The sequence below is a fragment of the Nothobranchius furzeri genome, chromosome 17 (genome assembly GCF_043380555.1).
Source record: "Nothobranchius furzeri strain GRZ-AD chromosome 17, NfurGRZ-RIMD1, whole genome shotgun sequence".
NCBI classification, from domain to species: domain Eukaryota; kingdom Metazoa; phylum Chordata; class Actinopteri; order Cyprinodontiformes; family Nothobranchiidae; genus Nothobranchius; species Nothobranchius furzeri.
In genome coordinates this window covers 1875450-2013600 of record NC_091757.1, presented here as the reverse complement: position 1 = coordinate 2013600, position 138151 = coordinate 1875450, and positions in this window count along the sequence as shown.

Genomic DNA, 138151 nt, shown 5'->3' with positions numbered 1-138151 from the left:
CTGAGTGCCTCCATGAGAGAAGCCCCAGCAAGACGCGCCCCGAGGAGAGTCTTGCCACATGTCAACACTGGGTCTGAATGAGCACTTCCAGGAGAGAGGCCCAAGCAAGACGCGCCCCGAGGAGCGTCTTGACACATGTCACCTCTGGGTCTGACTGAGCACCTCCAGGAGAGAGGCCCAAGCAAGACGCGCCCCGAGGAGCGTCTTGTCACATGTCAACACTGGGTCTGACTGAGCGCCTCCAGGAGCGAGGCCCAAGCAAGAATCGCCCGAGGAGCGTCTTGACACATGTCAACACTGGGTCTGACTGAGCACCTCCAGGAGAGAGGTCCAAGCAAGAAGCACCCCGAGGAGCGTCTTGCCACATGTCAACACTGGGTCTGACTGAGTGCCTCCATGAGAGAAGCCCCAGCAAGACGCGCCCCGAGGAGCGTCTTGTCACATGTCACTACTCGGTCTGACTGAGCGCCTCCAGGAGAGAGGCCCAAGCAAGACGTGCCCCGAGGAGCGTCTTGCCACATGTCACTACTCGGTCTGACTGAGCGCATCCAGGAGAGAGGTCCAAGCAACACGCGCCCCGAGGAGCGTCTTGCCACATGTCAACAGTGGGTCTGACTGAGTGCCTCCATGAGAGAAGCCCCAGCAAGACGCGCCCCGAGGAGCGTCTTGCCACATGTCACTACTCGGTCTGACTGAGCGCCTCCAGGAGAGAAACCAAAGCAAGAAGCGCCCCGAGGAGCTTCTTTCCACATGTCAACAATGGGTCTTACTGAGGGCCTCCAGGAGAGAAGCCCAAGCAAGTAGCGCCCCGAGGAGCGTCTTGCCACATGTCAACACTGGGTCTGACTGAGCACCTCCAGGAGAGAGGGCCAAGCAAGACACGCCCCGAGGAGCGTCTTGACACATGTCAACACTGGGTCTGACTGAGGGCCTCCATGAGAGAAGCCCAAGCAAGACGCGCCCCGAGGAGAGTCTTGCCACATGTCAACACTGGGTCTGAAAGAGGGCATCCAGGAGAGAGGCCCAAGCAATACGCACCCCGAGGAGCGTCTTGCCACATGTCAACAATGGGTCTGACTGAGGGCCTCCAGGAGAGAAGCCAAAGCAAGACGTGCCCCGAGGAGCTTCTTTCCACATGTCATCAATGGGTCTTACTGAGGGCCTCCTTGAGAGAAGCCCAAGCAAGACGCGCCCCGAGGAGTGTCTTGCCACATGTCAACACTGTGTCTGACTGAGCGCCTCCAGGATAGAGGCCCAAGCAAGACGCGCCCCGAGGAGCGTCTTGCCACGTGTCAACACTGGGTCTGACTTAGCGCCTCCAGGAGAGAGGCCCAAGCAAGACGCGCCCAGAGGAGCGTCTTGCCACGTGTGTCCACTGGGTCTGATTGAGCACCTCCAGGAGAGAGGCCCCAGCAAGACGCGCCCCGAGGAGCGTCTTGCCACATGTGTCTACTCGGTCTAACTGAGCGCCTCCAGGAGAGAGGTCCAAGCAAGACGCGCCCCGAGGAGCGTCTTGCCACATGTCACTACTCGGTCTGACTGAGCGCCTCCAGGAGAGAGGCCCAAGCAAGACGTGCCCCGAGGAGCGTCTTGCCACATGTCAACAATGGGTCTTACTGAGGGCCTCCAGGAGAGAAGCCCAAGCAAGACGCGCCCAGAGGAGCGTCTTGCCACATGTCAACACTGGGTCTGACTGAGCGCCTCCAGGAGAGAGGCCCAAGCAAGACACGCCCCGAGGCGTGTCTTGACACATGTCAACACTGGGTCGGACTGAGGGCCTCCATGAGAGAAGCCCAAGCAAGACGCGCCCCGAGGAGAGTCTTGCCACATGTCAACAGTCGGTCTGACAGAGGGCATTCAGGAGAGAGGCCCACGCAATACGCGCCCCGAGGAGCGTCTTGCCACATGTCCACACTGGGTCTGAATGAGCGCCTCCAGGAGAGACGCCCAACCAAGACGCGCCCCGAGGAATGTCCTCCCACATGCGAACACTGGGTCTGACTGAGCGCCTCCAGGAGAGAGGCCCAAGCAAGACGCGCCCCGAGGAGCGTCTTGCCACATGTGAACACTGGGTCTGACTCAGCGCCTCCAGGAGAGAGGCCCAAGCAAGACGCGCCCCGAGGAGCGTCTATCCACATGTCACCACTGGGTCTGACTGAGCGCCTCCAGGAGAGAGGCCCAAGCAAGACGCGCCCCGAGGAGCGTCTTGCCACATGTCAACACTGGGTCTGACTGAGGGCCTCCAGGAGAGAGGCCCAAATAAGACGCGCCCCGAGGAGCGTCTTGCCACATGTCAACAATGGGTCTGACTGAGGGCCTCCAGGAGAGAAGCCCAAGCAAGACGCGCCCCGAGGAGAGTCTTGCCACATGTCAACACTGGGTCTGACAGAGGGCATCCAGGAGAGAGGCCCAAGCAATACGCGCCCCGAGGAGCGTCTTGCCACATGTCAACAATGGGTCTGACTGAGGGCCTCCAGGAGAGAAGCCCAAGGTAGACGCGCCCCGAGGAGCTTCTTGCCACATGTCAGCAATCGGTCTGACTGAGCGCCTCCAGGAGAGAGGCCAAAGCAAGACACGCCCCGAGGAGCATCTTGACACATGTCAACACTGGGTCTGACAGAGGGCATCCAGGAGAGAGGCCCAAGCAATACGCGCCCCGAGGAGCGTCTTGCCACATGTCAACAATGGGTCTGACTGAGGGCCTCCAGGAGAGAAGCCCAAGGTAGACGCGCCCCGAGGAGCTTCTTGCCACATGTCAGCACTCGGTCTGACTGAGCGCCTCCAGGAGAGAGGCCAAAGCAAGACACACCCCGAGGAGCGTCTTGACACATGTCAACACTGGGTCTGACAGAGGGCCTCCATGAGAGAGGCCCAAGCAAGACCCGCCCCGAGGAGCGTCTTGCCACATGTCACTACTCGGTCTAACTGAGCGCCTCCAGGAAAGAGGTCCAAGCAAGACACGCCCCGAGGAGCGTCTTGCCACATGTCACTAGTCGGTCTGACTGAGCGCCTCCAGGACGGAGGTCCAAGCAAGACGCGGCCCGAGGAGCGTCTTGCCACATGTCACTACTCGGTCTGACTGAGTGCCTCCAGGAGAGATGCCCAAGCAAGACGTGCCCTGAGGAGCGTCTTGCCACATGTCAACAATGGGTCTGACTGAGGGCCTCCAGGAGAGAAGCCCAAGCAAGACGCGCCACGATGAGCGTCTTGCCACATTTCAACACTGGGTCTGACTGAGGGCCCCCAGGAGAGAGGCCCAAATAAGATGCGCCCCGAGGAGCGTCTTGCCACATGTCAACACTGGGTCTGACTGAGGGCCTCCAGGAGAGAAGCCCAAGCAAGATGCGCCCCGAGGAGCGTCTTGCCACATGTCAGCACTCGGTCTGACTGAGCGCCTCCTGGAGAGAGGCCCAAGCAAGACGCGCCCCGAGGAGCGTCTTGCCACATGTCAACACTGGGTCTGAATGAGCGCCTCCAGGAGAGATGCCCAAGCAAGACGCGCCCCGAGGAGCGTCTTGCCACATGTGAACACTGGGTCTGACTGAGCGCCTCCAGGGGAGAGGCCCAAGCAAGACGCGCCCGGAGGAGCGTCTTGCCACATGTCAGCACTCGGTCTGACTGAGCGCCTCCAGGAGAGAGGCCCAAGCAAGACGCGCCCCGAGGAGCGTCTTGCCACATGTCAACACTGGGTCTGACTGAGTGCCTCCATGAGAGAAGCCCCAGCAAGACGCGCCCCGAGGAGCGTCTTGCCACATGTCAACACTGGGTCTGACTGAGCACCTCCAGGAGAGAGGCCCAAGCAAGACGCGCCCCGAGGAGCGTCTTGCCACATGTCACCTCTGGGCCTGACTGAGCGCCTCCAGGAGAGAGGCGCAAGCAAGAAACGCCCGAGGAGCGTCTTGACACATGTCAACACTGGGTCTGACTGAGCGCCTCCAGGAGAGAGGCCCAAGCAAGACGCGCCCGGAGGAGCGTCTTGCCACATGACAGCACTCGTTCTGACTGAGCGCCTCCAGGAGAGAGGCCCAAGCAAGACGCGCCCCGAGGAGCGTCTTGACACATGTTAACACTGGGTCTGACTGAGGGCCTCCATGTGAGAAGCCCAAGCAAGACGCGCCCCGAGGAGAGTCTTGCCACATGTCAACACTGGGTCTGTCAGAGGGCATCCAGGAGAGAGGCCCAAGCAATACGTGCCCCGAGGAGCGTCTTGCCACATGTCAACAATGGGTCTGACTGAGGGCCTCCAGGAGAGAAGCCCAAGCAAGACGCGCCCCGAGGAGCTTCTTGCCACATGTCAACAATGGGTCTGACTGAGGGCCTCCAGGAGAGAAGCCCAAGCAAGACGCGCCCCGAGGAGCGTCTTGCCACATGTCAACACTGGGTCTGACTGAGCGCCTCCAGGAGAGAGGCCCAAGCAAGACGCGCCCCGAGGAGCGTCTTGTCACATGTCAACACTGGGTCTGACTGAGCGCCTCCAGGAGCGAGGACCAAGCAAGAAACGCCCGAGGAGCGTCTTGACACAGTTCAACACTGGGTCTGACTGAGCGCCTCCAGGAGAGAGGCCCAAGCAAGACGCGCCCCAAGGAGCGTCTTGTCACATGTCAACACTGGGTCTGACTGAGTGCCTCCAGGAGCGAGGCACAAGCAAGAAACGCCCGAGGAGCGTCTTGACACATGTCAACACTGGGTCTGACTGAGCGCCTCCAGGAGAGAGGCCAAAGCAAGACACGCCCCGAGGAGCGTCTTGACACATGTCAAAACTGGGTCTGACAGAGGGCCTCCATGAGAGAGGCCCAAGCAAGACGCGCCCCGAGGAGTGTCTTGCCACATGTCAACACTGGGTCTGACTGAGGGCCTCCAGGAAAGAGGCCCAAGCAAGACGCGCCCCGAGGAGCGTCTTGCCACGTGTCAACACTGGGTCTGACTTAGCGCCTCCAGGAGAGAGGCCCAAGCAAGATGTGCCCCGAAGAGCATCTTGCCACATGTCACCACTGGGTCTGACTGAGCTCCTCCAGGAGAGAGGCCCCAGCAAGACGCGCCCCGAGGAGCATCTTGCCTTATGTCAGCACTCGGTCTGACTGAGCGCCTCCAGGAGAGAGGCCCAAGCAAGACCCGCCGCGAGGAGCGTCTTGCCACATGGCACTACTCGGTCTAACTGAGCGCCTCCAGGAAAGAGGTCCAAGCAAGACACGCCCCGAGGAGCGTCTTGCCACATGTCACTAGTCGGTCTGACTGAGCGCCTCCAGGAGGGAGGTCCAAGCAAGACGCGCCCCGAGGAGCGTCTTGCCACATGTCACTACTCGGTCTTACTGAGCGCCTCCAGGAGAGAGGCCCAAGCAAGACGTGCCGTGAGGAGCGTCTTGCCACATGTCAACAATAGGTCTGACTGAGGGCCTCCAGGAGAGAAGCCCAAGCAAGACGCGCCCCGATGAGCGTGTTGCCACATTTCAACACTGGGTCTGACTGAGGGCCCCCAGGAGAGAGGCCCAAATAAGACGCGCCCCGAGGAGCGTCTTGCCACATGTCAACACTGGGTCTGACTGAGGGCCTCCAGGAGAGAAGCCCAAGCAAGATGCGCCCCGAGGAGCGTCTTGCCACATGTCAACACTGGGTCTGACTGAGCGCCTCCAGGAGAGAGGCCCAAGCAAGACGCGCCCCGAGGAGCGTCTTGCCACATGTGAACACTGGGTCTGATTGAGTGCCTCCATGAGAGAAGCCCCAGCAAGACGCGCCCCGAGGAGCGTCTTGCTACATGTCAACACTGGGTCTGACTGAGTCCCTCCAGGAGAGAGGCCCAAGCAAGACGCGCCCCGAGGAGCGTCTTGCCACATGTCACCTCTGGGTCTGACTGAGCGCCGCCAGGAGAGAGGCGCAAGCAAGAAACGCCCGAGGAGCGTCTTGACACATGTCAACACTGGGTCTGACTGAGCGCCTCCAGGAGAGAGGCCCAAGCAAGACGCACCCGGAGGAGCGTCTTGCCACATGTCAGCACTCGTTCTGACTGAGCGCCTCCAGGAGAGAGGCCCAAGCAAGACGCGCCCCGAGGAGCGTCTTGACACATGTTAACACTGGGTCCGACTGAGGGCCTCCATGTGAGAAGCCCAAGCAAGACGCGCCCCGAGGAGAGTCTTGCCACATGTCAACACTGGGTCTGACAGAGGGCATCCAGGAGAGAGGCCCAAGCAATACATGCCCCGAGGAGCGTCTTGCCACATGTCAACAATGGGTCTGACTGAGGGCCTCCAGGAGAGAAGCCCAAGCAAGACGCGCCCCGAGGAGCTTCTTGCCACATGTCAACAATGGGTCTGACTGAGGGCCTCCAGGAGAGAAGCCCAAGCAAGACGCGCCCCGAGGAGCGTCTTGCCACATGTCAACACTGGGTCTGACTGAGCGCCTCCAGGAGAGAGGCCCAAGCAAGACGCGCCCCGAGGAGCGTCTTGTCACATGTCAACACTGGGTCTGACTGAGCGCCTCCAGGAGCGAGGCCCAAGCAAGAAACGCCCGAGGAGCGTCTTGACACATGTCAACACTGGGTCTGACTGAGCGCCTCCAGGAGAGAGGCCCAAGCAAGACGCGCCCCGAGGAGCGTCTTGTCACATGTCAACACTGGGTCTGACTGAGCGCCTCCAGGAGCGAGGCCCAAGGAAGAAACGCCCGAGGAGCGTCTTGACACATGTCAACACTGGGTCTGACTGAGCGCCTCCAGGAGAGAGGTCCATGCAACACGCGCCCCGAGGAGCGTCTTGCCACATGTCAACACTGGGTCTGACTGAGTGCCTCCATGAGAGAAGCCCCAACAAGACGCTCCTCGGGGCACGTCTTGCTTGGGCCTCTCTCCTGGAGGCGCTCAGTCAGACCGAGTAGTGACATGTGGCAAGACGCTCCTCGGGGCACATCTTGCTTGGGCTTCTCTCCTGGAGGCCCTCAGTCAGACCCAGTGTTGACATGTGGCAAGACGCTCCTCGGGGCACGTCTTGCTTGGGCCTCTCTCCTGGAGGCCCTCAGTCAGACCCAGTGTTGACATGTGGCAAGACGCTCCTCGGGGCACGTCTTGCTTGGGCCTCTCTCCTGGAGGCGCTCAGTCAGACCGAGTAGTGACATGTGGCAAGACGCTCCTCGGGGCGCGTCTTGCTTGGACCTCCCTCCTGGAGGCGCTCAGTCAGACCGAGTAGTGACATGTAGCAAGACGCTCCTCGGGGCATGTCTTGCTTGGACCTCTCTCCTGGAGGCACTCAGTTAGACTTAGTAGTGACATTTGGCAAGACGCTCCTCGTGGCGGGTCTTGCTTGGGCGTCTCTCCTGGAGGCGCTCAGTCAGACCGAGTGCTGACATAAGGCAAGATGCTCCTCGGGGCGCATCTTGCTTGGGCCTCTCTCCTGGAGGCGCTAAGTCAGACCCAGTGTTGACACGTGGCAAGACGCTCCTCGGTGCGCGTCTTGCTTGGGCCTCTCTCCTGGAGGCGCTCAGTCAGACACAGTGTTGACATGTGGCAAGACACTCCTCGGGGCACGTCTTGCTTGGGCTTCTCTCATGGAGGCCCTCAGTAAGACCCATTGTTGACATGTGGAAAGAAGCTCCTCGGGGCGCGTCTTGCTTTGGCTTCTCTCCTGGAGGCCCTCAGTCAGACCCATTGTTGACATGTGGCAAGACGCTCCTCGGGGCGCGTATTGCTTGGGCCTCTCTCCTGGATGCCCTCTGTCAGACCCAGTGTTGACATGTGGCAAGACTCTCCTCGGGGCGCGTCTTGCTTGGGCTTCTCTCATGGAGGCCCTCAGTCAGACCCATTGTTGACATGTGGCAAGACGCTCCTCGGGGCACGTCTTGCTTGGGCCTCTCTCCTGGAGGCGCTCAGTCAGACCGAGTAGTGACATGTGGCAAGACACTCCTCGGGGCGCGTCTTGCTGGGGCTTCTCTCATGGAGGCACTCAGTCAGACCCAGTGTTGACATGTGGCAAGACGCTCCTCGGGGCGCGTGTGGCTTGGACCTCTCTCCTGGAGGCGCTCAGTCAGACCGAGTAGTGACATGAGGCAAGACGCGCCTCGGGGCGCGTCTTGCTTGGGCCTCTCTCCTGGAGGCACTCAATTAGACCCAGTGTTGACATGTGGCAAGACGCTCCTCGGGGCGCTTCTTGCTTGGGCCTCTCTCCTGGAGGCGCTCAGTCAGACCGAGTGCTGGCATGTTGCAAGACGCTCCTCTGGGCGCGCGTCTTGCTGGGGCCTCTCTCCTGGAGAAGCTCAGTCAGACCCGGTGTTGACATGTGTCAAGACGCTTCTCGGGCGTTTCTTGCTTGCGCCTCTCTCCTGGAGGCGCTCAGTCAGACCCAGAGGTGACATGTGGCAAGACGCTCCTCGGGCTTCTCTCCTGGAGGCGCTCAGTCAGACCCAGTGTTGACATGTGGCAAGACGCTCCTCGGGGCGCGTCTTGCTTGGGCCTCTCTCCTGGAGGTGCTCAGTCAGACCCAGTGTTGACATGTGGCAAGACGCTCCTCGGGGCGCGTCTTGCTGGGGCTTCTCTCATGGAGGCACTCAGTCAGACCCAGTGTTGACATGTGGCAAGATGCTCCTCGGGGAACGTCTTGCTTGGGCCTCTCTCCTGGAGGCGCTCAGTCAGACCAAGAGGAGACATGTGTCAAGACGCTCCTCAGGGCGCGTCTTGCTTGGGCCTCTCTCCTGGAGGCGCTCAGTCAGACCGAGTGCTGACATGTGGCAAGACGCTCCTCGGGGCGCGTCTTGCTTGGACCTCCCTCCTGGAGGCGCTCAGTCAGACCGAGTAGTGACATGTGGCAAGACGCTCCTCGGGGCATGTCTTGCTTGGGCCTCTCTCCTGGAGGCGCTCAGTCAGACCCAGAGAAGAAGTGTGGCAAGACTCTCCTCGGGGCGCGTCTTGCTTGGGCCTCTCTCCTGGAGAAGCTCAGTCAGACCCAGTGTTGACATGTGGCAAGACGCTCCTCGGGGCGCATCTTGATTGGGCCTCTCTCCTGGAGGCGCTCAGTCAGACCGAGTGTTGACATGTGGCAAGATGCTCCTCGGGGCACGTCTTGCTTGGGCCTCTCTCCTGGAGGCGCTCAGTCAGACCCAGAGGAGACATGTGTCAAGACGCTCCTCGGGGCGCGTCTTGCTTGGGCCTCTCTCCTGGAGGCGCTCAGTCAGACCCAGTGTTGACATATGGCAATGACGCTCCTCGGGGCGCGTCTTGCTTGGGCCTCTCTCCTGGAGGCGCTCAGTCAGACCGAGTGCTGACATGTGGCACGACGCTCCTCGGGGCGCATCTTGCTTGGGTTTCTCTCCTGGAGGCCCTCAGTCAAACCCAGAGTTGAGATGTGGCTAGACGCTCCTTGGGGCGCGTCTTATTTGGGCCTCTATCCTGGGGGCCCTCAGTCAGACCCAGTGTTGACATGTGGCAAGACGCTCCTCGGGGCACGTCTTGCTTGGACCTCCCTCCTGGAGGCGCTCAGTCAGACCGAGTAGTGACATATGGCAAGACGCTCCTCGGGGCGTGTCTTGCTTGGACCTCTCTCCTGGAGGCGCTCAGTTAGACCGAGTAGTGACATGTGGCAAGACGCCCCTCGGGGCGGGTCTTGCTTGGGCCTCTCTCCTGGAGGCGCTCAATCAGACCCAGTGTTCACATGTGGCAAGACGCTCCTCGGGGCGCGTCTTGCTTGGGCCTCTCTCCTGGAGGCGCTCAGTCAGACCCAGTGTTGACATGTGGCAAGACGCTCCTCGGGGCGCGTCTTGCTTGGGCCTCTCTCCTGGAGGCGCTCAGTCAGACCGAGTGCTGACATGTGGCAAGACGCTCCTCGGGCGCATCTTGCGTGGGCTTCTCTCCTGGAGGCCCTCAGTCAGACCCAGTGTTGACATGTGGCAAGACGCTCCTCGGGGCGCATCTTGCTTTGGCCTCTCTCCTGGAGGCGCTCAGTCAGACCGAGCGCTGACATGTGGCAAGAAGCTCCTCGGGGCGCGTCTTCCTTGGGCTTCTCTCCTGGAGGCCCTCAGTCAGACCCATTGTTGACATGTGGCAAGACGCTCCTCGGGGCGCGTATTGCTTGGGCCTCTCTCCTGGATGCCCTCTGTCAGACCCAGTGTTGACATGTGGCAAGACTCTCCTCGGGGCGTGTCTTGCTTGAGCCTCTATCCTGGAGGCGCTCAGTCAGACCCAGTGTTGACATGTGGCAAGACGATCCTCGGGGTGCTTCTTGCTTGGGCTTCTCTCCTGGAGGCCCTCAGTCAGACCCATTGTTGACATGTGGCAAGTCGCTCCTCGGGGCACGTCTTGCTTGGGCCTCTCTCCTGGAGCCGCTCAGTCAGACCGAGTGCTGACATGTGGCACGACGCTCCTCGGGGCACATCTTGCTTGGGCTTCTCTCCTGGAGGCCCTCAGTCAAACCCAGAGTTGAGATGTGGCAAGACGCTCCTCGGGGCGCGTCTTATTTGGGCCTCTATCCTGGGGGCCCTCAGTCAGACCCAGTGTTGACATGTGGCAAGACGCTCCTCGGGGCGCGTCTTGCTTGGGCTTCTCTCCTGGAGGCCCTCAGTCAGACACATTGTTGACATGTGGCAAGACGCTCCTCGGGGCGGGTCTTGCTTGGGCCTCTCTCCTGGAGGCGCTCAGTCAGACCGAGTGCTGACATAAGGCAAGATGCTCCTCGCGGCGCGTCTTGCTGGGGCCTCTCTCCTGGAGGTGCTCAATCAGACCCAGTGTTCACATGTGGCAAGACGCTCCTTGGGGCGCGTCTTGCTTGGGCCTCTCTCCTGGAGGCGCTCAGTCAGACCCAGTGTTGACATGTGGCAAGACGCTCCTCGGGGCGCGTCTTGCTTGGGCCTCTCTCCTGGAGGCGCTCAGTCAGACCGAGTGCTGACATGTGGCAAGACGCTCCTCGGGGCGCATCTTGCGTGGGCTTCTCTCCTGGAGGCCCTCAGTCAGACCCAGTGTTGACATGTGGCAAGACGCTCCTCGGGGCGCGTCTTATTTGGGCCTCTCTCCTGGGGGCCCTCTGTCAGACCCAGTGTTGACATGTGTCAAGACGCTCCTCGGGGCGCATCTTGCTTTGGCCTCTCTCCTGGAGGCGCTCAGTCAGACCGAGTGCTGACATGTGGCAAGACGCTCCTCGGGGCGCGTATTGCTTGGGCCTCTCTCCTGGATGCCCTCTGTCAGACCCAGTGTTGACATGTGGCAAGACTCTCCTCGGGGCGTGTCTTGCTTGGGCCTCTCTCCTGGAGGCGCTCAGTCAGACCCAGTGTTGACATGTGGCAAGACGCTCCTCGGGGCGCTTCTTGCTTGGGCCTCTCTCCTGGATGCCCTCTGTCAGACCCAGTGTTGACATGTGGCAAGACTCTCCTCGGGGCGTGTCTTGCTTGGGCCTCTCTCCTGGAGGGGCTCAGTCAGACCCAGTGTTGACATGTGGCAAGACGCTCCTCGGGGTGCTTCTTGCTTGGGCTTCTCTCCTGGAGGCCCTCAGTCAGACCCATTGTTGACATGTGGCAAGTCGCTTCTCGGGGCACGTCTTGCTTGGGCCTCTCTCCTGGAGGCGCTCAGTCAGACCAAGTAGTGACATGTGACAAGACGCTCCTCGGGGCGCGTCTTGCTGGGGCTTCTCTCATGGAGGCACTCAGTCAGACCCAGTGTTGACATGTGGCAAGACGCTCCTGGGGGCGCGTGTTGCTTGGACCTCTCTCCTGGAGGCGCTCAGTCAGACCCAGTGTTGACATGTGTCAAGACGCTCCTCGGGCGTTTCTTGCTTGGGCCTCGCTCCTGGAGGCGCTCAGTCAGACCCAGTGTTGACATGTGACAAGACGCTCCTCGGGGCGCGTCTTGCTTGGGCCTCTCTCCTGGAGGCGCTCAGTCAGACCCAGAGGTGACATGTGTCAAGACGCTCCTCGGGCCTCTCTCCTGGAGGCGCTCAGTCAGACCCAGTGTTGACATGTGGCAAGACGCTCCTCGGGGCGCGTCTTGCTGGGGCTTCTCTCATGGAGGCACTCATTCAGACCCAGTGTTGACATGTGGAAAGACGCTCCTCGTGGAACGTCTTGCTTGGGCCTCTCTCCTGGAGGCGCTCAGTCAGACCCAGAGAAGAAGTGTGGCAAGACACTCCTCGGGGCGCGTCTTGCTTGGGCCTCTCTCCTGGAGGCGCTCAGTCAGACCGAGTGCTGACATAAGGCAAGATGCTCCTCGCGGCGCGTCTTGCTGGGGCCTCTCTCCTGGAGGTGCTCAATCAGACCCAGTGGTGACACGTGGCAAGACGCTCCTCGGGGCGCATCTTGCTTGGGCCTCTCTCCTGGAGGCGCTCAGTCAGACCGAGTGCTGACATAAGGCAAGATGCTCCTCGCGGCGCGTCTTGCTGGGGCCTCTCTCCTGGAGGTGCTCAATCAGACCCAGTGGTGACACGTGGCAAGACGCTCCTCGGGGCGCATCTTGCTTGGGCCTCTCTCCTGGAGGCGCTAAGTCAGACCCATTGCTGACATGTGGCAAGAAGCTCCTCGGGGCGCGTCTTCCTTGGGCTTCTCTCCTGGAGGCCCTCAGTCAGACCCATTGTTGACATGTGGCAAGACGCTCCTCGGGGCGCGTATTGCTTGGGCCTCTCTCCTGGATGCCCTCTGTCAGACCCAGTGTTGACATGTGGCAAGACTCTCCTCGGGGCGCGTCTTGCTTGGGCTTCTCACATGGAGGCCCTCAGTCAGACCCAGTGTTATCATGTGTCAAGACGCTCCTCGGGGCATGTCTTGCTTGGGCCTCTCTCCTGGAGGCACTCAGTCAGACCCAGTGTTGACATGTGGCAAGACGCTCCTCGGGGCGCTTCTTGCTTGGGCTTCTCTCCTGGAGGCCCTCAGTCAAACCCATTGTTGACATGTGGCAAGACGCTCCTCGGGGCACGTCTTGCTTGGGCCTCTCTCCTGGAGGCGCTCAGTCAGACCGAGTAGTGACATGTGACAAGACGCTCCTCGGGGCGCGTCTTGCTGGGGCTTCTCTCATGGAGGCACTCAGTCAGACCCAGTGTTGACATGTGGCAAGACGCTCCTCGGGGCGCGTGTTGCTTGGCCCTCTCTCCTGGAGGCGCTCAGTCAGACCCAGTGTTGACATGTGTCAAGACGCTCCTCGGGCGTTTCTTGCTTGGGCCTCGCTCCTGGAGGCGCTCAGTCAGACCCAGTGTTGACATGTGACAAGACGCTTCTCGGGGCGCGTCTTGCTTGGGCCTCTCTCCTGGACGTGCTCAGTCAGACCCAGAGGTGACATGTGTCAAGACGCTCCTCGGGCCTCTCTCCTGGAGGCGCTCAGTCAGACCCAGTGTTGACATGTGGCAAGACGCTCCTCGGGGCGCGTCTTGCTTGGGCCTCTCTCCTGGAGGCACTCAGTCAGACCGAGTGCTGACATGTGGCAAGACGCTCCTCGGGGCGCATCTTGCGTGGGCTTCTCTCCTGGAGGCCCTCAGTCAGACCCAGTGTTGACATGTGGCAAGACGCTCTTCGGGGCGCGTCTTATTTGGGCCTCTCTCCTGGGGGCCCTCTGTCAGACCCAGTGTTGACATGTGTCAAGACGCTCCTCGGGGCGCATCTTGCTTTGGCCTCTCTCCTGGAGGCGCTCAGTCAGACCGAGTGCTGACATGTGGCAAGAAGCTCCTCGGGGCACGTCTTGCTTGGGCCTCTCTCCTGGAGCCGCTCAGTCAGACCGAGTGCTGACATGTGGCACGACGCTCCTCGGGGCACATCTTGCTTGGGCTTCTCTCCTGGAGGCCCTCAGTCAAACCCAGAGTTGAGATGTGGCAAGACGCTCCTCGGGGCGCGTCTTATTTGGGCCTCTATCCTGGGGGCCCTCAGTCAGACCCAGTGTTGACATGTGGCAAGACGCTCCTCGGGGCGCGTCTTGCTTGGGCTTCTCTCCTGGAGGCCCTCAGTCAGACACATTGTTGACATGTGGCAAGACGCTCCTCGGGGCGGGTCTTGCTTGGGCCTCTCTCCTGGAGGCGCTCAGTCAGACCGAGTGCTGACATAAGGCAAGATGCTCCTCGCGGCGCGTCTTGCTGGGGCCTCTCTCCTGGAGGTGCTCAATCAGACCCAGTGTTCACATGTGGCAAGACGCTCCTTGGGGCGCGTCTTGCTTGGGCCTCTCTCCTGGAGGCGCTCAGTCAGACCCAGTGTTGACATGTGGCAAGACGCTCCTCGGGGCGCGTCTTGCTTGGGCCTCTCTCCTGGAGGCGCTCAGTCAGACCGAGTGCTGACATGTGGCAAGACGCTCCTCGGGGCGCATCTTGCGTGGGCTTCTCTCCTGGAGGCCCTCAGTCAGACCCAGTGTTGACATGTGGCAAGACGCTCCTCGGGGCGCGTCTTATTTGGGCCTCTCTCCTGGGGGCCCTCTGTCAGACCCGGTGTTGACATGTGTCAAGACGCTCCTCGGGGCGCATCTTGCTTTGGCCTCTCTCCTGGAGGCGCTCAGTCAGACCGAGTGCTGACATGTGGCAAGACGCTCCTCGGGGCGCGTATTGCTTGGGCCTCTCTCCTGGATGCCCTCTGTCAGACCCAGTGTTGACATGTGGCAAGACTCTCCTCGGGGCGTGTCTTGCTTGGGCCTCTCTCCTGGAGGCGCTCAGTCAGACCCAGTGTTGACATGTGGCAAGACGCTCCTCGGGGCGCTTCTTGCTTGGGCCTCTCTCCTGGATGCCCTCTGTCAGACCCAGTGTTGACATGTGGCAAGACTCTCCTCGGGGCGTGTCTTGCTTGGGCCTCTCTCCTGGAGGGGCTCAGTCAGACCCAGTGTTGACATGTGGCAAGACGCTCCTCGGGGTGCTTCTTGCTTGGGCTTCTCTCCTGGAGGCCCTCAGTCAGACCCATTGTTGACATGTGGCAAGTCGCTTCTCGGGGCACGTCTTGCTTGGGCCTCTCTCCTGGAGGCGCTCAGTCAGACCAAGTAGTGACATGTGACAAGACGCTCCTCGGGGCGCGTCTTGCTGGGGCTTCTCTCATGGAGGCACTCAGTCAGACCCAGTGTTGACATGTGGCAAGACGCTCCTCGGGGCGCGTGTTGCTTGGACCTCTCTCCTGGAGGCGCTCAGTCAGACCCAGTGTTGACATGTGTCAAGACGCTCCTCGGGCGTTTCTTGCTTGGGCCTCGCTCCTGGAGGCGCTCAGTCAGACCCAGTGTTGACATGTGACAAGACGCTCCTCGGGGCGCGTCTTGCTTGGGCCTCTCTCCTGGAGGCGCTCAGTCAGACCCAGAGGTGACATGTGTCAAGACGCTCCTCGGGCCTCTCTCCTGGAGGCGCTCAGTCAGACCCAGTGTTGACATGTGGCAAGACGCTCCTCGGGGCGCGTCTTGCTGGGGCTTCTCTCATGGAGGCACTCATTCAGACCCAGTGTTGACATGTGGAAAGACGCTCCTCGTGGAACGTCTTGCTTGGGCCTCTCTCCTGGAGGCGCTCAGTCAGACCCAGAGAAGAAGTGTGGCAAGACACTCCTCGGGGCGCGTCTTGCTTGGGCCTCTCTCCTGGAGGCGCTCAGTCAGACCGAGTGCTGACATAAGGCAAGATGCTCCTCGCGGCGCGTCTTGCTGGGGCCTCTCTCCTGGAGGTGCTCAATCAGACCCAGTGGTGACACGTGGCAAGACGCTCCTCGGGGCGCATCTTGCTTGGGCCTCTCTCCTGGAGGCGCTAAGTCAGACCCATTGTTGACATGTGGCAAGACACTCCTCGGGGCGCGTCTTGCTTGGGCCTCTCTCATGGAGGCCCTCTGTCAGACCCAGTGTTGACATGTGTCAAGACGCTCCTCGGGGCGCATCTTGCTTTGGCCTCTCTCCTGGAGGCGCTCAGTCAGACCGAGTGCTGACATGTGGCAAGAAGCTCCTCGGGGCGCGTCTTCCTTGGGCTTCTCTCCTGGAGGCCCTCAGTCAGACCCATTGTTGACATGTGGCAAGACGCTCCTCGGGGCGCGTATTGCTTGGGCCTCTCTCCTGGATGCCCTCTGTCAGACCCAGTGTTGACATGTGGCAAGACTCTCCTCGGGGCGCGTCTTGCTTGGGCTTCTCACATGGAGGCCCTCAGTCAGACCCAGTGTTATCATGTGTCAAGACGCTCCTCGGGGCATGTCTTGCTTGGGCCTCTCTCCTGGAGGCACTCAGTCAGACCCAGTGTTGACATGTGGCAAGACGCTCCTCGGGGCGCTTCTTGCTTGGGCTTCTCTCCTGGAGGCCCTCAGTCAAACCCATTGTTGACATGTGGCAAGACGCTCCTCGGGGCACGTCTTGCTTGGGCCTCTCTCCTGGAGGCTCTCAGTCAGACCGAGTAGTGACATGTGACAAGACGCTCCTCGGGGCGCGTCTTGCTGGGGCTTCTCTAATGGAGGCACTCAGTCAGACCCAGTGTTGACATGTGGCAAGACGCTCCTCGGGGCGCGTGTTGCTTGGCCCTCTCTCCTGGAGGCGCTCAGTCAGACCCAGTGTTGACATGTGTCAAGACGCTCCTCGGGCGTTTCTTGCTTGGGCCTCGCTCCTGGAGGCGCTCAGTCAGACCCAGTGTTGACATGTGACAAGACGCTTCTCGGGGCGCGTCTTGCTTGGGCCTCTCTCCTGGACGTGCTCAGTCAGACCCAGAGGTGACATGTGTCAAGACGCTCCTCGGGCCTCTCTCCTGGAGGCGCTCAGTCAGACCCAGTGTTGACATGTGGCAAGACGCTCCTCGGGGCGCGTCTTGCTTGGGCCTCTCTCCTGGAGGCGCTCAGTCAGACCGAGTGCTGACATGTGGCAAGACGCTCCTCGGGGCGCATCTTGCGTGGGCTTCTCTCCTGGAGGCCCTCAGTCAGACCCAGTGTTGACATGTGGCAAGACGCTCTTCGGGGCGCGTCTTATTTGGGCCTCTCTCCTGGGGGCCCTCTGTCAGACCCAGTGTTGACATGTGTCAAGACGCTCCTCGGGGCGCATCTTGCTTTGGCCTCTCTCCTGGAGGCGCTCAGTCAGACCGAGTGCTGACATGTGGCAAGAAGCTCCTCGGGGCGCGTCTTCCTTGGGCTTCTCTCCTGGAGGCCCTCAGTCAGACCCATTGTTGACATGTGGCAAGACGCTCCTCGGGGCGCGTATTGCTTGGGCCTCTCTCCTGGATGCCCTCTGTCAGACCCAGTGTTGACATGTGGCAAGACTCTCCTCGGGGCGTGTCTTGCTTGGGCCTCTCTCCTGGAGGCGCTCAGTCAGACCCAGTGTTGACATGTGGCAAGACGCTCCTCGGGGCGCTTCTTGCTTGGGCTTCTCTCCTGGAGGCCCTCAGTCAGACCCATTGTTGACATGTGGCAAGTCGCTCCTCGGGGCACGTCTTGCTTGGGCCTCTCTCCTGGAGGCGCTCAGTCAGACCAAGTAGTGACATGTGACAAGACGCTCCTCGTGGCGCGTCTTGCTGGGACTTCTCTCATGGAGGCACTCAGTCAGACCCAGTGTTGACATGTGGCAAGACGCTCCTCGGGGCGCGTGTTGCTTGGACCTCTCTCCTGGAGGCGCTCAGTCAGACCCAGTGTTGACATGTGTCAAGACGCTCCTCGGGCGTTTCTTGCTTGGGCCTCGCTCCTGGAGGCGCTCAGTCAGACCCAGTGTTGACATGTGACAATACGCTCCTCGGGGCGCGTCTTGCTTGGGCCTCTCTCCTGGAGGCGCTCAGTCAGTCCCAGAGGTGACATGTGTCAAGACGCTCCTCACGCCTCTCTCCTGGAGGCGCTCAGTCAGACCCAGTGTTGACATGTGGCAAGACGCTCCTCGGGGCGCGTCTTGCTGGGGCTTCTCTCATGGAGGCACTCATTCAGACCCATTGTTGACCTGTGGAAAGACGCTCCTCGTGGAACGTCTTGCTTGGGCCTCTCTCCTGGAGGCGCTCAGTCAGACCCAGAGAAGAAGTATGGCAAGACTCTCCTCGGGGCGCGTCTTGCTTGGGCCTCTCTCCTGGAGGCGCTCAGTCAGACCGAGTGCTGACATAAGGCAAGATGCTCCTCGCGGCGCGTCTTGCTGGGGCCTCTCTCCTGGAGGTGCTCAATCAGACCCAGTGGTGACACGTGGCAAGACGCTCCTCGGGGCGCGTCTTGCTTGGTCCTCTCTCCTGGTGGAGCTCAGTCAGACCCAGTGGTGACACGTGGCAAGACGCTCCTCGGGGCGCATCTTGCTTGGGCCTCTCTCCTGGAGGCGCTAAGTCAGACCCAGTGTTGACACGTGGCAAGACGCTCCTCGGTGCGCGTCTTGCTTGGGCCTCTCTCCTGGAGGCGCTCAGTCAGACCCAGTGTTGACAAGTGGCAAGACACTCCTCGGGGCGCGTCTTGCTTGGGCCTCTCTCATGGAGGCCCTCTGTCAGACCCAGTGTTGACATGTGTCAAGACGCTCCTCGGGGCGCATCTTGCTTTGGCCTCTCTCCTGGAGGCGCTCAGTCAGACCGAGTGCTGACATGTGGCAAGAAGCTCCTCGGGGCGCGTCTTCCTTGGGCTTCTCTCCTGGAGGCCCTCAGTCAGACCCATTGTTGACATGTGACAAGACGCTCCTCGGGCCGCGTATTGCTTGGGCCTCTCTCCTGGATGCCCTCTGTCAGACCCAGTGTTGACATGTGGCAAGACTCTCCTCGGGGCGCGTCTTGCTTGGGCTTCTCACATGGAGGCCCTCTGTCAGACCCAGTGTTATCATGTGTCAAGACACTCCTCGGGGCGTGTCTTGCTTGGGCCTCTCTCCTGGAGGCGCTCAGTCAGACCCAGTGTTGACATGTGGCAAGACGCTCCTCGGGGCGCTTCTTGCTTGGGCTTCTCTCCTGGAGGCCCTCAGTCAGACCCATTGTTGACATGTGGCAAGACGCTCCTCGGGGCGCGTTTTGCTTGGGCCTCTCTCCTGGAGGCGCTCAGTCAGACCGAGTGTTGACATGTGGCAAGATGCTCCTCGGGGCACGTCTTGCTTGGGCCTCTCTCCTGGAGGCGCTCAGTCAGACCCAGAGGAGACATGTGTCAAGACGCTCCTCGGGGCGCGTCTTGCTTGGGCCTCTCTCCTGGAGGCGCTCAGTCAGACCCAGTGTTGACATGTGGCGATGACGCTCCTCGGGGCGCGTCTTGCTTTGGCCTCTCTCCTGGAGGCGCTCAGTCAGACCGAGTGCTGACATGTGGCACGACGCTCCTCGGGGCGCATCTTGCTTGGGCTTCTCTCCTGGAGGCCCACAGTCAAACCCAGTGTTGACATGTGGCAAGACGCTCCTCGGGGCGCGTCTTATTTGGGCCTCTATCCTGGGGGCCCTCAGTCAGACCCAGTGTTGACATGTGGCAAGACGCTCCTCGGGGCGCGTCTTGCTTGGGCTTCTCTCCTGGAGGCCCTCAGTCAGACCCATTGTTGACATGTGGCAAGAGGCTCCTCGGGGCACGTCTTGCTTGGACCTCCCTCCTGGAGGCGCTCAGTCAGACCGAATAGTGACATATGGCAAGACGCTCCTCGGGGCGTGTCTTGCTTGGACCTCTCTCCTGGAGGCGCTCAGTTAGACCGAGTAGTGACATGTGGCAAGACGCTCCTCGGGGCGGGTCTTGCTTGGGCCTCTCTCCTGGAGGCGCTCAGTCAGACCGAGTGCTGACATAAGGCAAGATGCTCCTCGCAGCGCGTCTTGCTGGGGCCTCTCCTGGAGTTGCTCAATCAGACCCAGTGTTCACATGTGGCAAGACGCTCCTCGGGGCGCGTCTTGCTTGGGCCTCTCTCCTGGAGGCGCTCAGTCAGACCCAGTGTTGACATGTGGCAAGACGCTCCTCGGGGCGCGTCTTGCTTGGGCCTCTCTCCTGGAGGCGCTCAGTCAGACCGAGTGCTGACATGTGGCAAGACGCTCCTCGGGGCGCATCTTGCGTGGGCTTCTCTCCTGGAGGCCCTCAGTCAGACCCAGTGTTGACATGTGGCAAGACGCTCCTCGGGGCGCGTCTTATTTGGGCCTCTCTCCTGGGGGCCCTCTGTCAGACCCAGTGTTGACATGTGTCAAGACGCTCCTCGGGGCGCATCTTGCTTTGGCCTCTCTCCTGGAGGCGCTCAGTCAGACCGAGTGCTGACATGTGGCAAGAAGCTCCTCGGGGCGCGTCTTCCTTGGGCTTCTCTCCTGGAGGCCCTCAGTCAGACCCATTGTTGACATGTGGCAAGATGCTCCTCGGGGCGCATATTGCTTGGGCCTCTCTCCTGGATGCCCTCTGTCAGACCCAGTGTTGACATGTGGCAAGACTCTCCTCGGGGTGTGTCTTGCTTGGGCCTCTCTCCTGGAGGCGCTCAGTCAGACCCAGTGTTGACATGTGGCAAGACGCTCCTCGGGGCGCGTCTTGCTTGGGCTTCTCTCCTGGAGGCCCTCAGTCAGACCCATTGTTGACATGTGGCAAGTCGCTCCTCGGGGCACGTCTTGCTTGGGCCTCTCTCCTGGAGGCGCTCAGTCAGACCAAGTAGTGACATGTGACAAGACGCTCCTCGGGGCGCGTCTTGCTGGGGCTTCTCTCATGGAGGCACTCAGTCAGACCCAGTGTTGACATGTGGCAAGACGCTCCTCGGGGCGCGTGTTGCTTGGACCTCTCTCCTGGAGGCGCTCAGTCAGACCCTGTGTTGACATGTGTCAAGACGCTCCTCGGGCGTTTCTTGCTTGGGCCTCGCTCCTGGAGGCGCTCAGTCAGACCCAGTGTTGACATGTGACAAGACGCTCCTCGGGGCGCGTCTTGCTTGGGCCTCTCTCCTGGAGGCGCTCAGTCAGACCCAGAGGTGACATATGTCAAGACGCTCCTCGGGCCTCTCTCCTGGAGGCGCTCAGTCAGACCCAGTGTTGACATGTGGCAAGACGCTCCTCGGGGCGCGTCTTGCTGGGGCTTCTCTCATGGAGGCACTCAGACAGACCCAGTGTTGACATGTGGAAAGACGCTCCTCGGGGCACGTCTTGCTTGGGCCTCTCTCCTGGAGGCACTCAGTCAGACCCATAGGAGACATGTGTCAAGACGCTCCTCCGGGCGCGTCTTGCTTGGGCCTCTCTCCTGGAGGCGCTCAGTCAGACCCAGTGTTGACATGTGTCAAGACGCTCCTCGGGCGTTTCTTGCTTGGGCCTCGCTCCTGGAGGCGCTCAGTCAGACCCAGTGTTGACATGTGACAAGACGCTCCTCGGGGCGCGTCTTGCTTTGGCCTCTCTCCTGGAGGCGCTCAGTCAGACCCAGAGGTGACATGTGTCAAGACGCTCCTCGGGCCTCTCTCGTGGAGGCGCTCAGTCAAACCCAGTGTTGACATGTGGCAAGACGCTCCTCGGGGCGCGTCTTGCTGGGGCTTCTCTCATGGAGGCACTCAGTCAGACCCAGTGTTGACATGTGGAAAGACGCTCCTCGGGGAACATCTTGCTTGGGCCTCTCTCCTGGAGGCGCTCAGTCAGAACCAGAGGAGAAATGTGTCAAGACGCTCCTCGGGGCGCGTCTTGCTTGGGCCTCTCTCCTGGAGGCGCTCAGTCAGACCGAGTGCTGACATGTGGCAAGACTCTCCTCGGGGCGCGTCTTGCTTGGGCCTCTGTCCTGGAGGCGCTCAGTCAGACCCAGTGTTGACATGTGTCAAGACGCTCCTCGGGCGTTTCTTGCTTGGGCCTCGCTCCTGGAGGCGCTCAGTCAGACCCAGTGTTGACATGTGACAATACGCTCCTCGGGGCGCGTCTTGCTTGGGCCTCTCTCCTGGAGGCGCTCAGTCAGACCCAGAGGTGAGATGTGTCAAGACGCTCCTCACGCCTCTCTCCTGGAGGCGCTCAGTCAGACCCAGTGTTGACATGTGGCAAGACGCTCCTCGGGGCGCGTCTTGCTGGGGCTTCTCTCATGGAGGCACTCATTCAGACCCATTGTTGACCTGTGGAAAGACGCTCCTCGTGGAACGTCTTGCTTGGACCTCTCTCCTGGAGGCGCTCAGTCAGACCCAGAGAAGAAGTATGGCAAGACTCTCCTCGGGGCGCGTCTTGCTTGGGCCTCTCTCCTGGAGGCGCTCATTCAGACCGAGTGCTGACATAAGGCAAGATGGTCCTCGCGGCGCGTCTTGCTGGGGCCTCTCTCCTGGAGGTGCTCAATCAGACCCAGTGGTGACACGTGGCAAGACGCTCCTCGGGGCGCGTCTTGCTTGGGCCTCTCTCCTGGTGGAGCTCAGTCAGACCCAGTGGTGACACGTGGCAAGACGCTCCTCGGGGCGCATCTTGCTTGGGCCTCTCTCCTGGAGGCGCTAAGTCAGACCCAGTGTTGACACGTGGCAAGACGCTCCTCGGTGCGCGTCTTGCTTGGGCCTCTCTCCTGGAGGCGCTCAGTCAGACCCAGTGTTGACAAGTGGCAAGACAGTCCTCGGGGCGCGTCTTGCTTGGGCCTCTCTCATGGAGGCCCTCTGTCAGACCCAGTGTTGACATGTGTCAAGACGCTCCTCGGGGCGCATCTTGCTTTGGCCTCTCTCCTGGAGGCGCTCAGTCAGACCGAGTGCTGACATGTGGCAAGAAGCTCCTCGGGGCGCGTCTTCCTTGGGCTTCTCTCCTGGAGGCCCTCAGTCAGACCCATTGTTGACATGTGACAAGACGCTCCTCGGGCCGCGTATTGCTTGGGCCTCTCTCCTGGATGCCCTCTGTCAGACCCAGTGTTGACATGTGGCAAGACTCTCCTCGGGGCGCGTCTTGCTTGGGCTTCTCACATGGAGGCCCTCTGTCAGACCCAGTGTTATCATGTGTCAAGACACTCCTCGGGGCGTGTCTTGCTAGGGCCTCTCTCCTGGAGGCGCTCAGTCAGACCCAGTGTTGACATGTGGCAAGACGCTCCTCGGGGCGCTTCTTGCTTGGGCTTCTCTCCTGGAGGCCCTCAGTCAGACCCATTGTTGACATGTGGCAAGACACTCCTCGGGGCACGTCTTGCTTGGGCCTATCTCCTGGAGGCGCTCAGTCAGACCGAGTAGTGACATGTGACAAGACGCTCCTCGGGGCGCGTTTTGCAGGGGCTTCTCTCATTGAGGCACTCAGTCAGACCCAGTGTTGACATGTGGCAAGACGCTCCTCGGGGCGCGTGTTGCTTGGACCTCTCTCCTGGAGGCGCTCAGTCAGACCCAGTGTTGACATGTGTCAAGACGCTCCTCGGGCGTTTCTTGCTTGGGCCTCGCTCCTGGAGGCGCTCAGTCAGACCCAGTGTTGACATGTGACAAGACGCTCCTCGGGGCGCGTCTTGCTTGGGCCTCTCTCCTGGAGGCGCTCAGTCAGACCCAGAGGTGACATGTGTCAAGACGCTCCTCGGGCCTCTCTCCTGGAGGCGCTCAGTCAGACCCAGTGTTGACATGTGGCAAGACGCTCCTCGGGGCGCGTCTTGCTGGGGCTTCTCTCATGGAGGCACTCATTCAGACCCAGTGTTGACATGTGGAAAGACGCTCCTCGTGGAACGTCTTGCTTGGGCCTCTCCTGGAAGCGCTCAGTCAGACCCAGAGAAGAAGTGTGGCAAGACTCTCCTCGGGGCGCGTCTTGCTTGGGCCTCTCTCCTGGAGGCGCTCAGTCAGACCCAGTGTTGACATGTGGCAAGACGCTCCTCGGGGCGCGTCTTGCTTGGGCCTCTCTCCTGGAGGCGCTCAGTCAGACCGAGTGTTGACATGTGGCAAGATGCTCCTCGGGGCACGTCTTGCTTGGGCCTCTCTCCTGGAGGCGCTCAGTCAGACCCAGAGGAGACATGTGTCAAGACGCTCCTCGGGGCGCGTCTTGCTTGGGCCTCTCTCCTGGAGGCGCTCAGTCAGACCCAGTGTTGACATGTGGCGATGACGCTCCTCGGGGCGCGTCTTGCTTGGGCCTCTCTCCTGGAGGCGCTCAGTCAGACCGAGTGCTGACATGTGGCACGACGCTCCTCGGGGCGCATCTTGCTTGGGCTTCTCTCCTGGAGGCCCTCAGTCAAACCCAGTGTTGACATGTGGCAAGACGCTCCTCGGGGCGCGTCTTATTTGGGCCTCTATCCTGGGGGCCCTCAGTCAGACCCAGTGTTGACATGTGGCAAGACGCTCCTCGGGGCGCGTCTTGCTTGGGCTTCTCTCCTGGAGGCCCTCAGTCAGACCCATTGTTGACATGTGGCAAGAGGCTCCTCGGGGCACGTCTTGCTTGGACCTCCCTCCTGGAGGCGCTCAGTCAGACCGAATAGTGACATATGGCAAGACGCTCCTCGGGGCGTGTCTTGCTTGGACCTCTCTCCTGGAGGCGCTCAGTTAGACCGAGTAGTGACATGTGGCAAGACGCTCCTCGGGGCGGGTCTTGCTTGGGCCTCTCTCCTGGAGGCGCTCAGTCAGACCGAGTGCTGACATAAGGCAAGATGCTCCTCGCAGCGCGTCTTGCTGGGGCCTCTCCTGGAGTTGCTCAATCAGACCCAGTGTTCACATGTGGCAAGACGCTCCTCGGGGCGCGTCTTGCTTGGGCCTCTCTCCTGGAGGCGCTCAGTCAGACCCAGTGTTGACATGTGGCAAGACGCTCCTCGGGGTGCGTCTTGCTTGGGCCTCTCTCCTGGAGGCGCTCAGTCAGACCGAGTGCTGACATGTGGCAAGACGCTCCTCGGGGCGCATCTTGCGTGGGCTTCTCTCCTGGAGGCCCTCAGTCAGACCCAGTGTTGACATGTGGCAAGACGCTCCTCGGGGCGCGTCTTATTTGGGCCTCTCTCCTGGGGGCCCTCTGTCAGACCCAGTGTTGACATGTGTCAAGACGCTCCTCGGGGCGCATCTTGCTTTGGCCTCTCTCCTGGAGGCGCTCAGTCAGACCGAGTGCTGACATGTGGCAAGAAGCTCCTCGGGGCGCGTCTTCCTTGGGCTTCTCTCCTGGAGGCCCTCAGTCAGACCCATTGTTGACATGTGGCAAGACGCTCCTCGGGGCGCGTATTGCTTGGGCCTCTCTCCTGGATGCCCTCTGTCAGACCCAGTGTTGACATGTGGCAAGACTCTCCTCGGGGCGTGTCTTGCTTGGGCCTCTCTCCTGGAGGCGCTCAGTCAGACCCAGTGTTGACATGTGGCAAGACGCTCCTCGGGGCGCGTCTTGCTTGGGCTTCTCTCCTGGAGGCCCTCAGTCAGACCCATTGTTGACATGTGGCAAGTCGCTCCTTGGGGCACGTCTTGCTGGGGCTTCTCTCATGGAGGCACTCAGTCAGACCCAGTGTTGACATGTGGCAAGACGCTCCTCGGGGCGCGTGTTGCTTGGACCTCTCTCCTGGAGGCGCTCAGTCAGACCCTGTGTTGACATGTGTCAAGACGCTCCTCGGGCGTTTCTTGCTTGGGCCTCGCTCCTGGATGCGCTCAGTCAGACCCAGTGTTGACATGTGACAAGACGCTCCTCGGGGCGCGTCTTGCTTGGGCCTCTCTCCTGGAGGCGCTCAGTCAGACCCAGAGGTGACATATGTCAAGACGCTCCTCGGCCCTCTCTCCTGGAGGCGCTCAGTCAGACCCAGTGTTGACATGTGGCAAGACGCTCCTCGGGGCGCGTCTTGCTGGGGCTTCTCTCATGGAGGCACTCAGTCAGACCCAGTGTTGACATGTGGAAAGACGCTCCTCGGGGCACGTCTTGCTTGGGCCTCTCTCCTGGAGGCACTCAGTCAGACCCATAGGAGACATGTGTCAAGACGCTCCTCCGGGCGCGTCTTGCTTGGGCCTCTCTCCTGGAGGCGCTCAGTCAGACCCAGTGTTGACATGTGTCAAGACGCTCCTCGGGCGTTTCTTGCTTGGGCCTCGCTCCTGGAGGCGCTCAGTCAGACCCAGTGTTGACATGTGACAAGACGCTCCTCGGGGCGCGTCTTGCTTTGGCCTCTCTCCTGGAGGCGCTCAGTCAGACCCAGAGGTGACATGTGTCAAGACGCTCCTCGGGCCTCTCTCGTGGAGGCGCTCAGTCAAACCCAGTGTTGACATGTGGCAAGACGCTCCTCGGGGCGCGTCTTGCTGGGGCTTCTCTCATGGAGGCACTCAGTCAGACCCAGTGTTGACATGTGGAAAGACGCTCCTCGGGGAACATCTTGCTTGGGCCTCTCTCCTGGAGGCGCTCAGTCAGAACCAGAGGAGAAATGTGTCAAGACGCTCCTCGGGGCGCGTCTTGCTTGGGCCTCTCTCCTGGAGGCGCTCAGTCAGACCGAGTGCTGACATGTGGCAAGACTCTCCTCGGGGCGCGTCTTGCTTGGGCCTCTGTCCTGGAGGCGCTCAGTCAGACCCAGTGTTGACATGTGGCAAGACGCTCCTCGGGGCGCGTCTTGCTTGGGCCTCTCTCCTGGAGGCGCTCAGTCAGACCGAGTGTTGACATGTGGCAAGATGCTCCTTGGGGCATGTCTTGCTTGGGCCTCTCTCCTGGAGGCGCTCAGTCAGACCCAGAGGAGACATGTGTCAAGACACTCCTCGGGGCGCGTCTTGCTTGGGCCTCTCTCCTAGAGGCGCTCAGTCAGACCGAGTGCTGACATGTGGCAAGACACTCCTCCGGGCGCGTCTTGCTTGGGCCTCTCTTCTGGAGGCGCTCAGTCAGACCCAGTGTTCACATGTGGCAAGACGCTCCTCGGGGCACGTCTTGCTTGGGCCTCTATCCTGGAGGCGCTCAGTCAGACCCAGTGTTGACATGTGGCAAGACGCTCCTCGGGGCGCGTCTTGCTTGGGCCTCTCTCCTGGAGACGCTCAGTCAGACCGAGTGCTGACATGTGGCAAGACGCTCCTCGGGGCGCATCTTGCTTGGGCTTCTCTCCTGGAGGCCCTCAGTCAGACCCAGTGTTGACATGTGGCAAGACGCTCCTCGGGGCACGTCTTGCTTGGGCCTCTCTCCTGGAGGCGCTCAGTCAGACCGAGTAGTGACATGTGGCAAGACGCTCCTCGGGGCGCGTCTTGCTTGGACCTCCCTCCTGGAGGCGCTCAGTCAGACCGAGTAGTGACATGTGGCAAGACGCTCCTCGGGGCGTGTCTTGCTTGGACCTCTCTCCTGGAGGCGCTCAGTTAGACCGAGTAGTGACATGTGGCAAGACGCTCCTCGTGGCGGGTCTTGCTTGGGCCTCTCTCCTGGAGGCGCTCAGTCAGACCGAGTGCTGACATAAGGCAAGATGCTCCTCGGGGCGCATCTTGCTTGGGCCTCTCTCCTGGAGGCGCTAAGTCAGACCCAGTGTTGACACGTGACAGGACGCTCCTCGGTGCGCGTCTTGCTTGAACTTCTCTCATGGAGGCCCTCAGTAAGACCCATTGTTGACATGTGGAAAGAAGCTCCTCGGGGCGCGTCTTGCTTTGGCTTCTCTCCTGGAGGCCCTCAGTCAGACCCATTGTTGACATGTGGCAAGACGCTCCTCGGGACGCGTATTGCTTGGGCCTCTCTCCTGGATGCCCTCTGTCAGACCCAGTGTTGACATGTGGCAAGACTCTCCTCGGGGCGCGTCTTGCTTGGGCTTCTCTCATGGAGGCCCTCAGTCAGACCCAGTGTTGACATGGGTCAAGACGCTCCTCGGGGCGTGTCTTGCTTGGGCCTCTCTCCTGGAGGCGCTCAGTCAGACCCAGTGTTGACATGTGGCAAGACGCTCCTCGGGGCGCTTCTTGCTTGGGCTTCTCTCCTGGAGGCCCTCAGTCAGACCCATTGTTGACATGTGGCAAGACGCTCCTCGGGGCACGTCTTGCTTGGGCCTCTCTCCTGGAGGCGCTCAGTCAGACCGTGTAGTGACATGTGGCAAGACGCTCCTCGGGGCGCGTCTTGCTGGGGCTTCTCTCATGGAGGCACTCAGTCAGACCCAGTGTTGACATGTGGCAAGACGCTCCTCGGGGCGCGTGTGGCTTGGACCTCTCTCCTGGAGGCGCTCAGTCAGACCGAGTAGTGACATGAGGCAAGACGCTCCTCGGGGCGCGTCTTGCTTGGGCCTCTCTCCTGGAGGCGCTCAATTAGACCCAGTGTTGACATGTGGCAAGAAGCTCCTCGGGGCGCGTCTTGCTTGGGCTTCTCTCCTGGAGGCCCTCAGTCAGACCCATTGTTGACATGTGGCAAGACGCTCCTCGGGGCGCTTCTTGCTTGGGCCTCTCTCCTGGAGGCGCTCAGTCAGACCGAGTGCTGACATGTGGCAAAACGCTCCTCGGGGCGCGTCTTGCTGGGGCCTCTCTCCTGGAGGCGCTCAGTCAGACCCAGTGTTGACATGTGTCAAGACGCTTCTCGGGCGTTTCTTGCTTGCGCCTCTCTCCTGGAGGCGCTCAGTCAGACCCAGAGGTGACATGTGGCAAGACGCTCCTCGGGCCTCTCTCCTGGAGGCGCTCAGTCAGACCCAGTGTTGACATGTGGCAAGACTTTCCTCGGGGCGCGTCTTGCTGGGGCTTCTCTCATGGAGGCACTCAGTCAGACCCAGTGTTGACATGTGGCAAGATGCTCCTCGGGGCACGTCTTGCTTGGTCCTCTCTCCTGGAGGCGCTCAGTCAGACCAGGAGGAGACATGTGTCAAGACGCTCCTTAGGGCGCGTCTTGCTTGGGCCTCTCTCCTGGAGGCGCTCAGTCAGACCGAGTGCTGACATGTGGCAAGACGCTCCTAGGGGCGCGTCTTGCTTGGACCTCCCTCCTGGAGGCGCTCAGTCAGACCGAGTAGTGACATGTGGCAAGACGCTCCTCGGGGCGTGTCTTGCTTGGACCTCTCTCCTGGAGGCGCTCAGTTAGACCGAGTAGTGACATGTGGCAAGACGCTCCTCGGGGCGGGTCTTGCTTGGGCCTCTCTCCTGGAGGCGCTCAGTCAGACCGAGTGCTGACATAAGGCAAGATGCTCCTCGCGGCGCGTCTAGCTGGGGCCTCTCTCCTGGAGGTGCTCAATCAGACCCAGTGGTGACACGTGGCAAGACGCTCCTCGGGGCGCGTCTTGCTTGGGCCTCTCTCCTGGAGGAGCTCAGTCAGACCCAGTGGTGACACGTGGCAAGACGCTCCTCGGGGCGCATCTTGCTTGGGCCTCTCTCCTGGAGGCGCTAAGTCAGACCCAGTGTTGACACGTGGCAAGACGCTCCTCGGGGCGCGTCTTGCTTGGGCCTCTCTCCTGGAGGCGCTCAGTCAGACCCAGTGTTGACATGTGGCAAGACACTCCTCGGGGTGTGTCTTGCTTGGGCCTCTCTCATGGAGGCCCTCTGTCAGACCCAGTGTTGACATGTGTCAAGACGCTCCTCGGGGCGCATCTTGCTTTGGCCTCTCTCCTGGAGGCGCTCAGTCAGACCGAGTGCTGACATGTGGCAAGAAGCTCCTCGGGGCGCGACTTCCTTGGACTTCTCTCCTGGAGGCCCTCAGTCAGACCCATTGTTGACATGTGGCAAGACGCTCCTCGGGGAGCATGTTGCTTGGGCCTCTCTCCTGGATGCCCTCTGTCAGACCCAGTGTTGACATGTGGCAAGACTCTCCTCGGGGCGCGTCTTGCTTGGGCTTCTCACATGGAGGCCCTCAGTCAGACCCAGTGTTGACATGTGTCAAGACGCTCCTCGGGGCGCATCTTGCGTGGGCTTCTCTCCTGGAGGCCCTCAGTCAGACCCAGTGTTGACATGTGGCAAGACGCTCCTCGGGGCGCGTCTTATTTGGGCCTCTCTCCTGGGGGCCCTCTGTCAGACCCAGTGTTGACATGTGTCAAGACGCTCCTCGGGGCGCATCTTGCTTTGGCCTCTCTCCTGGAGGCGCTCAGTCAGACCGAGTGCTGACATGTGGCAAGAAGCTCCTCGGGGCGCGTCTTCCTTGGGCTTCTCTCCTGGAGGCCCTCAGTCAGACCCATTGTTGACATGTGGCAAGACGCTCCTCGGGGCGCGTATTGCTTGGGCCTCTCTCCTGGATGCCCTCTGTCAGACCCAGTGTTGACATGTGGCAAGACTCTCCTCGGGGCGTGTCTTGCTTGGGCCTCTCTCCTGGAGGCGCTCAGTCAGACCCAGTGTTGACATGTGGCAAGACGCTCCTCGGGGCGCGTCTTGCTTGGGCTTCTCTCCTGGAGGCCCTCAGTCAGACCCATTGTTGACATGTGGCAAGTCGCTCCTCGGGGCACGTCTTGCTTGGGCCTCTCTCCTGGAGGCGCTCAGTCAGACCAAGTAGTGACATGTGACAAGACGCTCCTCGGGGCGCGTCTTGCTGGGGCTTCTCTCATGGAGGCACTCAGTCAGACCCAGTGTTGACATGTGGCAAGACGCTCCTCGGGGCGCGTGTTGCTTGGACCTCTCTCCTGGAGGCGCTCAGTCAGACCCTGTGTTGACATGTGTCAAGACGCTCCTCGGGCGTTTCTTGCTTGGGCCTCGCTCCTGGAGGCGCTCAGTCAGACCCAGTGTTGACATGTGACAAGACACTCCTCGGGGCGCGTCTTGCTTGGGCCTCTCTCCTGGAGGCGCTCAGTCAGACCCAGAGGTGACATATGTCAAGACGCTCCTCGGGCCTCTCTCCTGGAGGCGCTCAGTCAGACCCAGTGTTGACATGTGTCAAGACGCTCCTCGGGCGTTTCTTGCTTGGGCCTCGCTCCTGGAGGCGCTCAGTCAGACCCAGTGTTGACATGTGAGAAGACGCTCCTCGGGGCGCGTCTTGCTTTGGCCTCTCTCCTGGAGGCGCTCAGTCAGACCCAGAGGTGACATGTGTCAAGACGCTCCTCGGGCCTCTCTCGTGGAGGCGCTCAGTCAAACCCAGTGTTGACATGTGGCAAGACGCTCCTCGGGGCGCGTCTTGCTGGGGCTTCTCTCATGGAGGCACTCAGTCAGACCCAGTGTTGACATGTGGAAAGACGCTCCTCGGGGAACGTCTTGCTTGGGCCTCTCTCCTGGAGGCGCTCAGTCAGACCCAGAGGAGAAATGTGTCAAGACGCTCCTCGGGGCGCGTCTTGCTTGGGCCTCTCTCCTGGAGGCGCTCAGTCAGACCGAGTGCTGACATGTGGCAAGACTCTCCTCGGGGCGCGTCTTGCTTGGGCCTCTGTCCTGGAGGCGCTCAGTCAGACCCAGTGATGTCATGTGGCAAGACGCTCCTCGGGGCGCGTCTTGCTTGGGCCTCTCTCCTGGAGGCGCTCAGTCAGACCGAGTGTTGACATGTGGCAAGATGCTCCTCGGGGCACGTCTTGCTTGGGCCTCTCTCCTGGAGGCGCTCAGTCAGACCCTGAGGAGACATGTGTCAAGACACTCCTCGGGGCGCGTCTTGCTTGGGCCTCTCTCCTAGAGGCGCTCAGTCAGACCGAGTGCTGACATGTGGCAAGACACTCCTCCGGGCGCGTCTTGCTTGGGCCTCTCTCCTGGAGGCGCTCAGTCAGACCCAGTGTTCACATGAGGCAAGACGCTCCTCGGGGCACGTCTTGCTTGGGCCTCTATCCTGGAGGCGCTCAGTCAGACCCAGTGTTGACATGTGGCAAGACGCTCCTCGGGGCGCGTCTTGCTTGGGCCTCTCTCCTGGAGACGCTCAGTCAGACCGAGTGCTGACATGTGGCAAGACGCTCCTCGGGGCGCATCTTGCTTGGGCTTCTCTCCTGGAGGCCCTCAGTCAGACCCAGTGTTGACATGTGGCAAGACGCTCCTCGGGGCACGTCTTGCTTGGGCCTCTCTCCTGGAGGCGCTCAGTCAGACCGAGTAGTGACATGTGGCAAGACGCTCCTCGGGGCGCGTCTTGCTTGGACCTCCCTCCTGGAGGCGCTCAGTCAGACCGAGTAGTGACATGTGGCAAGACGCTCCTCGGGGCGTGTCTTGCTTGGACCTCTCTCCTGGAGGCGTTCAGTTAGACCGAGTAGTGACATGTGGCAAGACGCTCCTCGTGGCGGATCTTGCTTGGGCCTCTCTCCTGGAGGCGCTCCGTCAGACCGAGTGCTGACATAAGGCAAGATGCTCCTCGGGGCGCATCTTGCTTGGGCCTCTCTCCTGGAGGCGCTAAGTCAGACCCAGTGTTGACACGTGACAGGACGCTCCTCGGTGCGCGTCTTGCTTGGACTTCTCTCATGGAGGCCATCAGTAAGACCCATTGTTGACATGTGGAAAGAAGCTCCTCGGGGCGCGTCTTGCTTTGGCTTCTCTCCTGGAGGCCCTCAGTCAGACCCATTGTTGACATGTGGCAAGACGCTCCTCGGGGCGCGTATTGCTTGGGCCTCTCTCCTGGATGCCCTCTGTCAGACCCAGTGTTGACATGTGGCAAGACTCTCCTCGGGGCGCGTCTTGCTTGGGCTTCTCTCATGGAGGCCCTCAGTCAGACCCAGTGTTTGCATGGGTCAAGACGCTCCTCGGGGCGTGTCTTGCTTGGGCCTCTCTCCTGGAGGCGCTCAGTCAGACCCAGTGTTGACATGTGGCAAGACGCTCCTCGGGGCGCTTCTTGCTTGGGCTTCTCTCCTGGAGGCCCTCAGTCAGACCCATTGTTGACATGTGGCAAGACGCTCCTCGGGGCACGTCTTGCTTGGGCCTCTCTCCTGGAGGCGCTCAGTCAGACCGAGTAGTGACATGTGGCAAGACGCTCCTCGGGGCGCGTCTTGCTGGGGCTTCTCTCATGGAGGCACTCAGTCAGACCCAGTGTTGACATGTGGCAAGACGCTCCTCGGGGCGCGTGTGGCTTGGACCTCTCTCCTTGAGGCGCTCTTTCAGACCGAGTAGTGACATGAGGCAAGACGCTCCTCGGGGCGCGTCTTGCTTGGGCCTCTCTCCTGGAGGCGCTCAATTAGACCCAGTGTTGACATGTGGCAAGAAGCTCCTCGGGGCGCGTCTTGCTTGGGCTTCTCTCCTGGAGGCCCTCAGTCAGACCCATTGTTGACATGTGGCAAGACGCTCCTCGGGGCGCTTCTTGCTTGGGCCTCTCTCCTGGAGGCGCTCAGTCAGACCGAGTGCTGACATGTGGCAAAACGCTCCTCGGGGCGCGTCTTGCTGGGGCCTCTCTCCTGGAGGCGCTCAGTCAGACCCAGTGTTGACATGTGTCAAGACGCTTCTCGGGCGTTTCTTGCTTGCGCCTCTCTCCTGGAGGCGCTCATTCAGACCCAGAGGTGACATGTGGCAAGACGCTCCTCGGGCCTCTCTCCTGGAGGCGCTCAGTCAGACCCAGTGTTGACATGTGGCAAGACTTTCCTCGGGGCGCGTCTTGCTGGGGCTTCTCTCATGGAGGCACTCAGTCAGACCCAGTGTTGACATGTGGCAAGATGCTCCTCGGGGCACGTCTTGCTTGGTCCTCTCTCCTGGAGGCGCTCAGTCAGACCAAGAGGAGACATGTGTCAAGACGCTCCTCAGGGCGCGTCTTGCTTGGGCCTCTCTCCTGGAGGCGCTCAGTCAGACCGAGTGCTGACATGTGGCAAGACGCTCCTAGGGGCGCGTCTTGCTTGGACCTCCCTCCTGGAGGCGCTCAGTCAGACCGAGTAGTGACATGTGGCAAGACGCTCCTCGGGGCGTGTCTTGCTTGGACCTCTCTCCTAGAGGCGCTCAGTTAGACCGAGTAGTGACATGTGGCAAGACGCTCCTCGGGGCGGGTCTTGCTTGGGCCTCTCTCCTGGAGGCGCTCAGTCAGACCGAGTGCTGACATAAGGCAAGATGCTCCTCGCGGCGCGTCTAGCTGGGGCCTCTCTCCTGGAGGTGCTCAATCAGACCCAGTGGTGACACGTGGCAAGACGCTCCTCGGGGCGCGTCTTGCTTGGGCCTCTCTCCTGGAGGAGCTCAGTCAGACCCAGTGGTGACACGTGGCAAGACGCTCCTCGGGGCGCATCTTGCTTGGGCCTCTCTCCTGGAGGCGCTAAGTCAGACCCAGTGTTGACACGTGGCAAGAACGCTCCTCGGGGCGCGTCTTGCTTGGGCCTCTCTCCTGGAGGCGCTCAGTCAGACCCAGTGTTGACATGTGGCAAGACACTCCTCGGGGCGCGTCTTGCTTGGGCCTCTCTCATGGAGGCCCTCTGTCAGACCCAGTGTTGACATGTGTCAAGACGCTCCTCGGGGCGCATCTTGCTTTGGCCTCTCTCCTGGAGGCGCTCAGTCAGACCGAGTGCTGACATGTGGCAAGAAGCTCCTCGGGGCGCGACTTCCTTGGACTTCTCTCCTGGAGGCCCTCAGTCAGACCCATTGTTGACATGTGGCAAGACGCTCCTCGGGGCGCATGTTGCTTGGGCCTCTCTCCTGGATGCCCTCTGTCAGACCCAGTGTTGACATGTGGCAGGACTCTCCTCGGGGCGCGTCTTGCTTGGGCTTTTCACATGGAGGCCCTCAGTCAGACCCAGTGTTATCATGTGTCAAGACGCTTCTCGGGGCGTGTCTTGCTTGGGCCTCTCTCCTGGAGGCGCTCAGTCAGACCCAGTGTTGACATGTGGCAAGACGCTCCTCGGGGCGCTTCTTGCTTGGGCTTCTCTCCTGGAGGCCCTCAGTCAGACCCATTGTTGACATGTGGCAAGACGCTCCTCGGGGCACGTCTTGCTTGGGCCTCTCTCCTGGAGGCGCTCAGTCAGACCGAGTAGTGACATGTGACAAGACGCTCCTCGGGGCGCGTCTTGCTGGGGCTTCTCTCATGGAGGCACTCAGTCAGACCCAGTGTTGACATGTGGCAAGACGCTCCTCGGGGCGCGTGTTGCTTGGACCTCTCTCCTGGAGGCGCTCAGTCAGACCCAGTGTTGACATGTGTCAAGACGCTCCTCGGGCGTTTCTTGCTTGGGCCTCGCTCCTGGAGGCGCTCAGTCAGACCCAGTGTTGACATGTGACAAGACGCTCCTCGGGGCGCGTCTTGCTTGGGCCTCTCTCCTGGAGGCACTCAGTCAGACCCAGTGTTGACATGTGGCAAGACGCTCCTCGGGGCGCGTCTTGCTGGGGCTTCTCTCATGGAGGCGCTCAGTCAGACCCAGTGTTGACATGTGACAAGACGCTCCTCGGGGCGCGTATTGCTTGGGCCTCTCTCCTGGATGCCCTCTGTCAGACCCAGTGTTGACATGTGTCAAGACGCTCCTCGGGGCGCATCTTGCTTTGGCCTCTCTCCTGGAGGCGCTCAGTCAGACCGAGTGCTGACATGTGGCAAGAAGCTCCTCGGGGCGCGTCTTGCTTGGGCTTCTCTCCTGGAGGCCCTCAGTCAGACCCATTGTTGACATGTGGCAAGACGCTCCTCGGGGCGCTTCTTGCTTGGGCCTCTCTCCTGGAGGCGCTCAGTCAGACCCAGTGTTGACATGTGTCAAGACGCTTCTCGGGCGTTTCTTGCTTGCGCCTCTCTCCTGGAGGCGCTCAGTCAGACCCAGAGGTGACATGTGGCAAGACGCTCCTCGGGCCTCTCTCCTGGAGGCGCTCAGTCAGACCCAGTGTTGACATGTGGCAAGACTTTCCTCGGGGCGCGTCTTGCTGGGGCTTCTCTCATGGAGGCACTCAGTCAGACCCAGTGTTGACATGTGGCAAGATGCTCCTCGGGGCACGTCTTGCTTGGTCCTCTCTCCTGGAGGCGCTCAGTCAGACCAAGAGGAGACATGTGTCAAGACGCTCCTCAGGGCGCGTCTTGCTTGGGCCTCTCTCCTGGAGGCGCTCAGTCAGACCGAGTGCTGACATGTGGCAAGACGCTCCTAGGGGCGCGTCTTGCTTGGACCTCCCTCCTGGAGGCGCTCAGTCAGACCGAGTAGTGACATGTGGCAAGACGCTCCTCGGGGCGTGTCTTGCTTGGACCTCTCTCCTAGAGGCGCTCAGTTAGACCGAGTAGTGACATGTGTCAAGACGCTCCTCGGGGCGTGTCTTGCTTGGGCCTCTCTCCTGGAGGCGCTCAGTCAGACCGAGTGCTGACATAAGGCAAGATGCTCCTCGCGGCGCGTCTAGCTGGGGCCTCTCTCCTGGAGGTGCTCAATCAGACCCAGTGGTGACACGTGGCAAGACGCTCCTCGGGGCGCGTCTTGCTTGGGCCTCTCTCCTGGAGGAGCTCAGTCAGACCCAGTGGTGACACGTGGCAAGACACTCCTCGGGGCGCGTCTTGCTTGGGCCTCTCTCATGGAGGCCCTCTGTCAGACCCAGTGTTGACATGTGTCAAGACGCTCCTCGGGGCGCATCTTGCTTTGGCCTCTCTCCTGGAGGCGCTCAGTCAGACCGAGTGCTGACATGTGGCAAGAAGCTCCTCGGGGCGCGACTTCCTTGGACTTCTCTCCTGGAGGCCCTCAGTCAGACCCATTGTTGACATGTGGCAAGACGCTCCTCGGGGCGCATGTTGCTTGGGCCTCTCTCCTGGATGCCCTCTGTCAGACCCAGTGTTGACATGTGGCAGGACTCTCCTCGGGGCGCGTCTTGCTTGGGCTTCTCACATGGAGGCCCTCAGTCAGACCCAGTGTTATCATGTGTCAAGACGCTCTTCGGGGCGTGTCTTGCTTGGGCCTCTCTCCTGGAGGCGCTCAGTCAGACCCAGTGTTGACATGTGGCAATACGCTCCTCGGGGCGCTTCTTGCTTGGGCTTCTCTCCTGGAGGCCCTCAGTCAGACCCATTGTTGACATGTGACAAGACGTTCCTCGGGGCGCGTATTGCTTGGGCCTCTCTCCTGGATGCCCTCTGTCAGACCCAGTGTTGACATGTGTCAAGACGCTCCTCGGGGCGCATCTTGCTTTGGCCTCTCTCCTGGAGGCGCTCAGTCAGACCGAGTGCTGACATGTGGCAAGAAGCTCCTCGGGGCGCGTCTTGCTTGGGCTTCTCTCCTGGAGGCCCTCAGTCAGACCCATTGTTGACATGTGGCAAGACGCTCCTCGGGGCGCTTCTTGCTTGGGCCTCTCTCCTGGAGGCGCTCAGTCAGACCCAGTGTTGACATGTGGCAAGACGCTCCTCGGGGCACGTCTTGCTTGGGCCTCTCTCCTGGAGGCGCTCAGTCAGACCGAGTGCTGACATGTGGCAAGAAGCTCCTCGGGGCGCGTCTTGCTTGGGCTTCTCTCCTGGAGGCCCTCAGTCAGACCCATTGTTGACATGTGTCAAGACGCTTCTCGGGCGTTTCTTGCTTGCGCCTCTCTCCTGGAGGCGCTCAGTCAGACCCAGAGGTGACATGTGGCAAGACGCTCCTCGGGCCTCTCTCCTGGAGGCGCTCAGTCAGACCCAGTGTTGACATGTGGCAAGACTTTCCTCGGGGCGCGTCTTGCTGGGGCTTCTCTCATGGAGGCACTCAGTCAGACCCAGTGTTGACATGTGGCAAGATGCTCCTCGGGGCACGTCTTGCTTGGTCCTCTCTCCTGGAGGCGCTCAGTCAGACCAAGAGGAGACATGTGTCAAGACGCTCCTCAGGGCGCGTCTTGCTTGGGCCTCTCTCCTGGAGGCGCTCAGTCAGACCGAGTGCTGACATGTGGCAAGACGCTCCTAGGGGCGCGTCTTGCTTGGACCTCCCTCCTGGAGGCGCTCAGTCAGACCGAGTAGTGACATGTGGCAAGACGCTCCTCGGGGCGTGTCTTGCTTGGACCTCTCTCCTAGAGGCGCTCAGTTAGACCGAGTAGTGACATGTGGCAAGACGCTCCTCGGGGCGGGTCTTGCTTGGGCCTCTCTCCTGGAGGCGCTCAGTCAGACCGAGTGCTGACATAAGGCAAGATGCTCCTCGCGGCGCGTCTAGCTGGGGCCTCTCTCCTGGAGGTGCTCAATCAGACCCAGTGGTGACACGTGGCAAGACGCTCCTCGGGGCGCGTCTTGCTTGGGCCTCTCTCCTGGAGGAGCTCAGTCAGACCCAGTGGTGACACGTGGCAAGACGCTCCTCGGGGCGCATCTTGCTTGGGCCTCTCTCCTGGAGGCGCTAAGTCAGACCCAGTGTTGACACGTGGCAAGACGCTCCTCGGGGCGCGTCTTGCTTGGGCCTCTCTCCTGGAGGCGCTCAGTCAGACCCAGTGTTGACATGTGGCAAGACACTCCTCGGGGCGCGTCTTGCTTGGGCCTCTCTCATGGAGGCCCTCTGTCAGACCCAGTGTTGACATGTGTCTAGACGTTTCTCGGGGCGCATCTTGCTTTGGCCTCTCTCCTGGAGGCGCTCAGTCAGACCGAGTGCTGACATGTGGCAAGAAGCTCCTCGGGGCGCGACTTCCTTGGACTTCTCTCCTGGAGGCCCTCAGTCAGACCCATTGTTGACATGTGGCAAGACGCTCCTCGGGGCGCATGTTGCTTGGGCCTCTCTCCTGGATGCCCTCTGTCAGACCCAGTGTTGACATGTGGCAGGACTCTCCTCGGGGCGCGTCTTGCTTGGGCTTCTCACATGGAGGCCCTCAGTCAGACCCAGTGTTATCATGTGTCAAGACGCTCCTCGGGGCGTGTCTTGCTTGGGCCTCTCTCCTGGAGGCGCTCAGTCAGACCCAGTGTTGACATGTGGCAATACGCTCCTCGGGGCGCTTCTTGCTTGGGCTTCTCTCCTGGAGGCCCTCAGTCAGACCCATTGTTGACATGTGGCAAGACGCTCCTCGGGGCACGTCTTGCTTGGGCCTCTCTCCTGGAGGCGCTCAGTCAGACCGAGTAGTGACATGTGACAAGACGCTCCTCGGGGCGCGTCTTGCTGGGGCTTCTCTCATGGAGGCACTCAGTCAGACCCAGTGTTGACATGTGGCAAGACGCTCCTCGGGGCGCGTGTTGCTTGGACCTCTCTCCTGGAGGCGCTCAGTCAGACCCAGTGTTGACATGTGTCAAGACGCTCCTCGGGCGTTTCTTGCTTGGGCCTCGCTCCTGGAGGCGCTCAGTCAGACCCAGTGTTGACATGTGACAAGACGCTCCTCGGGGCGCGTCTTGCTTGGGCCTCTCTCCTGGAGGCACTCAGTCAGACCCAGTGTTGACATGTGGCAAGACGCTCCTCGGGGCGCGTCTTGCTGGGGCTTCTCTCATGGAGGCGCTCAGTCAGACCCAGTGTTGACATGTGACAAGACGCTCCTCGGGGCGCGTATTGCTTGGGCCTCTCTCCTGGATGCCCTCTGTCAGACCCAGTGTTGACATGTGTCAAGACGCTCCTCGGGGCGCATCTTGCTTTGGCCTCTCTCCTGGAGGCGCTCAGTCAGACCCAGTGCTGACATGTGGCAAGAAGCTCCTCGGGGCGCGTCTTCCTTGGGCTTCTCTCCTGGAGGCCCTCAGTCAGACCCATTGTTGACATGTGGCAAGACGCTCCTCGGGGCGCGTATTGCTTGGGCCTCTCTCCTGGATGCCCTCTGTCAGACCCAGTGTTGACATGTGGCAAGACTCTCCTCGGGGCGCGTCTTGCTTGGGCTTCTCACATGGAGGCCCTCAGTCAGACCCAGTGTTATCATGTGTCAAGACGCTCCTCGGGGCGTGTCTTGCTTGGGCCTCTCTCCTGGAGGCGCTCAGTCAGACCCAGTGTTGACATGTGGCAAGACGCTCCTCGGGGCGCTTCTTGCTTGGGCTTCTCTCCTGGAGGCCCTCAGTCAGACCCATTGTTGACATGTGGCAAGACGCTCCTCGGGGCACGTCTTGCTTGGGCCTCTCTCCTGGAGGCGCTCAGTCAGACCGAGTAGTGACATGTGACAAGACGCTCCTCGGGGCGCGTCTTGCTGGGGCTTCTCTCATGAAGGCACTCAGTCAGACCCAGTGTTGACATGTGGCAAGACGCTCCTCGGGGCGCGTCTTGCTTGGGCCTCTCTCCTGGAGGTGCTCAGTCAGACCCAGTGTTGACATGTGGCAAGACGCTCCTCGGGGCGCGTCTTGCTGGGGCTTCTCTCATGGAGGCACTCATTCAGACCCAGTGTTGACATGTGGAAAGACGCTCCTCGGGGCACGTCTTGCTTGGGCCTCTCTCCTGGAGGCGCTCAGTCGGACCCAGAGAAGAAGTGTGTCAAGACGCTCCTCGGGGCGCGTCTTGCTTGGGCCTCTCTCCTGGAGGCGCTCAGTCAGACCCAGTGTTGACATGTGGCAAGACGCTCCTCGGGGCGCGTCTTGCTTGGGCCTCTCTCCTGGAGGCGCTCAGTCAGACCGAGTGTTGACATGTGGCAAGATGCTCCTCGGGGCACGTCTTGCTTGGGCCTCTCTCCTGGAGGCGCTCAGTCAGACCCAGAGGAGACATGTGTCAAGACGCTCCTCTGGGCGCGTCTTGCTTGGGCCTCTCTCCTGGAGGCGCTCAGTCAGACCCAGTGTTGACATGTGGCAAGACGCTCCTCGGGGCGCGTCTTGCTTGGGCCTCTCTCCTGGAGGCGCTCAGTCAGACCCAGTGTTGACATGTGGCAAGACGCTCCTCGGGGCGCGTCTTATTTGGGCCTCTATCCTGGGGGCCCTCAGTCAGACCCAGTGTTGACATGTGGCAAGACGCTCCTCGGGGCGCGTCTTGCTTGGGCTTCTCTCCTGGAGGCCCTCAGTCAGACCCATTGTTGACATGTGGCAAGACGCTCCTCGGGGCACGTCTTGCTTGGACCTCCCTCCTGGAGGCCCTCAGTCAGACCCATTGTTGACATGTGGCAAGACGCTCCTCGGGGCACGTCTTGCTTGGACCTCCCTCCTGGAGGCGCTCAGTCAGACCGAGTAGTGACATTTGGCAAGACGCTCCTCGGGGCGTGTCTTGCTTGGACCTCTCTCCTGGAGGCGCTCAGTTAGACCGAGTAGTGACATGTGGCAAGACGCTCCTCGGGGCGGGTCTTGCTTGGGCCTCTCTCCTGGAGGCGCTCAGTCAGACCGAGTGCTGACATAAGGCAAGATGCTCCTCGTGGCGCGTCTTGCTGGGGCCTCTCTCCTGGAGGTGCTCAATCAGACCCAGTGTTCACATGTGGCAAGACGCTCCTCGGGGCGCGTCTTGCTTGGGCCTCTCTCCTGGAGGCGCTCAGTTAGACCCAGTGTTGACATGTGGCAAGATGCTCCTCGGGGCGCGTCTTGCTTAGGCCTCTCTCCTGGAGGCGCTCGGTCAGACAGAGTGCTGACATGTGGCAAGACGCTCCTCGGGGCGCATCTTGCGTGGGCTTCTCTCCTGGAGGCCCTCAGTCAGACCCAGTGTTGACATGTGGCAAGACGCTCCTCGGGGCGCGTCTTATTTGGGCCTCTCTCCTGGGGGCCCTCTGTCAGACCCAGTGTTGACATGTGTCAAGACGCTCCTCGGGGCGCATCTTGCTTTGGCCTCTCTCCTGGAGGCGCTCAGTCAGACCGAGTGCTGACATGTGGCAAGAAGCTCCTCGGGGCGCGTCTTCCTTGGGCTTCTCTCCTGGAGGCCCTCAGTCAGACCCATTGTTGACATGTGGCAAGACGCTCCTCGGGGCGCGTATTGCTCTGGCCTCTCTCCTGGATGCCCTCTGTCAGACCCAGTGTTGACATGTGGCAAGACTCTCCTCGGGGCGTGTCTTGCTTGGGCCTCTCTCCTGGAGGCGCTCAGTCAGACCCAGTGTTGACATGTGTCAAGACGCTCCTCGGGCGTTTCTTGCTTGGGCCTCGCTCCTGGAGGCGCTCAGTCAGACCCAGTGTTGACATGTGACAAGACGCTCCTCGGGGCGCGTCTTGCTTGGGCCTCTCTCCTGGAGGCGCTCAGTCAGACCCAGAGGTGACATGTGTCAAGACGCTCCTCGGGCCTCTCTCCTGGAGGCGCTCAGTCAGACCCAGTGTTGACATGTGGCAAGACGCTCCTCGGGGCGCGTCTTGCTGGGGCTTCTCTCATGGAGGCACTCAGTCAGACCCAGTGTTGACATGTGGAAAGACGCTCCTCGGGGCACGTCTTGCTTGGGCCTCTCTCCTAGAGGCGCTCAGTCAGACCGAGTGCTGAAATGTGGCAAGACGCTCCTCCGGGCGCGTCTTGCTTGGGCCTCTCTCCTGGAGGCGCTCAGTCAGACCCAGTGTTCACATGTGGCAAGACGCTCCTCGGGGCGCGTCTTGCTTGGGCCTCTCTCCTGGAGGCGCTCAGTCAGACCCAGTGTTGACATGTGGCAAGACGCTCCACGGGGCGCGTCTTGCTTGGGCCTCTCTCCTGGAGGCGCTCAGTCAGACCGAGTGCTGACATGTGGCAAGACGCTCCTCGGGGTGCATCTTGCTTGGGCTTCTCTCCTGGAGGCCCTCAGTCAGACCCAGTGTTGACATGTGGCAAGACGCTCCTCGGGGCATGTCTTGCTTGGGCCTCTCTCCTGGAGGCGCTCAGTCAGACCGAGTAGTGACATGTGGCAAGACGCTCCTCGGGGCGCATCTTGCTTGGACCTCCCTCCTGGAGGCGCTCAGTCAGACCGAGTAGTGACATGTGGCAAGACGCTCCTCGGGGCGTGTCTTGCTTGGACCTCTCTCCTGGAGGCGCTCAGTTAGACCGAGTAGTGACATGTGGCAAGACGCTCCTCGTGGCAGGTCTTGCTTGGGCCTCTCTCCTGGAGGCGCTCAGTCAGACCGAGTGCTGACATAAAGCAAGACGCTCCTCGGGGCGCATCTTGCTTGGACCTCTCTCCTGGAGGCGCTAAGTCAGACCCAGTGTTGACACGTGGCAAGACGCTCCTCGGGGCGCGTCTTGCTTGGGCCTCTCTCCTGGAGGCGCTCAGTCAAACCCAGTGTTGACATGTGGCAAGACACTCCTCGGGGCGCGTCTTGCTTGGGCCTCTCTCATGGAGGCCCTCTGTCAGACCCAGTGTTGACATGTGTCAAGACGCTCCTCGGGGCGCATCTTGCTTTGGCCTCTCTCCTGGAGGCGCTCAGTCAGACCGAGTGCTGACATGTGGCAAGAAGGTCCTCGGGGCGCTTCTTCCTTGGGCTTCTCTCCTGGAGGCCTTCAGTCAGACCCATTGTTGACATGTGGCAAGACGCTCCTCGGGGAGCGTATTGCTCTGGCCTCTCTCCTGGATGCCCTCTGTCAGACCCAGTGTTGACATTTGGCAAGACTCTCCTCGGGGCGCGTCTTGCTTGGGCTTCTCACATGGAGGCCCTCAGTCAGACCCAGTGTTAACATGTGTCAAGACGCTCCTCGGGGCGTGTCTTGCTTGGGCCTCTCTCCTGGAGGCGCTCAGTCAGACCCAGTGTTGACATGTGGCAAGACGCTCCTCGGGGCGCTTCTTGCTTGGGCTTCTCTCCTGGAGGCCCTCAGTCAGACCCATTGTTGACATGTGGCAAGACGCTCCTCGGGGCACGTCTTGCTTGGGCCTCTCTCCTGGAGGCGCTCAGTCAGACCGAGTAGTAACATGTGACAAGACGCTCCTCGGGGCGCGTCTTGCTGGGGCTTCTCTCATGGAGGCACTCAGTCAGACCCAGTCTTGACATGTGGCAAGACGCTCCTTGGGGCGCGTGTTGCTTGGACCTCTCTCCTGGAGGCGCTCAGTCAGACCCAGTGTTGACATGTGTCAAGACGCTCCTCGGGCGTTTCTTGCTTGGGCCTCGCTCCTGGAGGCTCTCAGTCAGACCCAGTGTTGACGTGTGACAAGACGCTCCTCGGGGCGCGTCTTGCTTGGGCCTCTCTCCTGGAGGCGCTCAGTCAGACCCAGAGGTGAAATGTGTCACGACGCTCCTCGGGCCTCTCTCCTGGAGGCGCTCAGTCAGACCCAGTGTTGACATGTGGCAAGACGCTCCTCGGGGCGCGTCTTGCTTGGGCCTCTCTCCTGGAGGTGCTCAGTCAGACCCAGTGTTGACATGTGGCAAGACGCTCCTCGGGGCGCGTCTTGCTGGGGCTTCTCTCATGGAGGCACTCAGTCAGACCCAGTGTTGACATGTGGAAAGACGCTCCTCGGGGAACGTCTTGCTTGGGCCTCTCTCCTGGAGGTGCTCAGTCAGACCAAGAGGAGAAATGTGTCAAGACGCTCCTCGGGGCGCGTCTTGCTTGGGCCTCTCTCCTGGAGGCGCTCAGTCAGACCGAGTGCTGACATGTGGCAAGACTCTCCTCGGGGCGCGTCTTGCTTGGGCCTCTCTCCTGGAGGTGCTCAGTCAGACCCAGTGTTGACATGTGGCAAGACGCTCCTCGGGGCGCGTCTTGCTTGGGCCTCTCTCCTGGAGGCGCTCAGTCAGACCGAGTGCTGACATGTGGCAAGACGCTCCTCGGGGCGCGTCTTGCTTGGGCTTCTCTCCTGGAGGCCCTCAGTCAGACACATTGTTGACATGTGGCAAGACGCTCCTCGGGGCGCGTCTTATTTGGGCCTCTCTCCTGGAGGCCCTCAGTCAGACCCAGTGTAGACATGTGGCAAGACGCTCCTCGGGGCGCGTCTTGCTTGGGCTTCTCTCCTGGACGCCCTCAGTCAGACCCATTGTTGACATGTGTTAAGACGCTCCTCGGGGCACGTCTTGCTTGGGCCTCTCTCCTGGAGGTGCTCAGTCAGACCGAGTAGTGACATGTGGCAAGACGCTCCTCGGGGCGCGTCTTGCTTGGACCTCTCTCCTGGAGGCGCTCAGTCAGACCGAGTGCTGACATGTGGCAAGACGCTCCTCGGGGCGCATCTTGCGTGGACTTCTCTCCTGGAGGCCCTCAGTCAGACCCAGTGTTGACATGTGGCAAGACGCTCCTCGGGGCGCGTCTTATTTGGGCCTCTCTCCTGGGGGCCCTCTGTCAGACCCAGTGTTGACATGTGTCAAGACGCTCCTCGGGGCGCATCTTGCTTTGGCCTCTCTCCTGGAGGCGCTCAGTTAGACCGAGTGCTGAAATGTGGCAAGAAGCTCCTCGGGGCGCGTCTTCCTTGGGCTTCTCTCCTGGAGGCCCTCTGTCAGACCCAGTGTTGACATGTGGCAAGACTCTCCTCGGGGCGTGTCTTGCTTGGGCCTCTCTCCTGGAGGCGCTCAGTCAGACCCAGTGTTGACATGTGGCAAGACGCTCCTCGGGGCGCGTCTTGCTCGGGCTTCTCTCCTGGAGGCCCTCAGTCAGACCCATTGTTGACATGTGGCAAGTCGCTCCTCGGGGCACGTCTTGCTTGGGCCTCTCTCCTGGAGGCGCTCAGTCAGACCAAGTAGTGACATGTGACAAGACGCTCCTCGGGGCGCGTCTTGCTGGGGCTTCTCTCATGGAGGCACTCAGTCAGACCCAGTGTTGACATGTGGCAAGATGCTCCTCGGGGCGCGTGTTGCTTGGACCTCTCTCCTGGAGGCGCTCAGTCAGACCCTGTGTTGACATGTGTCAAGACGCTCCTCGGGCGTTTCTTGCTTGGGCCTCGCTCCTGGAGGCGCTCAGTCAGACCCAGTGTTGACATGTGACAAGACGCTCCTCGGGGCGCGTCTTGCTTGGGCCTCTCTCCTGAAGGCGCTCAGTCAGACCCAGAGGTGACATGTGTCAAGACGCTGCTCGGGCCTCTCTCCTGGAGGCGCTCAGTCAGACCCAGTGTTGACATGTGGCAAGACGCTCCTCGGGGCGCGTCTTGCTGGGGCTTCTCTCATGGAGGCACTCAGTCAGACCCAGTGTTGACATGTGGAAAGACGCTCCTCGGGGCACATCTTGCTTGGGCCTCTCTCCTGGAGGCGCTCAGTCAGACCCATAGGAGACATGTGTCAAGACGCTCCTCGGGGCGCGTCTTGCTTGGGCCTCTCTCCTAGAGGCGCTCAGTCAGACCGAGTGCTGAAATGTGGCAAGACGCTCCTCCGGGCGCGTCTTGCTTGGGCCTCTCTCCTGGAGGCACTCAGTCAGACCCAGTGTTGACATGTGTCAAGACGCTCCTCGGGCGTTTCTTGCTTGGGCCTCACTCCTGGAGGCGCTCAGTCAGACCCAGTGTTGACATGTGACAAGACGCTCCTCGGGGCGCGTCTTGCTTTGGCCTCTCTCCTGGAGGCGCTCAGTCAGACCCATAGGAGACATGTGTCAAGACGCTCCTCGGGGCGCGTCTTGCTTGGGCCTCTCTCCTAGAGGCGCTCAGTCAGACCGAGTGCTGAAATGTGGCAAGACGCTCCTCCGGGCGCGTCTTGCTTGGGCCTCTCTCCTGGAGGCGCTCAGTCAGACCCAGTGTTGACATGTGTCAAGACGCTCCTCGGGCGTTTCTTGCTTGGGCCTCACTCCTGGAGGCGCTCAGTCAGACCCAGTGTTGACATGTGACAAGACGCTCCTCGGGGCGCGTCTTGCTTTGGCCTCTCTCCTGGAGGCGCTCAGTCAGACCCAGAGGTGACATGTGTCAAGACGCTCCTCGGGCCTCTCTCCTGGAGGCGCTCAGTCAGACCCAGTGTTGACATGTGGCAAGACGCTCCTCGGGGCGCGTCTTGCTGGGGCTTCTCTCATGGAGGCACTCAGTCAGACCCAGTGTTCACTTGTGGAAAGACGCTCCTCGGGGAACGTCTTGCTTGGGCCTCTCTCCTGGAGGCGCTCAGTCAGACCCAGAGGAGAAATGTGTCAAGACGCTCCTCGGGGCGCGTCTTGCTTGGGCCTCTCTCCTGGAGGCGCTCAGTCAGACCGAGTGCTGACATGTGGCAAGACTCTCCTCGGGGCGCGTCTTGCTTGGGCCTCTCTCCTGGAGGCGCTCAGTCAGACCCAGTGTTGACATGTGGCAAGACGCTCCTCGGGGCACGTCTTGCTTGGGCCTCTCTCCTGGAGGCGCTCAGTCAGACCGAGTGTTGACATGTGGCAAGATGCTCCCCGGGGCACGTCTTGCTTGGGCCACTCTCCTGGAGGCGCTCAGTCAGACCCAGAGGAGACATGTGTCAAGACACTCCTCGGGGCGCGTCTTGCTTGGGCCTCTCTCCTAGAGGCGCTCAGTCAGACCCAGTGTTCACATGTGGCAAGACGCTCCTCGGGGCGCGTCTTGCTTGGGCCTCTATCCTGGAGGCGCTCAGTCAGACCCAGTGTTGACATGTGGCAAGACGCTCCTCGGGGCGCGTCTTGCTTGGGCCTCTCTCCTGGAGGCGCTCAGTCAGACCGAGTGCTGACATGTGGCAAGACGCTCCTCGGGGCGCATCTTGCTTGGGCTTCTCTCCTGGAGGCCCTCAGTCAGACCCAGTGTTGACATGTGGCAAGAAGCTCCTCGGGGCACGTCTTGCTTGGGCCTCTCTCCTGGAGGCGCTCAGTCAGACCGAGTAGTGACATGTGGCAAGACGCTCCTCGGGGCGCGTCTTGCTTGGACCTCCCTCCTGGAGGCGCTCAGTCAGACCGAGTAGTGACATGTGGCAAGACGCTCCTCGGGGCGTGTCTTGCTTGGACCTCTCTCCTGGAGGCGCTCAGTTAGACCGAGTAGTGACATGTGGCAAGACGCTCCTCGTGGCGGGTCTTGCTTGGGCCTCTCTCCTGGAGGCGCTCAGTCAGACCGAGTGCTGACATAAGGCAAGATGCTCCTCGGGGCGCATCTTGCTTGGGCCTCTCTCCTGGAGGCGCTAAGTCAGACCCAGTGTTGACACGTGGCAGGACGCTCCTCGGTGCGCGTCTTGCTTGGGCCTCTCTCCTGGAGGCGCTCAGTCAGACACAGTGTTGACATGTGGCAAGACACTCCTCGGGGCGCGTCTTGCTTGGGCTTCTCTCATGGAGGCCCTCAGTAAGACCCATTGTTGACATGTGGAAAGAAGCTCCTCGGGGCGCGTCTTGCTTTGGCTTCTCTCCTGGAGACCCTCAGTCAGACCCATTGTTGACATCTGGCAAGACGCTCCTCGGGGCGCGTATTGCTTGGGCCTCTCTCCTGGATGCCCTCTGTCAGAACCAGTGTTGACATGTGGCAAGACGCTCCTCGGGGCGCGTCTTGCTTGGACCTCCCTCCTGGAGGCCCTCAGTCAGACCGAGTAGTGACATGTGGCAAGACGCTCCTCGGGGCGTGTCTTGCTTGGACCTCTCTCCTGGAGGCGCTCAGTTAGACCGAGTAGTGACATGTGGCAAGACGCTCCTCGTGGCGGGTCTTGCTTGGGCCTCTCTCCTGGAGGCGCTCAGTCAGACCGAGTGCTGACATAAGGCAAGATGCTCCTCGGGGCGCATCTTGCTTGGGCCTCTCTCCTGGAGGCGCTAAGTCAGACCCAGTGTTGACACGTGGCAGGACGCTCCTCGGTGCGCGTCTTGCTTGGGCCTCTCTCCTGGAGGCGCTCAGTCAGACACAGTGTTGACATGTGGCAAGACACTCCTCGGGGCGCGTCTTGCTTGGGCTTCTCTCATGGAGGCCCTCAGTAAGACCCATTGTTGACATGTGGAAAGAAGCTCCTCGGGGCGCGTCTTGCTTTGGCTTCTCTCCTGGAGACCCTCAGTCAGACCCATTGTTGACATCTGGCAAGACGCTCCTCGGGGCGCGTATTGCTTGGGCCTCTCTCCTGGATGCCCTCTGTCAGAACCAGTGTTGACATGTGGCAAGACTCTCCTCGGGGCGCGTCTTGCTTGGGCTTCTCTCATGGAGGCCCTCAGTCAGACCCAGTGTTGACATGGGTCAAGACGCTCCTCGGGGCGTGTCTTGCTTGGGCCTCTCTCCTGGAGGCGCTCAGTCAGACCCAGTGTTGACATGTGGCAAGACGCTCCTCGGGGCGCTTCTTGCTTGGGCTTCTCTCCTGGAGGCCCTCAGTCAGACCCATTGTTGACATGTGGCAAGACGCTCCTCGGGGCACGTCTTGCTTGGGCCTCTCTCCTGGAGGCTCTCAGTCAGACCGAGTAGTGACATGTGGCAAGACGCTCCTCGGGCGCGTCTTGCTGGGGCTTCTCTCATGGAGGCACTCAGTCAGACCCAGTGTTGACATGTGGCAAGACGCTCCTCGGGGCGCGTGTGGCTTGGACCTCTCTCCTGGAGGCGCTCAGTCAGACCGAGTAGTGACATGAGGCAAGACGCTCCTCGGGGCGCGTCTTGCTTGGGCCTCTCTCCTGGAGGCGCTCAATTAGACCCAGTGTTGACATGTGGCAAGAAGCTCCTCGGGCACGTCTTGCTTGGGCTTCTCTCCTGGAGGCCCTCAGTCAGACCCAAGGTTGACATGTGGCAAGACGCTCCTCGGGGCGCTTCTTGCTTGGGCCTCTCTCCTGGAGGCGCTCAGTCAGACCGAGTGCTGACATGTGGCAAGACGCTCCTCGGGGCGCGTCTTGCTGGGGCCTCTCTCCTGGAGGCACTCAGTCAGACCCAGTGTTGACATGTGTCAAGACGCTTCTCGGACGTTTCTTGCTTGCGCCTATCTCCTGGAGGCGCTCAGTCAGACCCAGAGGTGACATATGGCAAGACGCTCCTCGGGCCTTTCTCCTGGAGGCGCTCAGTCAGACCCAGTGTTGACATGTGGCAAGACGCTCCTCGGGACGCGTATTGCTTGGGCCTCTCTCCTGGAGGTGCTCAGTCAGACCCAGTGTTGACATGTGGCAAGACTTTCCTCGGGGCGCGTCTTGCTGGGGCTTCTCTCATGGAGGCACTCAGTCAGACCCAGTGTTGACATGTGGCAAGATGCTCCTCGGGGCACGTCTTGCTTGGGCCTCTCTCCTGGAGGCGCTCAGTCAGACCAAGAGGAGACATGTGTCAAGACGCTCCTCAGGGCGCGTCTTGCTTGGGCCTCTCTCCTGGAGGCGCTCAGTCAGACCGAGTGCTGACATGTGGCAAGACGCTCCTCGGGGCGCGTCTTGCTTGGACCTCCCTCCTGGAGGCGCTCATTCAGACCGAGTAGTGACATGTGGCAAGACGCTCCTCGGGGCGTGTCTTGCTTGGACCTCTCTCCTGGAGGCGCTCAGTTAGACCGAGTAGTGACATGTGGCAAGACGCTCCTCGGGGCGGGTCTTGCTTGGGCCTCTCTCCTGGAGGCGCTCAGTCAGACTGAGTGCTGACATAAGGCAAGATGCTCCTCGCGGCGCGTCTTGCTGGGGCCTCTCTCCTGGAGGTGCTCAATCAGACCCAGTGGTGACACGTGGCAAGACGCTCCTCGGGGCGCTTCTTGCTTGGGCTTCTCTCCTGGAGGCCCTCAGTCAGACCCATTGTTGACATGTGGCAAGACGCTCCTCGGGGCACGTCTTGCTTGGGCCTCTCTCCTGGAGGCTCTCAGTCAGACCGAGTAGTGACATGTGGCAAGACGCTCCTCGGGCGCGTCTTGCTGGGGCTTCTCTCATGGAGGCACTCAGTCAGACCCAGTGTTGACATGTGGCAAGACGCTCCTCGGGGCGCGTGTGGCTTGGACCTCTCTCCTGGAGGCGCTCAGTCAGACCGAGTAGTGACATGAGGCAAGACGCTCCTCGGGGCGCGTCTTGCTTGGGCCTCTCTCCTGGAGGCGCTCAATTAGACCCAGTGTTGACATGTGGCAAGAAGCTCCTCGGGCACGTCTTGCTTGGGCTTCTCTCCTGGAGGCCCTCAGTCAGACCCAAGGTTGACATGTGGCAAGACGCTCCTCGGGGCGCTTCTTGCTTGGGCCTCTCTCCTGGAGGCGCTCAGTCAGACCGAGTGCTGACATGTGGCAAGACGCTCCTCGGGGCGCGTCTTGCTGGGGCCTCTCTCCTGGAGGCACTCAGTCAGACCCAGTGTTGACATGTGTCAAGACGCTTCTCGGACGTTTCTTGCTTGCGCCTATCTCCTGGAGGCGCTCAGTCAGACCCAGAGGTGACATATGGCAAGACGCTCCTCGGGCCTTTCTCCTGGAGGCGCTCAGTCAGACCCAGTGTTGACATGTGGCAAGACGCTCCTCGGGACGCGTATTGCTTGGGCCTCTCTCCTGGAGGTGCTCAGTCAGACCCAGTGTTGACATGTGGCAAGACTTTCCTCGGGGCGCGTCTTGCTGGGGCTTCTCTCATGGAGGCACTCAGTCAGACCCAGTGTTGACATGTGGCAAGATGCTCCTCGGGGCACGTCTTGCTTGGGCCTCTCTCCTGGAGGCGCTCAGTCAGACCAAGAGGAGACATGTGTCAAGACGCTCCTCAGGGCGCGTCTTGCTTGGGCCTCTCTCCTGGAGGCGCTCAGTCAGACCGAGTGCTGACATGTGGCAAGACGCTCCTCGGGGCGCGTCTTGCTTGGACCTCCCTCCTGGAGGCGCTCATTCAGACCGAGTAGTGACATGTGGCAAGACGCTCCTCGGGGCGTGTCTTGCTTGGACCTCTCTCCTGGAGGCGCTCAGTTAGACCGAGTAGTGACATGTGGCAAGACGCTCCTCGGGGCGGGTCTTGCTTGGGCCTCTCTCCTGGAGGCGCTCAGTCAGACTGAGTGCTGACATAAGGCAAGATGCTCCTCGCGGCGCGTCTTGCTGGGGCCTCTCTCCTGGAGGTGCTCAATCAGACCCAGTGGTGACACGTGGCAAGACGCTCCTCGGGGCACGTCTTGCTTGGGCCTCTCTCCTGGAGGAGCTCAGTCAGACCCAGTGGTGACACGTGGCAAGACGCTCCTCGGGGCGCATCTTGCTTGGGCCTCTCTCCTGGAGGCGCTAAGTCAGACCCAGTGTTGACACGTGGCAAGACGCTCCTCGGGGCGCGTCTTGCTTGGGCCTCTCTCCTGGAGGCGCTCAGTCAGACCCAGTGTTGACATGTGGCAAGACACTCCTCGGGGCGCGTCTTGCTTGGGCCTCTCTCATGGAGGCCCTCTGTCAGACCCAGTGTTGACATGTGGCAAGAAGATCCTCGGGGCGCGACTTCCTTGGGCTTCTCTCCTGGAGGCCCTCAGTCAGACCCATTGTTGACATGTGGCAAGACGCTCCTCGGGGCGCGTATTGCTTGGGCCTCTCTCCTGGATGCCCTCTGTCAGACCCAGTGTTGACATGTGGCAAGACTCTCCTCGGGGCGCGTCTTGCTTGGGCTTCTCACATGGAGGCCCTCAGTCAGACCCAGTGTTATCATGTGTCAAGACGCTCCTCGGGGCGTGTCTTGCTTGGGCCTCTCTCCTGGAGGCGCTCAGTCAGACCCAGTGTTGACATGTGGCAAGACGCTCCTCGGGGCGCTTCTTGCTTGGGCTTCTCTCCTGGAGGCCCTCAGTCAGACCCATTGTTGACATGTGGCAAGACGCTCCTCGGGGCACGTCTTGCTTGGGCCTCTCTCCTGGAGGCGCTCAGTCAGACCGAGTAGTGACATTTGACAAGACGCTCCTCGGGGCGCGTCTTGCTGGGGCTTCTCTCATGGAGGCACTCAGTCAGACCCAGTGTTGACATGTGGCAAGACGCTCCTCGGGGCGCGTGTTGCTTGGACCTCTCTCCTGGAGGCGCTCAGTCAGACCCAGTGTTGACATGTGTCAAGACGCTCCTCGGGCGTTTCTTGCTTGGGCCTCGCTCCTGGAGGCGCTCAGTCAGACCCAGTGTTGACATGTGACAAGATGCTCCTCGGGGCGCGTCTTGCTTGGGCATCTCTCCTGGAGGCACTCAGTCAGACCCAGTGTTGACATGTGGCAAGACACTCCTCGGGGCGCGTCTTGCTGGGGCTTCTCTCACGGAGGCGCTCAGTCAGACCCAGTGTTGACATGTGACAAGACGCTCCTCGGGGCACGTATTATTTGGGCCTCTCTCCCGGATGCCCTCTGTCAGACCCAGTGTTGACATGTGTCAAGACGCTCCTCGGGGCGCATCTTGCTTTGGCCTCTCTCCTGGAGGCGCTCAGTCAGACCGAGTGCTGACATGTGGCAAGAAGCTCCTCGGGGCGCGTCTTCCTTGGGCTTCTCTCCTGGAGGCCCTCAGTCAGACCCATTGTTGACATGTGGCAAGACACTCCTCGGGGCGCGTATTGCTTGGGCCTCTCTCCTGGATGCCCTCTGACAGACCCAGTGTTGACATGTGGCAAGACTCTCCTCGGGGCGCGTCTTGCTTGGGCTTCTCACATGGAGGCCCTCAGTCAGACCCAGTGTTATCATGTGTCAAGACGCTCCTCGGGGCGTGTCTTGCTTGGGCCTCTCTCCTGGAGGCGCTCAGTCAGACCCAGTGTTGATATGTGGCAAGACGCTCCTCGGGGAGCTTCTTGCTTGGGCTTCTCTCCTGGAGGCCCTCAGTCAGACCCATTGTTGACATGTGGCAAGACGCTCCTCGGGGCACGTCTTGCTTGGGCTTCTCTCATGGAGGCACTCAGTCAGACCCAGTGTTGACATGTGGCAAGACGCTCCTTGGGGCGCGTGTTGCTTGGACCTCTCTCCTGGAGGCGCTCAGTTAGACCCAGAGGTGACATGTGTCAAGACGCTCCTCGGGCCTCTCTCCTGGAGGAGCTCAGTCAGACCCAGTGTTGACATGTGGCAAGACGCTCCTCGGGGCGCGTCTTGCTTGGGCCTCTCTCCTGGAGGTGCTCAGTCAGACCCAGTGTTGACATGTGGCAAGACGCTCCTCGGGGCACGTCTTGCTGGGGCTTCTCTCATGGAGGCACTCAGTCAGACCCAGTGTTGACATGTGGAAAGACGCTCCTCGGGGCATGTCTTGCTTGGGCCTCTCTCCTGGAGGCGCTCAGTCAGACCCAGAGAAGAAGTGTGTCAAGACGCTCCTCGGGGCGCGTCTTGCTTGGGCCTCTCTCCTGGAGGCGCTCAGTCAGACCCAGTGTTGACATGTGGCAAGACGCTCCTCGGGGCGCGTCTTGCTTGGGCCTCTCTCCTGGATGCGCTCAGTCAGACCCAGAGGAGACATGTGTCAAGACGCTCCTCGGGGCGCGTCTTGCTTGGGCCTCTCTCCTGGAGGCACTCAGTCAGACCCAGTGTTGACATGTGGCAAGACGCTCCTCGGGGCGCGTCTTGCTTGGGCCTCTCTCCTGGAGGCGCTCAGTCAGACCCAGTGTTGACATGTGGCAAGACGCTCCTCGGGGCGCGATTTACTTGGGCCTCTATCCTGGGGGCCCTCAGTCAGACCCAGTGTTGACATGTGGCAAGACGCTCCTCGGGGCGCGTCTTGCTTGGGCTTCTCTCCTGGAGGCCCTCAGTCAGACCCATTGTTGACATGTGGCAAGACGCTCCTCGGGGCACGTCTTGCTTGGACCTCCCTCCTGGAGGCCCTCAGTCAGACCCATTGTTGACATGTGGCAAGACGCTCCTCGGGGCACGTCTTGCTTGGACCTCCCTCCTGGAGGCGCTCAGTCAGACCGAGTAGTGACATATGGCAAGACGCTCCTCGGGGCGTGTCTTGCTTGGACCTCTCTCCTGGAGGCGCTCAGTTAGACCGAGTAGTGACATGTGGCAAGACGCTCCTCGGGGCGGGTCTTGCTTGGGCCTCTCTCCTGGAGGCGCTCAGTCAGACCGAGTGCTGACGTAAGGCAAGATGCTCCTCGTGGCGCGTCTTGCTGGGGCCTCTCTCCTGGAGGTGCTCAATCAGACCCAGTGTTCACATGTGGCAAGACGTTCCTCAGGGCGCGTCTTGCTTGGGCCTCTCTCCTGGAGGCGCTCAGTCAGACCCAGTGTTGACATGTGGCAAGACGCTCCTCGGGGCGCGTCTTGCTTGGGCCTCTCTCCTGGAGGCGCTCAGTCAGACAGAGTGCTGACATGTGGCAAGACGCTCCTCGGGGCGCATCTTGCATGGGCTTCTCTCCTGGAGGCCCTCAGTCAGACCCAGTGTTGACATGTGGCAAGACGCTCCTCGGGGCGCGTCTTATTTGGGCCTCTCTCCTGGGGGCCCTCTGTCAGACCCAGTGTTGACATGTGTCAAGACGCTCCTCGGGGCGCATCTTGCTTTGGCCTCTCTCCTGGAGGCGCTCAGTCAGACCGAGTGCTGACATGTGGCAAGAAGCTCCTCGGGGCACGTCTTCCTTGGGCTTCTCTCCTGGAGGCCCTCAGTCAGACCCATTGTTGACATAAGGCAAGACGCTCCTCGGGGCGCGTATTGCTTGGGCCTCTCTCCTGGATGCCCTCTGTCAGACCCAGTGTTGACATGTGGCAAGACTCTCCTCGGGGCGTGTCTTGCTTGGGCCTCTCTCCTGGAGGCGCTCAGTCAGACCCAGTGTTGACATGTGGCAAGACGCTCCTCGGGGCGCTTCTTGCTTGGGCTTCTCTCCTGGAGGCCCTCAGTCAGACCCATTGTTGACATGTGGCAAGACGCTCCTCGGGGCACGTCTTGCTTGGGCCTCTCTCCTGGAGGCGCTCAGTCAGACCAAGTAGTGACATGTGACAAGACGCTCCTCGGGGCGCGTCTTGCTGGGGCTTCTCTCATGGAGGCACTCAGTCAGACCCAGTGTTGACATGTGGCAAGACGCTCCTCGGGGCGCGTGTTGCTTGGACCTCTCTCCTGGAGGCGCTCAGTCAGACCCAGTGTTGACATGTGTCAAGACGCTCCTCGGGCGTTTCTTGCTTGGGCCTTGCTCCTGGAGGCGCTCAGTCAGACCCAGTGTTGACATGTGACAAGACGCTCCTTGGGGCGCGTCTTGCTTGGGCCTCTCTCCTGGAGGGGCTCAGTCAGACCCAGAGGTGACATGTGTCAAGACGCTCCTCGGGCCTCTCTCCTGGAGGCGCTCAGTCAGACCCAGTGTTGACATGTGGCAAGACGCTCCTCGGGGCGCGTCTTGCTGGGGCTTCTCTCATGGAGGCACTCAGTCAGACCCAGTGTTGACATGTGGAAAGACGCTCCTCGGGGCACGTCTTGCTTGGGCCTCTCTCCTGGAGGCGCTCAGTCAGACCCAGAGAACAAGTGTGTCAAGACGCTCCTCGGGGCGCGTCTTGCTTGGGCCTCTCTCCTGGAGGCGCTCAGTCAGACCCAGTGTTGACATGTGGCAAGACGCTCCTCGGGGCGCGTCTTGCTTGGGCTTCTCTCCTGGAGGCGCTCAGTCAGACCGAGTGTTGACATGTGGCAAGATGCTCCTCGGGGCACGTCTTGCTTGGGCCTCTCTCCTGGAGGCGCTCAGTCAGACCCAGAGGAGACATGTGTCAAGACGCTCCTCGGGGCGCGTCTTGCTTGGGCCTCTCTCCTGGAGGCACTCAGTCAGACCCAGTGTTGACATGTGGCAAGACGCTCCTCGGGGCGCGTTTTGCTTGGGCCTCTCTCCTGGAGGCGCTCAGTCAGACCCAGTGTTGACATGTGGCAAGACGCTCCTCGGGGCGCGTCTTATTTGGGCCTCTATCCTGGGGGCCCTCAGTCAGACCCAGTGTTGACATGTGGCAAGACGCTCCTCGGGGCGCGTCTTGCTTGGGCTTCTCTCCTGGAGGCCCTCAGTCAGACCCATTGTTGACATGTGGCAAGACGCTCCTCGGGGCACGACTTGCTTGGACCTCCCTCCTGGAGGCCCTCAGTCAGACCCATTGTTGACATGTGGCAAGACGCTCCTTGGGGCACGTCTTGCTTGGACCTCCCTCCTGGAGGCGCTCAGTCAGACCGAGTAGTGACATATGGCAAGACGCTCCTCGGGGCGTGTCTTGCTTGGACCTCTCTCCTGGAGGCGCTCAGTTAGACCGAGTAGTGACATGTGGCAAGACGCTCCTCGGGGCGGGTCTTGCTTGGGCCTCTCTCCTGGAGGCGCTCAGTCAGACCGAGTGCTGACATAAGGCAAGATGCTCCTCGTGGCGCGTCTTGCTGGGGCCTCTCTCCTGGAGGCGCTCAGTCAGACCCAGTGTTCACATGTGGCAAGACGCTCCTCGGGGCGCGTCTTGCTTGGGCCTCTCTCCTGGAGGCGCTAAGTCAGACAGAGTGCTGACATGTGGCAAGATGCTCCTCGGGGCGCATCTTGCATGGGCTTCTCTCCTGGAGGCCCTCAGTCAGACCCAGTGTTGACATGTGGCAAGACGCTCCTCGGGGCGCGTCTTATTTGGGCCTCTCTCCTGGGGGCCCTCTGTCAGACCCAGTGTTGACATGTGTCAAGACGCTCCTCGGGGCGCATCTTGCTTTGGCCTCTCTCCTGGAGGCGCTCAGTCAGACCGAGTGCTGACATGTGGCAAGAAGCTCCTCGGGGCGCGTCTTCCTTGGGCTTCTCTCCTGGAGGCCCTCAGTCAGACCCATTGTTGACATGTGGCAAGACGCTCCTCGGGGCGCGTATTGCTTGGGCCTCTCTCCTGGATGCCCTCTGTCAGACCCAGTGTTGACATGTGGCAAGACGCTCCTCGGGGCGTGTCTTGCTTGGGCCTCTCTCCTGGAGGCGCTCAGTCAGACCCAGTGTTGACATGTGGCAAGACGCTCCTCGGGGCGCTTCTTGCTTGGGCTTCTCTCCTGGAGGCCCTCAGTCAGACCCATTGTTGACATGTGGCAAGACGCTCCTCGGGGCACGTCTTGCTTGGGCCTCTCTCCTGGAGGCGCTCTGTCAGACCAAGTAGTGACATGTGACAAGACGCTCCTCGGGGCGCGTCTTGCTGGGGCTTCTCTCATGGAGGCACTCAGTCAGACCCAGTGTTGACATGTGGCAAGACGCTCCTCGGGGCGCGTGTTGCTTGGACCTCTCTCCTGGAGGCGCTCAGTCAGACCCAGTGTTGACATGTGTCAAGACGCTCCTCGGGCGTTTCTTGCTTGGGCCTCGCTCCTGGAGGCGCTCAGTCAGACCCAGTGTTGACATGTGACAAGACGTTCCTCGGGGCGCGTCTTGCATGGGCCTCTCTCCTGGAGGCGCTCAGTCAGACCCAGAGGTGACATGTGTCAAGACGCTCCTCGGGCCTCTCTCCTGGAGGCGCTCAGTCAGACCCAGTGTTGACATGTGGCAAGACGCTCCTCGGGGCGCGTCTTGCTGGGGCTTCTCTCATGGAGGCACTCAGTCAGACCCAGTGTTGACATTTGGAAAGACGCTCCTCGGGGCACGTCTTGCTTGGGCCTCTCTCCTGGAGGCGCTCAGTCAGACCCATAGGAGACATGTGTCAAGACGCTCCTCGGGGCGCATCTTGCTTGGGCCTCTCTCCTGGAGGCGCTCAGTCAGACCCAGTGTTCACATGTGGCAAGACGCTCCACGGGGCACGTCTTGCTTGGGCCTCTCTCCTGGAGGCGCTCAGTCAGACCGAGTAGTGACATGTGGCAAGACGCTCCTCGGGGCGCGTCTTGCTTTGACCTCCCTCCTGGAGGCGCTCAGTCAGACCGAGTAGTGACATGTGGCAAGACGCTCCTCCGGGCGCGTCTTGCTTGGGCCTCTCTCCTGGAGGCGCTCAGTCAGACCGAGTGCTGACATGTGGCAAGACGCTCCTCGGGGTGCATCTTCCTTGGGCTTCTCTCCTGGAGGCCCTCAGTCTGACCCAGTGTTAACATGTGGCAAGACACTCCTCGGGGCACGTCTTGCTTGGGCCTCTCTCCTGGAGGCGCTCAGTCAGACCGAGTAGTGACATGTGGCAAGACGCTCCTCGGGGCGCGTCTTGCTTGGACCTCCCTCCTGGAGGCGCTCAATCAGACCGAGTAGTGACATGTGGCAAGACGCTCCTCGGGGCGTGTCTTGCTTGGACCTCTCTCCTGGAGGCGCTCAGTTAGACCGAGTAGTGACATGTGGCAAGACGCTCCTCGTGGCGGGTCTTGCTTGGGCCTCTCTCCTGGAGGCGCTCAGTCAGACCGAGTGCTGACATAAGGCAAGTTGCTCCTCGCGGCGCGTCTTGCTGGGGTCTCTCTCCTGGAGGTGCTCAATCAGACCCAGTGGTGACACGTGGCAAGACGCTCCTCGGGGCGCGTCTTGCTTGGGCCTCTCTCCTGGAGGAGCTCAGTCAGACCCAGTGGTGACACGTGGCAAGACGCTCCTCGGGGCGCATCTTGCTTGGACCTCTCTCCTGGAGGCGCTAAGTCAGACCCAGTGTTGACACGTGGCAAGACGCTCCTCGGGGCGCGTCTTGCTTGGGCCTCTCTCATGGAGGCCCTCTGTCAGACCCAGTGTTGACATGTGTCAAGACGCTCCTCGGGGCGCATCTTGCTTTGGCCTCTCTCCTGGAGGCGCTCAGTCAGACCGAGTGCTGACATGTGGCAAGAAGGTCCTCGGGGCGCGTCTTCCTTGGGCTTCTCTCCTGGAGGCCTTCAGTCAGACCCATTGTTGACATGTGGCAAGACGCTCCTCGGGGAGCGTATTGCTCTGGCCTCTCTCCTGGATGCCCTCTGTCAGACCCAGTGTTGACATTTGGCAAGACTCTCCTCGGGGCGCGTCTTGCTTGGGCTTCTCACATGGAGGCCCTCAGTCAGACCCAGTGTTAACATGTGTCAAGACGCTCCTCGGGGCGCGTCTTGCTGGGGCTTCTCTCATGGAGGCACTCAGTCAGACCCAGTGTTGACATGTGGCAAGACGCTCCTCGGGGCGCGTGTTGCTTGGACCTCTCTCCTGGAGGCGCTCAGTCAGACCCAGTGTTGACATGTGTCAAGACGCTCTTCGGGCGTTTCTTGCTTGGGCCTCGCTCCTGGAGGCGCTCAGTCAGACCCAGTGTTGACGTGTGACAAGACGCTCCTCGGGGCGCGTCTTGCTTGGGCCTCTCTCCTGGAGGCGCTCAGTCAGACCCAGAGGTGACATGTGTCACGACGCTCCTTGGGGAGCGTCTTGCTGGGGCTTCTCTCATGGAGGCACTCAGTCAGACCCAGTGTTGACATGTGTCAAGACGCTCCTCGGGCGTTTCTTGCTTGGGCCTTGCTCCTGGAGGCGCTCAGTCAGACCCAGTGTTGACATGTGACAAGACGCTCCTTGGGGCGCGTCTTGCTTGGGCCTCTCTCCTGGAGGCGCTCAGTCAGACCCAGAGGTGACATGTGTCAAGACGCTCCTCGGGCCTCTCTCCTGGAGGTGCTCAGTCAGACCCAGTGTTGACATGTGGCAAGACGCTCCTCTGGGCGCGTCTTGCTGGGGCTTCTCTCATGGAGGCACTCAGTCAGACCCAGTGTTGACATGTGGAAAGACGCTCCTCGGGGCACGTCTTGCTTGGGCCTCTCTCCTGGAGGCGCTCAGTCAGACCCAGAGAAGAAGTGTGTCAAGACGCTCCTCGGGGCGCGTCTTGCTTGGGCCTCTCTCCTGGAGGCGCTCAGTCAGACCCAGTGTTGACATGTGGCAAGACGCTCCTCGGGGCGCGTCTTGCTTGGGCCCCTCTCCTGGAGGCGCTCAGTGAGACCGAGTGTTGACATGTGGCAAGATGCTCCTCGGGGCACGTCTTGCTTGGGCCTCTCTCCTGGAGGCGCTCAGTCAGACCCAGAGGAGACATGTGTCAAGACGCTCCTCGGGGCGCGTCTTGCTTGGGCCTCTCTCCTGGAGGCACTCAGTCAGACCCAGTGTTGACATGTGGCAAGACGCTCCTCGGGGCGCGTCTTGCTTGGGCCTCTCTCCTGGAGGCGCTCAGTCAGACCCAGTGTTGACATGTGGCAAGACGCTCTTCGGGGCGCGTCTTATTTGGGCCTCTATCCTGGGGGCCCTCAGTCAGACCCAGTGTTGACATGTGGCAAGACGCTCCTCGGGGCGCGTGTTGCTTGGACCTCTCTCCTGGAGGCGCTCAGTCAGACCCAGTGTTGACATGTGGAAAGACGCTCCTCGGGGAACGTCTTGCTTGGGCCTCTCTCCTGGAGGTGCTCAGTCAGACCAAGAGGAGAAATGTGTCAAGACGCTCCTCGGGGCGCGTCTTGCTTGGGCCTCTCTCCTGGAGGCGCTCAGTCAGACCGAGTGCTGACATGTGGCAAGACTCTCCTCGGGGCGCGTCTTGCTTGGGCCTCTCTCCTGGAGGTGCTCAGTCAGACCCAGTGTTGACATGTGGCAAGAAGCTCCTCGGGGCGCGTGTTGCTTGGACCTCTCTCCTGGAGGCGCTCAGTCAGACCCAGTGTTGACATGTGTCAAGACGCTCCTCGGGCGTTTCTTGCTTGGGCCTTGCTCCTGGAGGCGCTCAGTCAGACCCAGTGTTGACATGTGACAAGACGCTCCTTGGGGCGCGTCTTGCTTGGGCCTCTCTCCTGGAGGCGCTCAGTCAGACCCAGAGGTGACATGTGTCAAGACGCTCCTCGGGCCTCTCTCCGGGAGGTGCTCAGTCAGACCCAGTGTTGACATGTGGCAAGACGCTCCTCGGGGCGCATCTTGCTGGGGCTTCTCTCATGGAGGCACTCAGTCAGACCCAGTGTTGACATGTGGAAAGACGCTCCTCGGGGCACGTCTTGCTTGGGCCTCTCTCCTGGAGGCGCTCAGTCAGACCCAGAGAAGAAGTGTGTCAAGACGCTCCTCGGGGCGCGTCTTGCTTGGGCCTCTCTCCTGGAGGCGCTCAGTCAGACCCAATGTTGACATGTGGCAAGACGCTCCTCGGGGCGCGTCTTGCTTGGGCCCCTCTCCTGGAGGCGCTCAGTCAGACCGAGTGTTGACATGTGGCAAGATGCTCCTCGGGGCACGTCTTGCTTGGGCCTCTCTCCTGGAGGCGCTCAGTCAGACCCAGAGGAGACATGTGTCAAGACGCTCCTCGGGGCGCGTCTTGCTTGGGCCTCTCTCCTGGAGGCACTCAGTCAGACCCAGTGTTGACATGTGGCAAGACGCTCCTCGGGGCGCGTCTTGCTTGGGCCTCTCTCCTGGAAGCGCTCAGTCAGACCCAGTGTTGACATGTGGCAAGACGCTCTTCGGGGCGCGTCTTATTTGGGCCTCTATCCTGGGGGCCCTCAGTCAGACCCAGTGTTGACATGTGGCAAGACGCTCCTCGGGGCGCGTCTTGCTTGGGCTTCTCTTCTGGAGGCCCTCAGTCAGACCCATTGTTGACATGTGGCAAGACGCTCCTCGGGGCACGTCTTGCTTGGACCTACCTCCTGGAGGCCCTCAGTCAGACCCATTGTTGACATGTGGCAAGACGCTCCTCGGGGCACGTCTTGCTTGGACCTCCCTCCTGGAGGCGCTCAGTCAGACCGAGTAGTGACATATGGCAAGACGCTCCTCGGGGCGTGTCTTGTTTGGACCTCTCTCCTGGAGGCGCTCAGTTAGACCGAGTAGTGACATGTGGCAAGACGCTCCTCGGGGCAGGTCTTGCTTGGGCCTCTCTCCTGGAGGCGCTCAGTCAGACCGAGTGCTGACATAAGGCAAGATGCTCCTCGTGGCGCGTCTTGCTGGGGCCTCTCTCCTGGAGGCGCTCAGTCAGACCCAGTGTTCACATGTGGCAAGACGCTCCTCGGGGCGCGTCTTGCTTGGGCATCTCTCCTGGAGGCGCTCAGTCAGACAGAGTGCTGACATGTGGCAAGACGCTCCTCGGGGCGCGTCTTCCTTGGGCTTCTCTCCTGGAGGCCCTCAGTCAGACCCATTGTTGACATAAGGCAAGACGCTCCTCGGGGCGCGTATTGCTTGGGCCTCTCTCCTGGATGCCCTCTGTCAGACCCAGTGTTGACATGTGGCAAGACTCTCCTCGGGGCGTGTCTTGCTTGGGCCTCTCTCCTGGAGGCGCTCAGTCAGACCCAGTGTTGACATGTGGCAAGACGCTCCTCGGGGCGCTTCTTGCTTGGGCTTCTCTCCTGGAGGCCCTCAGTCAGACCCATTGTTGACATGTGGCAAGACGCTCCTCGGGGCACGTCTTGCTTGGGCCTCTCTCCTGGAGGCGCTCAGTCAGACCAAGTAGTGACATGTGACAAGACGCTCCTTGGGGCGCGTCTTGCTGGGGCTTCTCTCATGGAGGCACTCAGTCAGACCCAGTGTTGACATGTGGCAAGACGCTCCTCGGGGCGCGTGTTGCTTGGACCTCTCTCCTGGAGGCGCTCAGTCAGACCCAGTGTTGACATGTGTCAAGACGCTCCTCGGGCGTTTCTTGCTTGGGCCTTGCTCCTGGAGGCGCTCAGTCAGACCCAGTGTTGACATGTGACAAGACGCTCCTTGGGGCGCGTCTTGCTTGGGCCTCTCTCCTGGAGGCGCTCAGTCAGACTAAGAGGTGACATGTGTCAAGACGCTCCTCGGGCCTCTCTCCTGGAGGCGCTCAGTCAGACCCAGTGTTGACATGTGGCAGACGCTCCTCGGGGCGCGTCTTGCTGGGGCTTCTCTCATGGAGGCACTCAGTCAGACCCAGTGTTGACATGTGGAAAGACGCTCCTCGGGGCACGTCTTGCTTGGGCCTCTCTCCTGGAGGCGCTCAGTCAGACCCAGAGAAGAAGTGTGTCAAGACGCTCCTCGGGGCGCGTCTTGCTTGGGCCTCTCTCCTGGAGGCACTCAGTCAGACCCAGTGTTGACATGTGGCAAGACGCTCCTCGGGGCGCGTCTTGCTTGGGCCTCTCTCCTGGAGGCGCTCAGTCAGACCCAGTGTTGACATGTGGCAAGACGCTCCTCGGGGCGTGTCTTATTTGGGCCTCTATCCTGGGGGCCCTCAGTCAGACCCAGTGTTGACATGTGGCAAGACGCTCCTCGGGGCGCGTCTTGCTTGGGCTTCTCTCCTGGAGGCCCTCAGTCAGACCCATTGTTGACATGTGGCAAGACGCTCCTCGGGGCACGACTTGCTTGGACCTCCCTCCTGGAGGCCCTCAGTCAGACCCATTGTTGACATGTGGCAAGACGCTCCTCGGGGCACGTCTTGCTTGGACCTCCCTCCTGGAGGCGCTCAGTCAGACCGAGTAGTGACATATGGCAAGAGGCTCCTCGGGGCGTGTCTTGCTTGGACCTCTCTCCTGGAGGCGCTCAGTTAGACCGAGTAGTGACATGTGGCAAGACGCTCCATGGGGCGGGTCTTGCTGGGGCCTCTCTCCTGGAGGCGCTCAGTCAGACCCAGTGTTCACATGTGGCAAGACGCTCCTCGGGGCGCGTCTTGCTTGGGCCTCTCTCCTGGAGGCGCTCAGTCAGACAGAGTGCTGACATGTGGCAAGATGCTCCTCGGGGCGCATCTTGCGTGGGCTTCTCTCCTGGAGGCCCTCAGTCAGACCCAGTGTTGACATGTGGCAAGACGCTCCTCGGGGCGCGTCTTATTTGGGCCTCTCTCCTGGGGGCCCTCTGTCAGACCCAGTGTTGACATGTGTCAAGACGCTCCTCGGGGCGCATCTTGCTTTGGCCTCTCTCCTGGAGGCGCTCAGTCAGACCGAGTGCTGACATGTGGCAAGAAGCTCCTCGGGGCGCGTCTTCCTTGGGCTTCTCTCCTGGAGGCCCTCAGTCAGACCCATTGTTGACATGTGGCAAGACGCTCCTCGGGGCGCGTATTGCTTGGGCCTCTCTCCTGGATGCCCTCTGTCAGACCCAGTGTTGACATGTGGCAAGACGCTCCTCGGGGCGTGTCTTGCTTGGGCCTCTCTCCTGGAGGCGCTCAGTCAGACCCAGTGTTGACATGTGGCAAGACGCTCCTCGGGGCGCTTCTTGCTTGGGCTTCTCTCCTGGAGGCCCTCAGTCAGACCCATTGTTGACATGTGGCAAGACGCTCCTCGGGGCACGTCTTGCTTGGGCCTCTCTCCTGGAGGCGCTCAGTCAGACCAAGTAGTGACATGTGACAAGACGCTCCTCGGGGCGCGTCTTGCTGGGGCTTCTCTCATGGAGGCACTCAGTCAGACCCAGTGTTGACATGTGGCAAGACGCTCCTCGGGGCGCGTGTTGCTTGGACCTCTCTCCTGGAGGCGCTCAGTCAGACCCAGTGTTGACATGTGTCAAGACGCTCCTCGGGCGTTTCTTGCTTGGGCCTCGCTCCTGGAGGCGCTCAGTCAGACCCAGTGTTGACATGTGACAAGACGCTCCTCGGGGCGCGTCTTGCATGGGCCTCTCTCCTGGAGGCGCTCAGTCAGACCCAGAGGTGACATGTGTCAAGACGCTCCTCGGGCCTCTCTCCTGGAGGCGCTCAGTCAGACCCAGTGTTGACATGTGGCAAGACGCTCCTCGGGGCGCGTCTTGCTGGGGCTTCTCTCATGGAGGCACTCAGTCAGACCCAGTGTTGACATGTGGAAAGACGCTCCTCGGGGCACGTCTTGCTTGGGCCTCTCTCCTGGAGGCGCTCAGTCAGACCCATAGGAGACATGTGTCAAGACGCTCCTCGGGGCGCATCTTGCTTGGGCCTCTCTCCTGGAGGCGCTCAGTCAGACCCAGTGTTCACATGTGGCAAGACGCTCCACGGGGCACGTCTTGCTTGGGCCTCTCTCCTGGAGGCGCTCAGTCAGACCGTGTGCTGACATGTGGCAAGACGCTCCTCGGGGTGCATCTTGCTTGGGCTTCTCTCCTGGAGGCCCTCAGTCAGACCCAGTGTTGACATGTGGCAAGACGCTCCTCGGGGCACGTCTTGCTTGGGCCTCTCTCCTGGAGGCGCTCAGTCAGACCGAGTAGTGACATGTGGCAAGACGCTCCTCGGGGCGCGTCTTGCTTGGACCTCCCTCCTGGAGGCGCTCAGTCAGACCGAGTAGTGACATGTGGCAAGACGCTCCTCCGGGCGCGTCTTGCTTGGGCCTCTCTCCTGGAGGCGCTCAGTCAGACCCAGTGTTGACATGTGGCAAGACGCTCCACGGGGCGCGTCTTGCTTGGGCCTCTCTCCTGGAGGCGCTCAGTCAGACCGAGTGCTGACATGTGGCAAGACGCTCCTCGGGGTGCATCTTGCTTGGGCTTCTCTCCTGGAGGCCCTCAGTCTGACCCAGTATTGACATGTGGCAAGACGCTCCTCGGGGCACGTCTTGCTTGGGCCTCTCTCCTGGAGGCGCTCAGTCAGACCGAGTAGTGACATGTGGCAAGACGCTCCTCGGGGCGCGTCTTGCTTGGACCTCCCTCCTGGAGGCGCTCAATCAGACCGAGTAGTGACATGTGGCAAGACGCTCCTCGGGGCGTGTCTTGCTTGGACCTCTCTCCTGGAGGCGCTCAGTTAGACCGAGTAGTGACATGTGGCAAGACGCTCCTCGTGGCGGGTCTTGCTTGGGCCTCTCTCCTGGAGGCGCTCAGTCAGACCGAGTGCTGACATAAGGCAAGTTGCTCCTCGCGGCGCGTCTTGCTGGGGTCTCTCTCCTGGAGGTGCTCAATCAGACCCAGTGGTGACACGTGGCAAGACGCTCCTCGGGGCGCGTCTTGCTTGGGCCTCTCTCCTGGAGGAGCTCAGTCAGACCCAGTGGTGACACGTGGCAAGACGCTCCTCGGGGCGCATCTTGCTTGGACCTCTCTCCTGGAGGCGCTAAGTCAGACCCAGTGTTGACACGTGGCAAGACGCTCCTCGGGGCGCGTCTTGCTTGGGCCTCTCTCATGGAGGCCCTCTGTCAGACCCAGTGTTGACATGTGTCAAGACGCTCCTCGGGGCGCATCTTGCTTTGGCCTCTCTCCTGGAGGCGCTCAGTCAGACCGAGTGCTGACATGTGGCAAGAAGGTCCTCGGGGCGCGTCTTCCTTGGGCTTCTCTCCTGGAGGCCTTCAGTCAGACCCATTGTTGACATGTGGCAAGACGCTCCTCGGGGAGCGTATTGCTCTGGCCTCTCTCCTGGATGCCCTCTGACAGACCCAGTGTTGACATTTTGCAAGACTCTCCTCGGGGCGCGTCTTCCTTGGGCTTCTCACATGGAGGCCCTCAGTCAGACCCAGTGTTAACATGTGTCAAGACGCTCCTCGGGGCGTGTCTTGCTTGGGCCTCTCTCCTGGAGGCGCTCAGTCAGACCCAGTGTTGACATGTGGCAAGACGCTCCTCGGGGCGCTTCTTGCTTGGGCTTCTCTCCTGGAGGCCCTCAGTCAGACCCATTGTTGACATGTGGCAAGACGCTCCTCGGGGCACGTCTTGCTTGGGCCTCTCTCCTGGAGGCGCTCAGTCAGACCGAGTAGTGACATGTGACAAGACGCTCCTCGGGGCGCGTCTTGCTGGGGCATCTCTCATGGAGGCACTCAGTCAGACCCAGTGTTGACATGTGGCAAGACGCTCCTCGGGGCGCGTGTTGCTTGGACCTCTCTCCTGGAGGCGCTCAGTCAGACCCAGTGTTGACATGTGTCAAGACGCTCTTCGGGCGTTTCTTGCTTGGGCCTCGCTCCTGGAGGCGCTCAGTCAGACCCAGTGTTGACGTGTGACAAGACGCTCCTTGGGGCGCGTCTTGCTTGGGCCTCTCTCCTGGAGGCGCTCAGTCAGACCCAGAGGTGACATGTGTCACGACGCTCCTCGGGCCTCTCTCCTGGAGGCGCTCAGTCAGACCCAGTGTTGACATGTGGCAAGACGCTCCTCGGGGCGCGTCTTGCTTGGGCCTCTCTCCTGGAGGTGCTCAGTCAGACCCAGTGTTGACATGTGGCAAGACGCTCCTTGGGGCGCGTCTTGCTGGGGCTTCTCTCATGGAGGCACTCAGTCAGACCCAGTGTTGACATGTGGAAAGACGCTCCTCGGGGAACGTCTTGCTTGGGCCTCTCTCCTGGAGGTGCTCAGTCAGACCAAGAGGAGAAATGTGTCAAGACGCTCCTCGGGGCGCGTCTTGCTTGGGCCTCTCTCCTGGAGGCGCTCAGTCAGACCGAGTGCTGACATGTGGCAAGACTCTCCTCGGGGCGCGTCTTGCTTGGGCCTCTCTCCTGGAGGTGCTCAGTCAGACCCAGTGTTGACATGTGGCAAGACGCTCCTCGGGGCGCGTGTTGCTTGGACCTCTCTCCTGGAGGCGCTCAGTCAGACCCAGTGTTGACATGTGGAAAGACGCTCCTCGGAGAACGTCTTGCTTGGGCCTCTCTCCTGGAGGTGCTCAGTCAGACCAAGAGGAGAAATGTGTCAAGACGCTCCTCGGGGCGCGTCTTGCTTGGGCCTCTCTCCTGGAGGCGCTCAGTCAGACCGAGTGCTGACATGTGGCAAGACTCTCCTCGGGGCGCGTCTTGCTTGGGCCTCTCTCCTGGAGGTGCTCAGTCAGACCCAGTGTTGACATGTGGCAAGACGCTCCTCGGGGCGCGTGTTGCTTGGACCTCTCTCCTGGAGGCGCTCAGTCAGACCCAGTGTTGACATGTCTCAAGACGCTCCTCGGGCGTTTCTTGCTTGGGCCTTGCTCCTGGAGGCGCTCAGTCAGACCCAGTGTTGACATGTGACAAGACGCTCCTTGGGGCACGTCTTGCTTGGGCCTCTCTCCTGGAGGCGCTCAGTCAGACCCAGAGGTGACATGTGTCAAGACGCTCCTCGGGCCTCTCTCCTGGAGGTGCTCAGTCAGACCCAGTGTTGACATGTGGCAAGACGCTCCTCGGGGCGCGTCTTGCTGGGGCTTCTCTCATGGAGGCACTCAGTCAGACCCAGTGTTGACATGTGGAAAGACGCTCCTCGGGGCACGTCTTGCTTGGGCCTCTCTCCTGGAGGCGCTCAGTCAGACCCAGAGAAGAAGTGTGTCAAGACACTCCTCGGGGCGCGTCTTGCTTGGGCCTCTCTCCTGGAGGCGCTCAGTCAGACCCAGTGTTGACATGTGGCAAGACGCTCCTCGGGGCGCGTCTTGCTTGGGCCCCTCTCCTGGAGGCGCTCAGTCAGACCGAGTGTTGACATGTGGCAAGATGCTCCTCGGGGCACGTCTTGCTTGGGCCTCTCTCCTGGAGGCGCTCAGTCAGACCCAGAGGAGACATGTGTCAAGACGCTCCTCGGGGCGCGTCTTGCTTGGGCCTCTCTCCTGGAGGCACTCAGTCAGACCCAGTGTTGACATGTGGCAAGACGCTCCTCGGGGGGCATCTTGCTTGGGCTTCTCTCCTGGAGGCCCTCAGTCAGACCCAGTGTTGACATGTGGCAAGACGCTCCTCGGGGCGCGTCTTATTTGGGCCTCTCTCCTGGGGGCCCTCAGTCAGACCCAGTGTTGACATGTGGCAAGACGCTCCTCGGGGCGTGTCTTGCTTGGACCTCTCTCCTGGAGGCGCTCAGTTAGACCGAGTAGTGACATGTGGCAAGACGCTCCTCGGGGCGGGTCTTGCTTGGGCCTCTCTCCTGGAGGCGCTCAGTCAGACCGAGTGCTGACATAAGGCAAGACGCTCCTCGGGGCGCATCTTGCTTTGGCCTCTCTCCTGGAGGCGCTCAGTCAGACCGAGTGCTGACATGTGGCAAGAAGCTCCTCGGGGCGCGTCTTCTTTGGGCTTCTCTCCTGGAGGCCCTCAGTCAGACCCATTGTTGACATGTGGCAAGACGCTCCTCGGGGCGCGTATTGCTTGGGCCTCTCTCCTGGATGCCCTCTGTCAGACCCAGTGTTGACATGTGACAAGACTCTCCTCGGGGCGCGTCTTGCTTGGGCTTCTCACATGGAGGCCCTCAGTCAGACCCAGTGTTAACATGTGTCAAGACGCTCCTCGGGGCGTGTCTTGCTTGGGCCTCTCTCCTGGAGGCGCTCAGTCAGACCCAGTGTTGACATGTGGCAAGATGCTCCTTGGGGCGCTTCTTGCTTGGGCTTCTCTCCTGGAGGCCCTCAGTCAGACCCATTGTTGACATGTGGCAAGACGCTCCTCGGGGCACGTCTTGCTTGGGCCTCTCTCCTGGAGGTGCTCAGTCAGACCGAGTAGTGACATGTGACAAGACGCTCCTCGGGGCGCGTCTTGCTTTGGCTTCTCTCATGGAGGCACTCAGTCAGACCCAGTGTTGACATGTGGCAAGACGCTCCTCGGGGCGCGTGTTGCTTGGACCTCTCTCCTGGAGGCGCTCAGTCAGACCCAGTGTTGACATGTGTCAAGACGCTCCTCGGGCGTTTCTTGCTTGGGCCTCGCTCCTGGAGGCGCTCAGTCAGACCCAGTGTTGACATGTGACAAGACGCTCCTCGGGGGGCGTCTTGCTTGGGCCTCTCTCCTGGAGGCGCTCAGTCAGACCCAGAGGTGACATGTGTCAAGACGCTCCTCGGGCTTCTCTCCTGGAGGCACTCAGTCAGACCCAGTGTTTATATGTGGCAAGACGCTCCTCGGGGCGCGTCTTGCTTGGGCCTCTCTCCTGGAGGTGCTCAGTCAGACCCAGTGTTGACATGTGGCAAAACGCTCCTCGGGGCGCGTCTTGCTTGGGCCTCTCTCCTGGAGGCGCTCAGTCAGACCCAGAGGAGAAATGTGTCAAGACGCTCCTCGGGGCGAGTCTTGCTTGGGCCTCTCTCCTGGAGGCGCTCAGTCAGACCGAGTGCTGACATGTGGCAAGACTGTCCTTGGGGCGCGTCTTGCTTGGGCCTCTCTCCTGGAGGCGCTCAATCAGACCCAGTGTTGACATGTGGCAAGACGCTCCTCGGGGCGCGTCTTGCTTGGTCCTCTCTCCTGGAGGCGCTCAGTCAGACCGAGTGCTGACATGTGGCAAGACGCTCCTCGGGGCGCGTCTTGCTTGGGCTTCTCTCCTGGAGGCCCTCAGTCAGACCCATTGTTGACATGTGGCAAGACGCTCCTCGGGGCGCGTCTTATTTGGGCCTCTCTCCTGGAGGCCCTCAGTCAGACCCAGTGTTGACATGTGGCAAGACGCTCCTCGGGGCGCATCTTGCTTGGGCTTCTCTCCTGGAGGCCCTCAGTCAGACCCATTGTTGACATGTGGCAAGACGCTCCTCGGGGCACGTCTTGCTTGGGCCTCTCTCCTGGAGGCGCTCAGTCAGACCGAGTAGTGACATGTGGCAAGACGCTCCTCGGGGCGCGTCTTGCTTGGACCTATCTCCTGGAGGGGCTCAGTTAGACCGAGTAGTGACATGTGGCAAGACGCTCCTCGGGGCGCGTCTTGCTTGGGCCTCTCTCCTGGAGGCGCTCAAACAGACCCAGTGTTGACATGTGTCAAGACGCTCCTCGGGGCGCATCTTGCTTTGGCCTCTCTCCTGGAGGCGCTCAGTCAGACCGAGTGCTGACATGTGGCAAGAAGCTCCTCGGGGCGCGTCTTCTTTGGGCTTCTCTCCTGGAGGCCCTCAGTCAGACCCATTGTTGACATGTGGCAAGACGCTCCTCGGGGCGCGTATTGCTTGGGCCTCTCTCCTGGATGCCCTCTGTCAGACCCAGTGTTGACATATGGCAAGACTCTCCTCGGGGCGCGTCTTGCTTGGGCTTCTCACATGGAGGCCCTCAGTCAGACCCAGTGTTAACATGTGTCAAGACGCTCCTCGGGGCGTGTCTTGCTTGGGCCTCTCTCCTGGAGGCGCTCAGTCAGACCCAGTGTTGACATGTGGCAAGATGCTCCTCGGGGCGCTTCTTGCTTGGGCTTCTCTCCTGGAGGCCCTCAGTCAGACCCATTGTCGACATGTGGCAAGACGCTCCTCGGGGCACGTCTTGCTTGGGCCTCTCTCCTGGAGGTGCTCAGTCAGACCCAGTGTTGACATGTGGCAAGACGCTCCTCGGGGCGCGTGTTGCTTGGACCTCTCTCCTGGAGGCGCTCAGTCAGACCCAGTGTTGACATGTGTCAAGACGCTCCTCGGGCGTTTCTTGCTTGGGCCTCGCTCCTGGAGGCGCTCAGTCAGACCCAGTGTTGACATGTGACAAGACGCTCCTCGGGGGGCGTCTTGCTTGGGCCTCTCTCCTGGAGGCGCTCAGTCAGACCCAGAGGTGACATGTGTCAAGACGCTCCTCGGGCCTCTCTCCTGGAGGCACTCAGTCAGACCCAGTGTTTATATGTGGCAAGACGCTCCTCGGGGCGCGTCTTGCTTGGGCCTCTCTCCTGGAGGTGCTCAGTCAGACCCAGTGTTGACATGTGGCAAGACGCTCCTCGGGGCGCGTCTTGCTTGGGCCTCTCTCCTGGAGGCGCTCAGTCAGACCCAGAGGAGAAATGTGTCAAGACGCTCCTCGGGGCGAGTCTTGCTTGGGCCTCTCTCCTGGAGGCGCTCAGTCAGACCGAGTGCTGACATGTGGCAAGACTCTCCTTGGGGCGCAACTTGCTTGGGCCTCTCTCCTGGAGGCGCTCAATCAGACCCAGTGTTGACATGTGGCAAGACGCTCCTCGGGGCGCGTCTTGCTTGGGCCTCTCTCCTGGAGGCGCTCAGTCAGAACGAGTGCTGACATGTGGCAAGACGCTCCTCGGGGCGCGTCTTGCTTGGGCTTCTCTCCTGGAGGCCCTCAGTCAGACCCATTGTTGACATGTGGCAAGACGCTCCTCGGGGCGCGTCTTATTTGGGCCTCTCTCCTGGAGGCCCTCAGTCAGACCCAGTGTTGACATGTGGCAAGACGCTCCTCGGGGCGCATCTTGCTTGGGCTTCTCTCCTGGAGGCCCTCAGTCAGACCCATTGTTGACATGTGGCAAGACGCTCCTCGGGGCACGTCTTGCTTGGGCCTCTCTCCTGGAGGCGCTCAGTCAGACCGAGTAGTGACATGTGGCAAGACGCTCCTCGGGGCGCGTCTTGCTTGGACCTATCTCCTGGAGGCGCTCAGTTAGACCGAGTAGTGACATGTTGCAAGACGCTCCTCGGGGCGCGTCTTGCTTGGGCCTCTCTCCTGGAGGCGCTCAAACAGACCCAATGTTGACATGTGGCAAGACGCTCCTCGGGGCGCGTCTTGCTTGGGCCTCTCTCCTGGAGGCGCTCAGTCAGACCGAGTGCTGACATGTGGTAAGACTCTCCTCGGGGCGCGTCTTGCTTGGGCCTCTCTCCTGGAGGCGCTCAGTCAGACCGAGTGCTGACATGTGGCAAGACGCTCCTCGGGGCGCGTCTTGCTTGGGCTTCTCTCCTGGAGGCCCTCAGTCAGACCCATTGTTGACATGTGGCAAGACGCTCCTCGGGGCGAGTCTTGCTTGGGCCTCTCTCCTGGAGGCGCTCAGTCAGACCGAGTGCTGACATGTGGCAAGACTCTCCTTGGGGCGCGTCTTGCTTGGGCCTCTCTCCTGGAGGCGCTCAATCAGACCCAGTGTTGACATGTGGCAAGACGCTCCTCGGGGCGCGTCTTGCTTGGGCCTCTCTCCTGGAGGCGCTCAGTCAGACCGAATACTGACATGTGGCAAGACGCTCCTCGGGGCGCGTCTTGCTTGGGCTTCTCTCCTGGAGGCCCTCAGTCAGACCCATTGTTGACATGTGGCAAGACGCTCCTCGGGGCGCGTCTTATTTGGGCCTCTCTCCTGGAGGCCCTCAGTCAGACCCAGTGTTGACATGTGGCAAGACGCTCCTCGGGGCGCATCTTGCTTGGGCTTCTCTCCTGGAGGCCCTCAGTCAGACCCATTGTTGACATGTGGCAAGACGCTCCTCGGGGCACGTCTTGCTTGGGCCTCTCTCCTGGAGGCGCTCAGTCAGACCGAGTAGTGACATGTGGCAAGACGCTCCTCGGGGCGCGTCTTGCTTGGACCTATCTCCTGGAGGCGCTCAGTTAGACCGAGTAGTGACATGTGGCAAGACGCTCCTCGGGGCGCGTCTTGCTTGGGCCTCTCTCCTCGAGGAGCTCAAACAGACCCAGTGTTGACATGTGTCAAGACGCTCCTCGGGGCGCATCTTGCTTTGGCCTCTCTCCTGGAGGCGCTCAGTCAGACCGAGTGCTGACATGTGGCAAGAAGCTCCTCGGGGCGCGTCTTCTTTGGGCTTCTCTCCTGGAGGCCCTCAGTCAGACCCATTGTTGACATGTGGCAAGACGCTCCTCGGGGCGCGTATTGCTTGGGCCTCTCTCCTGGATGCCCTCTGTCAGACCCAGTGTTGACATGTGGCAAGACTCTCCTCGGGGCGCGTCTTGCTTGGGCTTCTCACATGGAGGCCCTCAGTCAGACCCAGTGTTAACATGTGTCAAGACGCTCCTCGGGGCGTGTCTTGCTTGGGCCTCTCTCCTGGAGGCGCTCAGTCAGACCCAGTGTTGACATGTGGCAAGATGCTCCTCGGGGCGCTTCTTGCTTGGGCTTCTCTCCTGGAGGCCCTCAGTCAGACCCATTGTTGACATGTGGCAAGACGCTCCTCGGGGCACGTCTTGCTTGGGCCTCTCTCCTGGAGGTGCTCAGTCAGACCGAGTAGTGACATGTGACAAGACGCTCCTCGGGGCGCGTCTTGCTTTGGCTTCTCTCATGGAGGCACTCAGTCAGACCGAGTGCTGACATGTGGCAAGACTCTCCTTGGGGCGCGTCTTGCTTGGGCCTCTCTCCTGGAGGCGCTCAATCAGACCCAGTGTTGACATGTGGCAAGACGCTCCTCGGGGCGCGTCTTGCTTGGGCCTCTCTCCTGGAGGCGCTCAGTCAGACCGAGTGCTGACATGTGGCAAGACGCTCCTCGGGGCGCGTCTTGCTTGGGCTTCTCTCCTGGAGGCCCTCAGTCAGACCCATTGTTGACATGTGGCAAGACGCTCCTCGGGGCGCGTCTTATTTGGGCCTCTCTCCTGGAGGCCCTCAGTCAGACCCAGTGTTGACATGTGGCAAGACGCTCCTCGGGGCGCATCTTGCTTGGGCTTCTCTCCTGGAGGCCCTCAGTCAGACCCATTGTTGACATGTGGCAAGACGCTCCTCGGGGCACGTCTTGCTTGGGCCTCTCTCCTGGAGGCGCTCAGTCAGACCGAGTAGTGACATGTGGCAAGACGCTCCTCGGGGCGCGTCTTGCTTGGACCTATCTCCTGGAGGCGCTCAGTTAGACCGAGTAGTGACATGTGGCAAGACGCTCCTCGGGGCGCGTCTTGCTTGGGCCTCTCTCCTGGAGGCGCTCAAACAGACCCAATGTTGACATGTGGCAAGACGCTCCTCGGGGCGCGTCTTGCTTGGGCCTCTCTCCTGGAGGCGCTCAGTCAGACCGAGTGCTGACATGTGGTAAGACTCTCCTCGGGGCGCGTCTTGCTTGGGCCTCTCTCCTGGAGGCGCTCAGTCAGACCGAGTGCTGACATGTGGCAAGACGCTCCTCGGGGCGCGTCTTGCTTGGGCTTCTCTCCTGGAGGCCCTCAGTCAGACCCATTGTTGACATGTGGCAAGACGCTCCTCGGGGCGCGTCTTATTTGGGCCTCTCTCCTGGAGGTCCTCAGTCAGACCCAGTGTTGACATGTGGCAAGACGCTCCTCGGGGCGCGTCTTGCTTGGGCTTCTCTCCTGGAGGCCCTCAGTCAGACCCATTGTTGACATGTGGCAAGATGCTCCTCGGGGCACGTCTTGCTTGGGCCTCTCTCCTGGAGGCGCTCAGTCAGACCGAGTAGTGACATGTGGCAAGACGCTCCTCGGGGCGCGTCTTGCTTGGACCTATCTCCTGGAGGCGCTCAGTTAGACCGAGTAGTGACATGTGGCAAGACGCTCCTCGGGGCGCGTCTTGCTTGGGCCTCTCTCCTGGAGGCGCTCAAACAGACCCAGTGTTGACATGTGGCAAGACGCTCCTCGGGGCGCGTCTTGCTTGGGCTTCTCTCATGGAGGCACTCAGTCAGACCCAGTGTTGACATGTGGAAAGACGCTCCTCGGGGAACGTCTTGCTTGGGCCTCTCTCCTGGAGGCGCTCAGTCAGACCCAGAGGAGAAATGTGTCAAGACGCTCCTCGGGGCGCGTCTTGCTTGGGCCTCTCTCCTGGAGGCGCTCAGTCAGACCGAGTGCTGACATGTGGCAAGACTCTCCTCGGGGCGCGTCTTGCTTGGGCCTCTCTCCTGGAGGCGCTCAGTCGGACCCATTGTTGACATGTGGCAAGACGCTCCTCGGGGCGCGTCTTATTTGGGCCTCTCTTCTGGAGGCCCTCAGTCAGACCCAGTGTTGACATGTGGCAAGACGCTCCTCGGGGCGCGTCTTGCTTGGGCCTCTCTCCTGGAGGCGCTCAGTCAGACCCAGAGGAGAAATGTGTCAAGACGCTCCTCGGGGCGCGTCTTGCTTGGGCCTCTCTCCTGGAGGCGCTCAGTCAGACCGAGTGCTGACATGTGGCAAGACTCTCCTCGGGGCGCGTCTTGCTTGGGCCTCTCTCCTGGAGGCGCTCAGTCAGACCCAGTGTTGACATGTGGCAAGAAGCTCCTCGGGGCGCGTCTTGCTTGGGCCTCTCTCCTGGAGGCGCTCAGTCAGACCGAGTGCTGACATGTGTCAAGACGCTCCTCGGGGCGCGTCTTGCTTGGGCCTCTCTCCTGGAGGCGCTCAGTCAGACCGAGTGCTGACATGTGGCAAGACTCTCCTCGGGGCGCGTCTTGCTTGGGCCTCTCTCCTGGAGGCGCTCAGTCAGACCCAGTGTTGACATGTGGCAAGAAGCTCCTCGGGGCGCGTCTTGCTTGGGCCTCTCTCCTGGAGGCGCTCAGTCAGACCGAGTGCTGACATGTGGCAAGACGCTCTTCGGGGCGCGTCTTGCTTGGGCTTCTCTCCTGGAGGCCCTCAGTCAGACCCATTGTTGACATGTGGCAAGACGCTCCTCGGGGCGCGTCTTGCTTGGACCTCTCTCCTGGAGGGGCTCAGTTAGACCGAGTAGTGACATGTGGCAAGACGCTCTTCGGGGCGCGTCTTGCTTGGGCTTCTCTCCTGGAGGCCCTCAGTCAGACCCATTGTTGACATGTGGCAAGACGCTCCTCGGGGCACGTCTTGCTTGGGCCTCTCTCCTGGAGGCGCTCAGTCAGACCGAGTAGTGACATGTGGCAAGACGCTCCTTGGGGCGCGTCTTGCTTGGACCTCTCTCCTGGAGGCGCTCAGTTAGACCGTGTAGTGACATGTGGCAAGACGCTCCTCGGGGCGCGTCTTGCTTGGGCCTCTCTCCTGGAGGCGCTCAAACAGACCCAGTGTTGAAATGTGGCAAGACGCTCCTCGGGGCGCGTCTTGCTTGGGCTTCTCTCATGGAGGCACTCAGTCAGACCCAGTGTTGACATGTGGAAAGACGCTCCTCGGGGAAGGTCTTGCTTGGGCCTCTCTCCTGGAGGCGCTCAGTCAGACCCAGAGGAGAAATGTGTCAAGACGCTCCTCGGGGCGCGTCTTGCTTGGGCCTCTCTCCTGGAGGCGCTCAGTCAGACCGAGTGCTGACATGTGGCAAGACTCTCCTCGGGGCGCGTCTTGCTTGGGCCTCTCTCCTGGAGGCGCTCAGTCAGACCCATTGTTGACATGTGGCAAGACGCTCCTCGGGGCGCGTCTTATTTGGGCCTCTCTTCTGGAGGCCCTCAGTCAGACCCAGTGTTGACATGTGGCAAGACGCTCCTCGGGGCGCGTCTTGCTTGGGCTTCTCTCCTGGAGGCCCTCAGTCAGACCCATTGTTGACATGTGGCAAGACGCTCCTCGGGGCACGTCTTGCTTGGGCCTCTCTCCTTGAGGCGCTCAGTCAGACCGAGTAGTGACATGTGGCAAGACACTCCTCGGGGCGCGTCTTGCTTGGACCTCTCTCCTGGAGGCGCTCAGTTAGACCGAGTAGTGACATGTGGCAAGACGCTCCTCGGGGCGCGTCTTGCTAAGGCCTCTCTCCTGGAGGTGCTCAATCAGACCCAGTGGTGACACGTGGCAAGACGCTCCTCGGGGCGCGTCTTGCTTGGACCTCTCTCCTGGAGGAGCTCAGTCAGACCCAGTGGTGACACGTGGCAAGACGCTCCTCGGGGCGCATCTTGCTTGGGCCTCTCTCCTGGAGGCGCTAAGTCAGACCCAGTGTTGACACGTGGCAAGACGCTCCTCGGGGCGCGTCTTGCTTGGGCCTCTCTCCTGGAGGCGCTCAGTCAGACCCAGTGTTGACATGTGGCAAGACACTCCTCGGGGCGCGTCTTGCTTGGGCCTCTCTCCTGGAGGCGCTCAGTCAGACCGAGTGCTGACATGTGGCAAAAAGCTCCTCGGGGCGTGTCTTGCTTGGGCTTCTCTCCTGGAGGCGCTCAGTCAGACCCAGTGGTGACATGTGGCTAGACGCTCCTCGGGGCGCGTATTGCTTGGGCCTCTCTCCTGGATGCCCTCTGTCAGAACCAGTGTTGACATGTGGCAAGACTCTCCTCGGGGCGGGTCTTGCTTGGGCTTCTCTCATGGAGGCCCTCAGTCAGACCCAGTGTTGACATGTGTCAAGACGCTCCTCGGGCCGTGTCTTGCTTGGGCCTCTCTCCTGGAGGCGCTCAGTCAGACCCAGTGTTGACATGTGGCAAGACGCTCCTCGGGGCGCTTCTTGCTTGGGCTTCTCCCCTGGAGGCCCTCAGTCAGAACCATTGTTGACATGTGGCAAGATGCTCCTCGGGGCACGTCTTGCTTTGGCCTCTCTCCTGGAGGCGCTCAGTCAGACCGAGTAGTGACATGTGACAAGACGCTCCTCGGGGCGCGTCTTGCTTGGGCCTCTCTCCTGGAGGCGCTCAGTCAGACCCAGTGTTGACATGTGGCAAGACGCTCCTCGGGGCACGTCTTGCTTGGGCCTCTCTCCTGGATGCCCTCTGTCTGACCCAGTGTTGACATGTGGCAAGACTCTCCTCGGGGCGCGTCTTGCTTGGGCTTCTCTCATGGAGGCCCTCAGTCAGACCCAGTGTTGACATGTGTCAAGACGCTCCTCGGGGCGTGTCTTGCTTGGGCCTCTCTCCTGGAGGCGCTCAGTCAGACCCAGTGTTGACATGTGGCAAGACGCTCCTCGGGGCGCGTCTTATTTGGGCCTCTCTTCTGGAGGCCCTCAGTCAGACCCAGTGTTGACATGTGGCAAGACGCTCCTCGGGGCGCGTCTTGCTTGGGCTTCTCTCCTTGAGGCCCTCAGTCAGACCCATTGTTGACATGTGGCAAGACGCTCCTCGGGGCACGTCTTGCTTGGGCCTCTCTCCTTGAGGCGCTCAGTAAGACCGAGTAGTGACATGTGGCAAGACACTCCTCGGGGCGCGTCTTGCTTGGACCTCTCTCCTGGAGGCGCTCAGTTAGACCGAGTAGTGACATGTGGCAAGACGCTCCTCGGGGCGCGTCTTGCTAAGGCCTCTCTCCTGGAGGTGCTCAATCAGACCCAGTGGTGACACGTGGCAAGACGCACCTCGGGGCGCGTCTTGCTTGGGCCTCTCTCCTGGAGGCGCTCAGTCAGACCCAGTGTTGACATGTGGCAAGACACTCCTCGGGGCGCGTCTTGCTTGGGCCTCTCTCCTGGAGGCGCTCAGTCAGACCGAGTGCTGACATGTGGCAAAAAGCTCCTCGGGGCGTGTCTTGCTTGGGCTTCTCTCCTGGAGGCGCTCAGTCAGACCCAGTGGTGACATGTGGCTAGACGCTCCTCGGGGCGCGTATTGCTTGGGCCTCTCTCCTGGATGCCCTCTGTCAGAACCAGTGTTGACATGTGGCAAGACTCTCCTCGGGGCGGGTCTTGCTTGGGCTTCTCTCATGGAGGCCCTCAGTCAGACCCAGTGTTGACATGTGTCAAGACGCTCCTCGGGCCGTGTCTTGCTTGGGCCTCTCTCCTGGAGGCGCTCAGTCAGACCCAGTGTTGACATGTGGCAAGACGCTCCTCGGGGCGCTTCTTGCTTGGGCTTCTCCCCTGGAGGCCCTCAGTCAGAACCATTGTTGACATGTGGCAAGATGCTCCTCGGGGCACGTCTTGCTTTGGCCTCTCTCCTGGAGGCGCTCAGTCAGACCGAGTAGTGACATGTGACAAGACGCTCCTCGGGGCGCGTCTTGCTTGGGCCTCTCTCCTGGAGGCGCTCAGTCAGACCCAGTGTTGACATGTGGCAAGACGCTCCTCGGGGCACGTCTTGCTTGGGCCTCTCTCCTGGATGCCCTCTGTCTGACCCAGTGTTGACATGTGGCAAGACTCTCCTCGGGGCGCGTCTTGCTTGGGCTTCTCTCATGGAGGCCCTCAGTCAGACCCAGTGTTGACATGTGTCAAGACGCTCCTCGGGGCGTGTCTTGCTTGGGCCTCTCTCCTGGAGGCGCTCAGTCAGACCCAGTGTTGACATGTGGCAAGACGCTCCTCGGGGCGCGTCTTATTTGGGCCTCTCTTCTGGAGGCCCTCAGTCAGACCCAGTGTTGACATGTGGCAAGACGCTCCTCGAGGCGCGTCTTGCTTGGGCTTCTCTCCTGGAGGCCCTCAGTCAGACCCATTGTTGACATGTGGCAAGACGCTCCTCGGGGCACGTCTTGCTTGGGCCTCTCTCCTTGAGGCGCTCAGTCAGACCGAGTAGTGACATGTGGCAAGACACTCCTCGGGGCGCGTCTTGCTTGGACCTCTCTCCTGGAGGTGCTCAGTTAGACCGAGTAGTGACATGTGGCAAGACGCTCCTCGGGGCGCGTCTTGCTAAGGCCTCTCTCCTGGAGGTGCTCAATCAGACCCAGTGGTGACACGTGGCAAGACGCTCCTCGGGGCGCGTCTTGCTTGGACCTCTCTCCTGGAGGAGCTCAGTCAGACCCAGTGGTGACACGTGGCAAGACGCTCCTCGGGGCGCATCTTGCTTGGGCCTCTCTCCTGGAGGCGCTAAGTCAGACCCAGTGTTGACACGTGGCAAGACGCTCCTCGGGGCGCGTCTTGCTTGGGCCTCTCTCCTGGAGGCGCTCAGTCAGACCCAGTGTTGACATGTGGCAAGACACTCCTCGGGGCGCGTCTTGCTTGGGCCTCTCTCCTGGAGGCGCTCAGTCAGACCGAGTGCTGACATGTGGCAAAAAGCTCCTCGGGGTGTGTCTTGCTTGGGCTTCTCTCCTGGAGGCGCTCAGTCAGACCCAGTGGTGACATGTGGCTAGACGCTCCTCGGGGCGCGTATTGCTTGGGCCTCTCTCCTGGATGCCCTCTGTCAGACCCAGTGTTGACATGTGGCAAGACTCTCCTCGGGGCGGGTCTTGCTTGGGCTTCTCTCATGGAGGCCCTCAGTCAGACCCAGTGTTGACATGTGTCAAGACGCTCCTCGGGCCGTGTCTTGCTTGGGCCTCTCTCCTGGAGGCGCTCAGTCAGACCCAGTGTTGACATGTGGCAAGACGCTCCTCGGGGCGCTTCTTGCTTGGGCTTCTCCCCTGGAGGCCCTCAGTCAGAACCATTGTTGACATGTGGCAAGATGCTCCTCGGGGCACGTCTTGCTTTGGCCTCTCTCCTGGAGGCGCTCAGTCAGACCGAGTAGTGACATGTGACAAGACGCTCCTCGGGGCGCGTCTTGCTTGGGCCTCTCTCCTGGAGGCGCTCAGTCAGACCCAGTGTTGACATGTGGCAAGACGCTCCTCGGGGCACGTCTTGCTTGGGCCTCTCTCCTGGATGCCCTCTGTCTGACCCAGTGTTGACATGTGGCAAGACTCTCCTCGGGGCGCGTCTTGCTTGGGCTTCTCTCATGGAGGCCCTCGGTCAGACCCAGTGTTGACATGTGTCAAGACGCTCCTCGGGGCGTGTCTTGCTTGGGCCTCTCTCCTGGAGGCGCTCAGTCAGACCCAGTGTTGACATGTGGCAAGACGCTCCTCGGGGCGCTTCTTGCTTGGGCTTCTCTCCTGGAGGCCCTCAGTCAGACCCATTGTTGACATGTGGCAAGACGCTCCTCGGGGCACGTCTTGCTTGGGCCTCTCTCCTGGAGGCGCTCAGTCAGACCGAGTAGTGACATGTGACAAGACGCTCCCCGGGGCGCGTCTTGCTTGGGCCTCTCTGCTGGAGGCGGTCAGTCAGACCCATTGTTGACATGTGGCAAGACGCTCCTCGGGGCGCGTCTTGCTTGGGCCTCTCTCCTGGAGGTTCTCAGTCAGACCCAGTGTTGACATGTGGCAAGATGCTCCTCGGGGCGCGTCTTGCTGGGGCTTCTCTCATGGAGGCACTCAGTCAGACCCAGTGTTGACATGTGGCAAGACGCTCCTCGGGGCACGTCTTGCTTGGGCCTCTCTCCTGGAGGCACTCAGTCAGACCCAGAGGAGACATGTCTCAAGATGCTCCTCCGGGCGTGTCTTGCTTGGGCCTCTCTCCTGGAGGCGCTCAGTCAGACCCAGTGTTCACATGTTGCAAGACGCTCCTCGGGGCGTGTCTTGCTTGGGCCTCTCTCCTGGAGGCACTCAGTCAGACCCAGTGTTGACATGTGGCAAGACGCTCCTCGGGGCACGTCTTGCTTGGGCCTCTCTCCTGGAGGCGCTCAGTCAGACCGAGTGCTGACATGTGGCAAGACGCTCCTCGGGGTGCGTCTTGCTTGGGCTTCTCTCCTGGAGGCCCTCAGTCAGACCCATTGTTGACATGTGGCAAGACGCTCCTCGGGGCGCGTCTTGCTTGGGCCTCTCTCCAGAAGGCCCTCAATCAGACCCAGTGTTTACACGTGGCAAGACGCTCCTCGGGGCGCTTCTTGCTTGTGCCTCTCTTCTGGATGCCCTCTGTCAGACCCAGTGTTGACATGTGGCAAGACTCTCCTCGGGGCGTGTCTTGCTTGGGCCTCTCTCCTGGAGGCGCTCAGTCAGACCCAGTGTTGACATGTGGATAGACGGTCCTCGCGGCGCTTCTTGCTTGGGCTTCTCTCCTGGTGGCCCTCAGTCAGACCCATTGTTGACATGTGGCAAGACGCTCCTCGGGCCACGTCTTGCTTGGGCCTCTCTAATGGAGGCACTCAGTCAGACCCAGTGTTGACATGTGGCAAGACGCTCCTCGGGGCATGTCTTGCCTGGGCCTCTCTCCTGGAGGCGCTCAGTCAGACCCAGAGGAGACATGTGTCAAGATTCTCCTCGGGGCGCGTCTTGCTTGGGCCTCTCTCCTGGAGGCGCTCAGTCAGACCGAGTGCTGACATGTGGCAAGACGCTCCTCCGGGCGCGTCTTGCTTGGGCCTCTCTCCTGGAGGCGCTCAGTCAGACCCATTGTTCACATGTGGCAAGACGCTCCTCGGGGCGCGTCTTGCTTGGGCCTCTCTCCTGGAGGCGCTCAGTCAGACCCAGTGTTGACATGTGGCAAGACGCTCCTCGGGGCACGTCTTGCTTGGGCCTCTCTCCTGGAGGCGCTCAGTCAGACCCAGAGGAGAATTGTGTCAAGACGCTCCTCGGGGCGAGTCTTGCTTGGGCCTCTCTCCTGGAGGCGCTCAGTCAGACCGAGTGCTGACATGTGGCAAGACTCTCCTTGGGGCGCGTCTTGCTTGGGCCTCTCTCCTGGAGGCGCTCAGTCAGACCCAGTGTTGACATGTGGCAAGACGCTCCTCGGGGTGCGTCTTGCTTGGGCCTCTCTCCTGGAGGCGCTCAGTCAGACCGAGTGCTGACATGTGGCAAGACGCTCCTCGGGGCGCGTCTTGCTTGGGCTTCTCTCCTGGAGGCCCTCAGTCAGACCCATTGTTGACATGTGGCAAGACGCTCCTCGGGGCGCGTCTTATTTGGGCCTCTGTCCTGGAGGCCCTCAGTCAGACCCAGTGTTGACATGTGGCAAGACGCTCCTCGGGGCGCATCTTGCTTTGGCTTCTCTCCTGGAGGCCCTCAGTCAGACCCATTGTTGACATGTGGCAAGACGCTCCTCGGGGCACGTCTTGCTTGGGCCTCTCTCCTGGAGGCGCTCAGTCAGACCGAGTAGTGACATGTGGCAAGACGCTCCTCGGGGCGCGTCTTGCTTGGACCTATCTCCTGGAGGCGCTCAGTTAGACCGAGTAGTGACATGTGGCAAGACGCTCCTCGGGGCGCGTCTTGCTTGGGCCTCTCTCCTGGAGGCGCTCAAACAGACCCAATGTTGACATGTGGCAAGACGCTCCTCGGGGCGCGTCTTGCTTGGGCCTCTCTCCTGGAGGCGCTCAGTCAGACCGAGTGCTGACATGTGGTAAGACTCTCCTCGGGGAGCGTCTTGCTTGGGCCTCACTCCTGGAGGCGCTCAGTCAGACCCAGTGTTGACATGTGGCCTGACGCTCCTCGGGGCGCGTCTTGCTTGGGCCTCTCTCCTGGAGGCGCTCAGTCAGACCGAGTGCTGACATGTGGCAAGACGCTCCTCGGGGCGCGTCTTGCTTGGGCTTCTCTCCTGGAGGCCCTCAGTCAGACCCATTGTTGACATGTGGCAAGACGCTCCTCGGGGCGCGTCTTATTTGGGCCTCTCTCCTGGAGGTCCTCAGTCAGACCCAGTGTTGACATGTGGCAAGACGCTCCTCGGGGCGCGTCTTGCTTGGGCTTCTCTCCTGGAGGCCCTCAGTCAGACCCATTGTTGACATGTGGCAAGACGCTCCTCGGGGCACGTCTTGCTTGGGCCTCTCTCCTGGAGGCGCTCAGTCAGACGGAGTAGTGACATGTGGCAAGACGCTCCTCGGGGCGCGTCTTGCTTGGACCTATCTCCTGGAGGCGCTCAGTTAGACCGAGTAGTGACATGTGGCAAGACGCTCCTCGGGGCACGTCTTGCTTGGGCCTCTCTCCTGGAGGCGCTCAAACAGACCCAGTGTTGACATGTGGCAAGACGGTCCTCGGGGCGCGTCTTGCTTGGGCTTCTCTCATGGAGGCACTCAGTCAGACCCAGTGTTGACATGTGGAAAGACGCTCCTCGGGGAACGTCTTGCTTGGGCCTCTCTCCTGGAGGCGCTCAGTCAGACCCAGAGGAGAAATGTGTCAAGACGCTCCTCGGGGCGCGTCTTGCTTGGGCCTCTCTCCTGGAGGCGCTCAGTCAGACCGAGTGCTGACATTTGGCAAGACTCTCCTCGGGGCGCTTCTTGCTTGGGCCTCTCTCCTGGAGGCGCTCAGTCGGACCCATTGTTGACATGTGGCAAGACGCTCCTCGGGGCGCATCTTATTTGGGCTTCTCTTCTGGAGGCCCTCAGTCAGACCCAGTGTTGACATGTGGCAAGACGCTCCTCGGGGCGCGTCTTGCTTGGGCCTCTCTCCTGGAGGCGCTCAGTCAGACCCAGAGGAGAAATGTGTCAAGACGCTCCTCGGGGCGCGTCTTGCTTGGGCCTCTCTCCTGGAGGCGCTCAGTCAGACCGAGTGCTGACATGTGGCAAGACTCTCCTCGGGGCGCGTCTTGCTTGGGCCTCTCTCCTGGAGGCGCTCAGTCAGACCCATTGTTGACATGTGGCAAGACGCTCCTCGGGGCGCGTCTTATTTGGGCCTCTCTTCTGGAGGCCCTCAGTCAGACCCAGTGTTGACATGTGGCAAGACGCTCCTCGGGGCGCGTCTTGCTTGGGCCTCTCTCCTTGAGGCGCTCAGTCAGACCGAGTAGTGACATGTGGCAAGACACTCCTCGGGGCGCGTCTTGCTTGGACCTCTCTCCTGGAGGCGCTCAGTTAGACCGAGTAGTGACATGTGGCAAGACGCTCCTCGGGGCGCGTCTTGCTTGGGCCTCTCTCCTGGAGGCGCTCAGTCAGACCGAGTGCTGACATAAGGCAAGACGCTGCTCGGGGCGCGTCTTGCTGGGGCCTCTCTCCTGGAGGTGCTCAATCAGACCCAGTGGTGACACGTGGCAAGACGCTCCTCGGGGCGCGTCTTGCTTGGACCTCTCTCCTGGAGGAGCTCAGTCAGACCCAGTGGTGACACGTGGCAAGACGCTCCTCGGGGCGCATCTTGCTTGGGCCTCTCTCCTGGAGGCGCTAAGTCAGACCCAGTGTTGACACGTGGCAAGACGCTCCTCGGGGCGCGTCTTGCTTGGGCCTCTCTCCTGGAGGCGCTCAGTCAGACCCAGTGTTGACATGTGGCAAGACACTCCTCGGGGCGCGTCTTGCTTGGGCCTCTCTCCTGGAGGCGCTCAGTCAGACCGAGTGCTGACATGTGGCAAAAAGCTCCTCGGGGCGTGTCTTGCTTGGGCTTCTCTCCTGGAGGCGCTCAGTCAGACCCAGTGGTGACATGTGGCTAGACGCTCCTCGGGGCGCGTATTGCTTGGGCCTCTCTCCTGGATGCCCTCTGTCAGACCCAGTGTAGACATGTGGCAAGACTCTCCTCGGGGCGGGTCTTGCTTGGGCTTCTCTCATGGAGGCCCTCAGTCAGACCCAGTGTTGACATGTGTCAAGACGCTCCTCGGGCCGTGTCTTGCTTGGGCCTCTCTCCTGGAGGCGCTCAGTCAGACCCAGTGTGGACATGTGGCAAGACGCTCCTCGGGGCGCTTCTTGCTTGGGCTTCTCCCCTGGAGGCCCTCAGTCAGAACCATTGTTGACATGTGGCAAGATGCTCCTCGGGGCACGTCTTGCTTTGGCCTCTCTCCTGGAGGCGCTCAGTCAGACCGAGTAGTGACATGTGACAAGACGCTCCTCGGGGCGCGTCTTGCTTGGGCCTCTCTCCTGGAGGCGCTCAGTCAGACCCAGTGTTGACATGTGGCAAGACGCTCCTCGGGGCACGTCTTGCTTGGGCCTCTCTCCTGGATGCCCTCTGTCTGACCCAGTGTTGACATGTGGCAAGACTCTCCTCGGGGCGCGTCTTGCTTGGGCTTCTCTCATGGAGGCCCTCAGTCAGACCCAGTGTTGACATATGTCAAGACGCTCCTCGGGGCGTGTCTTGCTTGGGCCTCTCTCCTGGAGGCGCTCAGTCAGACCCAGTGTTGACATGTGGCAAGACGCTCCTCGGGGCGCTTCTTGCTTGGGCTTCTCTCCTGGAGGCCCTCAGTCAGACCCATTGTTGACATGTGGCAAGACGCTCCTCGGGGCACGTCTTGCTTGGGCCTCTCTCCTGGAGGCGCTCAGTCAGACCGAGTAGTGACATGTGACAAGACGCTCCCCGGGGCGCGTCTTGCTTGGGCCTCTCTGCTGGAGGCGGTCAGTCAGACCCATTGTTGACATGTGGCAAGACGCTCCTCGGGGCGCGTCTTGCTTGGGCCTCTCTCCTGGAGGTTCTCAGTCAGACCCAGTGTTGACATGTGGCAAGATGCTCCTCGGGGCGCGTCTTGCTGGGGCTTCTCTCATGGAGGCACTCAGTCAGACCCAGTGTTGACATGTGGCAAGACGCTCCTCGGGGCACGTCTAGCTTGGGCCTCTCTCCTGGAGGCACTCAGTCAGACCCAGAGGAGACATGTCTCAAGATGCTCCTCCGGGCGTGTCTTGCTTGGGCCTCTCTCCTGGAGGCGCTCAGTCAGACCCAGTGTTCACATGTTGCAAGACGCTCCTCGGGGCGTGTCTTGCTTGGGCCTCTCTCCTGGAGGCGCTCAGTCAGACCCAGTGTTGACATGTGGCAAGACGCTCCTCGGGGCACGTCTTGCTTGGGCCTCTCTCCTGGAGGCGCTCAGTCAGACCGAGTGCTGACATGTGGCAAGACGCTCCTCGGGGTGCGTCTTGCTTGGGCTTCTCTCCTGGAGGCCCTCAGTCAGACCCATTGTTGACATGTGGCAAGACGCTCCTCGGGGCGCGTCTTGCTTGGGCCTCTCTCCAGAAGGCCCTCAATCAGACCCAGTGTTTACACGTGGCAAGACGCTCCTCGGGGCGCTTCTTGCTTGTTCCTCTCTTCTGGAGGCGCTCAGTCAGACCCAGTGGTGACACGTGGCAAGACGCTCCCCGGGGCGCGTATTGCTTGGGCCTCTCTCCTGGATGCCCTCTGTCAGACCCAGTGTTGACATGTGGCAAGACTCTCCTCGGGGTGCGTCTTGCTTGGGCTTCTCTCTTGGAGGCCCTCAGTCAGACCCATTGTTTACATGTGTCAAGACGCTCCTCGGGGCGTGTCTTGCTTGGGCCTCTCTCCTGGAGGCGCTCAGTCAGACCCATTGTTGACATGTGGCAAGACGCTCCTCGGGCCACGTCTTGCTTGGGCCTCTCTAATGGAGGCACTCAGTCAGACCCAGTGTTGACATGTGGCAAGACGCTCCTCGGGGCATGTCTTGCCTGGGCCTCTCTCCTGGAGGCGCTCAGTCAGACCCAGAGGAGACATGTGTCAAGATTCTCCTCGGGGCGCGTCTTGCTTGGGCCTCTCTCCTGGAGGCGCTCAGTCAGACCGAGTGCTGACATGTGGCAAGACGCTCCTCCGGGCGCGTCTTGCTTGGGCCTCTCTCCTGGAGGCGCTCAGTCAGACCCATTGTTCACATGTGGCAAGACGCTCCTCGGGGCGCGTCTTGCTTGGGCCTCTCTCCTGGAGGCGCTCAGTCAGACCCAGTGTTGACATGTGGCAAGACGCTCCTCGGGGCACGTCTTGCTTGGGCCTCTCTCCTGGAGGCGCTCAGTCAGACCCAGAGGAGAATTGTGTCAAGACGCTCCTCGGGGCGAGTCTTGCTTGGGCCTCTCTCCTGGAGGCGCTCAGTCAGACCGAGTGCTGACATGTGGCAAGACTCTCCTCAGGGCGCGTCTTGCTTGGGCCTCTCTCCTGGAGGCGCTCAGTCAGACCCAGTGTTGACATGTGGCAAGACGCTCCTCGGGGCGCGTCTTGCTTGGGCCTCTCTCCTGGAGGCGCTCAGTCAGACCGAGTGCTGACATGTGGCAAGACGCTCCTCGGGGCGCGTCTTGCTTGGGCTTCTCTCCTGGAGGCCCTCAGTCAGACCCATTGTTGACATGTGGCAAGACGCTCCTCGGGGCGCGTCTTATTTGGGCCTCTCTCCTGGAGGCCCTCAGTCAGACCCAGTGTTGACATGTGGCAAGACGCTCCTCGGGGCGCATCTTGCTTGGGCTTCTCTCCTGGAGGCCCTCAGTCAGACCCATTGTTGACATGTGGCAAGATGCTCCTCGGGGCACGTCTTGCTTGGGCCTCTCTCCTGGAGGCGCTCAGTCAGACCGAGTAGTGACATGTGGCAAGACGCTCCTCGGGGCGCGTCTTGCTTGGACCTATCTCCTGGAGGCGCTCAGTTAGACCGAGTAGTGACATGTGGCAAGACGCTCCTCGGGGCGCGTCTTGCTTGGGCCTCTCTCCTGGAGGCGCTCAAACAGACCCAATGTTGACATGTGGCAAGACGCTCCTCGGGGCGCGTCTTGCTTGGGCCTCTCTCCTGGAGGCGCTCAGTCAGACCGAGTGCTGACATGTGGTAAGACTCTCCTCGGGGCGCGTCTTGCTTGGGCCTCTCTCCTGGAGGCGCTCAGTCAGACCCAGTGTTGACATGTGGCCTGACGCTCCTCGGGGCGCGTCTTGCTTGGGCCTCTCTCCTGGAGGCGCTCAGTCAGACCGAGTGCTGACATGTGGCAAGACGCTCCTCGGGGCGCGTCTTGCTTGGGCTTCTCTCCTGGAGGCCCTCAGTCAGACCCATTGTTGACATGTGGCAAGACGCTCCTCGGGGCGCGTCTTATTTGGGCCTCTCTCCTGGAGGTCCTCAGTCAGACCCAGTGTTGACATGTGGCAAGACGCTCCTCGGGGCGCGTCTTGCTTGGGCTTCTCTCCTGGAGGCCCTCAGTCCGACCCATTGTTGACATGTGGCAAGACGCTCCTCGGGGCACGTCTTGCTTGGGCCTCTCTCCGGGAGGCGCTCAGTCAGACCGAGTAGTGACATGTGGCAAGACGCTCCTCGGGGCGCGTCTTGCTTGGACCTATCTCCTGGAGGCGCTCAGTTAGACCGAGTAGTGACATGTGGCAAGACGCTCCTCGGGGCACGTCTTGCTTGGGCCTCTCTCCTGGAGGCGCTCAAACAGACCCAGTGTTGACATGTGGCAAGACGGTCCTCGGGGCGCGTCTTGCTTGGGCTTCTCTCATGGAGGCACTCAGTCAGACCCAGTGTTGACATGTGGAAAGACGCTCCTCGGGGAACGTCTTGCTTGGGCCTCTCTCCTGGAGGCGCTCAGTCAGACCCAGAGGAGAAATGTGTCAAGACGCTCCTCGGGGCGCGTCTTGCTTGGGCCTCTCTCCTGGAGGCGCTCAGTCAGACCGAGTGCTGACATTTGGCAAGACTCTCCTCGGGGCGCGTCTTGCTTGGGCCTCTCTCCTGGAGGCGCTCAGTCGGACCCATTGTTGACATGTGGCAAGACGCTCCTCGGGGCGCGTCTTATTTGGGCCTCTCTTCTGGAGGCCCTCAGTCAGACCCAGTGTTGACATGTGGCAAGACGCTCCTCGGGGCGCGTCTTGCTTGGGCCTCTCTCCTGGAGGCGCTCAGTCAGACCCAGAGGAGAAATGTGTCAAGACGCTCCTCGGGGCGCGTCTTGCTTGGGCCTCTCTCCTGGAGGCGCTCAGTCAGACCGAGTGCTGACATGTGGCAAGACTCTCCTCGGGGCGCGTCTTGCTTGGGCCTCTCTCCTGGAGGCGCTCAGTCAGACCCAGTGTTGACATGTGGCAAGATGCTCCTCGGGGCGCGTCTTGCTTGGGCCTCTCTCCTGGAGGCGCTCAGTCAGACCGAGTGCTGACATGTGGCAAGACGCTCCTCGGGGCGCGTCTTGCTTGGGCTTGTCTCCTGGAGGCCCTCAGTCAGACCCATTGTTGACATGTGGCAAGACGCTCCTCGGGGCGCGTCTTGCTTGGGCCTCTCTCCTGGAGGGGCTCAGTTAGACCGAGTAGTGACATGTGGCAAGATGCTCTTCGGGGCGCGTCTTGCTTGGGCTTCTCTCCTGGAGGCCCTCAGTCAGACCCATTGTTGACATGTGGCAAGACGCTCCTCGGGGCACGTCTTGCTTGGGCCTCTCTCCGAGTCAGACCGAGTAGTGACATGTGGCAAGACGCTCCTCGGGGCGCGTCTTGCTTGGGCCTCTCTCCTGGAGGCGCTCAAACAGACCCAGTGTTGAAATGTGGCAAGACGCTCCTCGGGGCGCGTCTTGCTTGGGCTTCTCTCATGGAGGCACTCAGTCAGACCCAGTGTTGACATGTTTGAAAGACGCTCCTCGGGGAAGGTCTTGCTTGGGCCTCTCTCCTGGAGGCGCTCAGTCAGACCCAGAGGAGAAATGTGTCAAGACGCTCCTCAGGGCGCGTCTTGCTTGGGCCTCTCTCCTGGAGGCGCTCAGTCAGACCGAGTGCTGACATGTGGCAAGACTCTCCTCGGGGCGCGTCTTGCTTGGGCCTCTCTCCTGGAGGCGTTCAGTCAGACCCATTGTTGACATGTGGCAAGACGCTCCTCGGGGCGCGTCTTATTTGGGCCTCTCTTCTGGAGGCCCTCAGTCAGACCCAGTGTTGACATGTGGCAAGACGCTCCTCGGGCGCGTCTTGCTTGGGCTTCTCTCCTGGAGGCCCTCAGTCAGACCCATTGTTGACATGTGGCAAGACGCTCCTCGGGGCACGTCTTGCTTGGGCCTCTCTCCTTGAGGCGCTCAGTCAGACCGAGTAGTGACATGTGGCAAGACACTCCTCGGGGCGCGTCTTGCTTGGACCTCTCTCCTGGAGGCGCTCAGTTAGACCGAGTAGTGACATGTGGCAAGACGCTCCTCGGGGCGCGTCTTGCTTGGGCCTCTCTCCTGGAGGCGCTCAGTCAGACCGAGTGCTGACATAAGGCAAGACGCTCCTCGGGGCGCGTCTTGCTGGGGTCTCTCTCCTGGAGGTGCTCAATCAGACCCAGTGGTGACACGTGGCAAGACGCTCCTCGGGGCGCGTCTTGCTTGGACCTCTCTCCTGGAGGAGCTCAGTCAGACCAAGTGGTGACACGTGGCAAGACGCTCCTCGGGGCACATCTTGCTTGGGCCTCTCTCCTGGAGGCGCTAAGTCAGACCCAGTGTTGACACGTGGCAAGACGCTCCTCGGGGCGCGTCTTGCTTGGGCCTCTCTCCTGGAGGCGCTCAGTCAGACCCAGTGTTGACATGTGGCAAGACACTCCTCGGGGCGCGTCTTGCTTGGGCCTCTCTCCTGGAGGCGCTCAGTCAGACTGAGTGCTGACATGTGGCAAGAAGCTCCTCGGGGCGTGTCTTGCTTGGGCTTCTCTCCTGGAGGCGCTCAGTCAGACCCAGTGGTGACATGTGGCAAGACTCTCCTCGGGGCGGGTCTTGCTTGGGCTTCTCTCATGGAGGCCCTCAGTCAGACCCAGTGTTGACATGTGTCAAGACGCTCCTCGGGCCGTGTCTTGCTTGGGCCTCTCTCCTGGAGGCGCTCAGTCAGACCCAGTGTTGACATGTGGCAAGACGCTCCTCGGGGTGCTTCTTGCTTGGGCTTCTCTCCTGGAGGCCCTCAGTCAGAACCATTGTTGACATGTGGCAAGACGCTCCTCGGGGCACGTCTTGCTTTGGCCTCTCTCCTGGAGGCGCTCAGTCAGACCGAGTAGTGACATGTGACAAGACGCTCCTCGGGGCGCGTCTTGCTTGGGCCTCTCTCCTGGAGGCGCTCAGTCAGACCCAGTGTTGACATGTGGCAAGACGCTCCTCGGGGCACGTCTTGCTTGGTCCTCTCTCCTGGATGCCCTCTGTCTGACCCAGTGTTGACATGTGGCAAGACTCTCCTCGGGGCGCGTCTTGCTTGGGCTTCTCTCATGGAGGCCCTCAGTCAGACCCAGTGTTGACATGTGTCAAGACGCTCCTCGGGGCGTGTCTTGCTTGGGCCTCTCTCCTGGAGGCGCTCAGTCAGACCCAGTGTTGACATGTGGCAAGACGCTCCTCGGGGCGCTTCTTGCTTGGGCTTCTCTCCTGGAGGCCCTCAGTCAGACCCATTGTTGACATGTGGCAAGACGCTCCTCGGGGCACGTCTTGCTTGGGCCTCTCTCCTGGAGGCGCTCAGTCAGACCGAGTAGTGACATGTGACAAGACGCTCCTCGGGGCGCGTCTTGCTTGGGCCTCTCTGCTGGAGGCGGTCAGTCAGACCCATTGTTGACATGTGGCAAGACGCTCCTCGGGGCGCGTCTTGCTTGGGCCTCTCTCCTGGAGGTTCTCAGTCAGACCCAGTGTTGACATGTGGCAAGATGCTCCTCGGGGCGCGTCTTGCTGGGGCTTCTCTCATGGAGGCACTCAGTCAGACCCAGTGTTGACATGTGGCAAGACGCTCCTCGGGGCACGTCTTGCTTGGGCCTCTCTCCTGGAGGCACTCAGTCAGACCCAGAGGAGACATGTCTCAAGATGCTCCTCCGGGCGTGTCTTGCTTGGGCCTCTCTCCTGGAGGCGCTCAGTCAGACCCAGTGTTCACATGTTGCAAGACGCTCCTCGGGGCGTGTCTTGCTTGGGCCTCTCTCCTGGAGGCGCTCAGTCAGACCCAGTGTTGACATGTGGCAAGACGCTCCTCGGGGCACGTCTTGCTTGGGCCTCTCTCCTGGAGGCGCTCAGTCAGACCGAGTGCTGACATGTGGCAAGACGCTCCTCGGGGCGCGTCTTGCTTGGGCTTCTCTCCTGGAGGCCCTCAGTCAGACCCATTGTTGACATGTGGCAAGACGCTCCTCGGGGCGCGTCTTGCTTGGGCCTCTCTCCAGAAGGCCCTCAATCAGACCCAGTGTTTACACGTGGCAAGACGCTCCTCGGGGCGCTTCTTGCTTGTGCCTCTCTCCTGGAGGCGCTCAGTCAGACCCAGTGGTGACATGTGGCAAGAGGCTCCCCGGGGCGCGTATTGCTTGGGCCTCTCTCCTGGATGCCCTCTGTCAGACCCAGTGTTGACATGTGGCAAGACTCTCCTCGGGGCGCGTCTTGCTTGGGCTTCTCTCTTGGAGGCCCTCAGTCAGACCCATTGTTTACATGTGTCAAGACGCTCCTCGGGGCGTGTCTTGCTTGGGCCTCTCTCCTGGAGGCGCTCAGTCAGACCCAGTGTTGACATGTGGCAAGACGGTCCTCGCGGCGCTTCTTGCTTGGGCTTCTCTCCTGGAGGCCCTCAGTCAGACCCATTGTTGACATGTGGCAAGACGCTCCTCGGGGCACGTCTTGCTTGGGCCTCTCTAATGGAGGCACTCAGTCAGACCCAGTGTTGACATGTGGCAAGACGCTCCTCGGGGCACGTCTTGCCTGGGCCTCTCTCCTGGAGGCGCTCAGTCAGACCCAGAGGAGACATGTGTCAAGATTCTCCTCGGGGCGCGTCTTGCTTGGGCCTCTCTCCTGGAGGCGCTCAGTCAGACCGAGTGCTGACATGTGGCAAGACGCTCCTCCGGGCGCGTCTTGCTTGGGCCTCTCTCCTGGAGGCGCTCAGTCAGACCCATTGTTCACATGTGGCAAGACGCTCCTCGGGGCGCGTCTTGCTTGGGCCTCTCTCCTGGAGGCGCTCAGTCAGACCCAGTGTTGACATGTGGCAAGACGCTCCTCGGGGCACGTCTTGCTTGGGCCTCTCTCCTGGAGGCGCTCAGTCAGACCGAGTGCTGACATGTGGCAAGACACTCCGCGGGGCGCGTCTTGCTTGGGCTTCTCTCCTGGAGGAACTCCGTCAGACCCATTGTTGATATGTGGCAAGACGCTCCTCAGGGCGCGTCTTGCTTGGGCCTCTCTCCTGGGGAGGCGATCAGTCAGACCCAGTGTTGACATGTGTCAAGACGCTCCTCGGGCGTTTCTTGCTTGGCCTCTCTCCTGGAGGCGCTCAGTCAGACCCAGTGTTGACATGTGACAAGACGCTCCTCGGGGCGCGTCTTGCTTGGGCCTCTCTCCTGGAGGTGCTCAGTCAGACCCAGAGTTGACATGTGGCAAGACGCTCCTCGGGGGGCGTCTTGCTTGGGCCTCTCTCCTGGAGAAGCTCAGTCAGACCCAGTGTTGACATGTGGCAAGACGCTCCTCGGGGCACGTCTTTCTTGGGCCTCTCTCCAGGAGGCGCTCAGTCAGACCGAGTGCTGACATGTGGCAAGATGCTCCTTGGGGCGCGTCTTGCTTGGGCTTCTCTCCTGGAGGCCCTCAGTCAGACCAATTGTTGACATGTGGCAAGACGCTCCTCGGGGCGCATCTTGCTTGGGCCTCTCTCCTGGGGAGGCGATCAGTCAGACCCAGTGTTGACATGTGTCAAGAGGCTCCTCGGGCGTTTCTTGCTTGGGCCTCTCTCCAGGAGGCGCTCAGTCAGACCCAGTGTTGACATGTGGCAAGACGCTCCTCGGGGCGCGTCTTGCTTGGTCCTCTCTCCTGGAGGCGCTCAGTAAGACTTAGTGCTGACATGTGGCAAGACGCTCCTCGGGGCGCGTCTTGCTTGGGCTTCTCTCCTGGAGGCCCTCAGTCAGACCCTTCGTTGACATGTGGCAAGACGCTCCTCGGGGCGCGTCTTGCTTGGCCCTCTCTCCTGGAGGCGCTCAGTAAGACCCAGAGGAGACATGTGTCAAGATGCTCCTCCGGGCGTGTCTTGCTTGGGCCTCTGTCCTGGAGGCGCTCAGTCAGACCCAGTGTTCACATGTGGCAAGACGCTCCTCGGGGCATGTCTTGCTTGGGCCTCTCTCCTGGAGGCGCTCAGTCAGACCCAGTGTTGACATGTGGCAAGACGCTCCTCGGGGCACGTCTTGCTTGGGCCTCTCTCCTGGAGGCGCTCAGTCAGACCCAGTGCTGACATGTGGCAAGACGCTCCTCGGGGTGCGTCTTGCTTGGGCTTCTCTCCTGGAGGCGCTGATAAAGACCCAGTGTTCACATGTTGCAAGACGCTCCTCGGGGCGTGTCTTGCTTGGGCCTCTCTCCTGGAGGCGCTCAGTCAGACCCAGTGTTGACATGTGGCAAGACGCTCCTCGGGGCACGTCTTGCTTGGGCCTCTCTCCTGGAGGCGCTCAGTCAGACCGAGTGCTGACATGTGGCAAGACGCTCCTCGGGGCGCGTCTTGCTTGGGCTTCTCTCCTGGAGGCACTCAGTCAGACCCATTGTTGACATGTGGCAAGACGCTCCTCGGGGCGCGTCTTGCTTGGGCCTCTCTCCAGAAGGCCCTCAATCAGACCCAGTGTTTACACGTGGCAAGACGCTCCTCGGGGCGCTTCTTGCTTGTGCCTCTCTCCTGGAGGCGCTCAGTCAGACCCAGTGGTGACATGTGGCAAGACGCTCCCCGGGGCGCGTATTGCTTGGGCCTCTCTCCTGGATGCCCTCTGTCAGACCCAGTGTTGACATGTGGCAAGACTCTCCTCGGGGCGCGTCTTGCTTGGGCTTCTCTCTTGGAGGCCCTCAGTCAGACCCATTGTTTACATGTGTCAAGACGCTCCTCGGGGCGTGTCTTGCTTGGGCCTCTCTCCTGGAGGCGCTCAGTCAGACCCAGTGTTGACATGTGGCAAGACGGTCCTCGCGGCGCTTCTTGCTTGGGCTTCTCTCCTGGAGGCCCTCAGTCAGACCCATTGTTGACATGTGGCAAGACGCTCCTCGGGGAACGTCTTGCTTGGGCCTCTCTAATGGAGGCACTAAGTCAGACCCAGTGTTGACATGTGGCAAGGCGCTCCTCGGGGCACGTCTTGCCTGGGCCTCTCTCCTGGAGGCGCTCAGTCAGACCCAGAGGAGACATGTGTCAAGATTCTCCTCGGGGCGCGTCTTGCTTGGGCCTCTCTCCTGGAGAAGCGCAGTCAGACCGAGTGCTGACATGTGGCAAGACGCTCCTCCGGGCGCGTCTTGCTTGGGCCTCTCTCCTGGAGGCGCTCAGTCAGACCCATTGTTCACATGTGGCAAGACGCTCCTCGGGGCGCGTCTTGCTTGGGCCTCTCTCCTGGAGGTGCTCAGTCAGACCCAGTGTTGACATGTGGCAAGACGCTTCTCGGGGCACGTCTTGCTTGGGCCTCTCTCCTGGAGGCGCTCAGTCAGACCGAGTGCTGACATGTGGCAAGACACTCCTCGGGGCGCGTCTTGCTTGGGCTTCTCTCCTGGAGGAACTCCGTCAGACCCATTGTTGATATGTGGCAAGACGCTCCTCAGGGCGCGTCTTGCTTGGGCCTCTCTCCTGGGGAGGCGATCAGTCAGACCCAGTGTTGACATGTGTCAAGACGCTCCTCGGGCGTTTCTTGCTTGGCCTCTCTCCTGGAGGCGCTCAGTCAGACCCAGTGTTGACATGTGACAAGACGCTCCTCGGGGCGTGTCTTGCTTGGGCCTCTCTCCTGGAGGTGCTCAGTCAGACCCAGAGTTGACATGTGGCAAGCCGCTCCTCGGGGGGCGTCTTGCTTGGCCCTCTCTCCTGGAGGCGCTCAGTGAGACCCAGAGGAGACATGTGTCAAGATGCTCCTCCGGGCGTGTCTTGCTTGGGCCTCTCTCCTGGAGGCGCTCAGTCAGACCCAGTGTTCACATGTGGCAAGACGCTCCTCGGGGCATGTCTTGCTTGGGCCTCTCTCCTGGAGGCGCTCAGTCAGACCCAGTGTTGACATGTGGCAAGACGCTCCTCGGGGCACGTCTTGCTTGGGCCTCTCTCCTGGAGGCGCTCAGTCAGACCCAGTGTTGACATGTGACAAGACGCTCCTCGGGGCGCGTCTTGCTTGGGCCTCTCTCCTGGAGGTGCTCAGTCAGACCCAGAGTTGACATGTGGCAAGACGCTCCTCGGGGGGTGTCTTGCTTGGGCCTCTCTCCTGGAGAAGCTCAGTCAGACCCAGTGTTGACATGTGGCAAGACGCTCCTCGGGGCACGTCTTTCTTGGGCCTCTCTCCAGGAGGCGCTCAGTCAGACCGAGTGCTGACATGTGGCAAGATGCTCCTTGGGGCGCGTCTTGCTTGGGCTTCTCTCCTGGAGGCCCTCAGTCAGACCAATTGTTGACATGTGGCAAGACGTTCCTCGGGGCGCATCTTGCTTGGGCCTCTCTCCTGGGGAGGCGCTCAGTCAGACCCAGTGTTGACATGTGACAAGACGCTCCTCGGGGCGCGTCTTGCTTGGGCCTCTCTCCTGGAGGTGCTCAGTCAGACCCAGAGTTGACATGTGGCAAGACGCTCCTCGGGGGGTGTCTTGCTTGGGCCTCTCTCCTGGAGAAGCTCAGTCAGACCCAGTGTTGACATGTGGCAAGACGCTCCTCGGGGCACGTCTTGCTTGGGCTTCTCTCCTGGAGGAACTCCGTCAGACCCATTGTTGATATGTGGCAAGACGCTCCTCAGGGCGCGTCTTGCTTGGGCCTCTCTCCTGGGGAGGCGATCAGTCAGACCCAGTGTTGACATGTGTCAAGACGCTCCTCGGGCGTTTCTTGCTTGGCCTCTCTCCTGGAGGCGCTCAGTCAGACCCAGTGTTGACATGTGACAAGACGCTCCTCGGGGCGTGTCTTGCTTGGGCCTCTCTCCTGGAGGTGCTCAGTCAGACCCAGAGTTGACATGTGGCAAGCCGCTCCTCGGGGGGCGTCTTGCTTGGCCCTCTCTCCTGGAGGCGCTCAGTGAGACCCAGAGGAGACATGTGTCAAGATGCTCCTCCGGGCGTGTCTTGCTTGGGCCTCTCTCCTGGAGGCGCTCAGTCAGACCCAGTGTTCACATGTGGCAAGACGCTCCTCGGGGCATGTCTTGCTTGGGCCTCTCTCCTGGAGGCGCTCAGTCAGACCCAGTGTTGACATGTGGCAAGACGCTCCTCGGGGCACGTCTTGCTTGGGCCTCTCTCCTGGAGGCGCTCAGTCAGACCCAGTGTTGACATGTGACAAGACGCTCCTCGGGGCGCGTCTTGCTTGGGCCTCTCTCCTGGAGGTGCTCAGTCAGACCCAGAGTTGACATGTGGCAAGACGCTCCTCGGGGGGTGTCTTGCTTGGGCCTCTCTCCTGGAGAAGCTCAGTCAGACCCAGTGTTGACATGTGGCAAGACGCTCCTCGGGGCACGTCTTTCTTGGGCCTCTCTCCAGGAGGCGCTCAGTCAGACCGAGTGCTGACATGTGGCAAGATGCTCCTTGGGGCGCGTCTTGCTTGGGCTTCTCTCCTGGAGGCCCTCAGTCAGACCAATTGTTGACATGTGGCAAGACGTTCCTCGGGGCGCATCTTGCTTGGGCCTCTCTCCTGGGGAGGCGATCAGTCAGACCCAGTGTTGACATGTGTCAAGAGGCTCCTCGGGCGTTTCTTGCTTGGGCCTCTCTCCTGGAGGCGCTCAGTCAGACCCAGTGTTGACATGTGGCAAGACGCTCCTCGGGGCGCGTCTTGCTTGGTCCTCTCTCCTGGAGGCGCTCAGTCAGACCTAGTGCTGACATGTGGCAAGACGCTCCTCGGGGCGCGTCTTGCTTGGGCTTCTCTCCTGGAGGCCCTCAGTCAGACCCTTCGTTGACATGTGGCAAGACGCTCCTCGGGGCGCGTCTTGCTTGGCCCTCTCTCCTGGAGGCGCTCAGTAAGACCCAGAGGAGACATGTGTCAAGATGCTCCTCCGGGCGTGTCTTGCTTGGGCCTCTCTCCTGGAGGCGCTCAGTCAGACCCAGTGTTCACATGTGGCAAGACGCTCCTCGGGGCATGTCTTGCTTGGGCCTCTCTCCTGGAGGCGCTCAGTCAGACCCAGTGTTGACATGTGGCAAGACGCTCCTCGGGGCACGTCTTGCTTGGGCCTCTCTCCTGGAGGCGCTCAGTCAGACCCAGTGTTGACATGTGGCAAGACGCTCCTCGGGGCGCTTCTTGCTTGGGCTTCTCTGCTGGAGGCGCTCAGTCAGACCCAGTGTTGACATGTGACAAGACGCTCCTCGGGGCACGTCTTGCTTGGGCCTCTCTCCTGGAGGAGCTCAGTCAGAACCAGAGGTGACATGTGGCAAGACGCTCCTCCAGGCGCATCTTGCTTGGGCCTCTCTCCTGGAGGCGCTCTGTCAGACCGAGTGCTGACATGTGGCAAGACGCTCCTCGGGGCGCGTCTTGCTTGGGCTTCTCTCCTGGAGGCGCTGAGAAAGACCCAGTGTTGACATGTGACAAGACGCTCCTCGGGGCACGTCTTGCTTGGGCCTCTCTCCTGGAGGCGCTCAGTCAGAACCAGAGGTGACATGTGGCAAGACGCTCCTCCGGGCGCATCTTGCTTGGGCCTCTCTCCTGGAGGCCCTCAGTCAGACCCATTGTTGACATGTGGCAAGACAATCCTCGGGGCACGTCTTGCTTGGGCCTCTCTCCTGGAGTCGCTCAAACAGACCGAGTAGTGACATGTGGCAAGACGCTCCTCGGGGCGCGTCTTGCTGGGGCTTCTCTCATGGAGGCACTCAGTCAGAGCCAGTGTTGACATGTGGCAAGACGCTCCTCGGGGCGCGTCTTGCTTGGGCCTCTCTCCTGGAAGCGCTCAGTCAGACCAAGTGGTGACATGTGGCAAGACACTCCTCGGGGCGCGTCTTGCTTGGGCCTCTCTCCCGGAGGCCCTCTGTCAGACCCAGTGTTGACATGTGTCAAGACACTCCTCGGGGCGCGTCTTGCTTGGGCCTCTCTCATGGAGGCCCTCTGTCAGACCCAGTGTTGACATGTGTCAAGACGCTCCTCGGGGCGCGTCTTGCTTTGGCCTCTCTCCTGGAGGCGCTCAGTCAGACCGAGTGCTGACATGTGGCAAGAAGCTCCTCGGGGCGCGTCTTGCTTGGGCTTCTCTCCTGGAGGCCCTCAGTAAGACCCATTGTTGACATGTGGCAAGACGCTCCTCGGGGCGCGTCTTGCTTGGGCCTCTCTCCTGGAGGCGCTCAGTCAGACTGAGTAGTGACATGTGGCCTGACGCTCCTCGGGGCGCGTGTTGCTTGGGCCTCTCTCCTGGAGGCGCTCAGTCAGACCAAGTGGTGACATGTGGCAAGACGCTCCTCGGGGCGCGTGTTGCTTGGGCCTCTCTCCTGGAGGCGCTCAGTCAGACCAAGTGGTGCCATGTGGAAAGACACTTCTCGGTGCGCGTCTTGCTTGGGCCTCTCTCCTGGAGGCCCTCTGTCAGACCCAGTGTTGACATGTGGCAAGACACTCCTCGGGGCGCGTCTTGCTTGGGCCTCTCTCATGGAGGCCCTCTGTCAGACCCAGTGTTGACATGTGTCAAGACGCTCCTCGGGGCGCGTCTTGCTTTTGCCTCTCTCCTGGAGGCCCTCAGTCAGACCGAGTGCTGACATGTGGCAAGACGCTCCTCGGGCCGCGTGTTGCTTGGGCTTCTCTCCTGGAGGCCCTCAGTCAGACCCATTGTTGACATGTGGCAAGACGCTCCTCGGGGCGCGTCTTGCTTGGGCCTCTCTCCTGGAGGCGCTCAGTCAGACCGAGTGCTGACATGTGGCAAGACGCTCCTCGGGGCGCGTCTTGCTTGGGCCTCTCTCCTGGAGGCGCTCAGTCAGACCGAGTGCTGACATGTGGCAAGACGCTCCTCTGGGCGCGTCTTGCTTGGGCCTCTCTCCTGGAGGAGCTCAGTCAGACCCATTGTTCACATGTGGCAAGACGCTCCTCGGGGCGCGTCTTGCTTGGGCCTCTCTCCTGGAGGCGCTCAGTCAGACCCAGTGTTGACATGTGGCAAGACGCTCCTCGGGGCACGTCTTGCTTGGGCCTCTCTCCTGGAGGCGCTCAGTCAGACCGAGTGCTGACATGTGGCAAGACACTCCTCGGGGCGCGTCTTGCTTGGGCTTCTCTCCTGGAGGGCCTCAGTCAGACCCATTGTTGATATGTGGCAAGATGCTCCTCGGGGCGCATCTTGCTTGGGCCTCTCTCCTTGAGGCCCTCTGTCAGACCCAGTGTTGACATGTGGCAAAACGCTCCTCCAGGCGCGTCTTGCTTGGGCCTATCTCCTGGAGGCGCTCAGTCAGAGCCAGTGTTGACATGTGGCAAGACGCTCCTTGGGGCGCGTCTTGCTGGGGCTTCTCTCACTGAGGCACTCAGTCAGACCCAGTGTTGACATGTGTCAAGACGCTCCTCGGGCGTTTCTTGCTTGGCCTCTCTCCTGGAGGCGCTCAGTCAGACCCAGTGTTGACATGTGACAAGACGCTCCTCGGGGCGCGTCTTGCTTGGGCCTCTCTCCTGGAGGTGCTCAGTCAGACCCAGAGGTGACATGTGGCAAGACGCTCCTCGGGGGGCGTCTTGCTTGGGCCTCTCTCCTGGAGAAGCTCAGTCAGACCCAGTATTGACATGTGGCAAGACGCTCCTCGGGGCACGTCTTTCTTGGGCCTCTCTCCAGGAGGCGCTCAGTCAGACCGAGTGCTGACATGTGGCAAGATGCTCCTTGGGGCGCATCTTGCTTGGGCTTCTCTCCTGGAGGCCCTCAGTCAGACCAATTGTTGACATGTGGCAAGACGCTCCTCGGGGCGCATCTTGCTTGGGCCTCTCTCCTGGGGAGGTGATCAGTCAGACCCAGTGTTGACATGTGTCAAGAGGCTCCTCGGGCGTTTCTTGCTTGGGCCTCTCTCCTGGAGGAGCTCAGTCAGACCCAGTGTTGACATGTGGCAAGACGCTCCTCGGGGCGCGTCTTGCTTGGTCCTCTCTCCTGGAGGCGCTCAGTCAGACCTAGTGCTGACATGTGGCAAGACGCTCCTCGGGGCGCGTCTTGCTTGGGCTTCTCTCCTGGAGGCCCTCAGTCAGACCCTTCGTTGACAAGTGGCAAGACGCTCCTCGGGGCGCGTCTTGCTTGGCCCTCTCTCCTGGAGGCGCTCAGTCAGACCGAGTGCTGACATGTGGCAAGACGCTCCTCGGGGCGCCTCTTGCTTGGGATTCTCTCCTGGAGGCCCTCAGTCAGACCCAGTGTTGACATGTGGCAAGACGCTCCTCGGGGCAAGTCTTGCTTGGGCCTCTCTCCTGGAGGCGCTCAGTCAGACCCAGAGGAGACATGTGTCAAGATGCTCCTCCGGGCGTGTCTTGCTTGGGCCTCTCTCCTGGAGGCGCTCAGTCAGACCCAGTGTTCACATGTGGCAAGACGCTCCTCGGGGTATGTCTTGCTTGGGCCTCTCTCCTGGAGGCGCTCAGTCAGACCCAGTGTTGACATGTGGCAAGACGCTCCTCGGGGCACGTCTTGCTTGGGCCTCTCTCCTGGAGGCATTCAGTCAGACCCAGTGTTGACATGTGGCAAGACGCTCCTCGGGGCGCTTCTTGCTTGGGCTTCTCTGCTGGAGGCGCTCAGTCAGACCCAGTGTTGACATGTAACAAGACGCTCCTCGGGGCACGTCTTGCTTGGGCCTCTCTCCTGGAGGAGCTCAGTCAGAACCAGAGGTGACATGTGGCAAGACGCTCCTCCGGGCGCATCTTGCTTGGGCCTCTCTCCTGGAGGCGCTCAGTCAGACCGAGTGCTGACATGTGGCAAGACGCTCCTCGGGGCGCGTCTTGCTTGGGCTTCTCTCCTGGAGGCGCTGAGAAAGACCCAGTGTTGACATGTGACAAGACGCTCCTCGGGGCACGTCTTGCTTGGGCCTCTCTCCTGGAGGCGCTCAAACAGACCGAGTAGTGACATGTGGCAAGACGCTCCTCGGGGCGCGTCTTGCTGGGGCTTCTCTCATGGAGGCACTCAGTCAGAGCCAGTGTTGACATGTGGCAAGACGCTCCTCGGGGGGCGTCTTGCTTTGGCCTCTCTCCTGGAGGCGCTCAGTCAGACCGAGTGCTGACATGTGGCCAGAAGCTCCTCGGGGCGCATCTTGCTTGGGCTTCTCTCCTGGAGGCCCTCAGTAAGAACCATTGTTGACATGTGGCAAGACGCTCCTCAGGCCGCGTCTTGCTTGGGCCTCTCTCCAGAAGGCCCTCAATCAGACCCAGTGTTGACACGTGGCAAGACGCTCCTCGGGGCGCGTTTTGCTTGGGCCTCTCTCCTGGAGGCGCTCAGTCAGACCAAGTGGTGACATGTGGCAAGACACTCATCGGGGCACGTCTTGCTTGGGCCTCTCTCCTGGAGGACCTCTGTCAGACCCAGTGTTGACATGTGGCAAGACACTCCTCGGGGCGCGTCTTGCTTGGGCCTCTCTCATGGAGGCCCTCTGTCAGACCAAGTGTTGACATGTGTCAAGACGCTCCTCTGGGCGCGTCTTGCTTTGGCCTCTCTCCTGGAGGCGCTCAGTCAGACCGAGTGCTGACATGTGGCAAGAAGCTCCTCGGGGCGCGTCTTGCTTGGGCTTCTCTCCTGGAGGCCCTCAGTAAGACCCATTGTTGACATGTGGCAAGACGCTCCTCGGGGCGCGTCTTGCTTGGGCCTCTCTCCTGGAGGCGCTAAGTCAGACTGAGTAGTGACATGTGGCCTGACGCTCCTCGGGGCGCGTGTTGCTTGGGCCTCTCTCCTGGAGGCGCTCAGTCAGACCAAATGGTGACATGTGGCAAGACGCTCCTCGGGGCGCGTGTTGCTTGGGCCTCTCTCCTGGAGGCGCTCAGTCAGACCAAGTGGTGCCATGTGGCAAGACACTTCTCGGGGCGCGTCTTGCTTGGGCCTCTCTCCTGGAGGCCCTCTGTCAGACCCAGTGTTGACATGTGGCAAGACACTCCTCGGGGCGCGTCTTGCTTGGGCCTCTCTCATGGAGGCCCTCTGTCAGACCCAGTGTTGACATGTGTCAAGACGCTCCTCGGGGCGCGTCTTGCTTTTGCCTCTCTCCTGGAGGCGCTCAGTCAGACCGAGTGCTGACATGTGGCAAGACGCTCCTCGGGCCGCGTGTTGCTTGGGCTTCTCTCCTGGAGGCCCTCAGTCAGACCCATTGTTGACATGTGGCAAGACGCTCCTCGGGGCGCGTCTTGCTTGGGCCTCTCTCCTGGAGGCGCTCAGTCAGACCGAGTGCTGACATGTGGCAAGACGCTCCTCGGGGCGCGTCTTGCTTGGGCCTCTCTCCTGGAGGCGCTCAGTCAGACCGAGTGCTGACATGTGGCAAGACGCTCCTCCGGGCGCGTCTTGCTTGGGCCTCTCTCCTGGAGGCGCTCAGTCAGACCCATTGTTCACATGTTGGAAGACGCTCCTCGGGGCGCGTCTTGCTTGGGCCTCTCTCCTGGAGGCGCTCAGTCAGACCCAGTGTTGACATGTGGCAAGACGCTCCTAGGGCACGTCTTGCTTGGGCCTCTCTCCTGGAGGCGCTCAGTCAGACCGAGTGCTTACATGTGGCAAGACACTCCTCGGGGCGCGTCTTGCTTGGGCTTCTCTCCTGGAGGGCCTCAGTCAGACCCATTGTTGATATGTGGCAAGATGCTCCTCGGGGCGCATCTTGCTTGGGCCTCTCTCCTTGAGGCCCTCTGTCAGACCCAGTGTTGACATGTGGCAAAACGCTCCTCCAGGCGCGTCTTGCTTGGGCCTCTCTCCTGGAGGCGCTCAGTCAGAGCCAGTGTTGACATGTGGCAAGACGCTCCTTGGGGCGCGTCTTGCTGGGGCTTCTCTCACTGAGGCACTCAGTCAGACCCAGTGTTGACATGTGGCAAGACGCTCCTCAGGGCGCGTCTTGCTTGGGCCTCTCTCCTGGGGAGGCGATCAGTCAGACCCAGTGTTGACATGTGTCAAGACGCTCCTCGGGCGTTTCTTGCTTGGCCTCTCTCCTGGAGGCGCTCAGTCAGACCCAGTGTTGACATGTGACAAGACGCTCCTCGGGGCGCGTCTTGCTTGGGCCTCTCTCCTGGAGGTGCTCAGTCAGACCCAGAAGTGACATGTGGCAAGACGCTCCTCGGGGGGCGTCTTGCTTGGGCCTCTCTCCTGGAGAAGCTCAGTCAGACCCAGTGTTGACATGTGGCAAGACGCTCCTCGGGGCACGTCTTTCTTGGGCCTCTCTCCAGGAGGCGCTCAGTCAGACCGAGTGCTGACATGTGGCAAGATGCTCCTTGGGGCGCGTCTTGCTTGGGCTTCTCTCCTGGAGGCCCTCAGTCAGACCAATTGTTGACATGTGGCAAGACGCTCCTCGGGGCGCATCTTGCTTGGGCCTCTCTCCTGGGGAGGCGATCAGTCAGACCCAGTGTTGACATGTGTCAAGAGGCTCCTCGGGCGTTTCTTGCTTGGGCCTCTCTCCTGGAGGCGCTCAGTCAGACCCAGTGTTGACATGTGGCAAGACGCTCCTCGGGGCGCGTCTTGCTTGGTCCTCTCTCCTGGAGGCGCTCAGTCAGACCTAGTGCTGACATGTGGCAAGACGCTCCTCGCGGCGCGTCTTGCTTGGGCTTCTCTCCTGGAGGCCCTCAGTCAGACCCTTCGTTGACATGTGGCAAGACGCTCCTCGGGGCGCGTCTTGCTTGGCCCTCTCTCCTGGAGGCGCTCAGTCAGACCGAGTGCTGACATGTGGCAAGACGCTCCTCGGGGCGCCTCTTGCTTGGGATTCTCTCCTGGAGGCCCTCAGTCAGACCCAGTGTTGACATGTGGCAAGACGCTCCTCGGGGCACGTCTTGCTTGGGCCTCTCTCCTGGAGGCGCTCAGTCAGACCCAGAGGAGACATGTGTCAAGATGCTCCTCCGGGCGTGTCTTGTTTGGGACTCTCTCCTGGAGGCGCTCAGTCAGACCCAGTGTTCACATGTGGCAAGACGCTCCTCGGGGCATGTCTTGCTTGGGCCTCTCTCCTGGAGGCGCTCAGTCAGACCCAGTGTTGACATGTGGCAAGACGCTCCTCGGGGCACGTCTTGCTTGGGCCTCTCTCCTGGAGGCGCTCAGTCAGACCCAGTGTTGACATGTGGCAAGACGCTCCTCGGGGCGCTTCTTGCTTGGGCTTCTCTGCTGGAGGCGCTCAGTCAGACTCAGTGTTGACATGTGACAAGACGCTCCTCGGGGCAAGTCTTGCTTGGGCCTCTCTCCTGGAGGAGCTCAGTCAGAACCAGAGGTGACATGTGGCAAGACGCTCCTCCGGGCGCATCTTGCTTGGGCCTCTCTCCTGGAGGCGCTCAGTCAGACCGAGTGCTGACAGGTGGCAAGACGCTCCTCGGGGCGCGTCTTGCTTGGGCTTCTCTCCTGGAGGCCCTCAGTCAGACCCTTCGTTGACATGTGGCAAGACGCTCCTCGGGGCGCGTCTTGCTTTGCCCTCTCTCCTGGAGGCGCTCAGTAAGACCCAGAGGAGACATGTGTCAAGATGCTCCTCCGGGCGTGTCTTGCTTGGGCCTCTCTCCTGGAGGCGCTCAGTCAGACCCAGTGTTCACATGTGGCAAGACGCTCCTCGGGGCATGTCTTGCTTGGGCCTCTCTCCTGGAGGCGCTCAGTCAGACCCAGTGTTGACATGTGGCAAGACGCTCCTCGGGGCACGTCTTGCTTGGGCCTCTCTCCTGGAGGCGCTCAGTCAGACCCAGTGTTGACATGTGGCAAGACGCTCCTCGGGGCGCTTCTTGCTTGGGCTTCTCTGCTGGAGGCGCTCAGTCAGACCCAGTGTTGACATGTGACAAGACGCTCCTCGGGGCACGTCTTGCTTGGGCCTCTCTCCTGGAGGAGCTCAGTCAGAACCAGAGGTGACATGTGGCAAGACGCTCCTCCAGGCGCATCTTGCTTGGGCCTCTCTCCTGGAGGCGCTCTGTCAGACCGAGTGCTGACATGTGGCAAGACGCTCCTCGGGGCGCGTCTTGCTTGGGCTTCTCTCCTGGAGGCGCTGAGAAAGACCCAGTGTTGACATGTGACAAGACGCTCCTCGGGGCACGTCTTGCTTGGGCCTCTCTCCTGGAGGCGCTCAGTCAGAACCAGAGGTGACATGTGGCAAGACGCTCCTCTGGGCGCATCTTGCTTGGGCCTCTCTCCTGGAGGCCCTCAGTCAGACCCATTGTTGACATGTGGCAAGACAATCCTCGGGGCACGTCTTGCTTGGGCCTCTCTCCTGGAGTCGCTCAAACAGACCGAGTAGTGACATGTGGCAAGACGCTCCTCGGGGCGCGTCTTGCTGGGGCTTCTCTCATGGAGGCACTCAGTCAGAGCCAGTGTTGACATGTGGCAAGACGCTCCTCGGGGCGCGTCTTGCTTGGGCCTCTCTCCTGGAGGCGCTCAGTCAGACCAAGTGGTGACATGTGGCAAGACACTCCTCGGGGCGCGTCTTGCTTGGGCCTCTCTCCCGGAGGCCCTCTGTCAGACCCAGTGTTGACATGTGTCAAGACACTCCTCGGGGCGCGTCTTGCTTGGGCCTCTCTCATGGAGGCCCTCTGTCAGACCCAGTGTTGACATGTGTCAAGACGCTCCTCTGGGCGCGTCTTGCTTTGGCCTCTCTCCTGGAGGCGCTCAGTCAGACCGAGTGCTGACATGTGGCAAGAAGCTCCTCGGGGCGCGTCTTGCTTGGGCTTCTCTCCTGGAGGCCCTCAGTAAGACCCATTGTTGACATGTGGCAAGACGCTCCTCGGGGCGCGTCTTGCTTGGGCCTCTCTCCTGGAGGCGCTAAGTCAGACTGAGTAGTGACATGTGGCCTGACGCTCCTCGGGGCGCGTGTTGCTTGGGCCTCTCTCCTGGAGGCGCTCAGTCAGACCAAATGGTGACATGTGGCAAGACGCTCCTCGGGGCGCGTGTTGCTTGGGCCTCTCTCCTGGAGGCGCTCAGTCAGACCAAGTGGTGCCATGTGGCAAGACACTTCTCGGGGCGCGTCTTGCTTGGGCCTCTCTCCTGGAGGCCCTCTGTCAGACCCAGTGTTGACATGTGGCAAGACACTCCTCGGGGCGCGTCTTGCTTGGGCCTCTCTCATGGAGGCCCTCTGTCAGACCCAGTGTTGACATGTGTCAAGACGCTCCTCGGGGCGCGTCTTGCTTTTGCCTCTCTCCTGGAGGCGCTCAGTCAGACCGAGTGCTGACATGTGGCAAGACGCTCCTCGGGCCGCGTGTTGCTTGGGCTTCTCTCCTGGAGGCCCTCAGTCAGACCCATTGTTGACATGTGGCAAGACGCTCCTCGGGGCGCGTCTTGCTTGGGCCTCTCTCCTGGAGGCGCTCAGTCAGACCGAGTGCTGACATGTGGCAAGACGCTCCTCGGGGCGCGTCTTGCTTGGGCCTCTCTCCTGGAGGCGCTCAGTCAGACCGAGTGCTGACATGTGGCAAGACGCTCCTCCGGGCGCGTCTTGCTTGGGCCTCTCTCCTGGAGGCGCTCAGTCAGACCCATTGTTCACATGTTGGAAGACGCTCCTCGGGGCGCGTCTTGCTTGGGCCTCTCTCCTGGAGGCGCTCAGTCAGACCCAGTGTTGACATGTGGCAAGACGCTCCTAGGGCACGTCTTGCTTGGGCCTCTCTCCTGGAGGCGCTCAGTCAGACCGAGTGCTTACATGTGGCAAGACACTCCTCGGGGCGCGTCTTGCTTGGGCTTCTCTCCTGGAGGGCCTCAGTCAGACCCATTGTTGATATGTGGCAAGATGCTCCTCGGGGCGCATCTTGCTTGGGCCTCTCTCCTTGAGGCCCTCTGTCAGACCCAGTGTTGACATGTGGCAAAACGCTCCTCCAGGCGCGTCTTGCTTGGGCCTCTCTCCTGGAGGCGCTCAGTCAGAGCCAGTGTTGACATGTGGCAAGACGCTCCTTGGGGCGCGTCTTGCTGGGGCTTCTCTCACTGAGGCACTCAGTCAGACCCAGTGTTGACATGTGGCAAGACGCTCCTCAGGGCGCGTCTTGCTTGGGCCTCTCTCCTGGGGAGGCGATCAGTCAGACCCAGTGTTGACATGTGTCAAGACGCTCCTCGGGCGTTTCTTGCTTGGCCTCTCTCCTGGAGGCGCTCAGTCAGACCCAGTGTTGACATGTGACAAGACGCTCCTCGGGGCGCGTCTTGCTTGGGCCTCTCTCCTGGAGGTGCTCAGTCAGACCCAGAAGTGACATGTGGCAAGACGCTCCTCGGGGGGCGTCTTGCTTGGGCCTCTCTCCTGGAGAAGCTCAGTCAGACCCAGTGTTGACATGTGGCAAGACGCTCCTCGGGGCACGTCTTTCTTGGGCCTCTCTCCAGGAGGCGCTCAGTCAGACCGAGTGCTGACATGTGGCAAGATGCTCCTTGGGGCGCGTCTTGCTTGGGCTTCTCTCCTGGAGGCCCTCAGTCAGACCAATTGTTGACATGTGGCAAGACGCTCCTCGGGGCGCATCTTGCTTGGGCCTCTCTCCTGGGGAGGCGATCAGTCAGACCCAGTGTTGACATGTGTCAAGAGGCTCCTCGGGCGTTTCTTGCTTGGGCCTCTCTCCTGGAGGCGCTCAGTCAGACCCAGTGTTGACATGTGGCAAGACGCTCCTCGGGGCGCGTCTTGCTTGGTCCTCTCTCCTGGAGGCGCTCAGTCAGACCTAGTGCTGACATGTGGCAAGACGCTCCTCGCGGCGCGTCTTGCTTGGGCTTCTCTCCTGGAGGCCCTCAGTCAGACCCTTCGTTGACATGTGGCAAGACGCTCCTCGGGGCGCGTCTTGCTTGGCCCTCTCTCCTGGAGGCGCTCAGTCAGACCGAGTGCTGACATGTGGCAAGACGCTCCTCGGGGCGCCTCTTGCTTGGGATTCTCTCCTGGAGGCCCTCAGTCAGACCCAGTGTTGACATGTGGCAAGACGCTCCTCGGGGCACGTCTTGCTTGGGCCTCTCTCCTGGAGGCGCTCAGTCAGACCCAGAGGAGACATGTGTCAAGATGCTCCTCCGGGCGTGTCTTGTTTGGGACTCTCTCCTGGAGGCGCTCAGTCAGACCCAGTGTTCACATGTGGCAAGACGCTCCTCGGGGCATGTCTTGCTTGGGCCTCTCTCCTGGAGGCGCTCAGTCAGACCCAGTGTTGACATGTGGCAAGACGCTCCTCGGGGCACGTCTTGCTTGGGCCTCTCTCCTGGAGGCGCTCAGTCAGACCCAGTGTTGACATGTGGCAAGACGCTCCTCGGGGCGCTTCTTGCTTGGGCTTCTCTGCTGGAGGCGCTCAGTCAGACTCAGTGTTGACATGTGACAAGACGCTCCTCGGGGCAAGTCTTGCTTGGGCCTCTCTCCTGGAGGAGCTCAGTCAGAACCAGAGGTGACATGTGGCAAGACGCTCCTCCGGGCGCATCTTGCTTGGGCCTCTCTCCTGGAGGCGCTCAGTCAGACCGAGTGCTGACAGGTGGCAAGACGCTCCTCGGGGCGCGTCTTGCTTGGGCTTCTCTCCTGGAGGCCCTCAGTCAGACCCTTCGTTGACATGTGGCAAGACGCTCCTCGGGGCGCGTCTTGCTTTGCCCTCTCTCCTGGAGGCGCTCAGTAAGACCCAGAGGAGACATGTGTCAAGATGCTCCTCCGGGCGTGTCTTGCTTGGGCCTCTCTCCTGGAGGCGCTCAGTCAGACCCAGTGTTCACATGTGGCAAGACGCTCCTCGGGGCATGTCTTGCTTGGGCCTCTCTCCTGGAGGCGCTCAGTCAGACCCAGTGTTGACATGTGGCAAGACGCTCCTCGGGGCACGTCTTGCTTGGGCCTCTCTCCTGGAGGCGCTCAGTCAGACCCAGTGTTGACATGTGGCAAGACGCTCCTCGGGGCGCTTCTTGCTTGGGCTTCTCTGCTGGAGGCGCTCAGTCAGACCCAGTGTTGACATGTGACAAGACGCTCCTCGGGGCACGTCTTGCTTGGGCCTCTCTCCTGGAGGAGCTCAGTCAGAACCAGAGGTGACATGTGGCAAGACGCTCCTCCAGGCGCATCTTGCTTGGGCCTCTCTCCTGGAGGAGCTCTGTCAGACCGAGTGCTGACATGTGGCAAGACGCTCCTCGGGGCGCGTCTTGCTTGGGCTTCTCTCCTGGAGGCGCTGAGAAAGACCCAGTGTTGACATGTGACAAGACGCTCCTCGGGGCACGTCTTGCTTGGGCCTCTCTCCTGGAGGCGCTCAGTCAGAACCAGAGGTGACATGTGGCAAGACGCTCCTCTGGGCGCATCTTGCTTGGGCCTCTCTCCTGGAGGCCCTCAGTCAGACCCATTGTTGACATGTGGCAAGACAATCCTCGGGGCACGTCTTGCTTGGGCCTCTCTCCTGGAGTCGCTCAAACAGACCGAGTAGTGACATGTGGCAAGACGCTCCTCGGGGCGCGTCTTGCTGGGGCTTCTCTCATGGAGGCACTCAGTCAGAGCCAGTGTTGACATGTGGCAAGACGCTCCTCGGGGCGCGTCTTGCTTGGGCCTCTCTCCTGGAGGCGCTCAGTCAGACCAAGTGGTGACATGTGGCAAGACACTCCTCGGGGCGCGTCTTGCTTGGGCCTCTCTCCCGGAGGCCCTCTGTCAGACCCAGTGTTGACATGTGTCAAGACACTCCTCGGGGCGCGTCTTGCTTGGGCCTCTCTCATGGAGGCCCTCTGTCAGACCCAGTGTTGACATGTGTCAAGACGCTCCTCGGGGCGCGTCTTGCTTTGGCCTCTCTCCTGGAGGCGCTCAGTCAGACCGAGTGCTGACATGTGGCAAGAAGCTCCTCGGGGCGCGTCTTGCTTGGGCTTCTCTCCTGGAGGCCCTCAGTAAGACCCATTGTTGACATGTGGCAAGACGCTCCTCGGGGCGCGTCTTGCTTGGGCCTCTCTCCTGGAGGCGCTCAGTCAGACTGAGTAGTGACATGTGGCCTGACGCTCCTCGGGGCGCGTGTTGCTTGGGCCTCTCTCCTGGAGGCGCTCAGTCAGACCAAGTGGTGACATGTGGCAAGACGCTCCTCGGGGCGCGTGTTGCTTGGGCCTCTCTCCTGGAGGCGCTCAGTCAGACCAAGTGGTGCCATGTGGAAAGACACTTCTCGGTGCGCGTCTTGCTTGGGCCTCTCTCCTGGAGGCCCTCTGTCAGACCCAGTGTTGACATGTGGCAAGACACTCCTCGGGGCGCGTCTTGCTTGGGCCTCTCTCATGGAGGCCCTCTGTCAGACCCAGTGTTGACATGTGTCAAGACGCTCCTCGGGGCGCGTCTTGCTTTTGCCTCTCTCCTGGAGGCCCTCAGTCAGACCGAGTGCTGACATGTGGCAAGACGCTCCTCGGGCCGCGTGTTGCTTGGGCTTCTCTCCTGGAGGCCCTCAGTCAGACCCATTGTTGACATGTGGCAAGACGCTCCTCGGGGCGCGTCTTGCTTGGGCCTCTCTCCTGGAGGCGCTCAGTCAGACCGAGTGCTGACATGTGGCAAGACGCTCCTCGGGGCGCGTCTTGCTTGGGCCTCTCTCCTGGAGGCGCTCAGTCAGACCGAGTGCTGACATGTGGCAAGACGCTCCTCTGGGCGCGTCTTGCTTGGGCCTCTCTCCTGGAGGAGCTCAGTCAGACCCATTGTTCACATGTGGCAAGACGCTCCTCGGGGCGCGTCTTGCTTGGGCCTCTCTCCTGGAGGCGCTCAGTCAGACCCAGTGTTGACATGTGGCAAGACGCTCCTCGGGGCACGTCTTGCTTGGGCCTCTCTCCTGGAGGCGCTCAGTCAGACCGAGTGCTGACATGTGGCAAGACACTCCTCGGGGCGCGTCTTGCTTGGGCTTCTCTCCTGGAGGGCCTCAGTCAGACCCATTGTTGATATGTGGCAAGATGCTCCTCGGGGCGCATCTTGCTTGGGCCTCTCTCCTTGAGGCCCTCTGTCAGACCCAGTGTTGACATGTGGCAAAACGCTCCTCCAGGCGCGTCTTGCTTGGGCCTATCTCCTGGAGGCGCTCAGTCAGAGCCAGTGTTGACATGTGGCAAGACGCTCCTTGGGGCGCGTCTTACTGGGGCTTCTCTCACTGAGGCACTCAGTCAGACCCAGTGTTGACATGTGTCAAGACGCTCCTCGGGCGTTTCTTGCTTGGCCTCTCTCCTGGAGGCGCTCAGTCAGACCCAGTGTTGACATGTGACAAGACGCTCCTCGGGGCGCGTCTTGCTTGGGCCTCTCTCCTGGAGGTGCTCAGTCAGACCCAGAGGTGACATGTGGCAAGACGCTCCTCGGGGGGCGTCTTGCTTGGGCCTCTCTCCTGGAGAAGCTCAGTCAGACCCAGTGTTGACATGTGGCAAGACGCTCCTCGGGGCACGTCTTTCTTGGGCCTCTCTCCAGGAGGCGCTCAGTCAGACCGAGTGCTGACATGTGGCAAGATGCTCCTTGGGGCGCATCTTGCTTGGGCTTCTCTCCTGGAGGCCCTCAGTCAGACCAATTGTTGACATGTGGCAAGACGCTCCTCGGGGCGCATCTTGCTTGGGCCTCTCTCCTGGGGAGGTGATCAGTCAGACCCAGTGTTGACATGTGTCAAGAGGCTCCTCGGGCGTTTCTTGCTTGGGCCTCTCTCCTGGAGGAGCTCAGTCAGACCCAGTGTTGACATGTGGCAAGACGCTCCTCGGGGCGCGTCTTGCTTGGTCCTCTCTCCTGGAGGCGCTCAGTCAGACCTAGTGCTGACATGTGGCAAGACGCTCCTCGGGGCGCGTCTTGCTTGGGCTTCTCTCCTGGAGGCCCTCAGTCAGACCCTTCGTTGACAAGTGGCAAGACGCTCCTCGGGGCGCGTCTTGCTTGGCCCTCTCTCCTGGAGGCGCTCAGTCAGACCGAGTGCTGACATGTGGCAAGACGCTCCTCGGGGCGCCTCTTGCTTGGGATTCTCTCCTGGAGGCCCTCAGTCAGACCCAGTGTTGACATGTGGCAAGACGCTCCTCGGGGCAAGTCTTGCTTGGGCCTCTCTCCTGGAGGCGCTCAGTCAGACCCAGAGGAGACATGTGTCAAGATGCTCCTCCGGGCGTGTCTTGCTTGGGCCTCTCTCCTGGAGGCGCTCAGTCAGACCCAGTGTTCACATGTGGCAAGACGCTCCTCGGGGTATGTCTTGCTTGGGCCTCTCTCCTGGAGGCGCTCAGTCAGACCCAGTGTTGACATGTGGCAAGACGCTCCTCGGGGCACGTCTTGCTTGGGCCTCTCTCCTGGAGGCATTCAGTCAGACCCAGTGTTGACATGTGGCAAGACGCTCCTCGGGGCGCTTCTTGCTTGGGCTTCTCTGCTGGAGGCGCTCAGTCAGACCCAGTGTTGACATGTGACAAGACGCTCCTCGGGGCACGTCTTGCTTGGGCCTCTCTCCTGGAGGAGCTCAGTCAGAACCAGAGGTGACATGTGGCAAGACGCTCCTCCGGGCGCATCTTGCTTGGGCCTCTCTCCTGGAGGCGCTCAGTCAGACCGAGTGCTGACATGTGGCAAGACGCTCCTCGGGGCGCGTCTTGCTTGGGCTTCTCTCCTGGAGGCGCTGAGAAAGACCCAGTGTTGACATGTGACAAGACGCTCCTCGGGGCACGTCTTGCTTGGGCCTCTCTCCTGGAGGCGCTCAAACAGACCGAGTAGTGACATGTGGCAAGACGCTCCTCGGGGCGCGTCTTGCTGGGGCTTCTCTCATGGAGGCACTCAGTCAGAGCCAGTGTTGACATGTGGCAAGACGCTCCTCGGGGGGCGTCTTGCTTTGGCCTCTCTCCTGGAGGCGCTCAGTCAGACCGAGTGCTGACATGTGGCCAGAAGCTCCTCGGGGCGCATCTTGCTTGGGCTTCTCTCCTGGAGGCCCTCAGTAAGAACCATTGTTGACATGTGGCAAGACGCTCCTCGGGCCCCGTCTTGCTTGGGCCTCTCTCCAGAAGGCCCTCAATCAGACCCAGTGTTGACACGTGGCAAGACGCTCCTCGGGGCGCGTTTTGCTTGGGCCTCTCTCCTGGAGGCGCTCAGTCAGACCAAGTGGTGACATGTGGCAAGACACTCATCGGGGCACGTCTTGCTTGGGCCTCTCTCCTGGAGGACCTCTGTCAGACCCAGTGTTGACATGTGGCAAGACACTCCTCGGGGCGCGTCTTGCTTGGGCCTCTCTCATGGAGGCCCTCTGTCAGACCAAGTGTTGACATGTGTCAAGACGCTCCTCTGGGCGCGTCTTGCTTTGGCCTCTCTCCTGGAGGCGCTCAGTCAGACCGAGTGCTGACATGTGGCAAGAAGCTCCTCGGGGCGCGTCTTGCTTGGGCTTCTCTCCTGGAGGCCCTCAGTAAGACCCATTGTTGACATGTGGCAAGACGCTCCTCGGGGCGCGTCTTGCTTGGGCCTCTCTCCTGGAGGCGCTAAGTCAGACTGAGTAGTGACATGTGGCCTGACGCTCCTCGGGGCGCGTGTTGCTTGGGCCTCTCTCCTGGAGGCGCTCAGTCAGACCAAATGGTGACATGTGGCAAGACGCTCCTCGGGGCGCGTGTTGCTTGGGCCTCTCTCCTGGAGGCGCTCAGTCAGACCAAGTGGTGCCATGTGGCAAGACACTTCTCGGGGCGCGTCTTGCTTGGGCCTCTCTCCTGGAGGCCCTCTGTCAGACCCAGTGTTGACATGTGGCAAGACACTCCTCGGGGCGCGTCTTGCTTGGGCCTCTCTCATGGAGGCCCTCTGTCAGACCCAGTGTTGACATGTGTCAAGACGCTCCTCGGGGCGCGTCTTGCTTTTGCCTCTCTCCTGGAGGCGCTCAGTCAGACCGAGTGCTGACATGTGGCAAGACGCTCCTCGGGCCGCGTGTTGCTTGGGCTTCTCTCCTGGAGGCCCTCAGTCAGACCCATTGTTGACATGTGGCAAGACGCTCCTCGGGGCGCGTCTTGCTTGGGCCTCTCTCCTGGAGGCGCTCAGTCAGACCGAGTGCTGACATGTGGCAAGACGCTCCTCGGGGCGCGTCTTGCTTGGGCCTCTCTCCTGGAGGCGCTCAGTCAGACCGAGTGCTGACATGTGGCAAGACGCTCCTCCGGGCGCGTCTTGCTTGGGCCTCTCTCCTGGAGGCGCTCAGTCAGACCCATTGTTCACATGTTGGAAGACGCTCCTCGGGGCGCGTCTTGCTTGGGCCTCTCTCCTGGAGGCGCTCAGTCAGACCCAGTGTTGACATGTGGCAAGACGCTCCTAGGGCACGTCTTGCTTGGGCCTCTCTCCTGGAGGCGCTCAGTCAGACCGAGTGCTTACATGTGGCAAGACACTCCTCGGGGCGCGTCTTGCTTGGGCTTCTCTCCTGGAGGGCCTCAGTCAGACCCATTGTTGATATGTGGCAAGATGCTCCTCGGGGCGCATCTTGCTTGGGCCTCTCTCCTTGAGGCCCTCTGTCAGACCCAGTGTTGACATGTGGCAAAACGCTCCTCCAGGCGCGTCTTGCTTGGGCCTCTCTCCTGGAGGCGCTCAGTCAGAGCCAGTGTTGACATGTGGCAAGACGCTCCTTGGGGCGCGTCTTGCTGGGGCTTCTCTCACTGAGGCACTCAGTCAGACCCAGTGTTGACATGTGGCAAGACGCTCCTCAGGGCGCGTCTTGCTTGGGCCTCTCTCCTGGGGAGGCGATCAGTCAGACCCAGTGTTGACATGTGTCAAGACGCTCCTCGGGCGTTTCTTGCTTGGCCTCTCTCCTGGAGGCGCTCAGTCAGACCCAGTGTTGACATGTGACAAGACGCTCCTCGGGGCGCGTCTTGCTTGGGCCTCTCTCCTGGAGGTGCTCAGTCAGACCCAGAAGTGACATGTGGCAAGACGCTCCTCGGGGGGCGTCTTGCTTGGGCCTCTCTCCTGGAGAAGCTCAGTCAGACCCAGTGTTGACATGTGGCAAGACGCTCCTCGGGGCACGTCTTTCTTGGGCCTCTCTCCAGGAGGCGCTCAGTCAGACCGAGTGCTGACATGTGGCAAGATGCTCCTTGGGGCGCGTCTTGCTTGGGCTTCTCTCCTGGAGGCCCTCAGTCAGACCAATTGTTGACATGTGGCAAGACGCTCCTCGGGGCGCATCTTGCTTGGGCCTCTCTCCTGGGGAGGCGATCAGTCAGACCCAGTGTTGACATGTGTCAAGAGGCTCCTCGGGCGTTTCTTGCTTGGGCCTCTCTCCTGGAGGCGCTCAGTCAGACCCAGTGTTGACATGTGGCAAGACGCTCCTCGGGGCGCGTCTTGCTTGGTCCTCTCTCCTGGAGGCGCTCAGTCAGACCTAGTGCTGACATGTGGCAAGACGCTCCTCGCGGCGCGTCTTGCTTGGGCTTCTCTCCTGGAGGCCCTCAGTCAGACCCTTCGTTGACATGTGGCAAGACGCTCCTCGGGGCGCGTCTTGCTTGGCCCTCTCTCCTGGAGGCGCTCAGTCAGACCGAGTGCTGACATGTGGCAAGACGCTCCTCGGGGCGCCTCTTGCTTGGGATTCTCTCCTGGAGGCCCTCAGTCAGACCCAGTGTTGACATGTGGCAAGACGCTCCTCGGGGCACGTCTTGCTTGGGCCTCTCTCCTGGAGGCGCTCAGTCAGACCCAGAGGAGACATGTGTCAAGATGCTCCTCCGGGCGTGTCTTGTTTGGGACTCTCTCCTGGAGGCGCTCAGTCAGACCCAGTGTTCACATGTGGCAAGACGCTCCTCGGGGCATGTCTTGCTTGGGCCTCTCTCCTGGAGGCGCTCAGTCAGACCCAGTGTTGACATGTGGCAAGACGCTCCTCGGGGCACGTCTTGCTTGGGCCTCTCTCCTGGAGGCGCTCAGTCAGACCCAGTGTTGACATGTGGCAAGACGCTCCTCGGGGCGCTTCTTGCTTGGGCTTCTCTGCTGGAGGCGCTCAGTCAGACTCAGTGTTGACATGTGACAAGACGCTCCTCGGGGCAAGTCTTGCTTGGGCCTCTCTCCTGGAGGAGCTCAGTCAGAACCAGAGGTGACATGTGGCAAGACGCTCCTCCGGGCGCATCTTGCTTGGGCCTCTCTCCTGGAGGCGCTCAGTCAGACCGAGTGCTGACAGGTGGCAAGACGCTCCTCGGGGCGCGTCTTGCTTGGGCTTCTCTCCTGGAGGCGCTGAGAAAGACCCAGTGTTGACAGGTGACAAGACGCTCCTCGGGGCACGTCTTGCTTGGGCCTCTCTCCTGGAGGCGCTCAGTCAGAACCAGAGGTGACATGTGGCAAGACGCTCCTCCGGGCGCATCTTGCTTGGGCCTCTCTCCTGGAGGCCCTCAGTCAGACCCATTGTTGACATGTGGCAAGACACTCCTCGGGGCACGTCTTGCTTTGGCCTCTCTCCTGGAGGCCCTCAGTCAGACCCAGTGTTGACATGTGGCAAGACACTCCTCGGGGCGCGTCTTGCTTGGGCCTCTCTCATGGAGGCCCTCTGTCAGACCCAGTGTTGACATGTGTCAAGACGCTCCTCGGGGCGCGTCTTGCTTTGGCCTCTCTCCTGGAGGCGCTCAGTCAGACCGAGTGCTGACATGTGGCAAGAAGCTCCTCGGGGCGCGTCTTGCTTGGGCTTCTCTCCTGGAGGCGCTCAGTCAGACTGAGTAGTGACATGTGGCCTGACGCTCCTCGGGGTGCGTGTTGCTTGGGCCTCTCTCCTGGAGGCGCTCAGTAAGACCAAGTGGTGACATGTGGCAAGACGCTCCTCGGGGCGCGTGTTGCTTGGGCCTCTCTCCTGGAGGCGCTCAGTCAGACCAGGTGGTGCCATGTGGCAAGACACTTCTCGGGGCGCGTCTTGCTTGGGCCTCTCTCCTGGAGGCCCTCTGTCAGACCCAGTGTTGACTTGTGGCAAGACACTTCTCGGGGCGCGTCTTGCTTGGGCCTCTCTCCTGGAGGCGCTCAGTCAGACCGAGTGCTGACATGTGGCAAGACGCTCCTCGGGCCGCGTGTTGCTTGGGCTTCTCTCCTGGAGGCCCTCAGTCAGACCCATTGTTGACATGTGGCAAGACGCTCCTCGGGGCGCGTCTTGCTTGGGCCTCTCTCCTGGAGGCGCTCAGTCAGACCGAGTGCTGACATGTGGCAAGACGCTCCTCGGGGCGCGTCTTGCTTGGGCTTCTCTCCTGGAGGCCCTCAGTCAGACCCATTGTTGAAATGTGGCAAGACGCTCCTCGGGGCGCGTCTTGCTTGGGCTTCTCTCCTGGAGGCGCTCAGTCAGACCGAGTGCTGACATGTGGCAAGACGCTCCTCGGGTTGCGTCTTGCTTGGGCTTCTCTCCTGGAGGTGCTGAGAAAGACCCAGTGTTGACATGTGACAAGACGCTCCTCGGGGCACGTCTTGCTTGGGCCTCTCTCCTGGAGGCCCTCAGTCAGTCCCATTGTTGACATGTGGCAAGACACTCCTCGGGGCACGTCTTGCTTGGGCCTCTCTCCTGGAGGCGCTCAAACAGACCGAGTAGTGACATGTGGCAAGACGCTCCTTGGGGCGCGTCTTGCTGGGGCTTCTCTCATGGAGGCACTCAGTCAGAGCCAGTGTTGACATGTGGCAAGACGCTCCTCGGGGGGTGTCTTGCTTTGGCCTCTCTCCTGGAGGCGCTCAGTCAGACCGAGTGCTGACATGTGGCCAGAAGCTCCTCGGGGCGCGTCTTGCTTGGGCTTCTCTCCTGGAGGCCCTCAGTAAGAACCATTGTTGACATGTGGCAAGACGCTCCTCGGGGCGCGTCTAGCTTGGGCCTCTCTCCTGGAGGCCCTCAGTCAGTCCCATTGTTGACATGTGGCAAGACACTCCTCGGGGCACGTCTTGCTTGGGCCTCTCTCCTGGAGGCGCTCAAACAGACCGAGTAGTGACATGTGGCAAGACGCTCCTTGGGGCGCGTCTTGCTGGGGCTTCTCTCATGGAGGCACTCAGTCAGAGCCAGTGTTGACATGTGGCAAGACGCTCCTCGGGGGGCGTCTTGCTTGGGATTCTCTCCTGGAGGCCCTCAGTCAGACCCAGTGTTGACATGTGGCAAGACGCTCCTCGGGGCACGTCTTGCTTGGGCCTCTCTCCTGGAGGCGCTCAGTCAGACCCAGTGTTCACATGTGGCAAGACGCTCCTCGGGGCATGTCTTGCTTGGGCCTCTCTCCTGGAGGCGCTCAGTCAGACCCAGTGTTGACATGTGGCAAGACGCTCCTCGGGGCACGTCTTGCTTGGGCCTCTCTCCTGGAGGCGCTCAGTCAGACCCAGAGGAAACATGTGTCAAGATGCTCCTCCGGGCGTGTCTTGCTTGGGCCTCTCTCCTGGAGGCGCTCAGTCAGACCCAGTGTTCACATGTGGCAAGACGCTCCTCGGGGCATGTCTTGCTTGGGCCTCTCTCCTGGAGGCGCTCAGTCAGACCCAGTGTTGACATGTGGCAAGACGCTCCTCGGGGCACGTCTTGCTTGGGCCTCTCTCCTGGAGGCGCTCAGTCAGACCCAGTGTTGACATGTGGCAAGACGCTCCTCGGGGCGCTTCTTGCTTGGGCTTCTCTGCTGGAGGCGCTCAGTCAGACCCAGTGTTGACATGTGACAAGACGCTCCTCGGGGCACGTCTTGCTTGGGCCTCTCTCCTGGAGGAGCTCAGTCAGAACCAGAGGTGACATGTGGCAAGACGCTCCTCCGGGCGCATCTTGCTTGGGCCTCTCTCCTGGAGGCGCTCAGTCAGACCGAGTGCTGACATGTGGCAAGACGCTCCTCGGGGCGCATCTTGCTTGGGCTTCTCTCCTGGAGGCGCTGAGAAAGACCCAGTGTTGACATGTGACAAGACGCTCCTCGGGGCACGTCTTGCTTGGACCTCTCTCCTGGAGGCGCTCAAACAGACCGAGTAGTGACATGTGGCAAGACGCTCCTCGGGGCGCGTCTTGCTGGGGCTTCTCTCATGGAGGCACTCAGTCAGAGCCAGTGTTGACATGTGGCAAGACGCTCCTCGGGGGGCGTCTTGCTTTGGCCTCTCTCCTGGAGGCGCTCAGTCAGACCGAGTGCTGACATGTGGCCAGAAGCTCCTCGGGGCGCATCTTGCTTGGGCTTCTCTCCTGGAGGCCCTCAGTAAGAACCATTGTTGACATGTGGCAAGACGCTCCTCGGGCCGCGTCTTGCTTGGGCCTCTCTCCAGAAGGCCCTCAATCAGACCCAGTGTTGACACGTGGCAAGACGCTCCTCGGGGCGCGTCTTGCTTGGGCCTCTCTCCTGGAGGCGCTCAGTCAGACCAAGTGGTGACATGTGGCAAGACACTCCTCGGGGCGCGTCTTGCTTGGGCCTCTCTCCTGGAGGCCCTCTGTCAGACCCAGTGTTGACATGTGTCAAGACGCTCCTCTGGGCGCGTCTTGCTTTGGCCTCTCTCCTGGAGGCGCTCAGTCAGACCGAGTGCTGACATGTGGCAAGAAGCTCCTCGGGGCGCGTCTTGCTTGGGCTTCTCTCCTGGAGGCCCTCAGTAAGACCCATTGTTGACATGTGGCAAGACGCTCCTCGGGCGTTTCTTGCTTGGGCCTCTCTCCTGGAGGCGCTCAGTCAGACCCAGTGTTGACATGTGGCAAGACGCTCCTCGGGGCGCGTCTTGCTTGGTCCTCTCTCCTGGAGGCGCTCAGTCAGACCTAGTGCTGACATGTGGCAAGACGCTCCTCGGGGCGCGTCTTGCTTGGGCTTCTCTCCTGGAGGCCCTCAGTCAGACCCTTCGTTGACATGTGGCAAGACGCTCCTCTGGGCGCGTCTTGCTTGGCCCTCTCTCCTGGAGGCGCTCAGTAAGACCCAGAGGAGACATGTGTCAAGATGCTCCTCCGGGCGTGTCTTGCTTGGGCCTCTCTCCTGGAGGCGCTCAGTCAGACCCAGTGTTCACATGTGGCAAGACGCTCTTCGGGGCATGTCTTGCTTGGGCCTCTCTCCTGGAGGCGCTCAGTCAGACCCAGTGTTGACATGTGGCAAGACGCTCCTCGGGGCACGTCTTGCTTGGGCCTCTCTCCTGGAGGCGCTCAGTCAGACCCAGTGTTGACATGTGACAAGACGCTCCTCGGGGCGCGTCTTGCTTGGGCCTCTCTCCTGGAGGTGCTCAGTCAGACCCAGAGTTGACATGTGGCAAGACGCTCCTCGGGGGGCGTCTTGCTTGGGCCTCTCTCCTGGAGAAGCTCAGTCAGACCCAGTGTTGACATGTGGCAAGACGCTCCTCGGGGCACGTCTTTCTTGGGCCTCTCTCCAGGAGGCGCTCAGTCAGACCGAGTGCTGACATGTGGCAAGATGCTCCTTGGGGCGCGTCTTGCTTGGGCTTCTCTCCTGGAGGCCCTCAGTCAGACCAATTGTTGACATGTGGCAAGACGCTCCTCGGGGCACGTCTTTCTTGGGCCTCTCTCCAGGAGGTGCTCTGTCAGACCCAGAGTTGACATGTGGCAAGACGCTCCTCGGGGGGCGTCTTGCTTGGGCCTCTCTCCTGGAGAAGCTCAGTCAGACCCAGTGTTGACATGTGGCAAGACGTTCCTCGGGGCGCATCTTGCTTGGGCCTCTCTCTTGGGGAGGCGATCAGTCAGACCCAGTGTTGACATGTGTCAAGAGGCTCCTCGGGCATTTCTTGCTTGGGCCTCTCTCCTGGAGGCGCTCAGTCAGACCCAGTGTTGACATGTGGCAAGACGCTCCTCGGGGCGCGTCTTGCTTGGTCCTCTCTCCTGGAGGCGCTCAGTCAGACCTAGTGCTGACATGTGGCAAGACGCTCCTCGGGGCGCGTCTTGCTTGGGCTTCTCTCCTGGAGGCCCTCAGTCAGACCCTTCGTTGACATGTGGCAAGACGCTCCTCGGGGCGCGTCTTGCTTGGCCCTCTCTCCTGGAGGCGCTCAGTAAGACCCAGAGGAGACATGTGTCAAGATGCTCCTCCGGGCGTGTCTTGCTTTGGCCTCTCTCCTGGAGGAGCTCAGTCAGACCCAGTGTTCACATGTGGCAAGACGCTCCTCGGGGCATGTCTTGCTTGGGCCTCTCTCCTGGAGGCGCTCAGTCAGACCCAGTGTTGACATGTGGCAAGACGCTCCTCGGGGCACGTCTTGCTTGGGCCTCTCTCCTGGAGGCGCTCAGTCAGACCCAGTGTTGACATGTGGCAAGACGCTCCTCGGGGCGCTTCTTGCTTGGGCTTCTCTGCTGGAGGCGCTCAGTCAGACCCAGTGTTGACATGTGACAAGACGCTCCTCGGGGCACGTCTTGCTTGGGCCTCTCTCCTGGAGGAGCTCAGTCAGAACCAGAGGTAACATGTGGCAAGACGCTCCTCCAGGCGCATCTTGCTTGGGCCTCTCTCCTGGAGGCGCTCAGTCAGACCGAGTGCTGACATGTGGCAAGACGCTCCTCGGGGCGTGTCTTGCTTGGGCTTGTCTCCTGGAGGCGCTGAGAAAGACCCAGTGTTGACATGTGACAAGACGCTCCTCGGGGCACGTCTTGCTTGGGCCTCTCTCCTGGAGGCGCTCAGTCAGAACCAGAGGTGACATGTGGCAAGACGCTCCTCCGGGCGCATCTTGCTTGGGCCTCTCTCCTGGAGGCCCTCAGTCAGACCCATTGTTGACATGTGGCAAGACAATCCTCGGGGCACGTCTTGCTTGGGCCTCTCTCCTGGAGTCGCTCAAACAGACCGAGTAGTGACATGTGGCAAGACGCTCCTCGGGGCGCGTCTTGCTGGGGCTTCTCTCATGGAGGCACTCAGTCAGAGCCAGTGTTGACATGTGGCAAGACGCTCCTCGGGGCGCGTGTTGCTTGGGCCTCTCTCCTGGAGGCGCTCAGTCAGACCAAGTGGTGCCATGTGGCAAGACACTTCTCGGTGCGCGTCTTGCTTGGGCCTCTCTCCTGGAGGCCCTCTGTCAGACCCAGTGTTGACATGTGGCAAGACACTCCTCGGGGCGCGTCTTGCTTGGGCCTCTCTCATGGAGGCCCTCTGTCAGACCCAGTTTTGACATGTGTCAAGACGCTCCTCGGGGCGCGTCTTGCTTTTGCCTCTCTCCTGGAGGCCCTCAGTCAGACCGAGTGCTGACATGTGGCAAGACGCTCCTCGGGCCGCGTGTTGCTTGGGCTTCTCTCCTGGAGGCCCTCAGTCAGACCCATTGTTGACATGTGGCAAGACGCTCCTCGGGGCGCGTCTTGCTTGGGCCTCTCTCCTGGAGGCGCTCAGTCAGACCGAGTGCTGACATGTGGCAAGACGCTCCTCGGGGCGCGTCTTGCTTGGGCCTCTCTCCTGGAGGCGCTCAGTCAGACCGAGTGCTGACATGTGGCAAGACGCTCCTCCGGGCGCGTCTTGCTTGGGCCTCTCTCCTGGAGGCGCTCAGTCAGACCCATTGTTCACATGTGGCAAGACGCTCCTCGGGGCGCGTCTTGCTTGGGCCTCTCTCCTGGAGGCGCTCAGTCAGACCCAGTGTTGACATGTGGCAAGACGCTCCTCGGGGCACGTCTTGCTTGGGCCTCTCTCCTGGAGGCGCTCAGTCAGACCGAGTGCTGACATGTGGCAAGACACTCCTCGGGGCGCGTCTTGCTTGGGCTTCTCTCCTGGAGGGCCTCAGTCAGACCCATTGTTGATATGTGGCAAGATGCTCCTCGGGGCGCATCTTGCTTGGGCCTCTCTCCTTGAGGCCCTCTGTCAGACCCAGTGTTGACATGTGGCAAAACGCTCCTCCAGGCGCGTCTTGCTTGGGCCTCTCTCCTGGAGGCGCTCAGTCAGAGCCAGTGTTGACATGTGGCAAGACGCTCCTTGGGGCGCGTCTTGCTGGGGCTTCTCTCACTGAGGCACTCAGTCAGACCCAGTGTTGACATGTGTCAAGACGCTCCTCGGGTGTTTCTTGCTTGGCCTCTCTCCTGGAGGCGCTCAGTCAGACCCAGTGTTGACATGTGACAAGACGCTCCTCGGGGCGCGTCTTGCTTGGGCCTCTCTCCTGGAGGTGCTCAGTCAGACCCAGAGGTGACATGTGGCAAGACGCTCCTCGGGGGGCGTCTTGCTTGGGCCTCTCTCCTGGAGAAGCTCAGTCAGACCCAGTGTTGACATGTGGCAAGACGCTCCTCGGGGCACGTCTTTCTTGGGCCTCTCTCCAGGAGGCGCTCAGTCAGACCGAGTGCTGACATGTGGCAAGATGCTCCTTGGGGCGCATCTTGCTTGGGCTTCTCTCCTGGAGGCCCTCAGTCAGACCAATTGTTGACATGTGGCAAGACGCTCCTCGGGGCGCATCTTGCTTGGGCCTCTCTCCTGGGGAGGTGATCAGTCAGACCCAGTGTTGACATGTGTCAAGAGGCTCCTCGGGCGTTTCTTGCTTGGGCCTCTCTCCTGGAGGAGCTCAGTCAGACCCAGTGTTGACATGTGGCAAGACGCTCCTCGGGGCGCGTCTTGCTTGGTCCTCTCTCCTGGAGGCGCTCAGTCAGACCTAGTGCTGACATGTGGCAAGACGCTCCTCTGGGCGCGTCTTGCTTGGGCTTCTCTCCTGGAGGCCCTCAGTCAGACCCTTCGTTGACATGTGGCAAGACGCTCCTCGGGGCGCGTCTTGCTTGGCCCTCTCTCCTGGAGGCGCTCAGTCAGACCGAGTGCTGACATGTGGCAAGACGCTCCTCGGGGCGCCTCTTGCTTGGGATTCTCTCCTGGAGGCCCTCAGTCAGACCCAGTGTTGACATGTGGCAAGACGCTCCTCGGGGCACGTCTTGCCTGGGCCTCTCTCCTGGAGGCGCTCAGTCAGACCCAGAGGAGACATGTGTCAAGATGCTCCTCCGGGCGTGTCTTGCTTGGGCCTCTCTCCTGGAGGCGCTCAGTCAGACCCAGTGTTCACATGTGGCAAGACGCTCCTCGGGGTATGTCTTGCTTGGGCCTCTCTCCTGGAGGCGCTCAGTCAGACCCAGTGTTGACATGTGGCAAGACGCTCCTCGGGGCACGTCTTGCTTGGGCCTCTCTCCTGGAGGCATTCAGTCAGACCCAGTGTTGACATGTGGCAAGACGCTCCTCGGGGCGCTTCTTGCTTGGGCTTCTCTGCTGGAGGCGCTCAGTCAGACCCAGTGTTGACATGTGACAAGACGCTCCTCGGGGCACGTCTTGCTTGGGCCTCTCTCCTGGAGGCGCTCAAACAGACCGAGTAGTGACATGTGGCAAGACGCTCCTCGGGGCGCATCTTGCTTGGGCTTCTCTCCTGGAGGCCCTCAGTAAGAACCATTGTTGACATGTGGCAAGACGCTCCTCGGGCCGCGTCTTGCTTGGGCCTCTCTCCAGAAGGCCCTCAATCAGACCCAGTGTTGACACGTGGCAAGACGCTCCTCGGGGCGCGTTTTGCTTGGGCCTCTCTCCTGGAGGCGCTCAGTCAGACCAAGTGGTGACATGTGGCAAGACACTCCTCGGGGCACGTCTTGCTTGGGCCTCTCTCCTGGAGGCCCTCTGTAAGACCCAGTGTTGACATGTGGCAAGACACTCCTCGGGGCGCGTCTTGCTTGGGCCTCTCTCCTGGAGGCCCTCAGTAAGACCCTTTGTTGACATGTGGCAAGACGCTCCTCGGGGCGCGTCTTGCTCGGGCCTCTCTCCTGGAGGCGCTCAGTCAGACTGAGTAGTGACATGTGGCCTGACGCTCCTCGGGGCACGTGTTGCTTGGGCCTCTCTCCTGGAGGCGCTCAGTCAGACCAAGTGGTGACATGTGGCAAGACGCTCCTCGGGGCGCGTGTTGCTTGGGCCTCTCTCCTGGAGGCGCTCAGTCAGACCAAGTGGTGCCATGTGGCAAGACACTTCTCGGGGCGCGTCTTGCTTGGGCCTCTCTCCTGGAGGCCCTCTGTCAGACCCAGTGTTGACATGTGGCAAGACAATCCTCGGGGCGCGTCTTGCTTGGGCCTCTCTCATGGAGGCCCTCTGTCAGACCCAGTGTTGACATGTGTCAAGACGCTCCTCGGGGCGCGTTTTGCTTTTGCCTCTCTCCTGGAGGCGCTCAGTCAGACCGAGTGCTGACATGTGGCAAGACGCTCCTCGGGCCGCGTGTTGCTTGGGCTTCTCTCCTGGAGGCCCTCAGTCAGACCCATTGTTGACATGTGGCAAGACGCTCCTCGGGGCGCGTCTTGCTTGGGCCTCTCTCCTGGAGGCGCTCAGTCAGACCGAGTGCTGACATGTGGCAAGACGCTCCTCTGGGCGCGACTTGCTTGGGCCTCTCTCCTGGAGGCGCTCAGTCAGACCGAGTGCTGACATGTGGCAAGACGCTCCTCCGGGCGCGTCTTGCTTGGGCCTCTCTCCTGGAGGCGCTCAGTCATACCCATTGTTCACATGTTGCAAGACGCTCCTCGGGGCGCGTCTTGCTTGGGCCTCTCTCCTGGAGGCGCTCAGTCAGACCCAGTGTTGACATGTGGCAAGACGCTCCTCGGGGCACGTCTTGCTTGGGCTTCTCTCCTGGAGGGCCTCAGTCAGACCCATTGTTAATATGTGGTAAGATGCTCCTCGGGGCGCATCTTGCTTGGGCCTCTCTCCTTGAGGCCCTCTGTCAGACCCAGTGTTGACATGTGGCAAAACGCTCCTCCAGGCGCGTCTTGCTTGGGCCTCTCTCCTGGAGGCGCTCAGTCAGAGCCAGTGTTGACATGTGGCAAGATGCTCCTTGGGGCGCGTCTTGCTGGGGCTTCTCTCACTGAGGCACTCAGTCAGACCCAGTGTTGACATGTGGCAAGACGCTCCTCAGGGCGCGTCTTGCTTGGGCCTCTCTCCTGGGGAGGCGATCAGTCAGACCCAGTGTTGACATGTGTCAAGACGCTCCTCGGGCGATTCTTGCTTGGCCTCTCTCCTGGAGGCGCTCAGTCAGACCCAGTGTTGACATGTGACAAGACGCTCCTCGGGGCGCGTCTTGCTTGGGCCTCTCTCCTGGAGGTGCTCAGTCAGACCCAGAGGTTGCATGTGGCAAGACGCTCCTCGGGGGGCGTCTTGCTTGGGCCTCTCTCCTGGAGAAGCTCAGTCAGACCCAGTGTTGACATGTGGCAAGACGCTCCTCGGGGCACGTCTTTCTTGGGCCTCTCTCCAGGAGGCGCTCAGTCAGACCGAGTGCTGACATGTGGCAAGATGCTCCTTGGGGCGCGTCTTGCTTGGGCTTCTCTCCTGGAGGCCCTCAGTCAGACCAATTGTTGACATGTGGCAAGACGCTCCTCGGGGCGCATCTTGCTTGGGCCTCTCTCCTGGGGAGGCGATCAGTCAGACCCAGTGTTGACATGTGTCAAGAGGCTCCTCGGGCGTTTCTTGCTTGGGCCTCTCTCCTGGAGGCGCTCAGTCAGACCCAGTGTTGACATGTGGCAAGACGCTCCTCGGGGCGCGTCTTGCTTGGTCCTCTCTCCTGGAGGCGCTCAGTCAGACCTAGTGCTGACATGTGGCAAGACGCTCCTCGCGGCGCGTCTTGCTTGGGCTTCTCTCCTGGAGGCCCTCAGTCAGACCCTTCGTTGACATGTGGCAAGACGCTCCTCGGGGCGCGTCTTGCTTGGCCCTCTCTCCTGGAGGCGCTCAGTCAGACCGAGTGCTGACATGTGGCAAGACGCTCCTCGGGGCGCCTCTTGCTTGGGATTCTCTCCTGGAGGCCCTCAGTCAGACCCAGCGTTGACATGTGGCAAGACGCTCCTCGGGGCACGTCTTGCTTGGGCCTCTCTCCTGGAGGCGCTCAGTCAGACCCAGAGGAGACATGTGTCAAGATGCTCCTCCGGGCGTGTCTTGTTTGGGACTCTCTCCTGGAGGCGCTCAGTCAGACCCAGTGTTCACATGTGGCAAGATGCTCCTCGGGGCATGTCTTGCTTGGGCCTCTCTCCTGGAGGCGCTCAGTCAGACCCAGTGTTGACATGTGGCAAGACGCTCCTCGGGGCACGTCTTGCTTGGGCCTCTCTCCTGGAGGCGCTCAGTCAGACCCAGTGTTGACATGTGGCAAGACGCTCCTCGGGGCGCTTCTTGCTTGGGCTTCTCTGCTGGAGGCGCTCAGTCAGACCCAGTGTTGACATGTGACAAGATGCTCCTCGGGGCACGTCTTGCTTGGGCCTCTCTCCTGGAGGAGCTCAGTCAGAACCAGAGGTGACATGTGGCAAGACGCTCCTCCGGGCGCATCTTGCTTGGGCCTCTCTCCTGGAGGCGCTCAGTCAGACCGAGTGCTGACATGTGGCAAGACGCTCCTCGGGGCGCGTCTTGCTTGGGCTTCTCTCCTGGAGGCGCTGAGAAAGACCCAGTGTTGACATGTGACAAGACGCTCCTCGGGGCACGTCTTGCTTGGGCCTCTCTCCTGGAGGCGCTCAGTCAGAACCAGAGGTGACATGTGGCAAGACGCTCCTCCGGGCGCATCTTGCTTGGGCCTCTCTCCTGGAGGCCCTCAGTCCGACCCATTGTTGACATGTGGCAAGACACTCCTCGGGGCACATCTTACTTGGGCCTCTCTCCTGGAGGCGCTCAAACAGACCGAGTAGTGACATGTGGCAAGACGCTCCTCGGGGCGCGTCTTGCTTGGGCCTCTCTCCTGGAGGCCCTCAGTCAGACCCAGTGTTGACATGTGGCAAGACACTCCTCGGGGCGCGTCTTGCTTGGGCCTCTCTCATGGAGGCCCTCTGTCAGACCCAGTGTTGACATGTGTCAAGACGCTCCTCGGGGCGCGTCTTGCTTTGGCCTCTCTCCTGGAGGCGCTCAGTCAGACCGAGTGCTGACATGTGGCAAGAAGCTCCTCGGGGCGCGTCTTGCTTGGGCTTCTCTCCTGGAGGCCCTCAGTAAGACCCATTGTTGACATGTGGCAAGACGTTCCTCGGGGCGCGTCTTGCTTGGGCCTCTCTCCTGGAGGCGCTCAGTCAGACTGAGTAGTGACATGTGGCCTGACGCTCCTCGTTGCGCGTGTTGCTTGGGCCTCTCTCCTGGAGGCGCTCAGTAAGACCAAGTGGTGACATGTGGCAAGACGCTCCTCGGGGCGCGTGTTGCTTGGGCCTCTCTCCTGGAGGCGCTCAGTCAGACCAGGTGGTGCCATGTGACAAGACACTTCTCGGGGCGCGTCTTGCTTGGGCCTCTCTCCTGGAGGCCCTCTGTCAGACCCAGTGTTGACATGTGGCAAGACACTTCTCGGGGCGCGTCTTGCTTGGGCCTCTCTCCTGGAGGCGCTCAGTCAGACCGAGTGCTGACATGTGGCAAGACGCTCCTCGGGGCGCGTCTTGCTTGGGCTTCTCTCCTGGAGGCCCTCAGTCAGACCCATTGTTGAAATGTGGCAAGACGCTCCTCGGGGCGCGTCTTGCTTGGGCTTCTCTCCTGGAGGCGCTCAGTCAGACCGAGTGCTGACATGTTGCAAGACGCTCCTCGGGTTGCGTCTTACTTGGGCTTCTCTCCTGGAGGTGCTGAGAAAGACCCAGTGTTGACATGTGACAAGACGCTCCTCGGGGCACGTCTTGCTTGGGCCTCTCTCCTGGAGGCCCTCAGTCAGTCCCATTGTTGACATGTGGCAAGACACTCCTCGGGGCACGTCTTGCTTGGGCCTCTCTCCTGGAGGCGCTCAAACAGACCGAGTAGTGACATGTGGCAAGACGCTCCTTGGGGCGCGTCTTGCTGGGGCTTCTCTCATGGAGGCACTCAGTCAGAGCCAGTGTTGACATGTGGCAAGACGCTCCTCGGGGGGCGTCTTGCTTTGGCCTCTCTCCTGGAGGCGCTCAGTCAGACCGAGTGCTGACATGTGGCCAGAAGCTCCTCGGGGCGCGTCTTGCTTGGGCTTCTCTCCTGGAGGCCCTCAGTAAGAACCATTGTTGACATGTGGCAAGACGCTCCTCGGGGTGCGTCTTGCTTGGGCCTCTCTCCAGAAGGCCCTCAATCAGACCCAGTGTTGACACGTGGCAAGACGCTCCTCGGGGCGCGTCTTGCTTGGGCCTCTCTCCTGGAGGCGCTCAGTCAGACCAAGTGGTGACATGTGGCAAGACACTCCTCGGGGCGCGTCTTGCTTGGGCCTCTCTCCTGGAGGCCCTCTGTCAGACCCAGTGTTGACATGTTGCAAGACACTCCTCGGGGCGCGTCTTGCTTGGGCCTCTCTCATGGAGGCGCTCAGTCAGACCGAGTGCTGACATGTGGCAAGACGCTCCTCGGGTTGCGTCTTGCTTGGGCTTCTCTCCTGGAGGTGCTGAGAAAGACCCAGTGTTGACATGTGACAAGACGCTCCTCGGGGCACGTCTTGCTTGGGCCTCTCTCCTGGAGGCCCTCAGTCAGTCCCATTGTTGACATGTGGCAAGACACTCCTCGGGGCACGTCTTGCTTGGGCCTCTCTCCTGGAGGCGCTCAAACAGACCGAGTAGTGACATGTGGCAAGACGCTCCTTGGGGCGCGTCTTGCTGGGGCTTCTCTCATGGAGGCACTCAGTCAGAGCCAGTGTTGACATGTGGCAAGACGCTCCTCGGGGGGCGTCTTGCTTTGGCCTCTCTCCTGGAGGCGCTCAGTCAGACCGAGTGCTGACATGTGGCCAGAAGCTCCTCGGGGCGCGTCGTGCTTGGGCTTCTCTCCTGGAGGCCCTCAGTAAGAACCATTGTTGACATGTGGCAAGACGCTCCTCGGGGCGCGTCTTGCTTGGGCCTCTCTCCAGAAGGCCCTCAATCAGACCCAGTGTTGACACGTGGCAAGACGCTCCTCGGGGCGCGTCTTGCTTGGGCCTCTCTCCTGGAGGCGCTCAGTCAGACCAAGTGGTGACATGTGGCAAGACACTCCTCGGGGCGCGTCTTGCTTGGGCCTCTCTCCTGGAGGCCCTCTGTCAGACCCAGTGTTGACATGTTGAAAGACACTCCTCGGGGCGCGTCTTGCTTGGGCCTCTCTCATGGAGGCCCTCTGTCAGACCCAGTGTTGACATGTGTCAAGACGCTCCTCGGGGCGCGTATTGCTTTGGCCTCTCTCCTGGAGGCGCTCAGTCAGACCGAGTGCTGACATGTGGCAAGAAGCTCCTCGGGGTGCGTCTTGCTTGGCACTCTCTCCTGGAGGCGCTCAGTCAGACCGAGTGCTGACATGTGGCAAGACGCTCCTCGGGGCGCCTCTTGCTTGGGATTCTCTCCTGGAGGCCCTCAGTCAGACCCAGTGTTGACATGTGGCAAGACGCTCCTCGGGGCACGTCTTGCTTGGGCCTCTCTCCTGGAGGCGCTCAGTCAGACCCAGAGGAAACATGTGTCAAGATGCTCCTCCGGGCGTGTCTTGCTTGGGCCTCTCTCCTGGAGGCGCTCAGTCAGACCCAGTGTTCACATGTGGCAAGACGCTCCTCGGGGCATGTCTTGCTTGGGCCTCTCTCCTGGAGGCGCTCAGTCAGACCCAGTGTTGACATGTGGCAAGACGCTCCTCGGGGCACGTCTTGCTTGGGCCTCTCTCCTGGAGGCGCTCAGTCAGACCCAGTGTTGACATGTGGCAAGACGCTCCTCGGGGCGCTTCTTGCTTGGGCTTCTCTGCTGGAGGCGCTCAGTCAGACCCAGTGTTGACATGTGACAAGACGCTCCTCGGGGCACGTCTTGCTTGGGCCTCTCTCCTGGAGGAGCTCAGTCAGAACCAGAGGTGACATGTGGCAAGACGCTCCTCCGGGCGCATCTTGCTTGGGCCTCTCTCCTGGAGGCGCTCAGTCAGACCGAGTGCTGACATGTGGCAAGACGCTCCTCGGGGCGCGTCTTGCTTGGGCTTCTCTCCTGGAGGCGCTGAGAAAGACCCAGTGTTGACATGTGACAAGACGCTCCTCGGGGCACGTCTTGCTTGGACCTCTCTCCTGGAGGCGCTCAAACAGACCGAGTAGTGACATGTGGCAAGACGCTCCTCGGGGCGCGTCTTGCTGGGGCTTCTCTCATGGAGGCACTCAGTCAGAGCCAGTGTTGACATGTGGCAAGACGCTCCTCGGGGGGCGTCTTGCTTTGGCCTCTCTCCTGGAGGCGCTCAGTCAGACCGAGTGCTGACATGTGGCCAGAAGCTCCTCGGGGCGCATCTTGCTTGGGCTTCTCTCCTGGAGGCCCTCAGTAAGAACCATTGTTGACATGTGGCAAGACGCTCCTCGGGCCGCGTCTTGCTTGGGCCTCTCTCCAGAAGGCCCTCAATCAGACCCAGTGTTGACACGTGGCAAGACGCTCCTCGGGGCGCGTCTTGCTTGGGCCTCTCTCCTGGAGGCGCTCAGTCAGACCAAGTGGTGACATGTGGCAAGACACTCCTCGGGGCGCGTCTTGCTTGGGCCTCTCTCCTGGAGGCCCTCTGTCAGACCCAGTGTTGACATGTGTCAAGACGCTCCTCTGGGCGCGTCTTGCTTTGGCCTCTCTCCTGGAGGCGCTCAGTCAGACCCATTGTTGACATGTGGCAAGACGCTCCTCGGGGCGCGTCTTGCTTGGGCCTCTCTCCTGGAGGCGCTCAGTCAGACTGAGTAGTGACATGTGGCCTGACGCTCCTCGGGGCGCGTGTTGCTTGGGCCTCTCTCCTGGAGGCGCTCAGTCAGACCAAGTGGTGACATGTGGCAAGACGCTCCTCGGGGCGCGTGTTGCTTGGGCCTCTCTCCTGGAGGCGCTCAGTCAGACCAAGTGGTGCCATGTGGCAAGACACTTCTCGGGGCGCGTCTTGCTTGGGCCTCTCTCCTGGAGGCCCTAGGTCAGACCCAGTGTTGACATGTGGCAAGACACTCCTCGGGGCGCGTCTTGCTTGTGCCTCTCTCATGGAGGCCCACTGTCAGACCCAGTGTTGACATGTGTCAAGACGCTCCTCGGGGCGCGTCTTGCTTTTGCCTCTCTCCTGGAGGCGCTCAGTCAGACCGAGTGCTGACATGTGGCAAGACGCTCCTCGGGCCGCGTGTTGCTTGGGCTTCTCTCCTGGAGGCCCTCAGTCAGACCCATTGTTGACATGTGGCAAGACGCTCCTCGGGGCGCGTCTTGCTTGGGCCTCTCTCCTGGAGGCGCTCAGTCAGACCGAGTGCTGACATGTGGCAAGACGCTCCTCGGGGCGCGTCTTGCTTGGGCCTCTCTCCTGGAGGCGCTCAGTCAGACCGAGTGCTGACATGTGGCAAGACGCTCCTCCGGGCGCGTCTTGCTTGGGCCTCTCTCCTGGAGGCGCTCAGTCAGACCCATTGTTCACATGTTGCAAGACGCTCCTCGGGGCGCGTCTTGCTTGGGCCTCTCTCCTGGAGGCGCTCAGTCAGACCCAGTGTTGACATGTGGCAAGACGCTCCTCGGGGCACGTCTTGCTTGGGCCTCTCTCCTGGAGGCGCTCAGTCAGACCGAGTGCTGACATGTGGCAAGACACCCCTCGGGGCGCGTCTTGCTTGGGCTTCTCTCCTGGAGGGCCTCAGTCAGACCCATTGTTGATATGTGGCAAGATGCTCCTCGGGGCGCATCTTGCTTGGGCCTCTCTCCTTGAGGCCCTCTGTCAGACCCAGTGTTGACATGTGGCAAAACGCTCCTCCAGGCGCGTCTTGCTTGGGCCTCTCTCCTGGAGGCGCTCAGTCAGAGCCAGTGTTGACATGTGGCAAGACGCTCCTTGGGGCGCGTCTTGCTGGGGCTTCTCTCACTGAGGCACTCAGTCAGACCCAGTGTTGACATGTGGCAAGACGCTCCTCAGGGCGCGTCTTGCTTGGGCCTCTCTCCTGGAGAGGCAATCAGTCAGACCCAGTGTTGACATGTGTCAAGACGCTCCTCGGGCGTTTCTTGCTTGGCCTCTCTCCTGGAGGCGCTCAGTCAGACCCAGTGTTGACATGTGACAAGACGCTCCTCGGGGCGCGTCTTGCTTGGGCCTCTCTCCTGGAGGTGCTCAGTCAGACCCAGAGGTGACATGTGGCAAGACGCTCCTCGGGGGGCGTCTTGCTTGGGCCTCTCTCCTGGAGAAGCTCAGTCAGACCCAGTGTTGACATGTGGCAAGACGCTCCTCGGGGCACGTCTTTCTTGGGCCTCTCTCCAGGAGGCGCTCAGTCAGACCGAGTGCTGACATGTGGCAAGATGCTCCTTGGGGCGCGTCTTGCTTGGGCTTCTCTCCTGGAGGCCCTCAGTCAGACCAATTGTTGACATGTGGCAAGACGCTCCTCGGGGCGCATCTTGCTTGGGCCTCTCTCCTGGGGAGGCGATCAGTCAGACCCAGTGTTGACATGTGTCAAGACGCTCCTCGGGCGTTTCTTGCTTGGCCTCTCTCCTGGAGGCGCTCAGTCAGACCCAGTGTTGACATGTGACAAGACGCTCCTCGGGGCGCGTCTTGCTTGGGCCTCTCTCCTGGAGGTGCTCAGTCAGACCCAGAGGTGACATGTGGCAAGACGCTCCTCGGGGGGCGTCTTGCTTGGGCCTCTCTCCTGGAGAAGCTCAGTCAGACCCAGTGTTGACATGTGGCAAGACGCTCCTCGGGGCACGTCTTTCTTGGGCCTCTCTCCAGGAGGCGCTCAGTCAGACCGAGTGCTGACATGTGGCAAGATGCTCCTTGGGGTGCGTCTTGCTTGGGCTTCTCTCCTGGAGGCCCTCAGTCAGACCAATTGTTGACATGTGGCAAGACGCTCCTCGGGGCGCATCTTGCTTGGGCCTCTCTCCTGGGGAGGCGATCAGTCAGACCCAGTGTTGACATGTGTCAAGAGGCTCCTCGGGCGTTTCTTGCTTGGGCCTCTCTCCTGGAGGCGCTCAGTCAGACCCAGTGTTGACATGTGGCAAGACGCTCCTCGGGGCGCGTCTTGCTTGGTCCTCTCTCCTGGAGGCGCTCAGTCAGACCTAGTGCTGACATGTGGCAAGACACTCCTCGGGGCGCGTCTTGCTTGGGCTTCTCTCCTGGAGGCCCTCAGTCAGACCCTTCGTTGACATGTGGCAAGACGCTCCTCGGGGCGCGTCTTGCTTGGCCCTCTCTCCTGGAGGCGCTCAGTCAGACCGAGTGCTGACATGTGGCAAGACGCTCCTCGGGGCGCCTCTTGCTTGGGATTCTCTCCTGGAGGCCCTCAGTCAGACCCAGTGTTGACATGTGGCAAGACGCTCCTCGGGGCACGTCTTGCTTGGGCCTCTCTCCTGGAGGCGCTCAGTCAGACCCAGAGGAGACATGTGTCAAGATGCTCCTCCGGGCGTGTCTTGCTTGGGCCTCTCTCCTGGAGGCGCTCAGTCAGACCCAGTGTTCACATGTGGCAAGACGCTCCTCGGGGCATGTCTTGCTTGGGCCTCTCTCCTGGAGGCGCTCAGTCAGACCCAGTGTTGACATGTGGCAAGACGCTCCTCGGGGCACGTCTTGCTTGGGCCTCTCTCCTGGAGGCGCTCAGTCAGACCCAGTGTTGACATGTGGCAAGACGCTCCTCGGGGCGCTTCTTGCTTGGGCTTCTCTGCTTTAGGCGCTCAGTCAGACCCAGTGTTGACATGTGACAAGACGCTCCTCGGGGCACGTCTTGCTTGGGCCTCTCTCCTGGAGGAGCTCAGTCAGAACCAGAGGTGACATGTGGCAAGATGCTCCTCCGGGCGCATCTTGCTTGGGCCTCTCTCCTGGAGGCGCTCAGTCAGACCGAGTGCTGACATGTGGCAAGAAGCTCCTCGGGACGCGTCTTGCTTGGGCTTCTCTCCTGGAGGCCCTCAGTAAGACCCATTGTTGACATGTGGCAAGACGCTCCTCGGGGCGCGTCTTGCTTGGGCCTCTCTCCTGGAGGCGCTCAGTCAGACTGAGTAGTGACATGTGGCCTGACACTCCTCGGGGCGCGTGTTGCTTGGGCCTCTCTCCTGGAGGCGCTCAGTAAGACCAAGTGGTGACATGTGGCAAGACGCTCCTCGGGGCGCGTGTTGCTTGGGCCTCTCTCCTGGAGGCGCTCAGTCAGACCAGGTGGTGCCATGTGGCAAGACACTTCTCGGGGCGCGTCTTGCTTGGGCCTCTCTCCTGGAGGCCCTCTGTCAGACCCAGTGTTGACATGTGGCAAGACACTTCTCGGGGCGCGTCTTGCTTGGGCCTCTCTCATGGAGGCCCTCTGTCAGACCCAGTGTTGACATGTGTCAAGACGCTCCTCGGGGCGCGTCTTGCTTTTGCCTCTCTCCTGGAGGCGCTCAGTCAGACCGAGTGCTGACATGTGGCAAGACTCTCCTCGGGCCGCGTGTTGCATGGGCTTCTCTCCTGGAGGCCCTCAGTCAGACCCATTGTTGACATGTGGCAAGACGCTCCTCGGGGCGCGTCTTGCTTGGGCCTCTCTCCTGGAGGCGCTCAGTCAGACCGAGTGCTGACATGTGGCAAGACGCTCCTAGGGGCGCGTCTTGCTTGGGCTTCTCTCCTGGAGGCCCTCAGTCAGACCCATTGTTGAAATGTGGCAAGACGCTCCTCGGGGCGCGTCTTGCTTGGGCTTCTCTCCTGGAGGCGCTCAGTCAGACAGAGTGCTGACATGTGGCAAGACGCTCCTCGGGTTGCGTCTTGCTTGGGCTTCTCTCCTGGAGGTGCTGAGAAAGACCCAGTGTTGACATGTGACAAGACGCTCCTCGGGGCACGTCTTGCTTGGGCCTCTCTCCTGGAGGCCCTCAGTCAGTCCCATTGTTGACATGTGGCAAGACACTCCTCGGGGCACGTCTTGCTTGGGCCTCTCTCCTCGAGGCGCTCAAACAGACCGAGTAGTGACATGTGGCAAGACGCTCCTTGGGGCGCGTCTAGCTGGGGCTTCTCTCATGGAGGCACTCAGTCAGAGCCAGTGTTGACATGTGGCAAGACGCTCCTCGGGGGGCGTCTTGCTTTGGCCTCTCTCCTGGAGGCGCTCAGTCAGACCGAGTGCTGACATGTGGCCAGAAGCTCCTCGGGGCGCGTCTTGCTTGGGCTTCTCTCCTGGAGGCCCTCAGTAAGAACCATTGTTGACATGTGGCAAGACGCTCCTCGGGGCGCGTCTTGCTTGGGCCTCTCTCCAGAAGGCCCTCAATCAGACCCAGTGTTGACACGTGGCAAGACGCTCCTCGGGGCGCGTCTTGCTTGGGCCTCTCTCCTGGAGGCGCTCAGTCAGACCAAGTGGTGACATGTGGCAAGACACTCCTCGGGGCGCGTCTTGCTTGGGCCTCTCTCCTGGAGGCCCTCTGTCAGACCCAGTGTTGACATGTTGCAAGACACTCCTCGGGGCGCGTCTTGCTTGGGCCTCTCTCATGGAGGCCCTCTGTCAGACCCAGTGTTGACATGTGTCAAGACGCTCCTCGGGGCGCGTATTGCTTTGGCCTCTCTCCTGGAGGCGCTCAGTCAGACCGAGTGCTGACATGTGGCAAGAAGCTCCTCGGGGCGCGTGTTGCTTGGGCCTCTCTCCTGGAGGCACTCAGTCAGACCAAGTGGTGACATGTGGCAAGACACTTCTCGGGGCGCGTCTTGCTTGGGCCTCTCTCCTGGAGGCCCTCTGTCAGACCCAGTGTTGACATGTGGCAAGACACTCCTCGGGGCGCGTCTTGCTTGGGCCTCTCTCATGGAGGCCCTCTGTCAGACCCAGTGTTGACATGTGTCAAGACGCTCCTCGGGGCGCGTCTTGCTTTGGCCTCTCTCCTGGAGGCGCTCAGTCAGACCGAGTGCTGACATGTGGCAAGAAGCTCCTCGGGGCGCGTCTTGCTTGGGCTTCTCTCCTGGAGGCCCTCAGTAAGACCCATTGTTGACATGTGGCAAGACGCTCCTCGGGGCGCGTCTTGCTTGGGCCTCTCTCCTGGAGGCGCTCAGTCAGACTGAGTAGTGACATGTGGCCTGACACTCCTCGGGGCGCGTGTTGCTTGGGCCTCTCTCCTGGAGGCGCTCAGTCAGACCAAGTGGTGACATGTGGCAAGACGCTCCTCGGGGCGCGTGTTGCTTGGGCCTCTCTCCTGGAGGCGCTCAGTCAGACCAAGTGGTGCCATGTGGCAAGACACTTCTCGGGGCGCGTCTTGCTTGGGCCTCTCTCCTGGAGGCCCTCTGTCAGACCCAGTGTTGACATGTGGCAAGACACTCCTCGGGGCGCGTCTTGCTTGGGCCTCTCTCCTGGAGACGCTCAGTCAGACCGAGTGCTGACATGTGGCAAGACGCTCCTCGGGCCGCGTGTTGCTTGCGCTTCTCTCCTGGAGGCCCTCAGTCAGACCCATTGTTGACATGTGGCAAGACGCTCCTCGGGGCGCGTCTTGCTTGGGCCTCTCTCCTGGAGGCGCTCAGTCAGACCGAGTGCTGACATGTGGCAAGACGCTCCTCGGGGCGCCTCTTGCTTGGGATTCTCTCCTGGAGGCCCTCAGTCAGACCCAGTGTTGACATGTGGCAAGACGCTCCTCGGGGCACGTCTTGCTTGGGCCTCTCTCCTGGAGGCGCTCAGTCAGACCCAGAGGAGACATGTGTCAAGATGCTCCTCCGGGCGTGTCTTGCTTGGGCCTCTCTCCTGGAGGCGCTCAGTCAGACCCAGTGTTCACATGTGGCAAGACGCTCCTCGGGGCATGTCTTGCTTGGGCCTCTCTCCTGGAGGCGCTCAGTCAGACCCAGTGTTGACATGTGGCAAGACGCTCCTCGGGGCACGTCTTGCTTGGGCCTCTCTCCTGGAGGCGCTCAGTCAGACCCAGTGTTGACATGTGGCAAGACGCTCCTCGGGGCGCGTCTTGCTTGGGCTTCTCTCCTGGAGGCGCTGAGAAAGACCCAGTGTTGACATGTGACAAGACGCTCCTCGGGGCACGTCTTGCTTGGGCCTCTCTCCTGGAGGCGCTCAGTCAGAACCAGA